A 144,179-nucleotide genomic window follows, 5' to 3' on the forward strand; every position below is an offset into this window, starting at 1 on the left:
CCCTATGTTCATAGCAGCGTTATTTACAATAGCTAAGATCTGGAAACAGCCCAAGTGCCCTTTGGTAGATAAGTGGATAAAAAAGCTGTAGTACATTTACATAATGGAATAATATGTGGCTGTAAAAAAAAGAAACACCTCATACCTTTTGCAACAGCATGGATGGAACTAGAGATTATTATACTAAACAAAATAAGCCAGTCAGAGAAAGACAAATATCACATGATTTTAATTATATGTGGAATCTACAAAATAAACTGATGAACAAAATAGGTCCGGAGACATGGATGCATGGAACAGACTGACAGATCTCAGAGGGAAGAAGGGTGGGTGGGTGGGTGGGAAGAGATTAACCGAAGAACATACAGTATATGCATACTAAAGGCCCAGTGCACAAAAATTTGTGCACTGCGGGGGGGGGGGGGCGGGTCCCTCAGCCTGGCCTGTGCCCATTTGCAGCCCAGGACCCCTTGGGGCATGTCCACCTGTTCACTTAGGCCCACTCCCCAGGGGTCAGGCCTAAGCTTGCAGTCAGACATCCTTTTGGCAGCCAGGGAGCCCTCCGGGGATGTCTAACTAAAGGCTTAGGCCCCCAAGGGATCGGACCTAAACCATTAGTTGGACATTCTTAGTGCTGCCACAGAGGTGGGAGAGGCTCCTGCCACCACCTCTGCACTGGCCAGCCATGAGCCAGCTTCTAGCTGAGTGGCACTCCCCATATGGAAGTGCACTGACCACCAGGGGGCAGCTCCTGCATTGAGCATCTGCCCCCTGGTGGCCAGTGCACATCATACCAACCAGCCATTCTGCCATTCAGTCAATTTGCATATTAGCCTTTTATTATTATTATATAGAATGTCCCTATTTCCCCCCTTTTGTCCCCTCTACACAACTCTTGCCCCCCACTTCTCTCTGGCCATCACCATACTGTTGTCTGTGTCCATGGGTTGTGCATATATTTTCTTTGGCTAATCCATTCTTTAAATTCACTTCTTTAAATTTTTATTTTCAGATAAGTGCTTATAACTGCACTATTATATATTTTCTATTATATGATTTAGAATTAAGATATTTTTAAATTGAACCCTTGTAAATTTTAGCACAATTTAATAAATTATGCTAGAAGCAATTAGGAGATTTTTCATGTAATGCAGATACATTTCAATTAATATTTTATTAATTTTTAATTTTTTAATATTTTAATTTGAAATAATCTCATACATGTAAAAAAAACATAAAATACTACAGCATATTATATGTACTCTTCACCCAATTTCTTAAGTGTTAATAATTTAAACATAACCATTATACAACTAGCAAAATTTGGAATATATTTTTCTTATAATCTCTTTAATGTTACTTAATCCATTTACTTTGTTTTTGTTAATCTTCACCCAAGGAAATTTTTCCATTGAATTTTAGAGAGAGTGAAGGGAAAGGGAGAGACACATTGATTGGTTGCCTCCTGTACATGCTCTGATAGGGACTGGGATCAAGCCAGCAACTGAGGTACATGCCCTTGACTGGAATCGAACCTGAGACCCTTCAGTCCACGTGCTAATGCTCTATCCACTGAGCAAAACAGGCTGCAGCTTAATTCATTTACTTTTAATCTATATGTGTCTTTATATTTAAAGTGGGTTTTGTTTTTTGTTTTGTTTGTTTTTTAAATTAAATCTTTATTGTTCAGATAATTACAATTGTTCCTCTTTTTTTCCCCCCGTAGCTCCCCTCCACCCGGTTCCCACCCCACCCTCTGCCCTTACCACCCCCCCCCATGTCCTCATCCATAGGTGTATGATTTTTGTCCAGTCTCTTCCCGCACCCCCACACCCCTTCCCCCCCGAGAATAGTCAGTCCACTCCCTTTCTATGCCCCTGGTTCTATTATATTCACCAGTTTATTCTGTTCATCAGATTATTTATTCACTTTTTAGATTCACTTGTTGATAGATGTGTATTTGTTGTTCATAATTTGTATCTTTACCTTTTTCTTCTTCTTCCTCTTCTTAAAGGACACCTTTCAGCATTTCATATAATACTGGTTTGGTGGTGATGAACTCCTTTAGCTTTTTCTTATCTGTGAAGCTCTTTATCTGACCTTCAATTCTGAATAATAGCTTTGCTGGGTAAAGTAATCTTGGTTGTAGGTTCTTGCTATTCATCACTTTGAATATTTCTTGCCATTCCCTTCTGGCCTGAATAGTTTCTGTTGAGAAATCAGCTGACAGTCGTATGGGTACTCCCTTGTAGGTAACTGACTTTTTTTCTCTTGCTGCTTTTAAGATTCTCTCTTTGTCTTTTGCTCTTGGCATTTTAATTATGATGTGTCTTGGTGTGGTCCTCTTTGGATTCCTTTTGTTTGGGGTTCTCTGAGCTTCTGGACTTGTAAGTCTATTTCTTTCACCAGGTAGGGGAAGTTTTCTGTCATTATTTCTTCAAATAGGTTTTCAATATCTTGCTCTCTCTCTTCTTCTGGCACCCCCATAATTCGGATATTGGTATGCTTGAAGTTGTCCCAGAGGCTCCTTACACTATCTTCATATTTTTGGATTCTTTTTTCTTTTTGTTTTTCCAGTTGGTTGTGTTTGCTTCTTCATATTTCAAATCTTTGACTTGATTCTGGCGATCCTCTAGTCTCTTGTTGGAACTCTGTATAATATTCTTTATTTCAGTCAGTGTACACTTATTTTCTAGTTGGTCCTTTTTCATAACCTCGAGGGTCTCACTAGACTTATTGAGGGTCTTACTAAATTTATTGGTGGTTTCTAGAAAATTCTTGAAAAACCTTATAAGTGTGGTTTTGAACTCTATATCCAGTAGTTTGCTTTCCTCCATTTCTGTCCTTTGTGACCTGTTTGTCTCCGCATTTTTTATGCTTCCCTGTGTTGATAGAGTGGCTTTGTGTGCTAGGTGTCCTATAGGGCCCAGTGGCTCAGCCTCCCCAATTACCTGAGGTGGACACTATTGGTGCTCCCCTTCATGGGCTTTGTGCACAGTCTTGTTGTAGTTAAGCCTTGACTGTTGTAGTTATCACTGGGAGGAACTGACCTCCAGGCCAATTGGCTGTGAGAATCAGTTGTGTCTACAGTGGGAGAACTTCTGTGCTGGAGACACCCTTCTGGGGCAAGACTTGCATCAGTGGGGCTTTGGTGCTCACTGAGTCTGCCCCCTGAGTGTGTCCCTTATGGATCTGAGGAGTTGTAATCTGGATGGTCCCACTCTGACCACTGGGCACACTGGCTCTTGGATCTCTAAGGAGGTGCTAATTTAGCCTCTTCCTGAGGCTACCTAGCAGGAGCTATGGAGAGATCTGCAGATTCCTCTTCTTTGTCTGGGGTTTGGAGGTGCCCAGATGAGGCCCAGCTGTGAAGCAATGCAAGCTTCTGTGGGGCCTTGGGCCTTCTTTTGGAAGTTCTGCGTTTCTCTGACCCAGCTGCAGTTTGTTAGGCAATTTTCAGATTGCAAAGGGCCAGGCCTTTCATATGCAAAAGCCTCTGTGCACAGCTTGGATGTGGCGGGGTCTCAGGGAATCAACAGGGCGGAGCAAACAGCTATGGCTGATCCTCAGTCCAGCCCTAAGAGGCCCTGGGTCTCAGTGTCCTGGTAATCACCGCAAGCACCTCTGAGAGAAAGCTGCCCTCGAGTTCCGACCGATGCCAGACAGTCCAGTTTCTCCCCGTATGAGTCTGGGTCCCCAGAGACTCACCCAGATCTGGCGTTCAGATGAGTTGGGAGCTTGAGACTCCCTCCTGATTGAAAAAGAGAACCGTGTCCTCAGTTGCCAGCCCTTGCCGTGTGCGCCTCTGTACCTCTGCACTTTACTTCCACACCGCACCTCCTCTGAGTCTCAGTGTGCTTTTCTCTTTCCTTCTAGTTGTAGAAATTCCACTCAGCCAGCCTTCCTGTGGTTCTGGATGATGTCCGTTTTGTCTTTTAGTTGTATTTTTTAAGTAGCTGTGCGAGGCAGCAATTTCTGGTGTTTACCTATGCCGCCATCTTGGTTTCTCACGGGTTTTGTTTTTGATTTACCCTCATAATCTGTCTTTTAATTGGTGCATTTATGCCACTGACTTTCAGAGTGCTTACTGATAGAGTTACTGCCATATCAGGCAGCTTCTGGGGCTTCTGGGGCCGGCCAGAGGCCCGGGATCGGATCTGGTCACAGGTGGCAGGCAGGTGGCTTCTGGGGCTTTCGGGGCTTCTGGGGTTGCACACAGGTGCTGGCCTGCGGCCTGCGGCCTGGGACCAGATCCAGTCACGGGTGGCAGGCAGGCAGCTTCTGGGGTCGCACACGGGGGCCTGGATGGTGGCTCCTGCTGGCGGCTCATGCTGTCCCACCCTGCCTGCAGTATGCAAATTAGCCACCATCTTTGTTGGCAGTTAATTTGCATATTGCGCTGATTAGCCAATGGGAGGTGTAGGGAAGATATGGTCAATTACCATGTTTGTCTATTATTAGATAGGATATGCATAGCCCATGGATACAGACAATAGTGTGGTGAAGGCCTGTGGAGGGGGAAGGGGCTGGGTGGAGAGGGGAAAATGGGAGGGAAATGGGGGGCATTTGTAACACTATCAGCATTTTTTTAATCATTTCAATAACAATGAGAAGAAAAAAAGAAATTCGCGCCCCCCAAAAAAAGAACCTTTGACATAGAGTATAAACACAATATTAATGGCATCTCCAAAAGGTGTAGCTGCCTTACTTAAAATAGTTTTTATTTGTAAACACAACATTCTGCTCCTTGATATACTAACATGTTAATGGGAAAATGTCTTGCTTTGGGCAAAATCATCAGCCTTTTCCCCCCATTAATAATTATTGTGCATTTATTTTAAAATTGTTTAACTGTGCAAGGACAAGCGATTAAGAGATTTGCAGAAATATACAGGAAAATATTCTTACTATTTTAAAATATAAAACAAAGAGGATTATTTCAAGAAATAATAAGCTACTGTTTATCTATAATAATAAAAGCATAATATGCTAATTAGACTGGACAGCTGAATGAACTTCCTGACATCATTCTGGCCGTCTTTCTGGACTAAGCCACCGTGGCAGGGGCCGAGGCAGAAGTGGTTAGAGGCAATCAGGCAGCAGGCAAGTGGTTAGAGGTGATTAGGCAGGCAGGCAGAGGCATTTAGGGGCAATGAGGCAGGCAGGTGAGTGGTTAGGGGAGATGAGGCAGGCAGGCAAGTAGTTAGGGGGGATCAGGCAGGCAGGCAGAGGCAGTTAGGGGTGATCAGGCAGGCAGGCAAGCGGTTAGGGGGCCATCAGGCCGGCAGGCAGGTGAGCGGTTAGGAGACAGCAGTCCCGGATTTTGAGAGGGATATCCCCTGAGGGGTCTCGGATTGTGAGAGGGTGCAGGCTGGGCTGAGGGACCCCTCACCCCCCGCATGAATTTCGTGCACTGGGCCTCTAGTCTTTTAATAAAGGGCAAGTTCTCGAAAGATGGCAGAATAGGAAGCAGTAGGAATCTATCTCCCTGACTGGGCAGCAATTGCACTGGCAAAATCTGTCTGATATAACAATTTTGTAACTAGAGTCAATTGAAGGCTACCAACTCCCAGGGGAAGGCTTGGGTGGTAAATTGCACATAATTTTCATCAATTTCATGGTAACAACTATCCATGTCCCAACCCCGGCCCCACAACAGGCATCTGTGCACACGTTTCAGGAGCAGCTTGCACACAGCTGAGTGATCCAGGGTGATAATAAGGACCCTGCCTCCAAATATCAGGGATCTGTGCTCTGATCTCTGCTACTTCTGATCATAGAGGTGCAAACACAGAGTGTGACACAGAATCATCGCTGTTCTCCTTCCACTGTCATAAGCCTCTCCTGTTCAGGCTGAAATGTCATTTAGAGGGTTTAAAGGGCCAGTGTCTTTTTACAATTTCTTTTGTTTTTCTTCCCCTGCTCAGTTTCCTCCCCCCCCCCCCCCACCGCCTTTAAAAGCCAGGCAGTTAAGGTCTAGGACATTCAAAATCAAACACATACAGGAATTTAGAAAATCATCGTGCATGCCCAGGGAAAGGCGCAGGTTCAAAAGAAGACCTGAGAAGACCTTAAGTTTACACCTCTGGTTGATCCCCAGCGCAGAGACGGTCTACAACAATCAAAAATAAAAAACAGTAACAAACACAAAATTCAACAAGTAGAGGAAGAGGAAGAATCTGCTTTCCAAAGTTATCATTATTAGCTTCAAATGTCCAGTTTTCAACAACAACAAAAAATTTGTAACGCATACAATGAAAGAGAAAAGTCTGGCCATAAATAAAAAATAAACCAAAAAAAAAGCTGTCCCTGAGAAAGACCATTTGGAGAAATACCTAAATAAATACTTTAAAAATGCCTGTTTTAAAGATGTTCAAAGAGCCCAGCCAGTGTTTCTCAGTGGTTGAGTGTCAACCTATGAACCAGGAGGTCACGGTTTGATTCCCAGTCAGGGCACATGCCTGAGTCGTGTGCTTGATCCCCAGTTTGGGGTGTGTGGGAGGCAGTCTATCAATGATTCTCTCTCATCATTGATGTTTTTTATCTCTCTCTCCCTCTCCCTTCCTCTCTGAAATCAATAAAAATCTATTTTTTTAAAAAAAAATATTCAAAGAATTGAAGGAAGATGTAGAAAGAAAGAAGAAAATAATGTATAGCCCAACTGGCATGGCTCAGTGGTTGAGCATCAACCTATAAACCAGAAGGTCACAGTTCAATTCCCAGTCAGGGTACATGCCCAGATTTTAGGCTCGATCCCCAGTGTGGGGTGTGCAGGAGGCAGCCAATCAATGATTCTCTCTCATCATTGATGTTTCTCTCTCTCTCTCTCTCTCTCTCTCTCTCTCTCTCTCTCTCTCTCGCTCTCTCATCTATCTATCTATCTATCTATCTTATTTCCTCTCTCTGAAATCAATAAAACATATTTTAAAAAAGAAAATTATGTATAAGCAAAATGAAAATTACAAAGAGATAGAAAACCAAAAGAAAAAGGAAAAAATTTCTGGAACTGAAAAGTACAATAACTAAAATAAAAATGTCAGTAGCAGGATTTTAAGGCAGGGTTGAGCAGGCAGAAGAAAGAATCAAAGAATCAGTAAACTTAAGATAGGGCAATTGAAAATATTGAGTCTGAGGGAAAAAAATATATATATATAAGAAGTGAACAGTCTAAGGAACCAGAGGGACACCATAAATAGCTCAACATATGCATATGGGAGTCCTGGGAGGAGAAGGGAGGAGAGACAGAGAGATAATTTGAGGAAATAATGCCAGAACTTCACAAATATGATAAAAGACATGATTATAAATATCCAAAAAGTTCAATGAACTCCAAGCAGAATAAACTCAAAGAAATTCAAACCAAGACACAGAGATAATCTTGAAAGCAGCAAGAGAAAAATGACTCTTCACAATGATCCTCAGCAGATTTCTCATCAGAAACTTTGAAGACAGAAGACAGTGGGCTGACATATTCAAAATACTTAGTGAAAAAATCATCCATCAAGAATCCTATGTTCGACCTGGCTGGTGTTGCTCAGTGGTTGAGTGTTGACCTTTGAACCAGGAGGTACAGTTCAATTCCTGGTCAGGGCACATGCCTGGGTTTTGGCCTCGATTCCCAGAGTGGGGCATGCAGAAGGCAGCCAATTCTCTCTCATCATTGATATTTCTCTCTCTCTCTCCCTCTCCCTTCGTCTCTGAAATCAATAAAATATATATTCTTTTAAAGAATCTGGAGAACCAAGATGGCCATGTAGGTAAATGTCTATACTAGCCGTGGGCAAACTACGGTCCGTGGGCCGGATCCAGCCCGTTTGAAATGAATAAAACTAAAAAGAAAAAAGACCGTACCCTTTTATGTAATGATGTTTACTTTGAATTTATATTAGTTCACACAAACACTCCATCCATGCTTTTGTTCCGGCCCTCCGATCCAGTTTAAGAACCCATTGTGGCCCTCGAGTCAAAAAGTTTGCCCACCCCTGGTCTATACTCACCACCTCCCACAACCACATCAAAATTACAACTAAAATACAGAACAATCATCATCCAGAACTGCCTGAAAGTCCTACAACTTCCATTCAGAGAAGAAAAGAAGAAAGCACATTGAGACTGGTAGGAGGGGCAGGTGTGCAGAACAGGCTGGACTGGCACCCACCTGTATTGCTTTTATAATCAGGAGGGAGGTCATCTCTGCGAAGGCCATCCCTGAAGAGCAAGGGGTCCCAGCCCCCACACCAGACCCCCAGCTCTTTTCCCCAGAGCTAGGAAAAGAAGTCCCCATACTGCGGGCTGTGAAAAACAGTGGGGATGGGGGCTGAGTGATACAGATGCCCCTGGAGAGCCAGCTGTTTCTCTTAAAGGACCAGCACAGGAACTGAACTTACAAGGTACTGCTTCCTCTGAACTCCAGTGCCAGGGCGAGGCTCTTGGGGGACACAGACATATACAAGGAGACACTGGATTGTCTGGCATTGGGGAAGGAATTAGGGGGCAGCTTTCTCCCAAAGGGAGGCACTCACAGGAGTCATTGTTCCTGTGCTGGGACCTTCCTGGTTGCAGGCTGACTGGCAGCCTTTTCTGTTTGCTCCACCCTGGTGATTCCCTGAGACCCTGCCCCATCCAATTTGTAACCCCACTCAACCTGTGTGCAACGGCTTTTGCATATGAATGGCCTGTCCTTGCTCAGGCTTCAGACTGATAAAATCTCTCAAACAAGCTGCAGCTGGGTCAGAAAGCCCCAAACCTATCAATAAAAGCCCCAAAACCCAGCACTAGCACCAGCCTACCTTGCTTCACAGCTGGGCCTTGCCTGGGCACTTCCAAACCCAATACAAATAGGAGGAATTTGCAGATCTCTCTGTAGCTCTTGCTGGGTGGCCTCAGGCAGTGGTGACTTTGCACCTCCCTGGAGACCCAAGAGCCAGTGCACCCAGTGGTCAGCATCAGACCATACCAGATTGCAACTCTATATATCTATCTATCAGCAACACACTCCAGTGCACACCAAACCCCCACTGAAGCAAGTCCTACTCCATAGGGCTATCTCCTGCACAGCAGCTCTCTCACTGTAGTGCAGTTGGCTCTCACAGCAAATTAGTCTTGAGATCAATTACTCCCAGTGACACCAACAGTAATCAATTCTCAACTACAACAAGACTTTGCACACAGCCCACAAAGGGTGCACCTAGAGTGGCCAGCTCAGGTGATTGGGGAGGCTGAGGACTCCTACTACACAAGGCGACTCTACCAACTCCAGAAGACATAGCAGCACTACCCAATACTTAGAAACAAACACAGGGAAGTATCCAAAATGCAGAGACAAAGAAACATGTCACAAATGAAACAAATGGAAGAAAGCAAACTACTGGATATAGAGTTCAAAACTACAGTTATAAGATTACTCAAGAATCTCCATGAGACCTTTAAGGGACTTAGCAAAACTTTCAAGGAACTTAATGAGAATGCCAAGAAAATGGAAAAAAGACCAGTCAGAAATTAAGCATACACTGACTGAAATAAAGAATACACAGGGATTCAACAATAGAATAGAGGATTCTGAGAATCAAATCAAGGATTTGAAATATGACAAAGCAAAAAACACCCAATCGGAAGAGCAAAAAGAAAAAAGAATCCAAAAATATGAAGATAGTGTAAGGAGCCTCTGGAACAACTTCAAGCATACCAACATTCACATTTTAGGGATGCCAGAAGGAGAAAAGAGAGAGAGCAAGATATTGAAACCCTATTTGAAGAAATAATGGCAGAAAACTTCTGTTACCTGGTGAAAGAAATGGACTTACAAGTTCAAGAAGCACAAAGAGTCCCAAACAAGATGAACCCAAAGAGGCCCACACAAAGACACATTAAAATTAATGCCAAGGGCTAAAGACCAAGAGAATCTTAAAAGCAGCAAGAGAAAAACAGTTAGTTACCTTCACGGGAGAACCCATACTGATTTCTCAACAGAAACTATGCAGGCCAGAAGGGAGTGGCAAGAAATATTCAAAGTGATGAATAGCAATGACCTATAACCAAGATTACTCTACCAGCAAAGCTATCATTTAGAATTGAAGGTCAGAGAAAGAGCTTTCTGGACAAGAAGAAGACTAAAGGAGCTTATCACCTCCAAACCAGTATTACATCAAATGTGGAATTCTTTAAGGAGAGGAAGAAGAAGAAAAAGATAAAAAATATGAACAACAAAAAAGCAATAAATACATTATCAACAATTGAATCTAAAAATCAAAATAGATGAATAATAAATCTAATGAACAGAATAAACTGGTGAATAAAATAGAATCAGAGGCATGGAAGTGGAACGGACTAAAGGTTCTTGGAGGGAAGGGGGTAGAGGGATGGGAAGAGATTAAATAAAGATCTTATATGTATATATGCATTACCTATGGATATGGATAGTGGGGTGGCAAAGGCCTGGGGCAGGGCGGGAGCCAGGTGGAGGTGGGCAATGGGGAGAAATAAGAGGGACTCTCAACAATAAAGATTTTTTTAAAAAGCTCTAGCCAGTTTGGCTTAGTGGATAGAGCTTAGGCCTGCGGACTGAAGGGTCCCCGGTTCTATTCCGGTCAAGGGCACATATCCAGGTTGTGGGCTCAATCCCCAGTAGGGGGCATGCAGAAGGCAGCCAATCAATGATTCTCTCTCATCATTGATGTTTTTATCTCTCTCTCCCTCTCCTTTCCTCTTTGAAATCAATAAAAAAATATATATTTTAAAAATATTTTTTAAAAAGGAATCCTATGTTCGGCAAGATCTTCAAAACTGAGAGAGAAATTAAGACATTCCTAGATAAACAAAAGCTGAGGGAATTTGTCATGTCTTTTTAAACCTGTCCTGCAAGAAACGCTAAATGGAGTCCTACAGGTTGAAATGAAGGACACTAGACAGTAACTCAACATTATAGGAAGAAATAAAGAGCTCAGTGAAGTTAAATACAGGGGCAATTATAAAAGCTAGTACTAATATAACTTCAGTTTGTAACAATGCTTTCTGTTTTCTACATGATTTAAGAGACTATACCTTAAAAATTATTAGTCTAAAAGCCAGTATCACCTTAACTTTGGTTCGTAACTCCACATTTTGTTTTCTGCATAATTTAAGAATCTAATGCAAAAATGATTAGTCTTTGTTTTTGGGACACAATGTATAAAAATTCACAATGTAATTTTGTGACATCAGTAACTAACAGTCAGTGGGGATGGAGCTGTACAAGGGCAGAGTTTTAACTGATCGTGAATTTAAGCCAGTTTGATTTCAAATTAGAGTGTTATAATTTTAGGATGTTAAATGTAATCCCCACAGTAACCACAAAGGAAATACCTATAGAATATATACCATAGGAAATGTAAAGGGAATTAAAACATTTTACTGCAGCCTGGTCAGTGTGGCTCAGTGGTTATGCATCAACCTATGAACTGGAAGTCACGGTTCGAAACCCAGTGAGGGCATAGGCCCAGATTGTAGGTTTGATCCCCAGTGTGGGGCACGCGGGAGACAGCCAATCAATGATTCTCACTCATCATTGATGTTTCTCTCTCTACCTCTCTCTTCCTCTCTGAAATCAATAAAAATATATTTTAAAAAAACACTTTACTGCAACAAAAAATCAACAAAACTCAAGAAAGATAGTAATATGGGAAATGAGGGACAAAAAGCTATAAGCCATATAGAAAACAAATAGCAAAATGACAAAAGTAAGAACAACTTACCAGTAGTTAAGTATAAATGGATTAAACTCTCCACTCAAAAGACAGAGATTGGCAGAATAGATTCAAAAACATGATCCACCCTGGCCGGTGTGACTCCGCTGATTGGGCATGTACCAAGAGTTTGCCGGTTCAATTCCCTGTCAGGGCACATGCCCAGGTTGTGGGCTCAGGGTTGTGCAGGAGGCAGCCAATCAATGTTTCTTTCTCTCCCTCTCCCTCTCTCTAAAATCAATTAAAAAAACATATTTTTTAAAAAATGATCCAATTATAAGCTATCTACAAGAAACTCACTTTACATCAAAGACACAAATATCTTGAAGGTGAAAAGATGGTAAAAAATATCTCGTGCAAATAGTAACTACGTACCAGTATTGTTCACAATCATTAAAATGTGGAAGCAACCCACGGTCCACTGACAGATGAATGGTTATGCAAAATGTGGTATATTTACAAATTGGAATATTATTTGGCCTTAAAAAGCAAGGGAATTCTGACATATGCTATAAGATGAGTGGACCTTGAGGATATTATGCCTAGTGAAATAAGCCAGCCACAAAAAGACACAGTATATAATTCTCCTTACCAGGTATATGACATTCCCTAAGTAGTCAAATTCATAAAGAAAGTGGTGGGTGTCAGGGGTGGGGGAGAGAGGAATGGAGAGCTATTATTTTGTGAGTTCAGAGATTCAGTTTCACAAGCTGAGAAGAGTTCTGGATACAAATGGTGTCATGGCTGCACAACAATATGAATGGACTTAATGCCACTGCGCTGTAGATTTAACATACTTAAGATGACAAGCATCATATAATGTGTATTTTACTACAATAGGGAAAAAAAAGGACATCCCTACCAAGCCAGGCGAGAGAAGGCTGATGTGGAGAGTATGAAATCAATGAAGGGAAATGGCAAGACTGTGATAGAAGGAATATCTTAGCCAGTTGTTTTTCTAAATCTTTATTTTTTGTCACTCCTACTCTGAATTTGGAGAATAAGCTTGAGGCCCTGGCCAAAGGAGAATTTCATGAAACCTGTATATAAACATGTAGGGCAAATCAGTGTTTGTGGTGATAAGATTATTTCAAAAATCACTAAAGGACTTTAAAAAATATTATTCAGGGTAATTTTATTTATGGTGTGTGTGTGTGTGTGTGTGTGTGTGTGTGTGTGTGTGTGTCCGTCCAAAGGTATTAAGAACATTTAAGAAAATTTAAGAGTTTATTCTGTTTTCCAAAACCAAACTACCTAGATACTTCATTTTTCCTTTGAAGTATTTTACTTTCATGGTATTAACAGGTTTTTTCTTTCTTAAGATAAAATAACACTGTTCCACTGTTAATATGTGATTTTAGCATTTAAAATATGCAAGCCAGGCCCTAACTGGTTTGGCTCAGTGGATAGAGCATCGGCCTTTGGACTAAAAGGTCCCAGGTTCGATTCCAGTCAAGGGCATGTACCTTGGTTGCGGGCACAACCCCAGTGGGAGGTGTGCAGGAGGCAGCTGATCGATGTTTCTCTCTCATCGATGTTTCTAACTCTCTATTCCTCTCCTTTCCTCTCTGTAAAAAATCAATAACATATGAAAAAAAAATATGCAAGCCAGTGTATCCAAACTCGACATAGTTTCTAGGATGCTTAAAATGTAATTAGGCTGTTATGAGAATCAAATAAGGCAAAAGCATTTAAAACACTTAGGAAAACATAAATTACTGAATAAATTCAAGGTATACATTTTGTTCTAGATATGGTTATAAATCTAATTTTGGAAGAAACAAGTCTTACAAAATGCAAATTTGTAAAATAAAGTATGGAGTTGAGTATAATGCACAATAAATTAATTTTCACTTTACTTCAATTAAGTAATTATAATAATTCATTTATATAAATATGCAGGTGCTGGGAGGAACCAAGATGGCAGCATAGGTTAATGCCGGAGATTGCTGCCTCGAACAACCAATTCAAGGGTACACCTAAAAGACGGAACGGACATCATCGAGAACCACAGGAAGGCTGGCTGAGTGGAAATTCTACAACTAGGAGGAAAGAGAATATCATACCCAGACTCAGAGGAGGCGCAGTGCTGAAGTGAAATACTCAGGTGCGGAGTGCGCGCGGAGCGGGCTGGCGGAGGAGGGTGCGGTTGTTGTTTTCAATCGGGAGGGAGTTTCAGACTCTGAGCTCCAGATCCGGGCAAGTCTCTAGGGTCCCAGACTCAAACAGGAGAAGCGGGATTGTCTGGCTTCGGTCGGAACTCAAAGGCAGCTTTCTCTCTGAGGTTTGCAGCGGTTGCTGGGACTCTGTGAGGCAGAGCCCCTAGGGGCAGAACTGAGAGCAGCCATAACTGCTCGCTCAGCCCGCCCTGTTTGATCCCGTGTGACCAGCCCCGCCCAAGCCCTGCGCAGAGCCATTTGCCAGATAGCCTCAGGCAAAGGCTAGATTAGCACCTCCCCAGAGGACAGAAGTTTTCCCTCTGCAGACACAGCTGACTCTCACAGCCAGTTCGCCTGGAGGTCAAATCCCTCCAGTATTAACTACAACAATCAAGGCTTAACTACAACAAGACAGCGCACAAAGACCACTAGGGGGTGCACTAAGAAAGCATAAAAAAAAAATGTGGAGACAAAGAAACGGGACAAAACTGTCAATGGAAGATATAGAGTTCAGAACCACACTTTTAAGGTCTCTCAAGAACTGTCTAGAAGCTGCCAATAAACTTAATGAGATCTACAAAAAATCTAATGAGACCCTCGATGTTATGATAAAGAACCAACTACAAATTAAGCATATACTGACTGAAATAAAGAATACTATACAGACTCCCAACAGCAGACCAGAGGAGCACAAGAATCAAGTCAAAGATTTGAAATATGAAGAAGCAAAAAACACCCAACTGGAAAAGCAAAATGAAAAAAGAATCCGAAAATACGAAGAGAGTGTAAGGAGCCTCTGGGACAGCTTCAAGCGTACCAACATCAGAATTATAGGGGTGCCAGAAGAAGAGAGAGAGCAAGACATTGAAAACCTATTTGAAGAAATAATGACAGAAAACTTCCCCTACCTGGTGAAAGAAATAGACTTACAGGTCCAGGAAGCGCAGAGAACCCCAAACAAAAGGAATCCAAAGAGGACCACACCAAGACACATCATAATTAAAATGCCAAGAGCAAAAGACAAAGAGAAAATCCTAAAAGCAGCAAGAGAAAGAAACTCAGTTACCTACAAGGGAGTGCCCATACAACTGTCAGCTGATTTCTCAACAGAAACTTTGCAGGCCAGAAGGGAATGGCAAGAAATATTCAAAGTGATGAATACCAAGAACCTACAACCAAGATTACTTTATCCAGCAAAGCTATCATTCAGAATTGAAGGTCCGGTAAAGAGCTTCACAGATAAGGAAAAGCTAAAGGAGTTCATCACCACCAAACCAGTATTATATGAAATGCTGAAAGGTATCCTTTAAGAAGAGGAAGAAGAAGAAAAAGGTAAAGATACAAATTATGAACAACAAACATGCATCTATCAACAAGTGAATCTAAGAATCAAGTGAACAAATAATCTGGTGATCATAATAGAATCAGGGACATAGAAAGGGAATGGACTGACTATTCTTGGGGGGGAGGGGGGGAAAGGGGTGTGGGAGATGCGGGAAGAGACTGGACAAAAATCGTGCACCTATGGATGAGGACAGTGGGTGGGGAGTGAGGGAGGAGGGTGGGGCGGGAACTGGGAGGAGGGGAGTTATGGGGGGAAAAAAGAGGAACAAATGTAATAATCTGAACAACAAAGATTTAATTAAAAAAAAAGACATCTACCCAAGAAAAATAAATAAATAAATAAATAAATAAATAAATAAATATGCAGGTGCTGGGTCTACACATAAAATTGAGGTTTCTACAAATTCTGAACAGAAAATGAAACAGCAATGATTTTTTTCAGGAAAAGAAAAATTAGAGTTTTTAAAATAATGAATACAAAAATAAGTGAAAAAACCCTATTATTAATATGGAAACAAGAGGAGGCATTTGCTAAACAACTATTGGTTCTTCTTATTTTCCTTCACCCCAAACCACAGAAATAAAGCTGCATCAAGAACGTGATATTTGGAAAACTGATATGACTGTTGTTTTCTGATTAGTCATGTTGCATTCGCCTTGCTTTAAAAGCTAACATGTTATTTTCTGTGATTAGAAGGAAGGCATCTTCTGCAGGGATAACTTTTCAATGATACTTTCTGGCAACAAAAATCAAAATGGACCCTTAGACAACTATACTCTTCTTGTGAATACCAGCTTTCCACTGAGTTAACAGAGCATGAAAATAAATTGAGCTTAGTGTTTGTGGTGATGAGATTGTGCACACAACATACTCACAAATCCTCATTTGTATACATTCTAAATTTAGGAAAAGGAAATCAAATGACAAAATTACCACATATAATAGCTGTGTGATATCAACAAAATTGGAGAATAATCTGTATATGAATTTTGGCCACTGAAGAAACGTGGAGATAGGAGGAAAAGACAACTTACATCTTATATAATCATTCATTCAACCAACAAGCATTTATTGATTGCCTAGTATTGTGCCAGGCACAGTCCAGCTGGGGATACAATATGAACAATAAAGACAAGGACCCTGCTCTCACGGGATTTGAAAAGGACTTTAAATTTATCTCATTTAAGCTTTTACCAGACACTTAAACCCCCTTTAAAGCAATATCCTCATTAAGTTGTTGCAAAAATCATGGATTAGCTTGCTCAGCATTCCTTCTATTTCTTTCCTTCAATAAACACGTGTGGTCCAGCTTCTAGATCAGCCGTGGGCAAACTACGGCCCACGGGCCGGATCTGGCCCGTTTGAAATGAATAAAACTAAAAAAAAAAAAAAAAGACCGTACCCTTTTATGTAATGATGTTTACTTGGAATTTATATTAGTTCACACAAACACTCCATCCATGCTTTTGTTCCGGCCCTCCGGTCCAGTTTAAGAACCCATTGTGGCCCTCGAGTCAAAAAGTTTGCCCACCCCTGTTCTAGATACTGGGTACTGTTTAGAAAACTGTTAGGAATAGAACAGGAAGCAAAAACAGTTAAAAAATTACTTCCCTCCTGACTGCTAAAGCTAGAATGTTAGACTCCTTTGCAGCTAGAGCTCCATGTGGGACTTAGTTTCTGCCAATCAGAGGTATCCACGTGAGACATAAATTTGTAACTGGGTTAAGTGGGGACAGATGGGCAGAGCATCCACTTGTTCCTCCAGGTTCAGCTATAGCTTGACCCATCTACTCTTTCAATCATTTTATAAATTAGTTAATGCCTGGTTTTAAAAAATCTCTGTGCAATTGAGCACAGATGAATACAGTATTCCTAACCCAGTATTTGTGCCCACTGTTTAGCAGAAATTCCTCCCTGCTGATAGGAAGGTATGAACCTACAATTCTGATTGCTCACATAACAAAAGACATAAGATGAAAACTAAATTCCCATTTTTTCCCTTGTGTTTTCTCTTTCCAACATGGGCCAAATGTATTTTTTAAAATCTGAAACTTATACTAACTCATACTATTAATTTTATCTTCCCTGTTATAAATTGCATGAATTGTTGAATTCTTAAACTGAACTCTTGATTCTGACATAAAGAAATCCTACATAATAAAGAGCTAATATGCAAATGGTCATCACACACTCACGCTCTTGCACCCTTGGGGCCTCACGCCCTCACACTGGGGCCATGGGACCTGAGGCCAGGCAGGGGAACCTGAGGCTGCGCCCCCCACCCCAGTGCCAGGCCAGGGAACCTGAGGCCACGCCCCCCACCCAGCACTGGGCCAAGGGACCTGAGGCTGCACCCCCCTCCTGGTGGGGCTTGACTGGTGACCTGAGACTGCACCCCCTGCCCTGCGGGACTTGACGGGGTTGGGGCGAGCTGGGTCTGGGTCTTGTGCAATTTTGAGGTGCGCGCAGATGGGCGGGGATTTGACTCTGGGTCCCATGGCACAGCCCAGACTCTGACAAGAGAGAGATTTTCATATACATTTTACTAATTTTCTTTCATCTCTGACACTTCTATTATAGCAAAAGGGCAAATAGCAATGTTAAAATATTTCCTCTAATTAATTCCCTTTCAATGTGCACGAATTTTGTGCACCAGGCCACTAGTAAGTTATAAAGACTATGATTATTTGACAATTGTATGCCTGAGGTCAGAAATCTGTATCTAAAGACAGCTGGCTATATAAATGAAATGATAAGAAATCATGGATATACCATTTAGCCATAAATATTTCTAAGCTTTAAAAGTCATTAAAAATGTAACTCTTATAGCTTCATTTGAAAACTGATGTTTTTATTTTAGGAATCTGTTTTTGCAGGATAAAATGTTCCTTTAAGTCTAAAGTTAAAATAACACCATGCAGGTGTTTACAATTTAATCATAGCAAGCTTTATTCATAAAGAGATAAGATACTTTAATCACACACGAGGCTGTGACATGCTTGTTGAAATTGGACAAATTTCAGATTTCAAATATGATACTTTATTTTGTAGAACACTTGGAAAATGGGCCAAGAACGTTTCTTCAGTGAAAGTAGTAAAGGTGGAATGCAAATCCTTAAGAGTCATCCTATATAATAAAAGCATAATATGCTAAGTGTCCAATCATCCATTCAATCAATCAAAGAGTAATATGCTAATGATATGCTAAGGCCTCTCAACCGCTTGCTATGATGTGCACTGACCACTATGGGGCAGACATTTGACCGGTTGACCAGTCGCTATGACATGCACTGACCACTAGGGGGCAGACACTCCAACTGGTAGCTTAGTTTGCTGCTGGGGTCTGGCTGATCGGCACTGAGCAAGATGGGCCAGACATGCTCTGGAGCTCTCCCATAGACCCTCCCCAGCTGGCCAACCTCCCATGTCCCTCCCTGGTCCTGATCATGCACTGGTGGGGTCCCTCGCCTGGCCTGTACCCCCTTGCAATCTGGGACCCCTTGAGAGATGTCAGAGAGCCTGTTTCGGCCCGATCCCACAGGCCATGCCAAGGGACCCCATTGGAGCATGAATTCATGCACTGGGCCTGTAGTTTAAGAATTTTAAGAACTAGAGGCCCACTGCATGAAATTCATCCACTGGTGGGGGCATGCCTCAGCCCGGCCTGCGCCCTCCTGCAGTCTGGGAGCCCTCGGGGGATGTCCGACTGCCACAGAGGCGGGAGAGGCTCCCACTGTGCTTGCCAGTCGTGAGCCCGGCTCAGGGCTTCTAGATGAGAGGCACTCCCCCTGTGGGAGCGCACTGACCATCAGGGGGCAGCTCCTATATTGAGTGTCTGCCCCCAGTGGTCAGTGTGTGTCATAGTGACCAGTTGTTCTGCCATTCGGTTGATTTGCATATTAGCCTTTTATTATGTAGGATAATTTTAAATCACCTGATTCATTAAATTGAGATAGAAAATTCAACTTTGTAGGTATTATAAGATGGGGTAGGTTAATTGCTTTCAGAACAAGGTTGGAAGTGGTTCTGCAAGATGGTAAATAAATGAGTTAGATGGTTTCCTTATTTTGATTTTCAGTTCTATAAAACTTGTAGGAACTCTTGACCCAGTTGGCAAGCAGTAATGTTTTCCTTTTCAAACTCCCACATTACTTTACAATGCTTTCATGACTATATCACAGTCTTTCTAAAATAATCATATTTGTGTATTCCCTCCCCCCCATATCTATCTAATCTATCTAATAATAGGATAATGTGCAAATTGGTCGGGGTGCCGTCACATAATGACCGATCAGCAGGCTGCGTCCCTGCCCCCTGCCCCCTGCACTGGCCCGGAGACATGAGGTTTGCATCCCTGACCCCAGTAACGGGCCTCAGGATGTGAGACTCGCATCCCCGTCCCCTGCACCAGCCCAGAGACAGGAGGCTCGCATCCCCAACCCCAGCAATGGGCCCTGGGATGTGAGGCTCGCATCCCCAACCCCAGCAATGGGCCCTGGGATGTGAGGCTCGCATCCTCGACCCCAGCAATGGGCCCTGGGATGTGAGGCTCGCATCCTCGACCCCAGCAATGGGTCCTGGGACGTGAGGCTCGTGTCCTCGACCCCAGCAATGGGTCCTGGGATGTGAGACTCGCGTCCCTGTCCCCTGCACCAGCTCGGAGACATGAGGCTCACATCCCCGACACTGGCAATGGGCCCCAGGACGTGAAGCTTGCGTCCCCGCCCCCCCCCCCCCGCGCCGGCCCAGGGGTCTGCACACCTCCACCACAGGCCCGGGGGAGGGGGGGTCCACAGGCCAGGGGAGGGCAGTTGGGGTGATCAGGCCAGCAGGGGAGAAGTTAGGCATCATCAGGCCAACAGGGGAGCGGGTAGGAGGCAATCAGGCTGGCAGGCAGGTGGGCAGTTAGGAGCCAGGGGTCCCAGATTGTGAGAGGGATGTCGGAGTGGTCCCAGATTGGAGAGGGTGCAGGCCAGGCTGAGGGACAACCCCTCCCCCCATGCACAAATTTTGTGCACTGGGCCTGTATTAAGTTTATAAGCTGCTGAAAGAGTTACCCTCTGAATACCCATTTCAGGGCCTTGCAAAGCATGTATCAATAAATACTGGATGATAAAGATGAAACAGTCTTTATGTAAATTAAACTCTTAAGTACCAAAATTCAAGTCCCAGCTGGGCAACAAATTCAGCAGCAATGCTGGGCAGGTTGAACCATGTCTCTGAGTCATGAAATACCCAAGTCCCTGGTTAGCCTTTCCGGAAGAATCTTTTGGGTCCTAGAGCCCCAGCATTCCTAACCATCTTTGAGTAGGCGAAGGTGGGATGGTTTGGGGCTCATGCTTGTATCAGGAAGTATTTGTCATGTGCACAGTGTAGCACTCAGAGTGGGCACCATGAGAGCTGGGATATAACAGGAAGGTGGAAGTAGGGCACCAAGAGTGATGGGGACATAATAAATGGGGGTGCGGCCAACCTAAAGCACTCTTAAACTTCACACACACATACCACACACACACACACACACACACACACACACACACACACACACTGTGCCGGCCAAAGAAAACTTTCCTGAAGGACAGTTTGGGACCTCTGCAAAGCTACGTAGACAGCTGTGACCTCCTGTGCTACCCAGGAGATGGGAGAGGTGAGGACAGTGAGAGCAGCAGACACAGGGAAGTGGGGTTGGGTGCTGAGGCAAGAGCACAAGTGCACCGGGTCCTGAAGTGAGTGGGAATAGTGAGCAGAGGCCATGGGTACAGGCGAGCGGGAGGGCTCTTAAGACACCCTTGCCTAACTCACAATTCTGTGGTCTTGGGCATGGTAGAGAGCAGTGGTGCTAAGTGTGTGGACTCCCGAGTCTCGCTGCCTGGCTCCGTCTCTCCCTGGCTGTGGGGCCTTATGCACGTCATTTAACATCTCCATGCCTCCTAATAAGAGGATAATAGTAGTGTCTTCCTCATAGGGCTCTTGCTATGATTAAATTAGATGAAACTTCGAACAGCGCTCAATTACTGCCATTAATGTTATATAGTGCTTTGACTTTTTAAATATTTTATATGTGTTCGTGTATATATGCATGCAGAATTTTATTCTCATTTCTATTTCTTACACTTGTATCTCATGATGCATCTAAATCCAGACTCTTTCTAATAGGGACATTAGAGATAGGCTGCTCTTACCATTACTTCCTTCCATAAAAGAGTAAGAATGAAAATTACACCTCTCATTTTTCAGGTCAGATCACAACCTTCTTCTCCTTATTTACATTTTTCAGGCTGTGTCATTCTTTGGAGTCTCCCTAATGTGTAAAGTTATATTTCCTCTGTCCTAAAATAGTCTCTTTTATGCCTCCAGAAGTTCACTTTGGGTCTAGGGTTATGGAATTGAATTATTAAGTCTGTTTATTTTAGCCAGGCTCTTAGTGATTATATTGATTTCAATTATATATTTTTTTTCATTCTGAAGACTAGTGCACTGACTATATTCAGTTTATACTTTGACTATTCAGTTCTGTTTCTAGATCTTCTTTACCTCCATGCAGCATCCATCACAGGGGCTCCTGTTTTGAACTCAAATCTATGCTTAGGGCATGGGTAAAAGAAATAGCCATAATGTCACAGAATATTTCCTATACACTATTATTTCAAATAGGGGAACCACTCATACTCCAACCACCCTAAGAAAATAATTACTTTCATTGTCTACATGTAACTTTTAAAAAATGAATCTACACAAAGTAAGTATAAGTGTGGTGAGAAACAAACCAGCCCTAAGCACACTGCCCTGAACTTGTGCATGTTGGAAGTCATTTTCAATGCACAGTGAATGGTGTGATCAACCCATCTTTATGTTCCATGTAAATTTGTTTTATTTTTGATAATGAAGCTTGGAGAAATGATTCTTGAAGCATTATAACAGCTTTGACTGACAGCTCCCTTGGTGCTGTCTCTTTCACAGCAAGCATAACTGACAGCTTGTAGGTGGAGAGCACATGTAGATAGATTGAGTCCGTAATGGGGGAAAAACAAAGAAGATATTTGTTCTATTTGTTATTTATTAAAATTCAACTAATACGGTAAAATATATGCATCTTGGCAGAATAGATTTAATTTGTAGGCTGAGAGGGTTTTCTGTTATGGAAGCTTGATATATAGCAATTATGTACTAAAATTACTTCGCATAAATATTTTCAAACTCCAGTGAAATTTACATTACTCTTTTTCATACCCATGAATACCGTTTATTTAGCTGGGTATGGTCTAGATAATTAAAGACTTTTCAAGTTGCATATTTAAATTCCATTCAAGTTATCTTTTGTGGGCACCTGCCTGTGTAGATTAAGTTAGAAACCTTGTCACATTAAAAACAAGAATTCTGCAATGCCACTTGTAGGTATAGACCCGAAATAATTGAATGCAGGGACTTGGACAGATACTTATGCACCCACATCCATAGCAGCATTGTTCACAATAGCCCAAAGGTGGAAACAAACTCATGTGTCTGTGGACAGATGGATGGATAAGCAAAATGTGATATATACAAAGAAATATTTATTTAGCTTTAAAAAGAAATGAAGTTCTGATACATGCTGCATTGTGGAAGAACCTTGAAGACACCATGCTAAGTGAAATAAGCCAGGCACAAAAAGAACAGTCATCTAACGATGAGGAGCACTGGCGGAGCAGTGATGCCACCCTGTGTGCCTTGCTCATGGCTTCATTCCCCTCCTCCCCGGATATTCACTGTCCTGAAGTTTGGGTGTATCATTCTCTTGCTTTTCTTTATTGTTTTACTACATATAAATAAATCCTTAAACAATATATTGCTTGGTTTTTGAACGTTATATAAATGGAATCATACTATGTAAGTATATGTGTCTGTTTTTCCTTCCTGGTGAAACTCATACATATTCATATGTGTAGTTCTGGTCCATTTATTGTCATTTCTCTATGGTGCTCTTATCCACCCATCCTCTTATCCATAGACAGATATGTTTGTTGTTGCAAAATTTCTGTGCAAGAATTTCTACATTGTATACACCTAGGAATGTAATTGATGGATTGTAGGGTTTGCTCATCTTAACTTTAGGTCATTGATTCATTGATTGATTTCAGGAGAGCTGTACCAATTTATTCCCCCACAAGCAGCATCTAACAGTTCCTGCTATCACACATATTAGCAACACTTGCTGTTAGCCCAACATTTTGACTCTCCTATGTTTATATTACCAGGTGACTTTAGAACCAAATCCTCACATTGGACGTGACTCCACCATATCGGACTTTAGGGACCTGATGCTTGATGCCTATGCCATGCTCAGTAAATGACAGAAAAATTAAATGAATCTAGCCTGGCCAGTGTGGCTCAGTGACTGAGTGCAGACCTATGAATGGTTCGCAGGCTCAATCCCCAGTAGGGTATGTGCAGCCATTCAATGATTCTCTCTCATCATTGATGCTTCCCTCTTTTTCTCCCTCTCCCTTCCTCTCTGAAATCAATAAAAATATATTTTAAAAATGAAATGAATCTAAGCTTTAGGTGTTTGGTAAAATTATGGATTTTTCATATTTTAAATGTTTATCAAATTATTATTCTAATCATTCCTTCTTCTCCTAATTATGTACCCAATATCAACCTATTAATGGTGTATCTGTCCCCAAACTCAAAGGCTACACAGGAAATGTAATGCAACAGTCCACGTGTTGCTCATAGAAGTGGGAAATGTATTATATTTGCTTTACTGCAATCTAGTAAAAAACTGTAACATGAATTTTAGAGAAAAAAAATTAAGAATAAAACCTGCAAAATTTTTAACCTAATTTCAATACTTAACATAGTTCTTATATGTTCCAACATACTTATTTAAAAAATGGTATAACCTTCCCCCAGTGGCTGTCAACCCCGCTTCTATGTCATGGTGGGCACAGCACTCCTTGAACCTCCATGCCCGTGGCCACTAGACTCAAGAGGCCCACTTTCAACTCCTGCTCTTCCTCCTTCACAGAACAGATGAGGGGATGCGTGGCATCAGTGAAAACATGTCTACATGCAAGAGGTCTGCAGTAAGCATTAGCTTCTGGGATGACCTTTTCATCCAGCATTTTGTGAGACTGTTTAAAGAAAGGAAGGGCCCTGAAATTAACAGTTATTTTGTTGAGTCCAGGGCACTGGTCAGCTTGCAAAGGCATTTATACAGGCATGAAATATTTTCAAGGTGACTTTCCAATGACAGTCACAAGAAAACTACACAGAATCAAATTCAAACCTTTCCTATCAAAACCCATTTCAGAATTACATTCAAAGGACACATTTCAAATCGATGGACTCATGTTGGATTCAAAGAGATGTGCCATAATTGGAGCAAATCTTCAAGATTGACCTTACAGCAGCGGTTCTCAACCTGTGGGTAGCGACCCCTTTGGGGGTCGAATGACCCTTTCACAGGGGTCGCCTAAGACCATCGGAAAACACATGTATAATTACATATTGTTTTTGTGACTAATCACTATGTGTTAATTATGTTCAATTTGTAACAATGAAAATACACCCTGCATATTAGATATTTACATTACGATTCATAACAGTAGCAAAATTACAGTTGTGAAGTAACAAGGAAAATAATTTTATGGTTGGGGGTCACCACAATGTGAGGAGCTGTATGAAAGGGTCGCGGCATTGGGAAGGTTGAGAACCACTGCCTTAACTGAAGAGAAAGAAAAGTAATATGAATACACAATTGTGGCTGCCATCATAACTGTACATGTGCTGGCTGACGAGACTCCGGGGCGGTCTGCAAACCTCATCAAGCAGGAAGCCAACAGTCTGGGACTGCCACAGTCATAAACTATGAACGGGTGAGCATGGATGACCAGCTGGGACACCTGCGGAGACGGTAGTGCGACCTGGCAGGGGTGGAAACCTGCAAGTCCTTAAAGCAGGGGTCCTCAAACTTTTTAAACAGGGGGCCAGTTCACTGTCCCTCAGACCGTTGGAGGGCCGGACTATAGTTTAAAAAAAAAACTATGAACAAATTCCTATGCACACTGCACATATCTTATCTTGAAGTAAAAAAACAAAACGGGAACACATACAATATTTGTATTTGCATGTGGCCCGCGGGCCGTAGTTTGAGGACCCCTGCCTTAAAGTCTCAAAAAGAATGGCTCCTGTTGAATGGGTGGGAAACAGCATCAACCATGAATATTCTGGAATTGTGCAGCAGATTACTACAGACCAAAGTCAGCAGAATAGAGCCCCTTGAATCCTGGAAAAAAATGGAGCTTCGAAGCAGTTCATGCAGCATTACTGCCCGTGCTGGGCAACCAGAGGAGGAAGTGTGCTAGGTTTGAAGATCAGGGACTAATCCGTTTCGGGCTCATGCTGAGCCAGAAGCTATAGCCACTGGCCTCCCCCGAGTTGGTACACTGAGCTTCCTGAGTGATGGCCAGGCCCCGTCTATCAGCCCATCGCACACTCGAGAAACCCGTCACTAGGGCTGCTGAACCATTTCCTGTTTCTGTTGACTTGCTTAAATAAATCTCATTTGCCAATTGAAAAAAATATGGTATAAATTCTGCTTCTACAAACTTATTTGCTTGTTTCTACTTAAACTTCCACAATTAGGTTAAAATTTTTTTACAATGCATAGAAACTGTTATTTAGAGATATATATTGGGTGTGGGGGGTGGGGAGAGGCTGAATGAAAAAAGGTAAAGGGATTAAGCAAATATATATATATATATAACACAGACATAATAGTATGGTGGTAGTCAGTGGATAGAGTGTGGGCCTGCAGACCTAAGGGTCTTGGGTTCGATTCCAGTCAAGAGTACGTACCTTGGTTGCAGGCTCCTCCCAGGCTAGGGCCCTGGTCGGGGCCGGTGCAGGAGGCAACCAATCCATGTATTTCTCTCACATCAATGTTTCTCTCTGTCTTTCCCTCCCTCTTCCGTTCTCCCTAAAAAAATCAATGGAAAAATGTCCTCAGGAGAGAATTAACAAAAATAAATAAATAAATAAATAAATAAATAAATAAATAATACTAAACAAATAAAATAAATCAGAAAAAGAGAGGAATCATTAGCTCAAAATTCAGACCACAAAGTCTGATGTTTGAATTGAAAAAAAAAAAAAGGCCTCTATTTTTGTTATTGTTAATCCTCACCTGAGGATATTTTTCCAGTGATTTTTTAGAAAGAGTGAAAGGGGGAAGGAGGGACAGAGAGAGAAACATTGATGTGATAGAGACACATGGACTGGTCCCCCCCCCCTCGCCCCTGTCCAGATGAGGTTGGGGATCAAGCCTGCAACTAAGGTATGCATGTGCCCTTGACCAGTAGCGAACCCAGGACTCTTCAGGCTGATGGTCTATCAACTGAGCCAAACTGACTAGGGCAAGACACCTACTTCAATAACCTATAACCTTTGGTTCCTGGACCTCTGCCAATTGGATGTAAGTTTCACTATCCTAAAAGGTAACAAAAGCTCTGACCAGTCTGGCTCAGTGGATGGAGCATCGGCCTGTGACGGGCTTTGATTCCGGTCAAGGGCATGTACCTTGGTTGCGGGCACATCCCCAGTAGGAGTGTGCAGGAGGCAGCTGATCGATGTTTCTCTCTCATCGATGTTTCTAGCTCTCTATCCCTCTCCCTTCCTCTCTGTAAAAAATCAATAAAATATATTTTTTTAAAAAGGTAACAAAAGAAAGAACAGAGTGCGCTTTTTGTACAACTAAATGCATTCCATGTAAAGGACTGCTCTTTATTCTGAGATTGTCATTTCTACCTTTTTAATGTTGAAATGTTCTGCGTTTTAAGAAATGATAATAGGTGGTATTTATTTACTTGATAACTTTGTATGACTTCGGATTTTCTGTATGTCTGTGTTTTAATTTTACTGGTCCTTCAAATCTAAATGTTTAAGAATCCTTTCAGAGCCCTTGACTACATCATTTAGTATGTATTCCGTGTAAAGCAACCTGGAGCTACTGCCAGGAGGACCGGAGTCCCAGAAGGAAAAGCATCCTCATCTCTAGTTAACACCTACTTACTTAATTCTGATTGGGTTTCAGGTGAGGCTCAGTACCCACACTATGGGGAGTGGCGTGCAAAGATGAGTAAGGCAGCATTTCGTCCTCACCCGTGTCCGGCTGGGCTGGTAGCGTGATTACAGTCAAAAAACAACGGAAGAGCGAATGCCTTGGACCTAGCGGTCTGGTGGTTGCTGGAGGAGGTGGAGACCCTGGACCCTGGGAAATGGGAAAGGCAGAGAGCAGGGAAAACCCATGCGAGGGAGCAAAACCTGGAGCCCACTCCTGCGTGAGGAAGGCGGGATGGAGGGCGGTGCGGGCGGCTGCGCTGGGAAGAAGGTGCAGCGATGCGCCGGGAAGTCAGTCGGTACCGAGGAGACTCGGCCAGCGACCTAACCCGAGGGCCGCAGCAGAAGCAACAGCAGGCGCCACCCACGGCCTGCCCGCCAGGCTCCACGTGGGCCAGGGGTGGGGCCGGACACGCCCCGCGGGCTCACGCGCCCTATCAGCCGCCTCGGGCCGCAGGACACGCCCCCTGTCTCTTCTGGCTGGAGCTTCCCGACCAGCCCTGAACCGCCCCCGGCGCCTGCGCAGTCCCCGGGCCCCGCCCCCGCTCGCCGGCGGGCCCGCCTCAGCCAAGATGGCGGCCTCCTGTGTGTCCTGCGGTGCCGTGGTTTCCCAGCGGCTCCTTCTCCGGCCAAGGGTTAGCCTGGCCCCGAGGCAGGTCCTCTGGAGAGCCGCGGAGTTGCAGTCGGTTCCCGGGCCCCAGGTAAGGCTGGGCGGAGGGAGTGCCGGGCCTGTAGCGCGAGGATAGGGAGCGGGCCCTGCTGTCGCGCGCGCGGGCCTCCCCGCGACCTCGGGTCCCCGGTGCTTGGCCGCAGAGTTGTGAGGTTAGGGACATGGGCACTGGTCCCGCGGCCTCTCGAGGTGGTTTCTGGTTTCGCGGGGTGTGAGGGGAGTTACCTGGAGCGCCCCCGCCCGCCCGCTGGGTCCCTGCGTGGGTGGGGGCGGTCCCGGCCTCCGCGCGCCCTGCCCCGAGGGAGGAGGCCGGCCCGGGCGGTGAGCGGACCTGGGCTCTCGCCGTGACCGGAGGGCCAGGTTGGGAAGTCTATTCAAGAGGGAACTGGCCCACGGGCCCTGAGTCGCCCTGTGGGTGGGTGAGGCCGGGGCCACGGTAGGTCGCCGAGCCGGGGTGCTGACGGGGAGCCAGCAGGACAGGGCCCCGAAGGCAGACTGTCAGCGCAGAAGAACCCCAATGGATCAGCGCGGACCGAAGAGAAGGCAGCGAGGCGGCGTGGAAAACGGAAAGTGTTTCCGGAGGAGAGTGCTTAACTTACCAAATGCTGTGAAGTTAAGTACTATGACCTAAAAACTATGTTGAAAAAGAAGACTATCATTTTTCTATCTTTTTAAATTGCTTTAACCTAAATCAACCCATCTATCCATTCATTTATCCACCAACCTTTCTTTATTTTTCTTATTGGAAAATATTCTGGGAGTTATTTTTCCCTGCATCTCTTTTGAGTATGTCTTTCCTGTTATAAACACAAGTATCTAAAAAGGACTAAAGCATACAGAATATTAGAATATTTTTATTGGTTAACACTTCATGTGTGTGCCATGTGGGCGGTTGCTAACTTTCCTCCCCTGGGACTCCTGAACCTAGGTGTCTTCTCTGGCCTTCTCTGTGTCCTTTTAGTCATACACAAACATACATGCATATGTATACTTTCTAAAAAATGGATCTCATTGTATTTTTGCTTCTCTAAACTTATATAGTAGAAATCCCTCCAAGTCATTATGGATCAAACTGCTGTCTAATATTCTTGGTGTGAGTGTGTCAGTGTTAATTTAACAATTGATGGGCATTTGCTTTGTTTCCATTTTCTTCCACTAACAAAGTATTCAGTAAACATCCTGGCACAGTTCTTAGGTACTGACTGATGCTTTTATTTCTGTGGAAGAGAGTTCGAGTTTTGAGGTTATTGCTACAAAGGATGTATACATCTTAAATTTTTTGCAATATATGTTTTTATTGATTTCAAAGAGGAAGAGCGATAAAGATAGAAATATCAGTAATGAGAGGGAATCATTGATTGGCTGCCTCCTGCACACCCCCTCCTGGGTATTGAGCCTGCAGTCAAACCATGACCTCCTGGTTCATAGGTCAATGCTCAACCACTGAATCACACTAGCCGGGCTACATCTTAATTTTAATAGATATTCTTACATAGCTTTTCAAAAAGGCTGTAGCAATTCACATTCCATCATTGAACTATTAGTGTGCCCCTTTTTCTATCGACATTAGGTATTACTATGTTTTCAATAAGATGGGTGACAATTTCTCCTTGTTACTGTAATTCTCATCTCCCTGATTATTCTTGAAATAAAGCCTTCTTAGTCCATATGGAAAATGTTTACTGAGCACTTTACTTGAGCCAGACACTGTGATATAAATAAAAATCAAACAAATACCAGACAGTATGGACCCTTAGCAATCCCCAGATTCCTAAATACCACCCCATTAGGGGGCAGGCTGGCCAGCCAATCTCCTGCAGCCCCTAACCCTGCCCGGCCCCACCCCAGATCAGCCCCCCTACTCCGATCAGGGGCAGGGACAGCCGGCCAACCACCCATGGCCTCTCCCCCAGGCCGTTGGTCCCCATCAGCACCCCCTACCCCATTTGGGGGAGGGGCCCACTGGCCAATTGCCCACTGCCCCTCCCCCCAGCTGGCCCTGCCCTGATCTGGCCCCGATCTGGGTGGGCCAGCCAACCAACTTCCCACCATCTCCTTCTCCCGATAGGCCCAGCCCCGATCTGCCCTGATTAGGACAGAGCTAGCCAGACCCCACCCGTGCCACGAATTCGTGCACTGGGCCTCTAGCATAATAATAGTAAAGTGCTTCTCGTACAGGATAAATATTTTTTACATTTGTTTAATGTGCTAGTGCATACTAGGTGGTGGTATAAACAGTAAATATTGTGGGTCACAGTGAGAAACACTGATACAACAAGGAAAAAGAAACAAGTTTCGTTAAGCAGTGACTTTTGAGTGCTCAATTGGGACCTCACTAGCAGATTTCCTCTTGCATACCAATCTCGTGGCACGCATGTTTCATATTCCGATATATAATTGCAAATATCTCAATGTCCCAAATTTTGGGTGGAGGAGGGAATCTTGTTCGTGAGTGGCTAAACTTTTTGGATTATAAACCCATGATTATCAGGGATCTATATACAGTGTACTGTAAGATTTACAGAGGTAAATACAGGGGAGCACAGGAGTGCAATGCCTAATTCAAAGGAATTGTGATGGATAGAGTGGTGGGCAGCTTCTCAGAGGAGGTGAGAGTAGAGTCTTTAGGAGCAATTAGGAGTTTCATGAAAAAAGAGGTATTCTGTTCTAGGAATGTAATAGGTACACAAGGGACAGAGTTGTACAGAGTCAGTGGATTCTGGTAACAACAAATGATTTGTTATATCAACTATAATTGATATAATGGTGAGAGACAGAATTGGAATGTTTGGCATACTATTTTGCTATACTAAGGAACTTGAAAATTTTTAAAACTCTCTCATATATTAGATTTTTATTTATATAATAAAAGCCTAAGCGACCGTTACGGTGGAATGACCGGTTGCTATGATGCGCACTGACCAACAGGGGGCAGACACTCAGCGCAGGACCTGCCCCCGGTGGTCAGTGCTCTCCCACAGTGGGAGCGCCTCTCAGCCAGATGCCGGGCTCATGGCTGGCAAGAGCAGCAGTGGTGGCGGGAACCTCTCTTGCCTCTGCAGCAGCGCCAAAAAGTGGCGAGCCAAGCAGTAAGGAGCAAGCAGGTGGGCGGTAAGGAGTGAGCAGGTTGGTGGTTAGGAGCAAGTAGGCGAGCGGTTAGGAGCGAGGGGTCCCAGACTGCGAGAGGGATGTCAGCCTGCAGGTGGACATCCCCTGAGGGCTCCCGGACTGCAAGAGGGTGCAGGCTGGGCTGAGGGACTCCTTTCCCCAGTGCACAAGTTTTGTGCACTGGGCCTCTAGTATATTATAAGCAGTTTACAGTCATGGTGTCCTATAAAGGTTACCCATGAGTTCTTAAATCATGTATCAATATAATTTAGGAATGCTAATTTAGCTTTCTATAATATTTATTATTTATAAAAAGGAAAAGCAGTAGACCAATTTCTGGTTTGAAAAATATTACTACAAAATTTTGGTAATATTCCCTCTTATTTTTATTTTCTACTAAGCACTTTCTTAGTGCTTGAACTTTCCATTTTTACTGAGCCAGTATGCTCTTGTTGAATTGAACTGTCTGCCAGAATGATCGATGGCATATGGTTGCTTAGATCTTGTATATTTTGGTTTTATTGTAGAATCATTGCTATCTTTGTCTTTAGTATCTGTTTTTCTCTTCTCTCATCTTATGGCCTCTTGGAGGTTGTAATATCCTATATTTGTACACATTTTCTTTAATCTGTATATGTCTTTACCTTTTCTTTTATTCCTCAAAGTATTTTTTTGCCTTTTCTATTCAAATTAGCAACAGATTCTTTTTGTTCCATTTTTATCCAATTGAATAAATACTTAATACTTCTGTAATACCATTAAGGTAGTGTGGCATTTGGCCAAATTTGGGACATCACTGCTTTGTCAGGATGTGTCTGCTTTTTTGGCAACCTGCTGGATTAGAATTACAGTTGCCTGACATACTGATTATCTTTAAAAAGAAACATATCTGTCAAGTTGTATCAATACAGTTCCATGAAAACAAAGCCTGAGGGAAATTCTCTGTCATAGCTTCTCAGATGGAAATAGAACCTGCAGAAAATTTTGTTGGGAGTTGTACTTAGTGGCAAACCAGAATCTCTCCAGGGATTCTTACTGTCCTCAGCTAAAGGTCTAGTTGGTTTGTTTGAAGCCTCATCTTACTTGATGGCTTGTACTGATGAATAATGGATGCCTTTGAATGTAAGTATTTTTTGTGTGAATTCGTTGCTGAAACAATTCACAACATTTAATAAATATATTTAGTAGTCTGGTGCTGATGCTATGATGGCTTTGTAACTAAGTCATAATCTTCAGCAATATGTACAAATGTTTTTTAAAAGATCCTAAAGAGATTGTTTGAAAAATAGCAAATTAGGAGCATGTTAAAGAAAAAACCCTTTATGAACAACAATAAACACTTTACAGACCTTTTTAAAGTCTCATTTATGTTAAAAGTACATAAACTACTACCGCATGTCACAAACTCCAGAGAATAGAGAAAGACAAAAAGTAATTTTATATTTTTATTGATTCCAGGCAGGAAGGGAGAGGGAGAGGGAGAGGGAGAGGGAGGGGGAGAGGGAGGGAGAGGGAGGGAGGGAGGGAGGGAGAGAGAGAGAGAGAGAGAGAGAGAGAGAGAGAGAGAGAGAGAGAGAGATGTCAATGGTGAGAGAGAATCATTGATCAGCTGCTCCCTGCATGCCCTCTACTGGGGATTGAGCCCAAAACCCAGGAATCAAACCTGGGACCCTGCAATCCACAGACTGATGCTTTATCCACGGAGCCAAACCAGCCAGGGCAAAAAGTAATTTTAAATCAAGTGAAGAATTGAGTTTTCAAGCCAACAATCAACTCTTTTATTTGAGATGATGCTAAAATGTAGGAACAAAAGAGGAGCAATGTGAAAAAGAGATAAAGAAAAGATAAAGGAATATTTACTTAACAAAATGGAAGTTATTTTAATTACTTAACACTACCAAGAACATTTTTTAAAATGTTGGGTGAGGGAGAGTTCTGTGAAACAGATATTCAAATAAACTGTTATGGAAAGAATTTTGAAGATGGACTAATGATGTATAGTAGAAGCTAAAAAACTCAGAATGACTGCAGAATTGGCACTGCAGAGAAAGGGGAAAACACACACACCAAGAAACCAAGGAGTAAATGTTTATAAATCATACAGAATGCAGAAAAAAGGGACAAGAAATAAGACAGAATAATAGATAAAGGATTGTGATTGAAAAAGGAGATTAAGTAGGTGAAGAGTATTGCTGAAGTTGGTAGAAGAAATACGTGTAAACATTTTATCAGACGTGGATGAAAACCAGTAAAATAAAAACAGGTTATGTACTGTCTAAATTGCCAGATCAAAAGATGAATTTTAAAAAGCACAGACCATATAGCAAAAGAATGAAAACAGGAAGGAAGCATAAAAAATGTAAAGATAAAATAAGATAATAAGACAATATTTATTAAAGCCCATTTAAATGGGATAATCTCATATTTTTAAAAAACTCATATTGGGCCAAAAGAACAAAAACTAAGATGACTAAATTTAAATAAAAAATATGGGCAATGGTATTCAAGGGTAGTGCTAATGGGAGTTTAAAATAGAGCTGCAGTACTGTGACCCAGTAGAACTGAGTTCAGGATAGAAGTGTTATGTGGGAATGGCACACTTTATAATGCTGAAGGGTACAGTCTGCCTTCAGATAAAACTCTCCTGAACTAAGTAGTGCGTTGAGTATACCACTGAAACAAAGGAAATATATAGGAAACAAAAATATAACTGGTGAAAAAAATTTGCACATAGTGTAAACCATGTAGATTTCTGTTTCTTTGATATTCCCTTGGCTAATATTCAGTATAAATAGCCATATAAGTTCTGTTGTTTTTTTTTTCCTACTTTTTCCCCCTTTGCTCTGTCTACCCTTTACAGCCACTCTTTGGATATGAAGTGTGCAGTCCATCAAACCTATAACTTCTTACCCTATAGACACCTCATGACCTATCTCACAAAAGAAAATAGTGGCCAGAAGATATAAGTAACCTTACTTCTCCACCTACTCACCCTCACAAACTATTTTGCTTCTTTGCATAGAAGAGATATTTCTCATTGGAACACTAATGCCTGCCATTTCCCCTGCTTCATGTCCTATGTGATTAACAGACCATATCTCTAGCTCAAATCTTTCCTGTGCCACACACACACACACACACACACACACACAGCCATCTGCCTCCTAGACCCCTCTCCTGAGATGCCTGTAGGCATCTGGAACCCATCATGCCCAAATGGAACACATCCCTTTCCTCCCTAATGTTCTTCCTCTAGCATTCATTATGTCAGTGAATGGAGCCATGTTCACTGGAAGACTCCTTTTCTCCTCCTGAGGGTTGTGGCTGGTGATTGGTGGGAGCCATAGTGGATTTGTTTGTATTATGAATGGATTGTTTTAGCTATAGACAAAAGCATTTGTCATATTATTTACAACACCAGCAGTGTAATCATCATTTTGGCAATGAACATTTGGAAGAATTAGCTCTACTCTGTGACTGTTATTTTTATTCCCCAAATTAATACCTTTTACCATGTCTCTTGGGGCAGAAAAGCATTTTCACTTTGAGTATGGGAAGTAACTTTCTCCACTGTTCAGAGAAGACAGTGGGATCTAAAGAAAAGCCTGGGAAAAGATGATAAAACTATTGACATAGGGAATTGGGGCTGGTGGCACTTGGCTGTGGGGAGAGGTAGCAGGGGTGTGAAAACAGGCTCTCTATAAAAGGGCAGTCTAACTATATATATACATAAGCCAGTTTGGGTCATGGTTTTCCTCATTGGTAGTAACATTGTGTCTTCATAGAGCATTGTAAGAAAACAGTTGTCTATTCATAACACCAAGAGAAACTGCTCTGCTTTCCCAAGGAAAAGTGAACTATAAAGTTTCATGGAATTTTAAATTGCTCTTTCTTACTCATCAAAGAGTAATAAGAAACTATTTTATCACTTTAAATTTGTGAGAGTTTGGAACATAATTTTTCTATTAATTGGATATTTTAATAGTTGTCCTGAATATTTTTTCCTTTTCTGTTGTAACTGTGGTGACAAATGACTATAGAGTTATTTGAATCTCTGATTCTCAAAGGGTTAGGGAATGGATGAGGGAGGGATGGTGCTGGTGGTGTCTCACGTCTTTGTCCGTTTCTGTCTCTCTCTCTTTACCTCCCTCCCTCTTTGCCTCCCTTCTTCTCTCTCCCTCCTCCCCCCCTTGCACTCTCTCTGAAAAGCACTGGAAAAAATTATCCTACAGTGAGGATTAAAATGTATACATACATATATCACAAGTAGCTGAAGTTGATATGTCAGTATCAAATATGAATGTGAGTAGTATTTTTGTTTTTAATGTGTTGAAATGCTAGTCACTTAAACTACTTTGTAAGCACAGGCTTTAAAAAGAGATTTTTATGTTTATGAAAAGGGAATGAATGAGTTACTAAGTCTAAATATTGCTTAAGAGTGTTTAAAATTGTTGAGGCAGGAATCAGGTTGAGAACCACAGATTAAAGATTTTGAGAAAAGCCAGGACAAGATCTGTTCTAATTCTCTCCAGCAACTGAATGGCCATTTGAAAACATTTTTCAGGTTCTTTTCCTCTGGCCGGGGGCCGGGGGGGGGGGGGGGGGGAGGGGGGGGTGTGGGATTCCTATTGCCACAGCATAAAGGATTCACAGCAGCAAGTGTGATATCATTACTGATAGTTTAAAATGATGTGAAAGCCCTTATTTCTACAGAGCATATTGAATCAAATTATTACTAAGAAATTGTCTTTATTTTTAGTGAAGCAGTTTCTTCATTGTGTCAATTTAAAATAAGGACCATGGAATAAAGTTTCAAACTAAGCTAAACCTATTACTTTTAAGACATTTAAAGATAGGCTGCATTTGTACCCTAAACAAGGTGAGTGCCTGTAGTCTAAGGCAGTGGTTCTCAACCTTCTGGCCCTTTAAATACAGTTCCTCATGTTGTGACCCAACCATAACATTGTTTTCATTGCTACTTCATAACTGTAATGTTGCTACTGTTATGAATTGTAATGTAAATATCTGATATGCAGGATGGTCTTAGGCGACCCCCGTGAAAGGGTTGTTCGACCGCCAAAGGAGTCGCGACCCACAGGTTGAGAACCGCTGGTCTAAGGGTGCATGTCCCTTTACCCCCACTTCTGCTCGTTAGTTCCTGTCTGCTGGTACCTTTGCCTCTTTTTAAGTAAGTGGCACGGTCACTCTTCATTTCGTGTATGTCAAATATCACAAGTAGCCCTGGCCTTGTTTGCTCAGTGGTTAGTGGCCCACAGACCAAAGGATATTTTTTCCATTGCTTTTTAGAGAAAGTGAGAGTGAGGAAGGAAGGGAGGGAGGGAAGGAGGGAGGGAGGAGAGGGGAGGGGAGGGGAGGGGAGGGGAGGGGAGGGGAGGGGAGGGGAGGGGAGGGGAGGGGAGGGGAGGAGAGACGAGACACATTGACTGGTTGCCTCCCACCCACACCCAGCCAGGACGAACCATAACCAAGGTAACCATAACCGAGGTACCCGCACTGAGGTATGTGCCTTTGACCGGGAATCGAACCCATGAACAAGTAGCTGAAGTTGATGGATCGGTATCAAATATGGATGTGGGTAGTATTTTTGGTTTTATTGTGTTAAAATGCTAATAATTTAAACTACTTTGTAAGCATAGGCTTTAAAAAACAAGCTTTTGAGCAAGGGACAATTCTAACACCTTCCTTCACAGGCCTTTTACCTTGTTTGCAGATTCCTGCCAACTGAGTACTATAATAAAGAAGACAACTATTTGAATATCCCATTTTATTTAGAGACAATGGCCTACAGATCATTGTTTAATATAAATTTTTTTTTCTTTTCTTTCCACATATATTTTCTGCTAGATATTGAGGCTAAAACATGTCACAGTTGTAACAACCAAGAAAAACGTTAAAGCCTTAAGACGTGAAACCTACACAGTGGATTTTATTAAAAAGCAGATTGAGGAGTTCAACATAGGGAAGAGACATTTAGCCAACATGATGGGAGAAGATCCAGAAACTTTTACGCAAGAGGATATTGATGTAAGTACAGTTGCTCTGTGGAAAAGTAATTGCTGTAAACTTTTAGATGCTGGAGGCACTGTTCTTCAGCTGGAGCCCTTTAGGTCTGTGTAAATTTTAATCAAACTGTCAGAATAAGGAAAAGTACTTTGCAAGTGGAAACTATGGTTTCAAAGAGAGATTCTACTCTGTATTTGAAGCATAATAAAGTGAGGTGAGTTTTAGATTTCAACTAGAAATGGATGTTTTCCTTGATTTAAGGTCATAGGAGCCACTATGAATGCTTATACAGAGTTTGGAAACATTTATCCTTTAGGTAGTCTGAAATTTAGCTTTCTTACAAAATGATAAAACAAATGGTAATGGAAATAGAGTCAGGTTTATAGGAAATTCCATAAATAAATCTAAGCCCAATGTTTTTTATCAACTTAACTATATATTTGAATTTTTAAAGTAACAGCATGTCCTAAGTGATTTGAGAATAGGTTAGAATGCTAGTCACATGCCATTCTTGAATTATAATCCTGAGAAAAGTAGTAATAATATTACCTTTTTGCTAGACATGCCAAAATAGCTAGCAAAAGAACTTAACAATTTAACAATTTTAAAGATTGTTCTAATTTTATAAAAAGTAACATATGATATCCAATGGTGATCTGTATTTAACAGAATAACATCTTTGTATAAACTTAACATTTTATTTTATTTCAAATATATAATTATTTTAATCATTTTGTGTTTTTAGGCATTTTAGTTTATTTCCCATCTTTTTGTATGCCTTTCTTAATTATTTGTAAATGGTACTTCAGTATCTTTCTGAGGCACCAGACCAACATGTTTGACTAAGCTAGAGGGATTTCTTATTGCCCTTGTAGGTCCAGGTGACTTAGAGTTATGGACCTCTTAGCTGCTGTCCTGTTTTTTGAATTTTATGGTAATCTGGACAGTATTTAGGGATATTGAGAAACCTGTATTTTTATTTGAGTGATTTTAATCAAAGGGTCGTGCTCCATTTTTAGAAGAGGAAACAGGCACAAAAAATAAGCATCGTATTTAAATATCTAAGTATGGATAAGGGGACACACTTCAAACTTCAAACTGTGAGCCTTCTATTCTTCCTTCATCTCTGCCTCATTTCATAGATAATGGATATCTGACAGTATCCAGATGTTTTACGTAATTTTTAGCTACATACTCAAAATATGATTTTCAAGAAGAAAGGGGCAACTTTCAACAATAAAGATTTATTTTTAAAAAGGGGCAAAAAGTAACTAGTGTTTGTATACTCAAAAATTTTTTAATTTTTAAAGAAGAATTAAAGGACCAAAAACTAAATAAGGTCTTCTTCTGCCTTTAATAACATGTGTCCTTCTAAAAGATAAGGGAATAATGAGCATCTTAGCATGGTAGTAATGCTACAGAATTATGTTTTTCAAAGAGAAATACACTTCCCTATCTCTGCGCCTCTAAATATTCTCTCTTGAGCTAACTTTTGCTGTTTACTTGTTTTGTGTGTGTGTGTGTGTGTTTTTTTTGTTTGGTGGCTGCTTTTTCAAGACATACTTCACATACCATCTCAAGGTGTACTTCACTGGTTTTTAGTCTGTCTACAGAGGTCTACAGCCATTACCACAGTCTAAGTATAGACCGTTTTCATCACCCCATAACAAAACTTTGTAACCTGTAGCAACCACTTTTCAACTTCTTCCATTCCTCTCAGCTCTGGACAACTAATTTCTACTTTATATCTTTATAGATTTGCCTACTCTGGACATTTCATATAAACAAAATCATATAATTCTTGGTCTTTGGTGCTTGGCTTCTTTCGTTTAGCATATTGTTTTCAATATTTATCTATGTTTTATCATGTGTCAGTTATGCATTCCTATTCATTGCCAAATACTTTTCCATTGTATGGATATACTACATTTCTTTTAAATCCAGTCATCAGTTGATGTGCATTTGGATTGTTTCAAATTTTGGCTATTTTAAATTATGCTGCTATAAACATGTGTAAAAGTTTTTGTGGCGGTCACATGTCAATTCTCTTGGGAATGTACCTAGAAACCATTGCTAATTCAAAGTCATGAAGATTTACACGTATGTTTTTTTCTGAGAGGCTTATAGTTTTAGTTTCTTACCTAAGTCTTTGGTTCATTTGGGGTAATTTTTATATGTAGTATGAGATAGGGGTCCAGTGTTACTCTTTTACATGAGGCTATCCAGTTGTCCAGTGGCATTTGTTGAAAAGACTGTTGTTTTGCCATTGAATTGTTTCATCACCCTTAATGAAAATCACTTAGCTGTAAATATAACGGTTTATTTGTGAACTCGCAATTATGTTTTATTGATATGTATGTTTATAGTTACACCAGTATTCACTCTCTTGATTACTGTAGCTTTGTAATAAATTTTGAAGTTGGGAAGTACTCCTACTTTGCTCATCTGTTTCAAGAACATTTTGGCTATTCTGTACCCCTTGAATTTCCTTAAGAATTTTAGGATGAGTTTGTCAGTTTCTGTAAAGAGCCAGCTAGTATTTTTAAAGAGATTGTGTTGAATCTCTAGGTCAGTGATGGCGAACCTTTTGAGCTCGGCGTGTCAGCATTTTGAAAAACCCTAACTTAACTCTGGTGCCATGTCACATATAGAAATTTTTTGATATTTGCAACCATAGTAAAACAAAGACTTATATTTTTGATGTTTATTTTATATATTTAAATGCCATTTAACAAAGAAAAATCAACTAAAAAAATGATTTCTCGTGTCACCTCTTGTGTGATAGGTTCGCCATCACTGCAGGTCAATTTTGGGAGTATTGCCATCCTAATATTATCTTCTGATCTGTAAACATGGATGTCTTTCAGTTTATTTAGATGTTTAATATCTTTCAGTGATATTTTAAGTTTCCAGAGTTTAAGTTTGGCATTGTTTTTTTAATGCTTAAATTAAAATCATTAATTTCTTTTTTAAAATTTTAAGTGGAATTGTTTTCTTTCTTTTCTTTTTTTTAAATTTATTTTATTGATTTTTTACAGAGAGGAAGAGAGAGGGATAGAGAGTTAGAAACATCCATGAGAGAGAAACAGCAATCAGCTGCTTCCTACACCCCCTACTGGGGATGTGCCCGCAACCATGGTACATACCCCTGACCGGAATTGAACCTGGGGCCCTTCAGTCTGCAGGCCAACACAATATCCACTGAGCCAAACCAGTTAGGGCTCTTTTTGGATTCTTTATTGCAAGTGATTGAAATACAATTAATTTTTGAATATCAGTCTTAAATCTTTCAACGTTGCTGAATTCATTTACTAATTCTTATAGTTTTTTAGTGGATTCCTTAGGATTTTATGTGTTCAAAATGTCACCTGCAAATAGAAATAGATATAGTTTTTTTTCTTTTCAGTCTGGATGCCTAATTGCCCTGGCCAGCATCTCCAACAATGTTGAGTAGACATGGTGAGAGTGGACATCCTCATCTTGTTCTGATCTTAGGGGAAAGCTTCCAGTTTTCACCATTAAATATTATGTGCCAGGGGTTTTTTTGTAGATGCTCTTTATCAGATACAGGAAATTCCTTCCATATCTAGTTTGTTGAACATATTTATCATAAAAGGATGTGGGATATTGCCAAATGCTTTTTCTGCTTTTATTGAGATGATCATTTCTTTTATTGGTATGGTATATCATGTTAATTGATTTTTTCTTTATCTTTATTAAATTGAAATAGTATCAATTACTTTCATATTGTTAGTATTGAAGAGACAAGCAAGCCCCCCCAAAAGCTTATGACATAACAAATCATAGAGTCAGTCATAAAGCACAGTCTTATGTTGTTACCTATAGATTTGTTCTAGGAATGATAGAAGCAAATCTAGATTTTTGTTTGTTTTTTAACATTGCTCAATGAAACATTACTTATTAATAGTAAAACTTCTAATAGGACCTAACACAAAGTATAGGATGTCAATTAAGGTTCATAAGAATCATATTTTATTCTGAATCAAACTTTTTGCTCATATACATTTATTAGACATTTTATTCATAAACATGTAAGGATTTTTTAACGAGAAGATTTTTAGATTAGATTTTTTAAAATGTATTTGGGGTTATATAAACTTCAGGTGCACAATTTATAATATGACATCTGCATACTCCATTGTGTGCTCACAATATGATGTCTGTCACCATATATTTGACCGCCTTTACCCTCTTTTTTTTTTATTCTGTATCAAGCTTAATTAATACTTTAAAACAGTGATTTTCCACAAGAATTTTTAAAGCCTATGATGTCTGACTATTTAGTCAGGGGCACTGACTTTTTCCTTTAGATTGTTAAAAAAAAATGACAACAGCCAACACAACAATAGCTGTCCGATGTGAAAGAATCAAAATTATACCTTTTTTTTTTTTTGTCATATTGGCAAAAAATATAATATGGTTTTTGGTGTGCCACACAATGTTAGTAATTAGTTTACTAGTATGTGTGCTATGATATAAAAATGGTTGAAAATCGCTGCTTTAAAGAATACAGGTTATTTGGTTTTTTGGTGGTTTTTTTTTTATGTTGATTGATTTGGGTGTTTAACTTTGTGTTCCTGGAATAAACCCCAGTCTGTCAATGTGGATAATAATTTTTTATGTGTTTCTGGATTAGGCTTGCTAGCATTTTGCTAAGTTTTACTTCTAATTGATACTGGTCGGTAGTTTTAATGTCTTTGTCTGATTTTGACATCAGGGTAATATTGGCCTCATAGAATGAGTTGGGAAATGATCTCTTCCATTTTTAGAAGAGTTTGTGAAGAATTGGTAGTAATTCTTTAAATATCTGGTTGAATTAACTAGTGAAGCTATCTGGGCCTGGCAGTTTTGTAGGGAGGATAAAACTGGTTTTAAAGTTACTTTTAAAATTAGTTTGCTTTTTTTTTTTTAAACCCAAGGATATGTTTTTATTAAATTTAGAGAGAGATGAAGAGAGGGGGAGAGAGGGGAAAACATCGATTGGTTGCCTTTCATATATACCCTAACTGGGATCAAACCCGAAACCTGGGTATGTGCTCTGACCGGGAATTGAACCCTCGACCCTTCAGTGCAGGGGGGGACACTCCAACCAGTTGAGCCACACTGGCCAGGGCTTGTTGTTTGCTTTTTAAAATGGCCCTCCCCTCTCTCCTGTGACCTCTGTGATCCTGAGTTCTCTGCAAGATCCTGCTATCTAACTGACTTTACCCGCCTTTACAACCTTTTGGGATGTACGAATGGCATATTTAGCTCACTGAGAGAAGCAGAATCAGTCAACAGGTTTGTAATTCTATCTGAAGGGATAAACATTTTCACAGCCTAAGTATAAAAATGAATTAGGTTGTTTGGAATGGTTAGTTCATTGCTTGGATATTTAATCAGAATATTACTTAGGGGTGTTAAAATTCCTGAGAATTTAACTTCTACAAAGTAGACATGATCTATAATTTAATTCAATTCAGTTAACTCATTAAACGTCTAGGCTCACTGTATAATGTTCATGTAGGTAAATTAGGTGCCATTGTATTTAGATTAAACCATTTATTCTTTTATATATTGGAAAGTTTTTTTATACTGCTTATTAACAATTGCTAAAGTAATGATAGCCAAAACCATCTATGAAATGAATTTAAGTAAATATTTTTAAGATTTAAAATCTCTGCCCTGGCCAGTGGTCAGAGTGTCGGCCCATGCACCAAAGGGTTATGGGTTCAATTCCTGGTCAAGGGCACAAACCTGGGTGTGTATGTCTCTCCCTCCCCTTCCCCTTCCTTCCTCCTCTCCACTGGCTCTTAAAAGCAGTGGGAAAAATATCCTCGGGTGAGGATTAACAACAACAAAAAATGTTTTCTTAAGTATCTATTTTCATATATGAAAATATCTTTAAATTTTTTTTTGTTAAGGTGTTTACAACAGATATACATTGGTACTTCCATCTAGAGTATACTTTTTATATTATTTAGAGAAATCTTAAAGGATTCTATCATTCAGTTAGAGACAATATGTTTAGTTCTGGTTTTTAAAATATAGAATTGTTTTCCAGAGAAGACATGTTAAACATCACTATGTAAATGTAGTAGATGTTAGCTATTCTATACTTTTAAAACTGCATATGTGTGTATGTATATATGGTGAAAGTAAGTTGATGTAATTTTGTGTCATTGTGCTAATAGAATATAATTTTTAAAAATCTTCCTTAGATTTAGCAAAAAAAGTAATGAAATCATGAATTAATATGAAAAAAATTTCTACTTGTTTACAGTATAGAGGATCTTCTTAAATGAAGCTTAATTTCTTGTATTGTGAAGAATATAGATGCAGAACATGTGCAACTTAAGTGGATTTTTAAAAAAATAAGTTCATTGTTGTTGAAGTGATGTAGGAAGATGCAAAACCTGGGATGAGGAGATTTTTTTGTGGTGTCACTAACTAGCACTGTAATATTAGCAAGTCACAGCATTCTGTCACTTGTTTTTCTGGTCTCTAAAGTAATACCAGCTGCTTGCCTAACTAAGAATATAGGAATGTGAGATTAATGCAATGTATTAATAAATAAATAAAATCTACCATAGCCTGAATCACTTCCTAGTTTTCTAATTTCCTTTGCAACACAAATCTTCCATGCCATCTGACACTGAATGTTGGGGAGAATAATCTGAAATACTGTTGAGTACATTGATTTATCGCTGAGTGACATAAACTGGAGGTTGTGTTGTATAATGGGTTGGTATTTTGCCTCACCTCACTAAAAGCCCGTGTGAGGGAGTGTTGCCATTTTCCTGACACCAGTGACCTAATTCTGCTGTGCTAGACCTTCCTCAAGTGATTGATCTGCTTCACTAAGTCTCACGTATTATATCAATTAACTCTTGGCATTTTATTAAATTTAGTGGACCCCGGTTGGCATCTGAGTAGATATGAAAGCAAAGAGGACAGTGACAACCAACTGTTATCAAGGCATTAAAATTATACACCCATTATGGTTCCTATTTTCAAAACTATTTTTGTAAGAGGTTTCGGCTGTGTGTAATAACTTGAAAGACATTATCACTGATGAATCTTACTTAATTTCCATACTGACATAATGTTTAATTATTTCTAAACACAAAAATAAATGGTTTGATATCCAAAATCAGGAAAATACGTTAAGCCTCCAAATAGTTTTTGGAAGAGCATTGCAACTGCTGTTATATTGAATTTACAATGCTTTGTATAATGTGTTTGGCTTTTAACATATAAATTAAAACCAGGTTCAGTAATTTTTCTTTTATTTAATATGATCATGAAATTAGATAGTCCACATAACGGAATTTTTCTGAAAAGGGAATCCTATTTTTAATGATTTGTAATGAAAAATGCCACTTACTAAACATTGCTTATACATGTTCAGTTTGCTGTCTGGGAACCTGATACACATTATCACATTTAATGTTTATAAAATCCATATGGGGTAGTAAGTATTCATTGTTGAAGAAACCAAGGCTATACAAGGTCTTTCTGAACCCAAGGCTATTTTTCTATACTTTCAAAGATTATTGTTTTGGGTAACATTTTCTAAGATAAGTTGTAGTTTCCCCAACCTTATATGTAGAGTTTAGTGAGTATAACTTAATCTTACAGTGCCTTAGGATTTTCCTTTATAGTATGGTTGTTAAACAATGATACCCGACTGTGGCTCATAGTGAATGTTTGTTCCTGTACTGAATGGCCTGGCTGTGCTTTATTCTGGATCCTGCCATCTCCTTTCCTATCAAAATGTCCATGTATATGTGTCTGCCTCTAGCCTCCCTCATGACTTCCAGCCTTCTAGCATAACTAGACTTCTTAGGTATGTGAGTTAAAACTAAGGGCCATTGGCCTTAGCATGAGGACCTATGTGACCTTCCTGCGAAGTAAAATCATGAATTTATGTCAGCTATTTCTGCTCTTCATTGGCTTTTTTGTTGTTGATTTCTAAGTTTACAACTTTGTTCCCGAAGATTGAGCTTGGATAGAATTCTGGCCTCTGGCCTCACTGAGTGTAGCGTATATAACTTACATCTGAAAATTGTATTTAGCTAATCTTACATGCTAGTATAGCCTTAACTTAATAAGGCTTTAAAAAGAGTTGTTACATTATTTAGAAGATTTTAAATTATTAAACCTACAGCTTGTGTATCTGCTACAATTTTTTTGCAGAATTTGCTATATTTAATGCTCAATCTTGATATTAAATTTATATGAAAAAAAATATTTTTAGTTGGTAAAATACCAAATTAGCTAAAAAGAAATTGGTCATGGACAGGTATAGATTTTCTCCATTTCAAAAAGTTTAATTTTTGGCTGATTTTTTGAAGTATATTGAAAAGAAAGAAACCATTTTTATTGCTCTTTCATGGTAAACCACTATGGTGTTACTGATAACCTTCAGAAAATCTAATAAGAGAAAACACAGGTCCCTCTAACAATGAGTAGTGTATATGGTGTTTTGCTGGAAGTGCTTAAAATACAAGCTAAATATTTTGAAAATAGATCGTAATACAGTGGTTCTCAACTCCTGTTCTATAAACCGTTCACTGGTAACTGCCAAAGGCTGATTAGTGTATATAAAAGAAGTATTTTTGGCTGTAACAGTTTATATTACTATGAGGGGGAACCTGTCAACTGAACATTGAGCTGAGTGGGTTTTGTAATTCAATGTAAAGCCGTTACACTTTGGTCAAAACAAGAACCATCCTATATAATAAAGAGCTAATATGCTAATTAGACTGAACAGCAGAACGTCCGGATGGCATTCTGGACAACCATCTAGACCAGCGGTTCTCAACCTGTGGGTCACGACCCCTTGGGAGGTCAAACGACCCTTTCACAGGGGTAGCCTAAGACCGTCCTGCATATCGGATATTTACATGACGGTTCATAACAGTAGCAACATTACAGTTATGAAGTAGCAACGAAAATAATTTTATGGTTGGGTCACAACATGAGGAACTGTATTTAAAGGGCCAGAAGGTTGAGAACCACTGATCTACACAAACTTAGACAAAGCCAGGGCTGCAAGGGTTGAGCCCCTTGCACAAAATTCGGTGCATCAGGCCTCTAGTAAAGAAATAAGCCTCATAGTCTGTCACAGAGGCAGGGCAGAAAACACTTGTCCTTACAGAGTGACCGAGGCTAAAGAGTGACCGAGGCTAAAGACTGGCCAGTGAATAGTCAGTGTCCATAGAATTTTATAGACATTATAACTCACTGTTATACTAGAGTAGGTTCCAGGTTACAGTGATTGCTAACATGTTTAGTATTGTTTAGTCTTTTAATCCTTTCACATGTACCATCAAAAATCATTTTTTTCAAAATCATGCTGTAAACAGAGAAGTTGAGGGCCACTGATATTTGCATTTTCTTTTTTTGAATTAGGCAGTATCAGTTATAAATATTTTGGAGACATTTCAGTTATATTAAATAATATGAATGCAGAATTGCATTCACATATACTAATGTCTTTATTTGGGAATTAAAAGTTAACTTCTACATTACTACAGAATTTCAGGAAAAAAGCCAGCAAATTGATATATAACACTGTTGAAGTCTACCAATTACTTTTTAATTGGTACTGTAGCCCTCATTCTGAAACCAGAATGTTTTATTCTCCTAAGTGTGAATATGCTGTATGAAGTTTCCCTAATTGATTTGCTGTGCCCATTCCATTTGATGTATCATTTTTCACAATATTTCATAATTTGTGCTCACTTCTAATGAACAGAGTCGTTAGGACAGGCATGTCTAAGTACAACTGACAGCTAACATTAGGTGCCAGATGCAGTTTATAAAGTAATGTAGAAATGTAGAGAACAGTTTAAATAAATTAGCACCTGTACATTAGTCTCACTTGCTGGTAATTTATAAGCGCATCAGTAGAGATGACATTTAGGTAAGTCATTGATCAAGTTAACAGCTGCAAACCCACTGCCCAGCTGGGATACCTAATTAATTGAGATTGCATTCCTGACCCAGAGCTTCTCCTGGGTTCAGCCTGCAGTCCTTTTATACTTTGACATAAAACTAAGATATAGTTAAATATTTTGTCTTAATTTCAGGGAACCAATATTCAGTTACCAATATTCTAGTTAAAATCTAAAAAAGTATGAATTATGTTTACAAATGAGAATTACTCCATGACTTATTTGAATTAATTTACACAAATTTTAAAATTCTTTACTTTTGTCAGTACTTTTTGTTTTAGATTCAAGTAAGTCTTACTGTAGTCTAATAAATCTCTAAAGGATTCTATCTATACTTATCATTAAATGTATATAGATGCTTTTCAATGTAAGATAATGTTACATCTTAATAAACCTATTGATAAGCTGAAAATATCATGTCAGAAATAGAATGTTTTAAAAAAAGACATTGACTACACCTAACATACCGAACATCATCGCTTATTAGCCAGCCTACCTTAAAAGTGCTCAGAACACTTACCTTAGCCTATAGTTGGGCAAAATCAGATCACACAGTGAACATACTGTGGAGTGTGTTAGTCTTTACCCTTGTGATGGTCTGGCTGGCTGGGAACTGTGGGCACTGCCACTGTCCAGCCTCAGGGGAGAGTATCATACTCCTGTTGCTAGCCTGGGAAAAGATCAAAATTGGAAGTATAGTTTCTACTGAATGTGTATTGCTTTTGCACCTGTGTAAAGTCAAAAAATTGTAAGTCAAACCATCATCAGTTGGGGACCATCTGAACTTCACCATTTTTTTCCTCAGAAGAAGGAGTTTTTTTGCGTTTTGTTTTGTTTTTGTGCTAACCAGTCATCAACCAAAGCCATGTATTTAACAATTTTTTCAAGTGTGAGAAAAGTTTAAAAGAACTTTGCTAAGTTGAATTCCATAAAAATTGAAGAACTTAATATAGGAATTATTAAGGTTGAGCTTATTATAGGAAAACATCCTTTGTTTTCTATTTCTGTGGCTCAGATTTTTTTCTCTGTGAATTTAAAGCTGAAAGATTAAGGCATCAACAACCTTAAATCAGAGTAAAGTAATAATTTTGTATATATTTCTACCTGTTCGTGGATGTTGATATTTGAATACCAGTGTGTTAACTGCAGGCCACATCTAAAGTCTGGTTCCTAAGCTGAGAAAAGGTCTCTTGACACACAAATGATAACTCTTAAACAAAAATATTAGGCTAGTAATACTGTGTTCAAGCTTCTTGAAAAATCATTGAGTTCCAACTGATAGACATATTTTTTATTTTTGTGGAAGGATTAGGTTTCTTAGTCTAAAGAAAAGATTGGGTAGATTGTTCAGAAGTGAAAAAGTATTTATTTCAGATAATTATGAAATTTCTGTTAATTCTGTCATGGTTGATAAACTTGGTCCAAGTGGGCCAAACCCCAGTGCGGATATGGAATGCCAATTTTCCTGTAATATTAAGGCACCTGACGGCCTACACTGTTTCCTGCTGATCCTTTTCCCCTTGTGCCTGGGAGGTGCCACATATGAACCAGGGCGTGATAACACAGAGCAGTTGACAGATAGGTGAACATTAGCAAAGAGTCAAGTGTTTCCTCCAGTGGCTTTCTGGTTGACTTAATTTTACCTATCATAATATTTCAATTCTGCATTTTTATTGTGCTGAGATAGGTCTTTTTGAATAACATTGCCAGAAAACTGCTAAAAAAGCCCAAATATTTTTACACTTTCTTTACCTTTGTTTCTTATTTTCTTTTCCAGCTGTACTTCTGAACCTTTCCTAACCAAATCTTTACCTTAATTTAAAATTATATATGAAATAGTTCCTTTATTCCCAACCATGTTACTTATTCATTATTATAATTCTTATCTGAAATACTCTCTTTAGCTTTATGTTGAATTGGAAAATTGTAATTTTGAGAAGCCCCAAGGACTCAAGAAATCAGCCTGTGGAAAACTTTATCTTCCATGAAATGTTTTCCAGTGTGGGACAGAGGCTGTCCGGTGTAAGGAGTGAGGGCAAAGTTGTCTACCATCTGCAAGCAGAGCTTGGGAACTCTCTTGAGCTTTTTGAGAGGAACTGCTTGAGGTAGCCAAAGGGGCAAACTACTAGGGGTAAGGGTAGAGGTGGAGAGTTAAAATTATATTTGGAAGGGCTTGAACAAATCCCTTTCTACTAAAATAAATGTCAATGCCCTAATAAACCAACTTAGGGCCATGGAGTATACTTGCCACTGACCTAATTTCTCCTAGGTTGGCCTTGAATTAGGGCCCAGTAATCCTGGTCAAGTAAGGTGAAATCTTAACATTGGGACTTGTGCGGGGGGAAAGGAGAAAAGCTGTTGTACTCCTTTAGTGGGTCTTCCTCCCATTACAAAGCAAATTGGGATCAGTGCCCTTATAGCTCATACAGAGCTTCCAGTAACAAGAGATTGCAGTAACTCCAACAAGATCGTGCTGGTGACATTGGTGCTGAAACAGATGACTGCAGTACACGTATTTTCATGTTGTGTAGACATGTAGACTTTCCAGTAGCTGCATCACCACCAGCAGCAGGCTTTGGAAAGAAAGATGATATGCCCCTTCCTCCTCCTACCATCCCCATCCCTACTTTGAAGATGGTGGTAGGAAAGAGTTACTCTGGACTTAGACTGAAAGTCACAATGGAGAGCGAGGAGGGCACTCCCTTGCGGGCATGTTGCAAACAAAGCCCTGTTCTTGCAGGATCATGTGTCTTCAGGTGAGCCTCCTAGGAAACGAGTAGGTGGACACTTGTCATTTTTGTCGTTGTTGTGTTTGGTTGTGTCTTCCTCAGTGCTTTGTTTCTAGGAGGAAGTAGTTACAAAAACATGCAGAAGCAGTTTTCAGTGTTTGTCAACAGTAACAACAACAAAAAAGCAACACAGCTTTTTCTTTCCAGTAGCAGGTTAAAATTAACTACAGAAAAGAACAGAAGGTTGGGGGGACAACTGGAGCTGTGCCAATAAAGACCCTTGAATTATTAAAACTACAAGAAGGCTCACTGGGGACCTGGAGACTTTGGGGATGTTACCCTCATTTTCAGCCAGATGTATGTTTGTGGGCATGTCCATTTTTTAGCGCTATCAGTTTATAAATGTTTCCCACTCCTGCCCCAGCTTTGAAACTCAGGTTGAAATGGGGTAGTTAATCCAAGCTCTCTTGCCTTAGACATGGTAAATTCAGGCCGTCTGGTCAGTAGCACATGGCCTCAATAGTGCCAAGAGAGGTGTCAGGAAAGTTAGCATTCCAGATGGTTCCTGTGATAGCATTACCCATGCAAGCCCCAAGGAACCACAAGTCATAGGTCAGAAGTATCAAAATGCCACTGTCCAACCCTCTTACCTCACACAGAAGACAAAATTAGGAATGCTCACAACCAGCTTCACTGCAGAAATCTTCTACTCGAAGACTATTTGGTTGTTAATACTCTCTTGTGACAGTATATGCTTATTAATTTAGACCAGTACAATTTAATTACAAACTTTGTAACCATTTAATGACATTTAAAAACCTTGTCAAAATATACAACAGTAACATCAGTACAGTGCTAGCTATACTGCATGAAAGCTCTGGTTAAAGTAGTCGAGCGCTGTATGGTTGCCACTAGCTGTGTGTTTCTAGAGAGCTAGGAGGGGAATATGGCTATAAGAGAGGAGAAGACAATGACCTCAAATGGAAGAGATCTAAAAAGAAGCCTTAGTGATTCCTGACAAAGCAGTTGCAGGATTGGAATTACTGTGAGGCTAGATTGAATTGTGTCAGGAAAGAATGGGTTGTTTCAATAGGTGTGTAATTGTTACCCTAAATGTAAATGGTCTGAATTCACCAATAGTAGCAGAGTGGATTAAAAAAAACAGCTACCGTATACTGCCTACAAGAGGCATATCTAAGCCTTAAACATAAAGGCAGATTCACAATAAAAGGGTGGAAAATGATTCTCCAAGCAAATAACATCCACAGGAAAACAGGTGTAGCCATACTTATATCTTCAAAATAGATTTAAAGATAACAAGAGACAAAGATGGGCCTTAATACTCCATTGACAGCACTAGACAGAACAACCAAACAGAAATTCAATTAAGAAATATCAGCCCTAGAGCCAAATGGTGGTGTAGTAAATGCTGATACTTGCTGCCTCCCACAACTCCATCAAAATTATAACTAAAATACTGATAAACTATCATTCAGAACCACCTGAAAGCTGGTGAAATGGAAGGCCTACAACTAGAGAAGTAAAGAAGAAAGCACATGAAGTCTGGTGGGAGGGGTGGAGTCATGGAACGGGCTGGTCCGACACCCATGTCTTTTTTTTTTTTTTTTCCAAATTGGGAGGGATATATCAGCTGTGGAGGCCTTCCATGAGGAGCAAGGGTTTCCCAGATCCCCAGCCCAGGATTCCAGAGCTGGGAAGAGAAGTCCCTATAACTTTGGGCCATAAAAACTAGCAGGGATTGTGGCTGAGTGACACAGAGGCTGCTGGAGACTCATGCAGTTCCTGGTTCATGAATTTATATGGTCCCACTCCCTCTGACCTCCAAAGCCCACACAGGGGCACACGTAGAGTGCCCAGCTCAGGTGATGGGAAACTAAGCCATTGGGCCCTAAAGGACACCTACTGCACAAGGCCACTCTACCAATTCCAGGAGACATAGCAGCTCTACCCGATACATCAAAACACACAGGGAAGCAGCCAACATGCAGAGACAAAGAAACATGTCACAAAAGAACAGAAGAACTGTACAGAAAAAGAACTAACTGAAATTGAAGCAAGTACACTACTAGATATAGGGTTCAAAACAATAGTTATAAGATTGCTTGAGGATCTTAATGAGAGCTTCAAGGAACATAGTGAGACTTTCAGGGATCTTAGTAAGAATTTCAAAGACATGAAAAAGGATCTGTCAGAAATTAAGCATACACTAACTGAAATAAAGAATAATTTACAGGGATTCAACTATAGAGTAGAGGATTCTGAGAATCAATCATTTGGAATATGAGGAAGCAGAAACCACCCAATCAGAAGAGCAAAGAGAAAAAAGGAGTCCAAAAATATGAAGCTAGTGTATGTAGCCTCTGGGACAACCTCAAGCATACCAACATTCGCATTATAGGGTTGACAGAAGGACAAGAAAGCAGACAAGCAAGCAAGGTATTGAAAACCTATGTGAAAAACTTATAGAAAATTTCCCCTACCTGGTGAAAGAAATAGCCTTACAAGTCCAGGAAGCATAGAGAGTCCCAAACAAAAGGAATTCAAAGAGGCCCACAACAAGATACATCATAATTAAAATGCCAAAGACAAAGAATCTTAAAAACAGCAAGAGAAAAACAGTAAGAAGAAGAAGGAAAAAAATAAAGGTCTAAAATAGGAACAATAAAATGGCAATAATATATGTCTATCAACAATTGAACCTAAAAATCAAAGTAAATGAACAAGGAATCTAATGACAAAATAAACTGATGAATAAAATAGAACCAGAGGCATGGGAACATGGAACTGACTGACAAATTTCAGAGGGAAGGAAGGAAGGAAGGAAGGGATTATCGAAGAACTTATTTGCATATATGCATGACCTGTGGACACAGAGAGTCGGGTGGTGAAGGCTTGGGTGAGGGTGGGAACCAGGTGGAGGGGGCAAAAAGGAGAAAGGGGGAACATCTGTAATACTCTCAACAATAAAGATTTTTTAAAAATAAAATACATGAATAAAAGAAATATCTGCTTTCAATGAAGCACTAGACATAATTGACAATTACAGAACCTTTCATCTGGAACATCAGATTATATATTCATCTCCAGTGCACATGGAACATTCTCAAGGATAGACTATATGTTGGGTCACAGAACGAGCCTCATCAAATCCAGAAGATTGAAATTATACCAAGCGTCTTCCCCGACAATGATGCCTTGATATATTAGAAATCAACTGCAAAAAGGAAGTAAAGAAATGCCTAAGTGTGTGGAGATTAAACAACATATTACTAAAACATGACTGGGTCAAAGAAAAAAGATGAGATCAAAAGACATAGACAAATGAGAATGATAATACAACATATGAAAACTTCTGCCATGCAGTGAAAGCAGTAATAGGGAAGTTTACATCATTACAAGCCTATCTCAAGGAACAAGAGATATCCCAAGTAAACAACCTAACATCAAATCTTAAAGAACCAGAAAAAGAAGAACAAAAGCAACCCAACATGAACAGAAGAAAGAAAATAATAAAAATTAGAGCAGAATTGAGTGAAATAGAGAATAAAAAGACTCTACAAAAATTTAAAACGAAGAGCTGGTTCTTTGAAAAGATTAATAAAATTGACAAACCCCTGGCTATACTCACTAAGGAAAAAAGGGAAAAGACCCATATAAACAAAATCAGAAATGAGAGAGAAGACACCACAGACATCACAGATATACAAAGGATCATACTAGAATATTATAAAAAACTGTATACCACCAAATTAATAACCTAGAAGAAATGGATAAGTTCCTAGAAATATATAACCTTCTTAGACTAAGTCATGAAGAACTGGAAAATCTTAATAGATCAGTCAGCAGTGAGGAAATTGAAACAACCATCAAAAACCTCACCAAAAAAGTAAAAATCCAGGACCAGATGGCATCACCAGTGAATTCTACGAAATGTTCAAAGAAGATTTAAAACCCATTTCTCAAATTCTTCAAAAAAATTGAAGAAGAAGCTTTACTTCCTAACATTCTATGAGGCCAATATAGCCCTGATTTCAAAATCTGGCAATAACAACACACAAAAAAGATAACTACAGAGTAATATCTCTGATTAACACAGATGCAAAAATCCTAAACAAAATGCTTGCAAATCGAATACCACAGTACATTAAAAAATAATAATTCATCACGATAAAGTGGCATTCTTTCCAGGGGCACAAGGATGGTTCAGCGCACACAAATTGATCAATGTAATGCGCCACATTAACAAAAGAAGGCATAGAAATCATATGATCTTATCAATGGATGCAGAAAAAGCATTTGACAAGATACAATAACCATTTATGATTAAAAAACTCAATAAAATAGGAATAGAAAGAAAGTACCACAACATAATAAAGGCCATATATGGTAAACCCTCGGATAATATCATACTGAATGGTGAAAAACTGAAAGCTTTTCTTCTAAGATCAGGAGCAAGACAAATATGACCACTCTCACCACTCTTAATCCACACTAGTGACCTGGTGCGTGGATTCGTGCACACTGAAAGAAAATTAATTAGAAAGTGGCCAATGGGGCGAGACAGGCCAGACATGCCCTGGAGCCAACCTCTGATCCCTCCCTGGCTCGCCACATCTGGGGTGGCACCGTGGCTCGAAGGGCATCTGCAGAGTGAGCGGGTTCTCTCTGGGAGGTGGGGTCCCTCAGCCTGGCCTGCAGGGATCGGACTAAAACAAGCTCTCCGACAAACCCCCAGGGGTCCAGGAGTGCAAGAGGGCACTCTGCAAAGTTGCTGTAGTACTTTGGGTGTGGAACATAGACACAAGTATGCAGTAAACCAGATTCGGGACCAATAGTGCCCGGGCAACAACATAACCCACGGCCGAAATTGGAATAGTGTGGCCCCGTGAGGAATCGGGGTCCCTCCTCTCTGGCTTTAGAGTGCGTCACCCAAGAACTGTCCCTGCCAAGTCTCGGCAGCTCCTGCATTGAGCATCTGCCCCCTGGTGATCAGTGCACATCATAGTTACTGGTTGGATGGGCACTTAGCTTAGTAGCCTTTTATATGTATAGATAGAGGTGGATGTCCTAGCCAGAGCAATAAGGCAAGAGAAAGAAACAGAAGACATCCAAATAGGGAAGAAAGAAGTCAAACTGTCACTTTTTGTAGATGACATATATGTCATCTGTATATAGAAAACCCTAAAGACTCTACCAAAAAACTATTAGAAACAAGAAACAAATACAGTCAAGTTGCAAGATAGAAAATCAGTTTGCAAAAATACATTGCCTTCCTGTATACTAATCACAAAACTTCAGGAAAAGAAATGGAGGGAAAAACAAAAAACAGTTCCTTTTGCAATTGGAACCAAAAGAATAAAATACTTAGGAATAAACTTAACAAAGAACATGAAAGACCTATATACTGAATATTACAATGCGTTATTAAAAGAGATTGAAAAAGACACAACAAAATGGAAAAATATCCTGTGTTCTTGGATTGGAAGAATCAACAATAATTAAAATGGCCATATTGTCCAAAGCAATATACAGATTTAATACAGTCCCCATCGAAATCCCAAGGTCATTTTTTAAGAAAGGAATGAGAAATCCTAAGATTTGTGTGGAACCATAGAAGATCCCAAATAGCCAAAGAAAGAAGAACGAAGCTGGAGGTATCACATTGCTTGGCTTCAAATTATGCTACAGAGCTACAATAATTAATACAGCATGGTATTGGCCAAGAAACAGACACACAGATCAATAGAACAGAATAGAGAGCCGAGTTATAAAACCACATGTATATTGTCTCCCACAATACCACTAGTATATCTATACAGTTACAATGCTGTAATATATTTAGTATCAGAAAATTTTCCCAGTTTTCTGCAAAATGTCTTTATAGCTAGCTAAGGGTTTTGTACAATTGTTCCACATTCTGGCTTTCTAATTGCTTTCTCATGATACATCTTAGGATGTATAACTGAAACTACTTACATGATACCGTAGCCTTCTCATGCCTCACACCAGAAAGTACATAATTTGTCTCACTATTAATTGTATGTCTGATCCTTGGTGAAGGTGATGACCACTAGACCTCTTTACTGTAAAAGTAGTTTTTCCTTTTGAAACTAGTAATTAGTGGGGTATTTTAACTCCATGTGAATTTTCTATTCCCCCATAACCTTTCATCAGATGACTTCAGCATCCATTGATGATCCTTGCCTAAAAGTAATGATTACCTTAGAAGTTGTAAAACAATGATTTTCTACTTCTGTCATTCTTTCTACTTTTAGTTACTGGTATTGCTTTATAGAGAGGCTTTCTCTTTCTCCTTGCCATCTCCCCCACCTCGTACCCCCGCCAGTGTGTCCATGCACACTGTTGAACATATGCAAACTCATATATTGAGTGTTATAAGGCAATGTTGTTTTTTATGTTCACATTGTCCCAAGTTTGGACAGTGGGAGACCTTTGAAGCTGGCTTTTGTGACCTTTTGAACACTTGCCTGTTTTCTGGCCCATGAAGAAGCCTCAGGCTCATTTTGTACTTTTCCTACCTAAGGTCTAGAATCTGCCTTTTCTCTGACACTCTGTCCTTATACCAGGAAACTATTAGAAACCAAGATTTAGATGCTAGGGGTCACCCATTGCTCCTAGAGTCCCATTGCTTCTATGCTTTTTCAGGATACAACTAGGAAATTAATATCTTTTGACCAGCTGAGGTGGATCAGTGGTTGAGCATTGATCTATGAGTGAGGACGTCATGGTTCGCTTCCTAGTCAGGATACTTGCCCGGGTTGTGGGCTTAATCACCCAGTAGGGGTTGTGCAGGAGACAGGCGATCAATAATTTTCCGTCATCATTGATGTTTCAATCTCTCCTTCTCCCTTCCTCTCTGAAATCAATACAAACATTTTTTAATATATTTTAAATACTACAGAAGTAATATAGAAAATAATTTTTTTGAGGATCATCTACACTAATAAAATACAAACATGCAAATTGACCATACCTTTGCTATGCCTTAACCACACCCACCAGCCAATCAGAGCAACTATATGCACATTAACCCAACCAAGGTGGCGGCTGCCAGCCCGGAGCTGGAGCAAGCAGGAGGCTTGGTTGCCCCAATGATGGAGGAAGCCAAGCTTCCCACTTGCTGTGGCCTGCCTCTGAGCTCCACTCAAAGCAGCAAAGTTTCAATTATAGAAGGTAAACCCCAGATACCTGCTTTAAGCTGGCCGTGGCTATGGAGTTGGAGCGAGCAGGAGGCTTCCCTCCCTCCCACCCACCCTGGCCTGCTCTGAGCTCCTCTCAAGGCTACAAAGTTTCAATTATAGAGGTAAATAAATCCCAGAATAAAGGAAAGAAAAAAAAAAAAAAAAGGAGAGGCTGAGAGCTTCTGTGGCCGGGGGGCTTGGCCAGCCTGAAAATGGCCCTCAGCCCCTCACCCAGACTGGCCAGGCACCCCAGTGGGGACCCCCACCCTGAAGAAGGTGTGACCAGCCTGCAAACAGCCATCAGCCCCTCACCCAGGCTGGCCAGGCACCCCAGTGGGGACCCCCACCCTGAAGAAGGTGTGACCAGCTTGAAAACAGCCATCAGCCCCTCACCCAGGCTGGCCAGACACCCCAGTGAGGACCCCCACCCTGAAGGGGGTGTGACCAGCCTGCAAACACCCATCAGCCCCTCACCCAGGCTGGCCAGGCCCCAGCGGGACCCCCACCCTGATCCGGGACACCCTTCAGGGCAAACCAGCCGGCCCCCTCCCATGCACCAGGCCTCTATCCTATATAATGAAAAGATAATATGCAAACTGACCCTAACAGCAGAACGATTGGGAATGACTGGTCACTATGACACACACTGACCACCGGGGGCAAATGCTCAATGCAGGAGCTTCCCCCTGGTGGTCAGTGTGCTCCCACAGGGGGAGCTCTGCTCAGCCACTAGCCAGGCTGCCGGCTGCCGTGGTGGTGGGAGCCTCTCCTCCCTCCTCAGCAACACTAAGGATGTCTGACTGCAGCTTACGCCTGCTCCCCACTGGCAAGTGGACATCTTCGAAGGCTGCCAGAGAGATGTCTGACTGCCAGCTTGGGCCCAATCTCCCAGGAGCGGGCCTAAGCCAGCAGGTGGACATCCTCCGAGGGATCCAAGACTGCAAGAGGGCATAGGCCGGGCTGAGGGACCCCCTCCCTGAGTGCACAAATTTTTGTGCACCGGGCCTCTAGTGATTTTATATTGATTTGCCTAATTCAAACATAACATTACTTAACATATTTCTTTTATACTTGTATCTCTTCTGCAATAAAATTTTGGTAGTTATAAAATTAATATGTTTACTTCCTTTATGCTATAATATATACAAAATATTTTAGAGTCATAATATTAATATTACTACTAACAATAAGCCCACCAAGTTGAAGATTTATTTGCAGTTATTTTTGTTGTTAGAAGTTAGGTTTATTTGTTTCTGTTTATATTAAGCTTTACTTTCTTTTGAAAATTTTAGTCTTGAATATTTAAAACATTTACATGTTACAAAGTTTAGTGTAATGAAAGGTATACTTAGAGAAATGTTAATCTCATCCTTGAGTCTGTCACTGTGCTCCCACCTATCCTATCTAATAAAAGCGAAACATGGTAATTAGCCGTACCTCCGCTACCCTTCCCATTGGCTAATCAGGGCAATCTGCAAATTAACTTCCAGCCAAGATGGCGGCCACCAGCCAGGCCGCTTGCAGCAAACATGAGGCTTGCTTGCTTCAGTGACAGAGGACTCCAACGTTCCCCGACTGCCGCTGCCGGCCTCTGAGCTTGCAGTTTAAAACATTGTTACAAATATAGAAGCTAAACAAAACCCCAGAAACCTGCTTTCAGCCAGCTGGGATCTCAGAGCTGGAATTAAAACAGTGTTTCGATTATAGAACCCAAACAAACCAGATACCTGCTTTCAGCAGCCAAGGCATAAGAGCTGGAGCCAAACCTCAGAGCTAAAGCTGGCCCAGAATAAAAAAAAGAAAAAAGAAAAATGGAGCGGTACCTAGGGATTGCACCTGCCCTCTCCCACCCGGGAGCAGGCCTAAGCCAGCAGGTCGTTATCTCCCGAGGGGTCCCAGACTGCGAGAGGGCACAGGCCGGGCTGAGGAAACCCCCCCCTCCCCCTGGAGTGCACAAATTTTTGTGCACCTGGCCTGTAGTCTATACTAATAAAAGGGTAATATTCTAATTAGACTGGAATTTTTCCGGACGACCTTCCGGACAAAAGCCATGGTGGCATTGCCGAGGCAGAGGCTGTTAGGGACGATCAGGCTGGCAGGGGAGAGCAGTTAAGGCGATCCGGCTGCCAGGCAGGTGAGTGCTTAGGAGCCAGCGGTCCTGGATTGTGAGATGGATGTCCAACTCCCCACAGGGATGAGGCCTAAACTGGCAGTCAGACATTCCCCGAGGGTGCCGGCCAGGCTGAGGGACCCCTTTGCCCCCATGCATGAATTTCGTGCACCTGGCACCTGGGAGCTTCAGTCACCTGCCAGCCTGAAAACACCCCTCAGCCCCTCACCCAGACTGGCCAGGCACCCCAGTGGGGACCCCCACCCTGAAGGGTGTGTGACCAGCCAGCTGCAAACAGCCATCATTCCCTCATCTAGGCTGGCCAGGCACCCAGTGGGTCCCCCACCCTGATCCAGGACACCCTTCAGGGCAAACCAGCTGGCCCCCACCCGTGCACCAGGCCTCTATCCTATATAGTAAAATGCTAATATGCCTCCCAGCACCGGGATCAGCGTGACAGGGGGCAGCGCCCAAACCCCCTGATCGCCCTGCGGCTCTGTGTGTGACAGGGGGCGGGGCCACAACCTCCCTATCCGCCCTCCTCTGTTCCTGACAGGGGAAGGCACCCCAACCCCTTGATCAGCCCTGCTCTGTGCCTGATAGGGGGGAGCTCCCCAACCCCCTGATCGCCCTGCGGCTGTGTGTGTGACAGGGTGCGGCGCCCCAACCCCCTGATCGACCCTGCTCTGTGCATGACAGGGTACGGAGCTCCAACCCCCCTGATGGGCCCTGCTCTGTGAGTGACAGGGGGTGGCGCCGCAACCTCCCCATCAACCCTGCCTTGAGTGCGACGGCGGGCGGTGCCCCAACCCCCCAATCGGCCCTACCCTGAGCGTGACTAAGGGTGGCATTGCAACCTCCCAATCCGCCCTGCTCTGTGCATGACAGGGGGCGGCGCCCCAACTCCCCAATCGGCCCTGCTCTGAGCCCGACCAGGGGCTGCACCTAGGGATTGGGCCTGCCCTCTGCCACCTGGGAGCAGGCCTAAGCCAGCAGGTCGTTATCTCCTGAGGGGTCCCAGACTGCGAGAGGGCACAGGCCGGGCTGAGGGACGCCCCCTCCCCCCCGAGTGCACAAATTTTTGTGCATCAGGCCTCTAGTCTATACTGATAAAAGGGTAATATGCTAATTAGACTGGAATTTTTCCGGACGACCTTCCGGACAAAAGCCATGGTGGCATTGCCGAGGCAGAGGCTGTTAGGGACGATCAGGCTGGCAGGGGAGAGCAGTTAAGGCGATCCAGCTGGCAGGCAGGTGAGTGCTTAGGAGCCAGCGGTCCTGGATTGCGAGATGGATGTCCAACTCCCCACAGGGATGAGGCCTAAACTGGCAGTCAGACATTCCCCGAGGGTGCCGGCCAGGCTGAGGGACCCCTTTGCCCCCATGCATGAATTTCGTGCACCTGGCATCTAGTCCTATATAATAAAAGCCTTTTATGGTAAGTGTCCAATCGTCCTGTCAGCTGTTCAACCAATCAAAGCATGATATGCTAATGATATGCTAAGGCTTCTCAACCGTTTTTGCTATGACATGCACTGACCAGTGGGCAGATGCTCTGACTGGTAGGTTAGCCTGCTTCTGGGGTCTGGCTGATCAGGACTGAGCAAGAAAGGCTGGACACACACTGGATCCCTCCCATGGTCCCTCCCTGGCTGGCCAACCTCCCATTTCCCTCCCCAGCCCCGATCATGCACCAGTGGGGTCCTGGATTGCGAGACATTGGCCTGGCTAGTTCTGTTGGATGAAAAGCATTAACTCAGTGGTTTTAATTGTACTTCTCTTATTATGAATACATTAGAGCCATATTTTTTCATTTTTCAATATAGCTTAATTTGGTCAGTCTTTTTTGCTTCTGAATTTTGAGTCATAGTTAAGGAAGACTTGGATATCTAAATGTCTCGCAATCCATTGGCCTGGCCTGCGCCCCCTCGCAGTCCGGGCTTAGGGACCCTCTCCCTGTGTGCGTGAATTTTTTGCACCGGGCCTCTAGTCCTTTAATAGGTAATGATTTTTATTATTTTCCGCTTAATTCTTTCTGTGTTTATGTTTGCCAAAAAGAAACATGTGTATGTTATTCTTCTATTCCAGTATGTATTTTCTTATTTCTGTTTCTCTTTCTCACACTAGTGGTCTCATTCTAAGTACATTTCTTTTGCATCTTGTTTTTCTCAATCTTTTTTGTTTTATGGCTCTAAAGTACTTTGTCACATAGATGTACCATCATTTATTCAACCAAATTCATTTCTGGGGATTTGGTTGTTTCTAATTTTTGCTTTTATAAATCATTGAATAACCTGTGCTTATGTTGTTTTGTATTTGTGAGGGGGTGTATCTTTAAGAGCAATTCATAGAAATGGGATTGCTGGGAGAAATATGTAGTTTTGTTATATAGTGTCAAACTTTCCATGTTTGTGGCACCATTTAACACTTCACCAGCAAGGCACTGCCAGAGCTTTCTAACCTTCAGCAATGTGCTGTCAGGCTTTTGAATTTTTGCTAGTTCTGTTGGATGAAAAGCATTAACTCAGTGGTTTTAATTGTACTTCTCTTATTATGAATACATTAGAGCCATATTTTTTCTTTTTTTAATATAGCTTAATTTGGTCAGTCTTTTTTGCTTCTGAATTTTGAGTCATAGTTAAGGAAGACTTGGATATCTACATTATAAAGAATTCACTGATGTTTAGTACTAGTTTTGTTGCCATTTTCTATGTTTAGCTCTCTGACTCATGTAGAGTTTCCTTTAGTGTATGGTTTGAGGTTTGGATCTAGTTTATCTTTTGCCTATTGCAGTTATTCACATTGCTTATTAAAAATTCCACCTTTTCTGCATCAGAAGAAAAGGACAGGTGTACCTGGTTTTAAAAAGGAAAAGTTCACAAAATTAACATTCTGGTATTTCACTTTTTTTAGTGTCAGTTTTATTGGCAAAAGCTTTAATGAGAATAATCTTGACTCAGAGACACAGCTGGGCTCCTACTATAATTGAATTTGTACCCCCAAATTATAGGCCCCTACTTTCAGGAGAGAACTGGGACCAGCACACGTCCTTGGTGATGGAGGTGCAGGCCCATCCTGATAACAGGCTCTCCAGGCGAGTAGCACAGTGCTCACACGGGCCACCAGTTCATTTAGAGTTCAGAGGGCACACGCCCCAGGGCCTCACTTCATCTGACATCACTCAACAAAATGAGTGCTTTTTGTGGGGTGTTTTTGCTTTTAATTGTGACAGGGCTTTTGGAGAAGACACAAATGGCTAAAGCCGTTCTCAAGTTTCCCGCAGTGCTGCTCCTTCAGAGGTAAAGGACATTTTAAATGTGTGTGCGTGAGATTTGTCACCAGCACTGGGGATGACATGGCACAGATTTTTAATAAAGAGCCAGGATGTTAAGTGATCTGCAGTGTAGAAGAAAGTTGCCTACAATGGAGCTATCACACTCAAAGTGCCAGTAGCACCCTCATCTGGGAATATGTAGTTTAAAATCACTTACAACTTCTAGGAAAAGTTCAAAGAGCAGCCAGAAAATCAGTGGGTGTCACTGAACAGCCTACTCTGTTCAGTGTTCTGCCTGATATTTGCACTTCCAGCTGGGCGTTAGGGTTGCGTTGGAGCACATTAGCTCAGCAGTTGTGTAGCAGCCAGTCTAGGGTTCCTTTAAAAGGAAGAGATGATCTGTATGTGTACTATTACTTTCATGTTTGAGGACACACTTGAAAATTGTTCATAACTAGTTTAAAACGGTAATGCCCCCTTATCCACAGTTTCACTTTTCTCAGTTACAGCTACCTGTGGAGTTTCTCACCCTGAAAATATTAAATGAAAAATTCCAGAAATCGCTGTCCCTTCCATCTCACCCGGGATGTGAATCAGCCTTCGTCCTCTGTCTCCAAGCTGTATTCACTCCCCAACCCTTAGTCACTTAGTATCAAATTCACTGTTGAGGTATCACAGTGCTTATGTTCAAGTAACCCTTATTTTACTTAACAATGGCCCCAAATCCCAAGAGTAATGGTGCTGGCAATTCAGTTATGCCAAAGAGAAGCTGTAAACTTCACCATAGGTGTGTGTGTGTGTGTGTATATATATATATGTATAGGAAAAAGCATGGCATACATAGGGTTGGGGATTATCAGCAGTTTCAGGCATCTACTGGGGGTTGTAGAACTATGGACTACTTTCCTTACAATTTTTCTTTTGGGGGATGTGTATGTGGTAACATTCTTTCATTTTGATTATGTTGAAATGAGATAATATATATGAAACTGTTAATGTGATATCTGGCACATTTGCACTCAATAACTGTTAATCATGACATTAACTGGTTTTTATAACAATTGTTAATTAACCTTTATGTGTATTTTCAGAGAGCTATTGCTTATCTTTTTCCCAGTGGTTTGTTTGAGAAGCGAGCCAGACCAATAATGAAGGTAGTTATCTTAATTAATATTTTTAAAAATTTCACTTAGTTTTATATGTTACAATAATTCTCTAATGCATTTTTAAATTTATTTTACAGCATCCTGAACAGATTTTTCCAAAACAGAAAGGTAAGTTTGTTAAGAATGAAATAAGCAGTTATTGTTGCTATATTGTTATGTTATACTGGTGGCCCAGTGAACGAAATTCGTGCACATTAAAAGGGAATTAATTAGAGGAAATATTTTTTTTATTTATTTTTTTTTCTGTTCATCAGATTATTTATTCACTTGATTCTTAGATTCACTTGTTGATAGATGCATATTTGTTGTTCATAATTTGTATCTTTACCTTTTTCTTCCTCTTCCTCTTCTTAAAGGATACCTTTCAGCATTTCATATAATCCTGGTTTGGTGGTGATGAACTCCTTTAGCTTTTCCTTATCTGTGAAGCACTTTATCTGACCTTCAATTCTGAATGATAGCTTTGCTGGATAAAGTAATCTTGGTTGTAGGTTCTTGGTATTCATCACTTTGAATATTTCTTGCCACTCCCTTCTGGCCTGCAAAGTTTCTGTTGAGAAATCAGTTGACTGTCGTATGGGTATTCCCTTGTAGGTAACTGAGTTTCTTTCTCTTGCTGTTTTTAAGATTCTCTCTTTATCTTTTGCTCTTGGCATTTTAATTATGATGTGTCTTGGTGTGGTCCTCTTTGGATTCCTTTTGTTTGGGGTTCTCCGCGCTTCTTGGACCTGTAAGTCCATTTCTTTCACCAGGTGGGGGAAGTTTTCTGTCATTATTTCTTCAAATAGGTTTTCAATGTCTTGCTCTCTCTCATCTTCTGGCACCCCTATAATTCTGATGTTGGTACGCTTGAAGCTGTCCCAGAGGCTCCTTACACTATCCTCGCATTTTTGGATTCTTTTTTCATTCCGCCCCTCCGGTTGGGTGTTTTTTGCTTCCTCGCATTTCAAATCATTGACTTGATTCTTGTGCTCCTCTGGTCTGCTGTCAGGAGTCTGTATAATATTCGTTATTTCAGTCCGTGTATGCTTAATTTCTAGGTGGTTCCCCAATATAAGATCGAGGGTCTCATTAGTTTTCTTGTAGATCTCATTAAGTTTATCGGCGGCTTCTAAACAGTTCTTGAGAGACCTTAAAAGTGTGGTTCTGAACTCTATATCTTCCATTGACAATTTTGTCCTGTTTCTTTGTCTCCGCATTTTGTTATGCTGCCTTGGTACACCCCCTAGTGGTCTTTGTTCGTGGTCTTATAGTTAAATCTTGATTGTTGTAGCTAATACCAGGGAGGGTTTGACCTCCAGGCCAAGTGGCTATGAGAATCAGCTGTGTCTGCAGTGAGAGAACTTCTGTCCTCTAGGGAGGTGCTAATCTAGCCTTTGCCTGAGGCTATCCGGCAAATGCCTCTGTGCAGGGCATGGGTGGGGCGGGTCGCACAGGATCAACAGGGTGGGCCAGAGAGAGCAGTTATGGCCGCTCTCCTTCCTGTCCCCAGGGGCTCTGCCTCTCTGAGTCCCAGCAACGGCTGCAAACCTCGGAGAGAAAGCTGCACTCGCTCTGACCGAAGCCAGACAGTCCCGCTTCTCCCGTTTGAGTCTGGGTCCCTAAAGACTCGCCTGTATCTGGAGCTCAGAATCTGCGACTCCCTCCCGATTGAAAACGCCTACCGTGCCCTCCGCCGCCAGCCTGCTCTGCGCGCGCACTCCGCACCTCAGAATTTGACTTCAGCACTGCACCTCCTCTGAGTGTCCGTATGCGTTTCTCTTTCCTCCTAGTTGTAGGACCTCCACTCAGCCAGCATTCCTGTGGTTCTGGGTGATGTCCCTTCCGTTTTCTGGTTTCACTTTTGAAGTAGTTGTTCAAAGCAGCAAACTCCGGAGTTAACCTATGCCGCCATCTTGGTTCTCCTCTAGAGGAAATATTTTAATATTGCTATTTGCCCTTTCTCTATAATAGAAGTGTCAGAGATGAAAGAAAAATTAGTAAAATGTATATGAAAATAATATATAAATTTATTAATAATCACAACATGATATAACAACAACAAAGACATGATATAAAAACAACAAAACATGATGTAAAAACAACACTGATACAAACAATGACTGATAAATTGATTAAACTTATTCTAATATCTCCCTGCATACCACATTAAGAGTGAAAACACTTTCAGAGTGCTTCACTAATTTCCCTTGTGATGAAGTATTTACAACTTTAACATCACAAGCTCTTCGAACTCAAGAGAAAGCAACGTATAACTGACCATGTGCAAAAACGGGTTCAGGTAGGAATATTCCTACTCTCTAGAGCAGTGATGGCGAACCTTTTGAGCTCGGCATGTCAGCATTTTGAAAAACCCTAACTTAACTCTGGTGCTGTGTCACATATAGAAATTTTTTGATATTTGCAACCATAGTAAAACAAAGACATATATTTTTTATGTTTATTTTATATATTTAAATGCAACTTAACAAAGAAAAATAAATTAAAAAAAATGAGTTCTCGTGTCACCTCTGACACGTGTGTCATAGGTTCGCCATCACTGCTGTAGAGTTTGTCCTTGTGATTTTTTTAATAGGCATTGCAAATGCTGGCATCACGGGAAACTGTCTTTGAATTAATTTAAATGGGAGGCTAGTGTCAGACGGGGACATATCCATTCTTAGAATCAGAACAACCTCTCCTTCTGCAGATCCTGTTAATACTTCAACTTCAATGATGTTAGGTCGCAATCTTTTGATAATAAATCTAGTACCATTACAAAGATCCCATTTACTATTAAGATTTCTCAGCATGATGATTGCACCCACTTTCAGTTTTAATTTATGAGACGGCATTCCCGAAGGAGTAATACTATTAAGAAATTCAATGGAAAAATTTTCCTTTTCAGCATTATCTTTTGAATCAATGAAAGCATCACTCAAATATGTGTGAAAATCTCCATCAAGTGTATCCAAAATTTCTTAATTTAATTTTTGAACGTGCTCATTTTTTGGACAAAAAATCACACATTTAGATATATTTTTAATATTATCTATAGATAGAGTATTTCCAAAGGTAGCTTTAATAATAGATCCATTACAAATCATTTCACAGGGGATTTCAATAATATCCATTCCTAAATGAAAACTGCTATCAAGTTTGCCATCTCCAAGTTTTACTAACCATTCACTATAAGCAGAATCCTCTGATCTCATATTTGTTTTAAGAGACAACTTTTTGAAACATCCCCAAACACTACAGTACTTTAAACTCATTTATACTATGGCTGATCACATAGCATGCGGCACAATACTGAGACATTGTCGAAAAGCCCCTCCAAGAAGGAGAACTTTCCCACCAAATGCAATATTCAAATTCATAATTTCTCTTAGTAATCTGTCTATGGCATTTATAGCATGACTGGATGCTATGGTGCATTCATCAATAATGAGAAGTTTGACCTTTTTAATGGTTTTAGCAACTTCTTTCTTTATATCAAGTCTAGAAATTGAAGTTTCATGTAATGGAATTGGTAATTTATATTGGGAATGAAAGGTTCTTCCACCGAGAAATAAATTTGCAGCAATTCCTGTAGATGCTGTGGGTAAAACAGTACCACCACGACCTCTAATACAATGTATTCAAGTTTTATAAAGATAACGTTTTTCCACTACCACCTGGACCATCGAAGAAAAAGCATTTGGGGTGTACAGTTGATTGCTGAAGTTACTCTTTCTACAATGCCAAAGTCCTGTGTCATCCCTAAGACTAATCCCTCCTATGGCTGCCTTACCCAGACCACAGGCCTCCTGGCCAGGGCTCTGCCCTCTGAGACTCAGTCTCACCTACCTGCTCATCCAAGTCCCTTAGCCTATGTCATTCTCACTCACCCTCTCACAATCCAGGATTGGAACCAGACCCCGGGTGCAGGCATGCGGAGAGGCGTCCACCACGGCCCTGCCCCCATTGCAGACCCCCTGCTGTTCTGTCGTCCATCCGGTCATTTTGGCTCGATGGCCTCTAGCTTTTTATATATTAGGATGTCAGCAGTCATTCACATAGTATGGAAATGAACTCTTGTATATCATGGTGGTTGTGTGGTAGGTCAAAAATATTTTATAACTAATAATGGAATTTACAACTGATTTCTTTTAAATTAAAAAATACTAAAATTAGACCAGGTTAGAGTTTATGCTTATACTAATGTCACACCAATTTGCTTGCATTCTAATATGACTTTGTGAGGAAGAGTTTGGTACAGATTTCCTGAGTTTATATGAAAATTTTACATTTATCTTTATTTTGAAAGAATATTATCACTGAATATAGATCCCCCGTTTCCGTTTTATTGGTCTTTCGTTACTTTATTGATGTGATTCCATCATCTCTTGTCAGGTATTGTTTCTAATGAGCATTTAACCATCATTTTTATCTGGCCAATGTTTTCTCTGGCTGCTTTATGATTTTACCTTTTAAATCCATAAAATAAAATCTTAAAGAAAACACAGGCTTTATGGTTGCCAGGAAGTAATACATTTACTATTTTTTCCTTTACATTTGAAACCTCTTATTTAGAGTGGACTGGGGTGGTAGTTGTCAGTTAATTTAAAAAGTATTATTAAAGCAAGAAATCATTTTTTTAGCCTGGCCTGTGAGGCTCAGTGTTGAGCATCAACCTATGAACTTCTGTTCGTCCCTGACAAGTGCCCATGTGTTATTTTAGAAATATGTCAGTGTTGGTAGGATTTTCTTACATAGGAATTAAGCAAAAATAAACAAAAATATAGTCACAGAAAACAGTGTGGTGATTACCAGAGGGAAAGGAGGGTAACTGGAAGTAACAGAAGGTAAAAAGTGTACCCAGCTAGTGTTGCTCAGTGGTTGAGCATCAACCCATGAATAGTTTGATTCCTAGTTAGGGCACATGCCCGAATTGCAGGCTCTTTCCCCAGTAGAGGGTGTGCAGGGATCGGGCCAAAACTGGCAGTCTGACATTCCCCAAGGGATCCCGGGCTGCAAGAGGGCGCAGGCCAGGACAATGACCCCACCAGTGCATGAATCCATGCACCAGGCCTCTAGTGTGCATATAAGATTTTTGGTTAATCTCCTCTCACCCTCCTTTCTCTTCCCTCCCCCCTTCCCTCTGAGATTTATCAGTCTGTTCCATGGTTCCATGCCTGTGCATTGAGCATCTGCTCCCTGATGATCAGTGCATGTCATAGCAAACAGGTGGACACTTAGCATATTAGCCTTTTATATATATAGACTAGAGGCTCAGTGCACGAAATTCGTGAACGGGGCGGGGCTTGTCCCTCAGCCCAGCCTGCACCATCTCCAATCTGGAACCCCTTGAGGGATGTCCGACTGCCCGTTTAGGCCTGATCCCACTGCCCATTTAGGCCCGATCCCTGTGGGCAGTCGGACTTCCCTCTCACAATCCAGGACTGCTGGCTCCCAACTGCTCACCTGCCTGCCTGCCTGATTGCCCCTAAGCCAGCCGTGGGCAAACTACTGCCCGCTGGCCAGATCCGGACCGTTTGGCTGTTCTCTCCAGCCTGCAGAGCCGAAAGAGCGGAGGGTTCTCTTGCTCTCCCCTCCGCTCCTTCACCAGCAGCCTTGTTAACATGTATTAGTTCACACAAACACTCCATCCATGCTTTTGTTCCGGCTCTCTGGTCCAGTTTAAGAACCCATTGTGGCACTCGAGTCGAAAAGTTTGCCCACCCCTACCCTAAGCGCTTCTGCCTGCCAGCCTGATCACCCCCTAACCACTCCCCTCCTAGCCTGATCGACGCCTAACTGCTCTCCTGCCGACCCGATTGCCCCTAACTGCCCTCCCCTGCTGGCCCGGTCACCCCTAACTGCCCTCCCCTGCTGGCCCCATTGCCCCTAACTGCCCTCCCCTGCAGGCTTGGTTGCCCCAACTCCCCTACCCTGCAGGCCTGGTTGCCCCTAACTGCCCTCCCCTGCCAGCCCAATTGCCCCTAACTGCCCTCCCCTGCTGGCCTGGTCTCCCCCAATTGCCCTCTCTTGTAGCCCTGGGTCCCCCCCAACTGCCCTCCTCTGCCAGCCCGGTCACCCCTAACTGCCCTCCCTGCAGGCCTGCTTGCCCCCAACTTCCCTCCTTTGCAGGCCTGGTCCCTCTCAACTGCCCTCCCCTGCTGATCATCTTGTGGTGGCCATCTTGTGTGTCAATTTGCATATTGTGTCTTTATTATATAGGATGTCACCCCAATAAATTAAACAAAAAAGAAAAATAAAACAATAAACAGTACTCCCATAGAATCAGCAAAATATTTTTGCCACCTACCTACGTACCAATTTTGCTTTATTTTGTGAATAATAGGACAAAATGATTTTTTCTGTTAAAAAATGTGAGTGAATTTTAGAGTTGAATAGATTATTACACTTATAATACACTATTGCTTCCCTGGTTAAAAGACGAAAGCTTATAGATTGAGTTAACATAAAAATCCTGCTTTACTATTTAAAGCAAATGACAAAAGTATTAGGATAAGCAAAGATATATATGAATTGATGACAGAAGCAAGGAGTGGTACCTAATACTAGACAAAATGGAATTCAGGGATACTGGGGAATGGTTCAGTGAGACAAGAACATTAGTTTATGTTGATAAAACCTAATATCTATTAAGTGGATTTGATGACCATGAACCTTTTTCCACCAGGCATTTAGCATTGAAATGTTTAAAGCAAAAGCTGTTAACTAAATCTCTAAAGAATTTGAATAACACAGCATGATTTTATAGCTACAGATACAAGTGCAAAGAATACATTTGCTATGCAGATGCCAATGGAATATTAATAGAAATACCAGGTAATAGGTGATAGAAAAAACCTAACAAATTCTCAAAAGTAGGTGTTATATAGATTAGATTTTTCCAACTTAAAACTTAACAGAACCATAAAAATATTGGGTTAAAGAGTAAACCAAAATTGAGATTTCAGACTATTTAGAAATACAGAGCGGGCAAAAGTAGATTTATACTGTTCATATGGAAAATAATATAATTATTAATAAATAAAGAATACAAAAATAAATTCTGTTTTGCATACTCAGAACTGTATTGTTGATTTTTCCCGTTCACTTTCTTCACCCATCCCTCTACCCTTCTCCCCTCTGACAACCATCAGTTTGTTCTTTGTTTTTCTGTGAGTCTGTTTTTGTTTTGTTTTATTTGTTTGTTTGTTTGTTTTTTAATCCACATGTAAGTGAAATAATGTGGTATTTGTTTTTCTCTGTCTGACTTATTTCACTTAATATGTTGCATATGGGTCCAACCATGGTGTTGCAAATGGCAGGTTTGGGGTGTTTTTTTTTATTGCTGAGTAATATTGCATTGTATATATGTGCCACTTCTTTATCTGTTCATCTGTCGATGGACACCTATGTTGCTTGCACATCTTGGCTATTGTAAATAATGCTGCAATGAACATAGGGGTGCCTATGTCTTTTTGAATTAGTGGTTTCACTTTCATACACAGAAGCATTGCTGAGTCTTATGGTAGATTTAGTTTTTCAAAGGATATATATTTTGAGTATCAACATCCCTTATTGGACATGTCATTTGAAAATGTATTCTCTCATTTTATAGGTTGTCCTTTTGTTTTGTTGATCATTTTCTTCGCTACGTAGAAGCTTTTAGTTTAATGAAGTCCCATATGTTTATTTTTGTTTTTATTTCCCTTACCTGAGGAGATATATCAAAAAAGATATTACTAAGACTGATGTCAAATAGTTTACTGCCTATGTTTTCTTCTAGGACTTTTATGGTTTCAGGTCTTACATTTAAGTCTTTAATTCATGTTGAGTTTATTTTTCTATGTGGTATAAGATAATGGTTCCGTTTCGTTTTTTCTACATGATCTGTTCAGTTTTCCCAACACCATTAAGAAACTGTCATTTTTCTGTTGCATATTCTTCCCTCCTTGTCTTAGATTAATTGACCATATAAACAAGGGTTTATTTTAGGGCTGTGTCTGTTTTTGTGTCACAACATTACTGTTATGATTATTACTAGAGGCCCGGTCCACAAAAATTTGTGCACTCGGTGGGGTCCCTCAACCCTGCCTATGCCCTCTTGCAGTCTGGGACCCCTCAGAGGATGTCCACCTGCTGGCTTAGGCCTGCTCCCTGGGGGATTGGGCCCAAGTTGGCAGTCAGACATCCCTCTGGCAGTCCGGCAGCCCTCGGGGGATGTCCACTTGCCAACGGGCAGAAGGCCTAAGCTGCATCGGATATCCTTAGCGCTGCCGAGGAGGGAGGAGAGGCTCCCACCACCACCGCTGTACTGGTAGCCGTCAGCCTGGCTTGTGACTGAGCAGAGCTCCCCCTGTGGGAGCACACTGACCACCACGGGGCAGCTCCTGCATTGAGCATCTGCCCCCTGGTGGTCAGTGTGTGTCATAGTGACCAGTCATTCCCAGTCGTTCTGCTGTTAGGGTCAGTTTGCATATCACCCTTTTATTATATAGGATAGAGGCCTGGTGCATGGGTGGGGGCCGGCTGGATTGCCCTGAAGGGTGTCCCGGATCAGAGTGGGGGTCCCGCTAGGGTTCCTGGCCAGCCTGGGTGAGGGGCTGATGGGTGTTTGCAGGCTGGTCACACCCCCTCAGGGTAGGGGTCCCCACTAGGGTGCCTGGCCAGCCTGGGTGAGGGGCTGATGGCTGTTTGCAGGCTGGTCAGGGGCCCCCCTCCCCAGTGGGGACCCTCACCCCATGGGGATTTTGCCAGCCTGGGTGAGGGGCTGATGGCTGTTTGCAGGCTGGTCACACCCCCTTTAGGGTGGGGGCTCCCCACTGGGGTGCCTGGCCAGTCTGGGTGAGGGGCTGAGAGCCATTTCAGGCTGGCCAAGCCCCCCAGCAATGGAAGCTCCCAGCCTCTCCTTTTTCTCTTTTCTTTTTTTTTTTTAATGCTGGGATTTATTTACCTTCTATAATTGAAACTTTGTAGCCTTGAGAGCTCAGAGCCAGCCAGGGTCGGCAGGAGGGAAGCCTCCTGCTCGCTCCAGCTCCATGGCCACGGCTGGCTGAAAGCAGGTATCTGGGGTTTACCTTCTATAATTGAAACTTTGTTGCTCTGAGTGGAGCTCAGAGGCAGGCCGCGGCAAGCGGGAAGCTTGGCTTCCTCCATCATTGGGGCAACCAAGCCTCCTGCTTCCTCCAGCTCTGTGGCTGGCAGCCGCCATCTTGGTTGGGTTAATTTGCATATAGTTGTTCTGATTGGCTAGTGGGTGTGGCTTAAGGCATAGCGAAGGTACGGTCAGTTTGCATGTTTGTCTTTTATTAGTGTAGATAGTTTTGTAGAATAGCTTGAAATCAAGACATGTGATACTTTCCACCTTGTTCTTCTCAAGACTGCTTGGGCAACTGTTGTCCTTTGTGATTTCATATAAATTTTAGAATTATTCTTGTTTTGAGAAGAACGCCATTGGTATTTTGCTAGGGATTGCTTTGAATCTGTAGATTACTTTGTGTAGTATGGTCACTGTAATGAAAATAATCCTTCCAATCTAAGCGTGGTATATGCTTCCATTTATTTTTGTCCTCTTCAGTTTCTTTATTCAATGTCTTACAGTTTTCAGAGTACAGGTCTTTCATTTCCTTGGTTAAATTTATTCCTAGATATTTTTTTTATTATTATTTTATTCTTTTTGATCCATTAAAAATGGGGTTAATTTCTCTTATGATCATTCATTATTAGTGCATAGAAATGACAGATTTCTGTAGATTTCTATATCTTTCAGCTTTACTAAGCTCATTTATTCTAATCACATTTTTGTATGGAATTTTTAGGGTTTTCTCTATATCGTATCATGTCATCTGCAAATAGGGATACTTTTACTTCTTTCTTTCCAGTTTGGATGACTTTTACTTCTTTTTCCTGTCTGGTTGCTGTGGCTAGTACTTCCAGTACTATATTGAATAATAGTGGTGAGAATGAGCATCCTTGTCTTGTTCCTGATCTTAGAGGAAAAGCATTGAGTATGATGTTTGCTGTGGGATGGTCATATATAACCTTTATCATCATGAATAAGTTCCTTCTGTACCCACTTTGTTGAGAGATTTTACCATAAATGAATATTGTATTTTGTCAAATTCTTTTCTGCATCTATTGAGATGATCATAGATTTTTATTGTTGGCTTTGTTGATTTTATGTGCCACAGTAATAGTTCTGTGGATAACAAACCATTCTTGTATCCATGATATAAATCCCACTTGATCATGGAGTATGATCTTTTTAATATTGTTGAATTTGGTTTACTAGTATTTTGTTGACAATTTTTACATCTATGTTTATCAGGGAAATTGGCTTGTAATTCTTTTTGTAGTGTTTTTGTCGGGTTTTGGTATCAGGGTAACATCAGTCTCATAGAATGAGTGTGGAAGAGTTCCTTTCTCTTTTATTTTTGGGAACAGTTTGAGAAGGATAAGTATTTATTCTTCTTTGAATGGTAGAATTCACCTGTGAAGGAGTCTGGTCCTGGACTTTTATTTGTTGGGATTTTTTTTTTAATTGATTTCAGAGAAGAAGGGAGATGGAGAGAGAGAAACATCAATGATGAGAGAGAATCATTGACTGGCTGCCTCCTGCGTGCCCCCCACTGGGGATTGAGTCCGAACCTGGGTATGTGCCCTGATAGGGAATCGAACTGTGCACTCCTGGTTCATAGATCAACCAGTCAACCACTGAGCCACAACAGCCAGGCAGGAGTTTTATGTGTTTTTTAATTACTGCTTCAGTTTCATTGCTAGTAATAGGTCTGTTCAGATTATTGTTTTCTTCTTGGCTTAGTCTTGAACGATTGCAGGTCTCTAAAAATTTATCCATTTCTTCTATATTGTCCAATTTGTTGGCATATAATTGTTCCTGATATATGTTAATCATCTTTTGTATTTCTGTGGAGTCAACTGTAATCTCTTTCATTTTTGATTTTATTTATTTGGGCTCTCTTTTTCTTGATGAGTATTGCTAGAGATTTGTCAATTGTGTTTATTGTTGCAGAAAATCAGCTTTTAGTTTCATTGATCTTTTTAATTGTTCCTTTTGTCTTTATTTATTTCCCCTCTGACCTTTATATTTCCTTCCTTCTACATAGTGGGGGATTCAGTGCCTTCTGAATGCCCACTTCCTGGTTCATAGACATCTGTCTTCCCCTGTGTCCTCACATGGTGGAAGGGACTAGGGGTCTCTTGGGGATTCCTTTTATGAGAACACTAATCCTATTTATGAGAGCAGAACCCCAATTACCTCTCAAAGACCCCACATCCAAATACCAGCACATTGGGGATTAGGCCCCAATATATGAATTTTGGGGAGGATACAAACATTCAGTCTATAGCAGTGGTTCTCAACCTTCTGGCCCTTTAAATACAGTTCCTCATGTTGTGACCCAACCATAAAATTATTTTCGTTGCTACTTCATAACTGTAATGTTGCTACTGTTATGAATCGTCATGTAAATATCTGATATGCAGGATGGTCTTAGGCGACCCCTGTGAAAGGGTTGTTTGACCGCCAAAGGGGTCGTGACCCACAGGTTGAGAACCGCTGGTCTATAGCAAGTACATAGTTTAAACACAAGTTAAAACCTGTTTTTTAAAAACATGTAAAAAATCTATATTTCAATAGGTATACATATATAAGTTCAGCAAAGGAGTTTAGAACAATAAACTCTAACCTTGCCTCTGGCCAGGGAATTCTAATATCTGACCACAAATTTGATAACCTGGATGAAATGGGCCAGTTCCTTGAAAACCACAGTACACATCTGCCAAAACTTACACAAGAAGAAGTAGATGATTTGAATAGGCCTGTATCTAATAAAGAAAGTCAATCTGCCCTGGCTGGTTTGCCTCAGTGGGTAGAGCGTCAGCCTGCAGGGCTGAAGGGTCCTGGGTTTGATTCCAGTCAAGGGCACATGCCCAGTAGGGGGTTTGTAGGAGGCAGCCTATCAAGGATTCTCATCATTCATGTTTCTGTCTTTCCTCTCTCCCTTCCTCTCTGAAATCAATAAAAACATATTTTTTAAAAATTCAGTCAGTAATTAGTAATCTAGAAGACCTTGAGTTTGGCCATGACTTTTTAGATATAACACCAAAGGCATGATTCATAAAAGATAGAATTGATAAGCTGATTTCATTAAAATTAAAATTTTCTGTTCTGCAAAAGATACTGTTAAGAAAATGAAAAAAGAAGCACAGAATGGTAGAAAATATTTGAAAAAGAACTATCTGATAAAGGACTATATTATCCAAAGCATACAAGGAAAGGACTCTTAAAACTCAACAATAGAAAAACAACCTGATTTTAAAATGGGCCAAAGACCTTAACAAACCCCTCGCTACAGAGGCTATAAACATATGATGCTCCATATCAGGAAAATCCAAATTTTCCTGCACACCTATTAGAATGGCCAAACTCCAGGACACTGACAACACAAGTTCTGACAAGTCTGGGAGAAACTTGTAAAGTTTATTTTAAAGAGTAAATGTGCAAGAAGCAGCAAGAGATTTTTAAAAAGAAATAACAGGTTGCTGTTGGGAATGCTAAGTGGCACAGCCACTTTGGAAGGTAGTTTGGCAGTTTTACAAAAGTAAACATACTCTTACCATACAATCCAGCAGTGGTGCTCCTTGGTATTTACCCAGAGGAGGTGAAAACTTGTCTGCCCAGAAGCCTGCACATGGAGGTTTATAGCAGCTTTATTCATAATTGTCAAAACTTGGAAGATGTCCTGTAGTTGAATGGATAGTTAAACTCGTATAGCTGGATAATGAAATATTTTCGGCGCTAATGAGCTATCAAGTCACAAAAATACATATTACTAAGTGAAAAGGTTACATGTATAATTCCAACTATATGACTTTCTGGAAAGGATAAAACTATGCAAGCAGTAAAAAAGTCACTGTCACCAGGAGTTCAGTGGGAAGGGAAGGAAGAAGAGGTGGAGCACAGAGGGTTTTTAGGGCAGTGAAACTACTCTATGATACTATAATGTTGGAGACACGTCATTATATATTACAACATTAAGAGTGAACCCTAATGTAAACTGTGGACTTTGGGTGATTGTGATGTGTTGATGTGGGCTCATCAGTTGTAATAAATGTACCACTCTGGTGAAGGGTGTTGATAATGGAAGAGCCTGTGCATGTGTGGTGGGAGGTGGTATGTGGGAAATCTGTGTATCTTCCTCACAGTTTTGTTGTAAACTTAAAACTGCTTTGAGAAATAAGTCTATTTAAATAATAATAAAAGAGTGTATTACTTATATAATTAAAGTTAATGCTTTAGAAAATGTAGATAACCGAGAAAGCTGTATCAAGAGCAACAAAAACTAAAATACAAGTAAAATTTATAAAAATATGTAAGAGCTTTATAGAAAACTAGAGGCCTGGTGGGGGTCCCTTGGCCTGGCCTGTGGGGATTGGGCCAAAACCTGAGGGGTCCCGGATTGCGAGAGGGTGGTTCTGGGGTGACGCACCCCGGAATCGGGCTCTTTCCTTTCTAGTTCCAGGTGCATCACCCGAGAACTGCAGTTGCTAAGTCACTGCAGCTTGTCGTCTCATGTTTGAGCGTCCGCCCCCTGGTGGTCAGTGCGCATCATAGCTACCAGTCAGACGGACGCTTAGGCTTTTATATATATAGATTATAAAACTTAAAAGGTCAGTCATAAGTGAAAATCTAAATAGATGGAAAATAATTTCATGCTTGTGTAAAGAAAGATTGCAAGCTACTTTAGTATAATTTTCATGATCAAAGTCCTGATAGGACTTTTGGGAGAAACTTGATAAGTTTATTTTAAAGAGTAAATGTGCAAGAAGCAGCAAGATGTTTTTAAAAAGAAATGAGAATAATGATAGAAGCTTAGCCTACCAGGTATCAAAATGCAGCAAAAAGCTAATTTTAATTAAATGGCGGTAGTGGTGTAGAGAAGACCAAATTAGAGTATTCGGTGTCAACAGTTGTTTATGCCTTATTTTGTGAGTTCTAAGACATGGTTTTTCAAATTTTAACATATATATATGTTATATGTATATATATATAACAACTGTAACGACTTGTCACTATGACGTCTGCTGTGGCCAGCAAACGGGCCTGATCAGGGGGTGGGGCTGGTGGGTAACCTCCCACAGCCCCTCCCCCTGACCTCCCCACCTCTGATTGGACTCTCCCACCCCATCAAGGGCGGGGCCAGCAGCCAAACGCCACCCCTGCCTTTCTCCCCACCAGCCCTGCCCACGATAGGCCCACCCCACCATGATAGGCCCGCAGCCCCTACCCCCACCTGGCCCCACCTCTGATTGCACCCCCAACCCCAATAGGGGGCAGGGTCGGCCGGCCAACCTTCCGCAGCCCCTCCCCCCAATTGGCCCCGCTCCTGATGGGCCCCCACCACCCTGATAGGCCTGCAGCACCTCCCCCTGGCTGGCCCTGCCCCTGATCGTCCCCCTACCCTGATCAGGGCCAATAGGGGCTGGGGACAGCCGGCCAACCTCCCGCAGGCCCTCCCCCCAGATCGGCCCCCTACCCTGATCAGGGCCAGTCAGCCAACCTCCCGCCATCTCCTCCTCCCGGCAGGCTCAACCCCAATCCTCCCAATTGGGGCAGGCTGGCCAGACCCCATCTGTGCATGAATTCGTGCACTGGGCCTCTAATCTTTGATAACAGGATTCATTATACAGTTAATGTAAACTATGAAGCATGCCATCAGGTTTTCTTCTCTCTTTGTAAAAGATGCATGATGAGACATCTTAATATCTGTGACTTAGATTGAATGAAATCAAGTCTTAGATTGAATGAAATCAAGTCTATATATATACACTAGAGGCCCAGTGCATAAAAATTTGTGCACTGGGGGGGGGGGGGGCGTCCCTCAGCCCGGCCTGTGCCCTCGTGCAGTCTGGGACCCCTCGGGGAATGTCCACCTGCTGGCTTAGGCCCACTTCCTGGGGGATCGAGCCTAAGCTGGCAGACATCCCTTTGGCAGCCTGGGAGCCCTTGGGGGATGTCCACTTGCCAGCGGGGAGCAGGCCTAAGCTGCAGTCGGACATCCTTAGAACTGCTGAGGAGGCGGGAAAGGCTCCCATCACCACCGCTGTACTGGAGGCCGTCAGCCTGGCTTGTGACTGAGCAGAGCTCCCACTGTGGGAGCACACTGACCACCACGGGGCAGCTCCTGCATTGAGCATCTGCCCCCTGGTGGTCAGTGTGTGTCATAGTGACCAGTCATTCCCAGTCGTTCTGCTGTTTGGGTCAGTTTGCATATTACTGTTTTATTATATAGGATAGAGGCCTGGTGCACGGGTGGGGGCCAGCTGGTTTGCCCTGAAGGGTGTCCCAGATCAGGGTGGGGGTCCCGCTGGGGTTCCTGGCCAGCCTGGGTGAGGGGCTGAGGGCCGTTTTCAGGCTGGCCACACCCCCTTCAGGGTGGAGGTTACCGCTGGGGTGCCTGGCCAGCCTGGGTGAGGGGCTGAGGGCTGTTTTCAGGCTGCCCACAGCCCCTTCATGGTGGGGGAGTCCTGCTGGGTTTCCTGGCCAGCCTGGGTGATGGGCTGATGGCTGTTTTCCGGTTGGCCACGCCCCCCGGCGACCCAAGCTCCCAGCCTCTCCTTTTTTTTTTTTTTTTTCTTTTTTCTTTTTTTATGATCTGGGATTTATTTATCTTCTATAATTGAAACTTTGTAGCCTTGAGTGGAATCCATGTCTGGCTGGAAGCCTGGGTTGCCCCTAGCAATCCAGGTTCCCAGCCCCTCTTTGAGTGGAGGCCAGAGCGGGCTGGAAGCAGGTATCTGGGATTTATTTATCTTCTATAATTGAAACTTTGTAGCCTTGAGCGGAGCCCAGGGCCGGCCAGGGCAGGCGGGATGCTTGGCTTCCTCCATTGCCGGGGGCAACCCAAACCTCCTGCTCACTCCAGCTCCGTGGCCTCCGCCATCTTAGTTGTGTTAATTTTCATACTTGCTCCTGATTGGCTGGTGGGCATGGCTTGGGTGTAGCAGAGGGATGGTCAATTTGCATGTTTCTCTTTTATTATATAGGATACATACATATATATGTATATACATATGTGCATATACATGCATACTTTATGAAATCAAATATACACATACACACTCAAACACTCACATGAAATGAGACCCAACTCAAAATTCCTCCAAGCTTTACAGTAAAGTCTCATATGTAGCCATGATGTTTGTCTTTCTTGGTCATTTTTTTTTAACTGATTGCTTTAACAGTATAGTGAAAATGTATTGCATAGTAAAGTTATAAATATTGAAAAATTTGCAATCTGTGATAGAGATGTTGGAGAACTATTTAATTCATCCTCAAGACATTGACAAATGAGAATCTTATTTTATTTTTTCAAGCTGAACTCTATCAGGATTTCTTTTTCACCAGTTACTGTGAAAGTTTGGTCTTCTTTTCAGGTGTATTCACTTAAAGTGGCCCATGTGTAATACCAGTTACCCTCAGAAGGGAAAGATTACTTATATGCTGTGCAGGTGGCATTTCAACAGAAAGTATAGTATTTATAAACTAATGAGTAATGACTCACCTTGGTGGGCAAAATAGTTACATTTCTGTCTCACAAATGTAAATTCCAGGTAGATTAAATTTCTAAACATGAAAAAAATTTCAGAGTATAGGAAAATAATTTTTAGTAAGCACACAGTCTTAAAGGCATGCTTTCTCAATGGGAGTGATGTTGAGCCTAAAGGGGAATAAATTGGTTCAGAGGAAGTGAAAAAAATCTCAGCTATTACAAGGTTTCGGCTCTCTGAAGGGCCACCACAATACACATCAACCGATATGCAGTATGTTTGGTATTAAAATTTCATAGAGAAGGAGGCAATTAGGAAAAAAAGTCTAAAAAGGCTCCTTAATAGGGTTGATAATGAAAAAACATTTGAGAAACACTGCAATAGAGAAAAAGTGACAGATTCTACAAAAACATATATGTTAAACTTTTCAATTATGAAAGACACCACAAACACAATGAAAAGGCAAGTGACAGATTGGGAGAAGAGAGTTTACAACTTATGTAATGGACAGAGGAGTATAATTTTTAACGTATTAGAGTTCCTACAACTTGTTAACAGAAACAAGAGGAACATGGGCAAAGGGCATGGAGTTGGTGTTTATTTACTACAGGGACTCCACTCGCAGTTTGTTTAGTGTTTGTTAGAGGTGAATGGCCATCTGTATTTTAAAGGGAATTATACATAGCACCTTTTTGGGGCCGCTTCAGTTTTAGACATTTTAAACGTTTGGAGGTATGTCGTCACAGTTGAAATAAATCATGTGGCATGGAAAAATCCACTTAGTTTTTTTTTTATTATGCCTGTTTCTAATTTTCTGAATGAAGTACATTATTGACTAACAGTTTTTGTTTTTAAGAATATGGGAGTGCATTGTATTTGCAGTCACACCAAAATATTTTTGTCCTAACAGGATGATTTTGGCTATTTTATGTGTGTTTATTTCAAAGAAGTTATAGAAATTCTTATGGTGAGATATTTAGAATAGTTACTCAAATACATTGTTTTATGTCAATGGGTATTAAATAAGTAGCCTAAATATTTACATGTTAAACATGCTAAACTAAATATTAAAAATTTAAATATTAATGTTTTTGTTACTTTGAAAGTTAATCAGAATTACTAATGTGTCTCATAACTGCAATTAAATACATCTGTTTGGTCCCTTTCCGTGAATTTTATTTTATTCATTTATTTGTTTTCCTCTGGCTTTTTATCAGCAACCCAGTGGGGAGAAGATGGCCGTCCATTTCATTATCTCTTTTATACTGGCAAGCAGGCATACTACTCATTAATGCATGTAAGTATATTACATTTACGATAAATAATAGGAACTGTAAGCTAAGTAACTGATGATACCAGAGATTTTGCTAAGCTTCACGGTGTACCTAGAATGGTTCATAATGGACAAAAATAAGACTTTTAGAGGTAAGACAGTATGTTAAAAGCTTTATATTTTATTCATTTTTCTAAAGGTAAACATTATAGAATTTATAACAGAGTGGTTTGTCTTTCAAATGCTTTTACTGATAGGAGATAGATGCTCCCTTAGCCATAGTGCGGGTATGTGCAGTGCAGTCCAGGTAAAACATGAGGCTGGGCAAGGCCGAGTCTGTGTGAATGTCTATGGAGTGTGGTGGGAGCTGCAAGGCACCTTGGGAGAGAGCCAGACGGTTAACTGTACTTGTTACTTAGGTACAGTTGTTGCTCCTTATAGACTTATGCAGTGTATGAGTCTAGCAAGACTAGAAAATAGACCCAAGAAATTATTTTATTACGTTGACTTCCACCTGCATTGGAGTATCCTGGAAGTTTCCTTTTCAGAGTCAAAGTGTGTGATAGTGCATAAACTCAGGAATTCCCCAGAATAACTACTGGGGAGACCCGGATGCCAATATCCAGGTTTGAGCAACAGAACCCATTTCATTCTTAGAACATGTCAAGTTTTACTTTATTCACTGTATGACTTTTTAGAGTATTTATTGGGTCCCGTCCCCTCCTCCCCTACCTCCCCCATTGATTTCAGGTTGCTTGAATCCCATGCACACATTTCCTCTGCTCTTTAGGACTGAAACCCAAAGGACAAAATCCTCACTTGTCAGGTACATTTATTTCTTGGGGGAGAAAAAAAGAAAACCTTATTTTCATTTTTGTTGACCTTGGGCAAATGAGCTTCTTGCCCTGGCAGAAATGAAATGAATGATAAATGTAGAGTGTATCTTTGCTGAGTAATGGAGCTGAGGCGCAGGCGTTCCGCTGAGGTTGTCTCTGCACAGCCCGAGGCTGCCCGAGGACCCCTGCTGTTCATTTAAATAGGTATGTCAAATCTGCCTGCAGACGCCGCTGGTTTGATCTGTGGTAATATTTGTGAAGGTTCCATATGGACTTAAGCCCCCTGCAGTGCTAAGAAATAATGTACAACGCTTCATGGTGCAGACGCAAATTTCCTCTGAAAAGGGATGCAGTGCTGCGTTTTAGCTGTCGGAGGGGATGATGGAGCTGACGCGCTAGGCCTGTCAACTTGTTACACGGATGGGTTGCACGCAGCGAAGCTGTGGAAAATCTGTGCCTTTTAACTTTTCTACTTAATCACGGCTGTAGCATTGCCTTTAGACTGTATGCTACATTAATTCCCTTCCTGCCTCCTGCCTTTCATCCCAAGTTTCACGGGAGAAAGTAAAGCATGCAGGTCTTGTGCAGGCGCCTTATCAAACAGCTGTCAGCCCACAAGCCATTTGCATTTGTTTTGGCTGAAACTGAGCAACCCAAGGGCAAGATGTTTTGCTGCATTCCATCATAATGAAGAAATTACACATTGTAAGAGAGGCCTAACTTTATTTTTGTTTATGTCTTTTAAAAAGGTATTGCTCAAGAAACTGGTTAGTTTCTCAGTGGATAAAATAGCATACTCTGACTGAAAAGTCAAATTATATCTGATTACTAAACTTTCTTTTTGAGTAATGTGGTTCCTGTTACATATAGGAGAGTTCTTTGGCTTTTATATTTCAGTTAAATTCTGTAATTTAATTTAGGTCAGTTTGTTTTTTTGGGTGTTTTGAACTTCCCAAACTGTATGGGGTTTAGGTTTGGTTTAATGCTGATCAGAACAGTTTACAGATAGGAATTACAGATATTTGGGGTTAACTTGAGCATTTTAATTTTAATTCAAATTATCATAAAACCTTGTATTTTCAACAATGTGTTTTATGGAATTTTAAAGTAATTATATGTATGGGGAAAAGGATAAATGTTTTCCTAAATGTATGCCCATCACTTTAGCATCATCTGTGGCACTTGTTATTAATTACAGTTCTAGTCACACCAGTCTCGTTTCCAAGATCATGCAGACCAACATCATCTCAGATTCGGTTTGCTGCTTTAAATAGCATGTGACTCAGTGCTTGCTGGTGGGCTTACAGGACTGGTGGGCTTACTGCACATAGAGTAAAACAATGAAAATGGAAATTGCTTCACGTGTTTGCTCTCGCCTTTGTTCTGCCCTCTCTTGGTGGTGGGGCTGCTGTTCCATTCTCTGCTATGTGAGTCCACTCCTGCCCTCTGCTGCAGCAAGGGGGTAGGCCCCAGAGCCTATGGGCATTAAGCACTTGGAAATGAATGATTGTTGGTTGTTTCCATTTCTTTTTGTTGATGCAGTTGCTTTTCATGTGACGATGTAAAAGATACTGAGCCATATCAGTTTTCCCAACTGAAGCATGGCAGTCATCGGCCAAGCTTTCTGACACAAAGACACAGGCCTAGAGCATGTGTGCAGTTCTAATAGGAGACCTTTCTGGTGCCATTTAACCATCCTGTCCTCTGTGCCAGTCTTCCTTTTAGTAGTTAGTCCCTGCTTGCATGTTAAGCCTATATATTACATTATAGCAACTAATAGAAGGGAGTCCTGATACAGCTTACAGTTAAGGATATATAATGCTTTGGTGAACACTGTCCAGTTGGCCTATAATTGGACCATCTAATTTTTGTGGAGAAGCAGGGAGATTTTTGAGGGAGGATGAAGATGAAAAGCAAGAAGCAATTTATTGTTCCATTGAAATGAAGTATAGGAAAGAATAAAGTGAGGGAATGTTTGCTGATCCATCGGGTCTCTGACTTGTGTGTTACATTCTGAAGGTTCGTTAGCAGGTGAGTTAGAACTGCATTTTCCTATGGACAGTGACATACTGCTTCACATTCCTGGGAAAGTTGGTAACATGCCACTTGTAATATAGCGAATATGATGTCCATGTGCAGTGAAAAGAAGTATAGAACAGTGCTAGCAGCTGATTCCTTAAGCAGTAAACCGTCCTTTAGGTAAGAAGAAGCAGGAGACTTCAAGAGTCTCTCGAAGGGTGGTGAGAACTGAAGAGGGCGCTCCAGCCCTGGCGGCACTGCTCATGTCTTTTTCACCCAAATGGACGGCTTTCTGTTTCTTTCACAGCCACTGACCAGTAGAACTTGTATGCTTTTTAGACAGGACTCAAGAGTTTCAGTTTAGGGTTTCAGGAGCAGAGTGAAGAACTAGGGGAAGAAGAGAAGAAGTTTCCTAGAACAGCTGGCAGACGCGTAGGGGAAAGGGAAGACTCGTTGAAGAGGGACGTCTGTGCAATGTTACTAGGCCATTGAGCAACTGCGTTGTGAGTGGCTGGGGTCCAGGTGAGGGACCAGTAAGGGATAGGCCAGAAGGATGTGCTCTTTGGGTGCACCAGCCTGCCAGGGTACCCCTTGTCCGCAGCAGTTGCAGCCTGTCCGGGCCAGCCGAGCCAGTGGTGAAGGGGAGAGTGGGCTGCAATCCTGAGCAAGGCCACCTGGGTAGTCATGGTTGAGTTTGACCTCAGGTCCTTAGATTTTGAGAAAAATGTTAATTCAGATGGACTCATTTTATTAATACATACATTTCTGAAATTTTTAAAATTCACTCACAAAAAAAAAATGAGTTGGAAATTATCTAAAACTCATTATAGGGGGTGATTATTTCACTCTGAAGTGGGAACCCGTTTGTAAAATATGACTCATTATGTCCCCATGTTTATATGCAGCTTTCCCAACGTGTTTTCTGAGGCACACAGTTTATAAAATAATCTCCAAGAAAGGGTCTCTGAAGTTAAGGTAGTGTGGGAAGGCAGCAGACTGAGAAACTAATAAGAAGATACTTATTAGTGTGAGCAGCTCTGTGAAGTCCTTCAGTGAAGAAACGTGTGCATTAACACACTGCTGCTGAAACATGCTGGGTCCGGAGCCCGTTCTGCCCAGAACACCTTTTAAAAATTCAGGGAAACTAGTGCTTGGGGAAGGCTGGAAAGCGTATTAAAACGCTAAGCTGTCAAGTACAGTAAGAGTTCATTGACATTTTACATGCGCTCCTCTCCCCAGTCTTAAGGTAAGATTAGTCAGCTCTAAAAACTGCAGTGGGAATAATCATCTTATAGAAATCTCATTGATAGTTTAGGGCAAGTTTTACAGTAAACAATGGAGTATTTTCAAAGTATTTTTATAAATTGAAGGAATCACATGGTCACAGATGAAATTTTTACTCCAATAAAAGTATAAAATTAGGGAATATGTAGATCATTATATACTTAAACTACTCTGCTGAATTAAAAAAAAAATCTGGAACAAAACCAAGTAATTCTAATTCCGATAACTTACGCATATTCAAGATTTGCTGCCTTTTGAAAGAAGGCTTTTTAAAAAATCCTCCAGTTTGTTTTAAGTGACTGGCGTGGCCTTCTGTGGTCGTGTGCAGGCGTGTGGAGAGCATCCAGGAGCGGCGTGGGGCTCCTCGGGCGAAGACTCCAGACTCTGAAAGCCCTCTCTTGGGACCTGCAGTCACAGGCCTCACTTCCTTCACATCTTTGTAACCTTGCGATGAATATTGAAAGCTCTTGATGTTCTGCTTGTATCTGTAAAAATGGAATTAAAACAGTGAGCCTTCTCACCGTGAGGTGTTACGGAATACCCACACTATGTAAAGGGCTTGGTTTTAGAAAGCTACAGACGGATGCTGGCATTTCGTGGGCTCTTTTAAGACTTCTTGACAGCAGGCGTCAATTCAGGAATTAACTCAGCAATAGAAACTGCTGTTCCTGAAGTATCTTTAATATGCATTAGAATAATTACCATTTTATATCTTGCATGTACTAAATGTAACGATTAAAAATTAAATTTTAAAAGCTGATTCAACTTATTGCCTCTGTGGTTTTAATCAGATTACTCTTATAATGGTATAATTGTTATTATAATATGTGGTGAAGCCTTACTTTGAATAATAAAAGTATATGGTATGAGAGTTACAAGTTTTTTTATGTAATTACTCCCGTGTGTGCTTTCCCAAAGTACTTTTCTGTATGCCATGTATAAGAGTCTATTTCCCTTTTTATGTTGACTAGCACTGTGTGATGTGTAAACTACATAGCATATTGTTTTCACAGAGTGATAGCAAGAGCATACAAAAGAACTGTGTTGCTTGGAACTTTAGATAAATAGCAGAAACTATGATAAATGAATTATATTTATATTTATCTCATTTGATTTTGTATATGCCAGTAGCCATAAAATCTAGAAAAATGTTATTTAGGAAATTGATTTTCTGTGATAAAAAACACAAATATATAATTTTAACTGTGTTGCTTTTTTGTTTGTGTCTAGTATCTAAGATGGTAATTATCAGTAGTATGTTAACTGTAAATAAGTACATCAAAATTCAGTTGACTTTTCCTATACCATTCTCCCAAGAAACGTTATTTGTTTACCCTTCCTAAATTTGGAATTTCTACATGATTAATACAACCAAATCAGGTTTTAGAAGACTGAAATCAGCTTTTTTTAGACCAAAAATCATACTGCTCAGGAGGGTTTAGTTTAAGCACTTCTTTCCTGAACCTGAGCATCTGGTATGTTCAAATTAGGCACCTTCTAAATTTGACTCATGCATTATGGAAATCTGATGGCACAAGGGTAGATAGGCTCACTTTGATTTTATGAAATATTAATCATAACTGTGATTAATGATTCAGCATTTCACATCTGGGTTATTCCTGTCATATTTTAAAAAGATACTATTAAATACAGTATACAAACTTAGTGTCATACTAATTCTCTAGTGTCCCTTAAAAATTAAGTGGAAATTTAACAGTATACCCAAAGCTACCAGTGATAATCTGTGATATTGACAGTTCCTGGCATATTTTATACCCTCAAGAATTTTTTTTATGTAAATTAGTACACATATCTTCAGGGAGTTGAGGCTATAGAGTCTACTTTCCAGAGAACTGTTGTTTCTAACCAAGATAGAATTTCAGGAATGGTTGTATTATGTAGAAAAAAAAGAAAAATAGAAATGGTGCACCAGGAAGATCATTTCTCCATTATTAGGCTCCCAGATGTCAAACGTCACCACTGCTGCCATTTCTTGCCCATTAGCATAGGCCAGGCACTGTGCTAACTAGTTTACATATATTTCCCTATTTGAAGAAGTACACGTAATGAGTATTATGTAATTTGACAGATTGCAGCCATCAAAGTGTTAACATTTGTCATAAATGAACAAAATTTACCGTGCTTGAAATTTGACATGAACTTTGTTATTTTTTCATATTTTTCTAATTATTTTACTTGCACTATTTATAAATTATTATGGAGCCAAGTGGAACACTGGATGGTAATGGCATAGTGAAAGAAACAGTAAGAAAAATATGGACTTAAAGTAAAAATTGTTCAAAAGCCACCTGAAAATGATGATGAATTTAGCAGCCCAAACTTTGACTTGAAACTTTACTGTGAAGCAGGTCAGTTATTTTTATTTTAGTTGGCGTGGTTATTCCAGAAAATTAAATAGACCCTCACAAAAAGGAGAGAGTATCTTATTACTGTTGGTGGTGTTCTCTTGGATTTATGTTTCCTTAGCTAGATCTGAAAGACACATCTGTGACTTACCCACTCAGAATCTTTTTTTTTCTTTTTTTGTTAATCCTCACCCGAAGATATTTTTCCATTGATTTTTAGAGAGAGTGGAAGGGAGTGGGAGAGAGACATCGATTGGTTGTCCTCCATACGTGTCCTGACCAGGGCCGGGGATTGAGCTTGCAACCAAAGTACATGCCCTTGACTGGAATCGAACCCAAGACCCTTCGGTTCACTGGCTGACTACGCTCCATCCACTGAGCCAAACCGGTTAGGGCTGCACTCAGAATCTTAACTAGCACCATCCTTTTACCAGTGTCCCCAAACATGGCAGTCTGGCTGGGGTCCGGCGCCCGGTGTGATGCTGTTTGTACTGTGTCTGTCCACTTCAGACACTTTTCCTTTTATTTTACCCGTTCAGGGCACTTGAGAATTGCTTTCTCAAAACAAGTGCATAGAAGTTTTTCTGATATACTGTTCAGTTAGGGTCACAACCCACTATTGATCCTTTAGAAATGAGTCAAAGGTTCCCTAACCACAGTCAAATGAGGTTTACCAGTTCATGGGAGGCAGTTGTAAAATTTTAAGTTGAATAGCAGGAACATGTTTATCTGTGAGGGTTCACGTTAGGTTTTGCTTTCTTTAGTTGGACAGGTGGTTCACATACGTTCTGCTGCTGCTACAGCTGATGGATTTGTACCTTGGCTGTGGTTGTAGAGATAGTTATCCTTAATAGGACACTAGAAGCAGATTAATTTACTTTGTCCTCTTGCTGTCGCATTGAACCCTGCTCTCGACAGGTCTAGTGTACAGATCCAAGCGTGACCACACATCTCTTGGGGGCATCATTAACATCGCTGGCCTTACCAGGTTCCTTTTCAGAAAGTCTGGTGAGGGGCCTGTGAAGTGACATTTCTTTTTTTTAATTATTTTGGTTAATCCTCACCTGAGGATATTTTTCCATTGATTTTTAGGGAGAGTGGAATAGAGGGAAAGACAGAGAGAAACACATCAATTGGTTGCCTCCTGTATGAGCCCCCACCAGGGCCCAGGACCCTTTGGTCTGCAGGCCAACGCTCTAACCATTAAGCAAACCAGCGAGGGCGAGAAGTTTCATTTCTAACCAGTCTTAGGCTTGGATGCTACTGCTGTCCTGACCTTTACAATTCCTGAACTAGTAGGTGTTTCACTCTGGAATACTCGTGTCCACTGTTAGAATCTGTAGCTCAGCCCGTGTCATAGCTTCAAACTGCTGCTGCTCTTCCTTCTGCTGCTTTTCTTGTCTCTCATGAGCTGTCAGTTCTGCTAGTCCTGCTGAAAACAGAACAAAAGCGCTCTGCTGAGTCTCCCCGGCCACAAGAAATGAACTTTTACATCCTTATCATGGGAAGTCTCAGCCCACAGAGTTAGCCTCGGCTTTTCTCACCTGTATTTGTGAAACTCAAAGGCTCTGTGTTTACATTCCTCTCTTTTTTTAATTCTTTATTATTGAAAATGTTACATATGTCCCCTGTCCCCACTACATTCTTTTTTCTTTTTTTTAACATTTTTGTCCCCCATGAGAGAAATGGATTCCTGAAAATAGGTTCCTGAATTAATAATAAAATGAAAGCAGTGGTAAATACAAAGACAGTGGCAAAGGGATACTTCCTTTCAGAACAAACTAGCAGCATTGTGATATAACATGGCAGTATAATCAAAGCCCATAAGCAATTGCCCCTCAAATCTGAAATGATTAGTTAAGACTGTGATCTGGGTGAGCATCTCTATCAGCAACAAGCTGTCTTCCGACATTCGCTAATGACATTGGAAGATGTCGTGAGTAGCGAGGGGAAAAACGTCACTCATGTCTAACTCACTCTTTGAAAATGCCTCTTTGTTTGTTAGGTATTAGTAAAGTAGGTTATGTGTAATTATAGATGAATACTCACATATTGGATGTGAATCCAAATAAGTTTGCTCAAACAAAAAATTGGGAAACAATTGCATTACTTTGTTTGTGTAAACTCATTTCCTGGAAAATGTATTTTGTTGGTAAACCTGTATTGCCAAGTTCTAACAAAATGGAAAATTTTCCCCTATTTGTATTACAGTTTAACAAGTGCCATACATTTCGCAGACTTTATTAGAAAGTAAATTAATAAAAGAAAACAGATAATGAAAAGTAAATATAATAGAACGCTATTTTTAAGATACAAAGTATATAGTGAGGACTTAAATATTATATAAATATACATGAGATAAGCACTTCAGCTGTAAATGCCATAACTTTTACTGGTTAATTCTCTTAAGTTTAAAGTGCATACTGCTATATAAATGAAGATTTTTTTCTAAGGAAAATTTTTGTTCCTGTTTGTGGGACTCTAAGGAAAATAGTTTTTACCAACTTCACTGAAGTTGTGTCTGACAGTTACTTAAAAATTAGTTATTTAAAAATTAGTTAATGTATGCATTATACTAAATTCTCATTGAAATTACTCTTCCATTCTTGAGTTTGAATGAGAAATAGTATTCTTACAAAGCATTTTCAGTATTACTTGCTATGCAGCTAGATTATTTGAAGAGGTCACTTTTGAAGTAAGGGGTGCTCAGGGAAAATGTAAAGTAAAAGTAATAATGTACCATCTCCCTTATTTTAGCATGTGTGTTTTATTTGCCACAGGACACATATGGAAAGATACTCGATATAGAAAAACATAAAAATCAGTTGCAAGCCAAAGGTCTGGTTTCAGAAAAAGATAAAACCACGTAAGTTCTTTTCTTCTATTAAAATATATGAAAAATTTGAACTAACATGCCACTTATCATTGGTGTTGTTAAAGCATACCTTAAGCCTAAAAATTGGTTCAGTATTTCAGCATTAATCATTAAAGTTAGAGGTCAAAATAGTAGGTGATTGTTTTGTTTGTTTGTTTGAGAGAAAGTAAATATTAAGATTATATTCTTATGGTACTTCTTTCCATATTTATATACTAAATGGTATTTAATAACTATAGTTGAGTATGGCAGCCTCAGAATTTTTGTGTATATAGCTACACACTTAAATGTTACATGCTTTAAATTTTTTTTAGTATTTTAAGGTTTGAGCTTTCATTTAGCAAACAGTGATAGATTAGATCCATCATCCTGAGCAACCAGTTTTACATTTCGGCCTGGTTATTGACATACTTATCCTTATGCACAAGACACAAATCTTTGAGCATATCTTGTTGAGGTTGTAAATACCACGCCTGGCCCTTCTTTTGGATGTGTTACTACTTCAGCCCATTGGCAGATTCACAGTGCACTCAAAGCATCTTCTGTGAAGTAAATTATGAAAAACAAGTGAACTTTTAATTTTTAAGAAATATGATGGCTTTAATTATCAAATTAATTTCACAGTGGCATGTTAACTCTTCAAACAAAACATTTGCTAGCTTGAGTATCTTTCCTAGAGTAGATTGAGGAAGTGAAAAATTATATCTGAAAATTAGTTTACTTGGATGAAATTTTACAGCTATATAGTACAAAAATTTGTTTCCCAATCAAGAATTGCTACTACATGTGGGATCCTTTGTGATATAACTCTAATTGCATGGTTAATTTAAAAGAGAATCTATGTGATATTTTAACAGAGACCTGATTGGCAGCAGATGGCTGATTAAGGAAGAACTAGAAGAAATGTTGGTGGAAAAACTGTCAGATCAAGATGTGAGTAATTACTCTGTAAAAAATCAATAAAAAAATATCCTCAATGAGGATTAACAACAAAAAAAGTGAGTAATTAATCATTTTACTTTAAGGGCACCTGTGCCCTAACAATGCAGACAGTATTGTATTTAGAACCCTAATAGTGATGTTCCTCAGAGGTAGTTGTTCCTAAGACCGTTTTCCTTTGATAAACATATTTATAGTTGATTTCTGCCATGGGTCAGGACCTTGCCTGTGGTCAGGAAGGTGACATGCTTGGTCTCCAGACCCTCCTTGTGTACGTGCCCTCATGTCCTCTGCTTGTCATTCTAGGGAAGCCTGGTCTGTTGATGCCAGTTTTGTCTCAGTAAAGCAGATAGCTCATTTTATAAGCTTATGATAAGTGTAAGGTGCTGTTACAGGGAAAGTAGGAAAGGAGTGAAGCCCGTGGTGACCTTCATACAATTTCCTGCTTTTTGGCTGACCTACGTGCAGTATCTCGAGGCCACTACTTTTCATCCTGGATCTGGAGAACCCCTGTCACAGAATCACTTGGAATGCTGCTTACAAAATGCAGTCCTCATATTCAGACGTAGCTCGGAATTTCTAGGGGAGTCACCCGGAATCAATACTTTTAGCAAGCTTCCAGGTGAATGCTATCCTATTGCTTTTGACTCCTGCTTTAGGTCTCAGTCAGATTGTTTACAAAATGTCCTAATATATGCCAGTATCATCAGAGGAAATTTGATGTTTTACATATTTTTATATTCTAAATTTAGATTGTTTTTGGAAGATTTCAGTGTAGATTAATTTCAAAATTGTTCCAAGAGTGTGTTTTTTTACCTGGCAGTGGCTAACAGTGGTGTGCCTTACCACCAAGTAGATTTTAAGTCATGGACTGACATTGCCCTTCTTCTCATTGAACATATTGGATAAATTAACGAATTAGAACATTGCTTAACCAAGGTGTCGGGCATTCGGTGAGTGAGTGGTAGGTCTGGAGTTAATTTCCAACTGACTGCCAAGTCGGTGTTGTTGAACTCGGATCTCAATAGGAAATCTCCCTTTGCTTCTCCATGGAACACGGCACTTCATGGTTTCCTGTTTCTGGTTGCTTTGATTTTCATACTGCAGGGTTGTGTTTTTTATTTTGAAAACATCTCAAAGACTTTATACAGGTGTGCATAGATGTGTATGTCTTCTATCCTTTTGGGGAGTGGCTATCGGCTGAAGTCTGGTATCAAGAAGAAGGAGGCAGGAACAGTCAGTGACTTCCCAAACTTCTTAGTTCATGAGCATGACTATGTCATCCCTGCAGTTACCCCCTTGGTAGGTTCACCAGTAGTCACACTGTGTGCAGTGGAATTGAGAGAATCGCTGAGGACCAAAGATATAGGCCTGTAGTTGGAGGGAAGAATGGAGCTTTATCAGGCCAGCATCACTGGTGGCTGAGTGCTTCACCCTCACTCGGAAAATGGCCTTCTCTTATTGTAACATCACAGGGAGCAGGAATGGAAGCAGTGCTTTTGATCTTACCAGTGAGATGCTTCTATAATTCAAGTTACCAATAGCAGATTTTCACACTAAAGGCAATGGGAACAAAGACGAGTGTGACTTTTAGGGTTGGCAAAAACATAAATAAGATGATCAGAATTGGTTTCATACTGCACATACCTGAGGATCTCAAGTATTAGTTGTTTCCTTCTGCAAAAACACTTTAGAATGATTATTCTGACTTCTAATTTTAAGGGGTTAATACCAAGTTGTTTACTTTCTAATCACATGTTCAAGAACTATTAAAAAAAATGCACAGAGTAGCAAGGATAATTTATTTCAAGAGGTTGCCCTTTAAGTCAAGTATCTCTTGAATTTTTAAATAGCTTGATTGTTCGGTTTTAAAGGAAATCATAAACATTAAAGTAACACAGCTTGAACAGCTAAAGATATATTTGCCAAGTGTATTATGAAATATAATTTAAGAGTACATTTTCTCAAAATCAAACTCTTCCCATTTTACTACACATAACTTACTGGAAATTATTTATGAAGCTCCTCTAAATACGGTTCTAATAAGAACTAGAAATTACTCTTGAAGATCATCTAAATATTTTTTTGAAAATGAATTTAAATCTCAATTTCACGTCTTCAAAATATGGAGACGTTGACTTCTTTGAATGACATATTCTTTGTTTCTCAAAGAAGTGAGTGAGCCCTGAAGATCCACGGGTAAGTGCGGCGTCTCTGCACGCTGCGTTAAAAGCAGCATGAAGGTGCCCACGTGTCATCCTGTCAAAACCATCATGAAAGCAACATTGGAAAGATCAAGTCGATCAAAATAGAAAAAATTTAGCAAATGCAATTACACTTGCATCTTCTAATGAGGTTGTATTGTGTGCAGTACGCGCAGTTCGTGCGGCTGATGGAGAGGCTGCTGCAGGGCGGCGCTGCCGGAGAGTTTGTGCAGAGCTTCCGCAGGAGTGTCACTGTGCAGTCAGAGAAGCAGCCGATTGAGCCCGTGCAGCATGACGCTCAGGGAATGGCCTTCAGCACCAGCGAAGGTAATGGCGCTCCACGGAGAGAAGGGAGCTCCGTGACGGCTGTGAATCTACAGGCATTTTTATTTGCTGTTGCTCTCTGGGACTCATTCGATTGGTTTCTTTGTTTATTTTTGCTATTGCTACCTTGGAATTCCTCATTTTTAAGATTCTATTGAAATTTTAAAAAGCAAGACCTTATAATGTCCTAAGAAAAAATGTGGACACATTCCTACACAATCATATTAACCCTTTTTTATTTTCACATATTTTTGTTAAATCTTTTTATTTTTACACTTTCAACTGGTAGAAACACTAAAACATTTATAATAAAGGTTTCTTATTAAAAAATGAAAGTGCCCATCAGTCTGCATAGCAGAAGCTAAAACTATGAGACTTGAGAACTTTAGGCCCTCACTCACCTTCTCCTTGTAGGTGTGCAGACATTTGACATGGTGTGACTTTTAAAAATTAACGTACTAGCCTGGCTGGCATGGCTCAGTGGTTGAGCATCAACCTATGAACCAGGAGGTCACAGTTCGATTCCCGGTCATGGCACAAGCCCAGGTCGCCAGCTCAATTCCTAGTGGGGTGTGCAGGAGGCAGCCAATCAGTGATTCTCTCTCATCCTTGATGTTTCTTTCTCCCTCTCCCTTCCTCTCTGAAATCAATAAAAATATATTTTTTTAAAATTAAAGTATTAAATGATATACCTGCAACTCTTACAAATTTAACATCTTGCCTCGTCATTACTTTCATTTCTATCAATTATATCTTATAATTTTCCAAATATTTAAAAATTATATGATTAAATATATTCTTATTGAATATAAAAGAACACTGTAAATTGGTTGATTTTTTAAAGTAATATAAATAAATATGAATTACTTCATATTTAACTAACTTAAAGTCATTGTAGTGTTCAAAATTACCACATAATAAGCTCTATTACATTGATTATGGCATAGTTTACCTGTTTATTTTTGGTTGACTTGTATAGTAGTTGTAGAGTTTCCTGTGTAGTGCTATATATTGTTATTTGGAAGAAAAAATTTTAATGTGACTTTATTGTCTCAAAGCTCTGCTCTTTCAGATTTTTACTATTAGAAATTTTATCTTTTTAAAGGCAGAAGAAAGAGTGCCAAAGCAGAGGCAGTTGTTTATGAACAAGGAAATGGAAGAATAAAAATTAATGGCATCGATTACCTGCTTTACTTCCCTGTGCTACAGGACAGGTTAGTGTCTGCTTTTGCTTTTGCTTTTTGTTTTTAAAGAAAATATATTTCATCATGATTAATTCATTAAGGCTTGTGATTTTTCTGATTGCATTTGTCTTTGCTAATGATTTTCTTTTTTTACTAATATAATTTATCAGATTAGCTAGAGGGAAGCTATCACTCTTTTGTAATATTTTCCACAGATATCTCTTACGTTCTGAAATGCAGACTGTGCCAAAATGTAAGAAAAGTAGATTTCCACTTTCTGTTTCCCTTGTTTAGGGGTGGGCATAAACAACAGCAAAAAGCAGCCATGGCCATCATGCATATTAGAAAAAGTCTGCTCTGTCACTTCAGATTTTTTCCTATTCAGAGGAAATAAATTATATGTATACTAGAGGCCCAGTGTACAAAATTCATGCACGGGTAGGGTCCCTAGGCCTGGCCGGCAATCAGGGCTGATCGGGGCCTTCTGGCTGCCAGCTGGGGCCTCCCTTCCCCAGCTGCCGGGGTCTTCCTTCATTCTGGGCCGCCCCCTGGTGGTCAGTGCACGTCATAGCGAGCAATTGGTCTCCCAGTTGAAATCCCATGGGGACAATTTGCATATTTGTGCACTGGGCCTCTAGTGTATATAGATTGAGCAACCACTTCCACCTTAAATAAGAGCCCACGAGGCTTGGTTGCACCCCAGTGCTAAGTATGGCAGTTTTCTTTTCGAGCTTTGTATCCCATGGGAAACAGACACGAATCACATGAATCATTAGTGGGTGTTACAGTTCAGAGCCTCCACATGTGCTCCTCTCAGGTCTCTGAACCCCTGCAAAGGCCTGTTCTTGAGACTGTTACTGTCTTTCCAGTATTTACTGTCATCCACAAGGAACAGAGCTCTGCATGATTGCTCCTCCTTTCCTAACCCTCCTCCTGCTTCTTGAATGGGGAGAGGTTTTGAGGTCAGTGCAGTAAGGAAAGGGGACCTGCTGATGCAGTGTAAGCTCCTGGGCAGAGTAATTTCTTCAGGAAATGTATGTTAAATCATCATAAATGAACAGGCAAATATCGGTCAAATGTTATTCCTCCTAGCAGCCCCCAGTGCCAAAGTGATGGGTCTCTCTGGCTTTTCATGAGGGAAAAAAGACCTTCCTCATCTGTTCCCCTGCGAGGATGATGGCAGAATTAGTGTAATTCACATTAAATGGAGTCAGAGCAGACACAAACACACCACAATTAAAATACATTCTTAGAACTTATTCATTTAGAATTCAACAGACTTTTAATAAGGATTGTCTGAGTCGAGGCTTGTTCTGGATAGTGTGAAGATATTACAGCTATCTAAGATCTTATTTCTGTCATTAGGAAACTCTGTTGGGAAACCTATGGCTAAGCTAGTCATGGTGGGAATGGGTGGCTAAACCACCTCATCTGTAAGTAGCTGGAGGGCTCCCAGCGGCCACACTGGCATGGACTGCCTCTCCTCCTGACGGAGCAGCCCAGGAGCTTGCAGGTCAGCAGTGAGGGTGCTGGCCAGGGCAGGACCACTGAACTGGAGGAGGGTGAGCTTGATGCTTCCCAGCTGCAGGACCTTAGCCAAGGTGCTGATCATAAGATAATGCTGAAGTTGGTTGTACCGCTTGCTTTCCAGGGCCTTTCTTTAGGCTGCCTTTATACAAACAGCTGCAGATCACTGGGAAGGTTGATCCTGCTGCCTTCCCAGCAGCCTCAGGAATTTTTTATTCATTCATCCACTCACACAACCACCGTTTATTACAATATGTGTGGCACTGTGGAATGCAAAGATCAATAACCTTTCCGATTTGGAAAGGCCTTTGCTTTGTCATTCAACCAATAAAGCAGCTCTAAGTGATCATCACTCTGTACTGAGGAGTGCATTCCTCACAGGACATGAGCCATGTAGACGAGGAGATACGCTTAGCTGCTCAGGCAATTATCCTCCTATATAACAAAAGCCTAATATGCAAATTGTCCCCTCGACCAGGAGTTCAACTAGGGGGTGGGGCCAGTTAGCCAACCACCCATAGCTCCTCCCCCCAACCTGCCCGGCCCAATCAGCCCTGATCAGGGCAGGCCAGCCGGATCACACCTGTGCACGAATTCATGCACCTGGCCTTTAGGTGAGAAATAAGGGACTATGCAATTATATGTATTTTAAGTTACATGCTAATAGAATTGATGCCCTAGAAGTAATGTTCAGAGAAGATAGAAATGAGAAAGTTGTGGGGTTTGTTTTTTTTTTTTTCAGAATAACTTTTATTATATAACAAGGAACAAGGTAAATTTGATTCTTTTAACTCAGGATTTTATCTGGGATTCCTGAGTAGAGAGATGAATTGCGAAATATTTTCAAGCCATGTACCAGTTTTTAATCAGATTAATATAAATCAATAGCTATATAATTACTTTTTATTATTACCCTTTGGGTATTTTTTCATCTACTTATAAATTTAGGATTGTGCCTCAGTATATACCAATTTCTCAACTATCTAGATTCTTCTTAATGGTTCTTTCTTACCTGGACTACTCTAGTGATATATCTTGAGTAAATTGTAGTATTTTTTCCAAGAAAAAGAGAAATAAACCTTCCTCTCAGCAAAACATTCTAAATATCAGAAATACCAGTGGCCCTGGCCTATGTGGCTCAGGTATTTGGAGTGTTGTCCTGTACCCCGAAAGGTTGCAGGTTCAACTCCCAGTCAGGGCATGTACACGAGGTAACCAATTGATGTTTCTCACATCAGTGTTTTTCTCTCTCACCCCCTCTACCTTCCTCTCTAAACATCTCCTCTGGTGAGGATTTTTAAAAGAGAAAAGAAAAAGAAAATCCCTAATGGGTGTGGCTCAGTTGGCTCAATTGGTTGGGTATTGTCCCATGTACCAAAAGGTTGCTGGTGAAGTTCCTGCTCAGGGCATGTGCCTGGGTTGCAGGCTTAATCCCCAGGAGGGAGTATGCCCGAGGCAGCTGATCAATGTTCCTCTCTCATCGATGTTTCTCTTTCTCCCCTCCCCCTTCCTCTCTCTCCAAAAATCAATAAAAATATATTTTAAAAAGAAATATTAGTGTTTCTTCACAATGGATTGATTAAAAAGGATGAAAATACAGCAATGGCTTCATCCAGAAGTATGAACACTTAGTGCACAATACGGCTTTTGTAAATGGTCAGAATGTGAACCGTTTATAAAGGCATGTGCTGTAGTGAACTTAACCGCATTTCTGGTGCTGTGCTTTAGAGAACAGCTGATGTTCCCTTTTCACTTCCTGGACCGACTGGGAAAGCACGATGTGACCTGCACCGTCTCCGGGGGCGGGAGGTCGGCGCAGGCTGGAGCCATACGCTTGGCAATGGCCAGAGCTTTGTGCAGTTTTGTCACCGAGGAAGAGGTCGAGTGGATGAGACAAGGTATGCATTGCTGGGGGAGGGAAGTGTTTCTTTTATTCTTGTGCTACTTACCTGAACTCAGTGAGAAAACAGTTCACTGTGCAGTATTGCAATTCGTTGCCTTCTCTTTTCCTGCCCCAGAACTATAGCATTGTTCCTCAGTTTTGATTTCTACAAAATGAACTTGAGTTGGGAAAAGAAAAGGGAGGCATCGCCAGCATCAGAGGAAATTTATTTGGATCTCAAGGCATAACCAGTTTATCCAGTGCTGCTCAGTTGTATTTAGCAGATGGATTGGTTGCTTTTGTTTTATCATGGAAAGTTATAATAATTATTTCATTTAATGGTGAAGCCCTTAAGGTTATGTATTTCTTTCCAAAATTATTGGAGATTTCCATTTTTCCATGGTGATGTTAAGTTCGAATTTCATCTTTCTCGCTTCCTGTAACCCATGACATAGTCGTGGATACAAGTGTGAGAATGAATATGCACTAGACTTGTTCGTTAGGGCCCTGCTTTGACATTTACAGTCAATCAGGTGGCTCTGGCGGAAGATTTTCCTTACGCTGTTCGTGACAGTGCTGCGGGTGCTGCGGATCCTCACTCACCACCTCCCCCAGCCCCTGGCTCCCGGAGCAGTGCTGCGGACAAGCGCCACCCTACGGCTGAGCCTCATTAAATGTGTCAGCCTCTTCACAGTCCCTTTGTTCATCAACAGTTCACCATTTTGTGAAGTTCATATCTGGTCATTAAAATCATTTTATAGGATCTTAACAGTTCTGCTAGTTTGAGTTACTGTGCATATTGAAAAGTAATAAAGCATTATCACTTATAATTGTCTGCATTTTGTTCAAAATATTTTTAATTCCCTGCCATTTAAATACAAGTAAATTGCAAAAGCTGTGGGTACATGATAAGCACTTGAAGTTTTTCTTTGCTGGACGGTCATTACAAGACCCCTCATGAAATACTTAAGCACGTACTAGTGTTAGAAGAGTTTAAAAAAAGACAAACAGTGAAACACTGTGGTCTGTTTATATATTTATAAACGCTTTCTTATTGCCGTAAGTTTTGAAATCTGTGGTCTTTGCTGGTATACTGACTGCGTCCACATCAGGTCCTCATTGGCCGCGCACTAGGAGCAGCTCCTTAATTGGGGGGGAAGCATATTGCTCCTGGAGACTGACTAGGAGCGTGGAAGCCTTTAATTCACACAGACTGTTCTTCTGGGATAAACTACTTATCGTGAGAATGCAACCCTAAAACTCACTCTGTAGATTCTGAAGCAAAATACCAGGGATATTATGATGACATAGAATAAGATTTTTTTCCCTCAAATATGTTCAGTAAATCATATTTTAAGTATGTGTATATTCTTGTATACTAGTAATATCTGGTGTCCACATACTTCCTACTTCCCTGTGTAAGTGTTTCTTCTCTGCCTCTTGTGTTCAGTAAACTCGTTCGCTCACATCTGGAATGATGTGAGCAGGAGTTCCACTGCCATGCAGAGCAACCTCCCACACAAGAGCAGCTTTCGCATAAGTTAAACAGTTTTGAAAACCTGAAAGTGCCGAAACCGGTTTGGATCAGTGGATAGAGCGTCGGCCTGTGGACTGAAAGGTCCCAGGTTCGATTCCGGTCAAGGGCATGTACCTAGGTTGCGGGCACATCCCCAGTGGGAGATGTGCAGGAGGCAGCTGATCGATGTTTCTCTCTCATCGATGTTTCTAACTCTCTCTCTCCCTTCCTCTCTGTAAAAAATCAATAAAATATATTTAAAAAAAAAAAAAGAAAGAAAACCTGAAAGGAATCAGTCCTCACTCAATAAGGAAAGCAGACCAAATAATGTAGCTGGTGTTTGGGAAAATATCCTGAAAGAGTGCGTTTCCCATGGTTTATCTCAGCTTCTCTCTCTGTGCTGCAGCTGGACTGCTCACGTCTGATCCGCGCGTCCGAGAACGGAAGAAGCCGGGCCAGGAGGGAGCCCGCAGGAAGTTTACCTGGAAGAAGCGCTGAGTATTGCCGGGAAAGGAGGGGGCGCGTGCACCTGCATGTGGCGAACACACATCAATAAGTGCTGGCCAGGGGGAAGGCCACAGTCAGACACTGGGTTGTGAGAGCTTATTTTCAAATGCTACTTTTTTGCAAAGGTTACCTGCCCTAACTGGTTTGGCTCAGTGGATAGAGCGTCGGCCTGCGGACTGAAAGGTCCCAGGTTCGATTCCGGTCAAGGGCATGTACCTTGGTTGTGGGTATATTCCCCAGTAGCAGGTGTGCAGAAGGCGGCTGATCGATGTTTCTCTCTCATCGATGTTTCTAACTCTCTATCCCTCTCCCTTCCTCTCCGTAAAAAATCAATAAAACATATTTTGAAAAATAAAAATGTTAGCTTCAGTCTGCTGCTTTTTTTTTGTAAACTTTTCCAGAGGTAGTTTTAGAAGAAGTATAAATTCATAGAATCTTGGCATATCGACCTGAGGGAACATTGAGCAAATCCCCATCGAGTAACCTCGTTTTGTGGACAAGAAAGCCCAGGCCCACTGAAGGTGAAGCGCATTGCAGTTCCTGGTGGGACTGGGCTTGAGCTCGCCTCTCCTGACTTGTTTGCCCGCAGGGCAGTGGCCCACCGTTTTCACACTGAGGGGCGAGCTTGTTCAGGAGCAGAGGGAAGCTAGGAGCTCAGGAGCGGAGACGCGAGCTGCCCGGAAGCTGTTGAAGGCAACACGCCAGTTTCCCCACCCCTCACCCCTGGCAGGACCATCCTCCTCTGCGTCTGACTTGTTTTTTTAATACGGTCTACATATAATTGATACCATGCAGGTTTTGTCTTTGTCTGTCTGGCTTATTTCACTTTGCACAATGCCCTCCAGGTTGGGTACAAACTTTCAGTCATAAGGCGAGTTAATGCTGAGGCTCTCATACAGAATGGTCACTGTAGTTAATACTACGTGGTATTGCAATTTGTTCCGAGGGTAGATCTTTAAGCCTCTCACACACAAAGAAAGGATAACTATGAAACGATGGGCGTGTGGATTAACTCGAGGGCCGGGGCTCCTTTCACAATTTATACCCATGTCAAACTGTCACACTGCACTTCAGATATGTTCCCATTTTATTGGTTAACTGTCCTTCCGTAAGGCTGGGAAACAGACAGTGAGCCCGCGCCCGAGGCGGGAGCACTGGGGACAGCCAGAGGGCCGCGGGACTGCAGGAGCAGGCACTGAGGTAGGAGCTGCCGTGAGCAGCGTGAGGAGACGACAGCAGTGCCCGCTGGCCGCAGCCGGCACCTGCCCCTCAGTGTGGCTACTCCCCACAGTGTCCTGGTGTGGATGTCAGGCACACGGTCACTTGTAGCTTTAGGAGATGTGTGAAACATTGAACTACTTTCCAGAGTGTTCTGTATGTGCGGTTTTTTGCTGGCCTCTGTCGATTCATTGCTTTTACATATGCCCAGAACCACTGGCTTAAGGAGGGGTTTTTTTTTGTTGTGTGTGTGTGTGTGTTTTGTTTTGTTTTTTAAGGAAAATAAGCCTGGTTTTGGGGTGCAACAGTGACTCCAGCAGGGAAAGCAGAGCAGGTGTGGGTAGGACGCTGTGATGAGAGGGCCTGCACCCGGCAGGAGTGGCGAGCAAGGGCCTTGGTAATGGCCTTTATCTTAAGCTGGCATGTGGGCGTCCACTCGTTATACCCTCCCCGTGGGGTATATACGGCCTTTATTATGTGCTGTTGTAGGATACACAAAAATAAAAGGCCTTCCTGCGGACCACACGGAGGTTCAGAGCAGTCTCTGGAGGCCATGGGCAGGCTGACCCCCCTGCACCTTGACTGCTCACAGGAAGTGGGGAGAATGGCAGCGCCTCTCCAAGGCTGACAAGCGTCCTGTAAATCCAGGTGAGCAGCACAGCCCGCAGGAAGTGCTCTGTAAAGGTTGGTGTGGGTTCTCATAAAAATTTCCCTCCTTGTCCCTGTCATTTGGTTAAACAGAAGTGGACAGCAGTCAAGAGTTTGGCGAGGGAAGGAATATGATGGTGAACAGTCGGTTCCTGTGTTCTCTTCAGGTAGCACTGACTTCATTGACTGGACAGCAGGGAAACAAAGCATGATGGGAATGTGGTCATACTGTGATGTCATGGACCCAGTGTCTCCACATCTATTAGAATCTGTAGGTGGGCTTGATGCAGGGAGCCTCCCAGACCTGTGCCCAGCCTCTCACAGCCAGCAGACCAGAGGCAGCGGCCAGCGGGGACTTACAGACACGACAAGGAGGGGTCAGTGCGCTGTCCCTCACAGATACTGGAGTCAGGTGCCGCCAGCAGAAAGGCCGTGGCACGTTCCACAGAATTTCTGCAGGCCAGAGACCAGAAGTAAGTCATCAGTAAATGGTCTTTCAGCATTGCCGCCACCTTTGGTGAATGACTGTGGGCTACAGAACTTTCTCTTATTCTGAGCCTTTGGTCAAAACACAATAAACTCATGGCTAAAAATTGAAAGTAGTATTTGAACACCATGCTATAGAAACTACTTCAACACTGAGCAAAATCTTATCAAAGAATTTTCAGAACCGACAGCCCTTGGCACACAGCTGTTCCCAGTGTTGACCCAAAAAGTCGAAACTGCTTCAAGGAGACAGTGAGCGCCAACCACAGGCAGTGTTTGGAGAGGCACGTGACGTGGATTCGCAGCCAGTTCATTCTTTTCAACAGCCCCTCCGGCTTATCAGGCCCTTTTCCTCCTGAGAAGGCCATGCCCATTGACTCCCCTGGGTCTGCGCGCGAGCGGGATTTTCTCCCTGCAGCGTGGTTGCCTGATCGGAGTTCGTTCTCTCTCCTAGGGCTGCTCCTTGATTTGCTTCCCTTCACCTTGACTTGCCTGCCAGACTGACGAAGGTTAGGTAGCTGTAGCTGTAGCCTGACAGCCTGGGAGGCTTTCTCTGTCGACACCTTTGCAAAAAAATGCCCACGCTAGAGGCCATATGCAGTCATCAGCACTAGCCTCCTTTCAAAATGTTTTCAAAAATTGGAAATACAGGAAAATTCTAATCCACGGTGGAGTAACAGAATTGGCCAAAAGCAAAGGGCTCTTGCCCGGGGGGACATTACAGAGGGAGAATCCAAAGACAACAGCAGTGCCGAGGGCTCCACAGCCCCGGCGTCCACCCAGGGCCTGGTGCAGTGCACCACCAGGAAGAATTCCCGTGCAGTTTGTCACAATAGGACAGTTTCAAAATGTTATGGTCAAGTTACTTAATTTCTGTGTTCTTGCTCCTACTCTAAAAATGCTTATTTGAAAAGCATAGGGGATTAATCTTGTTCTTTATACTTTATACCTATATACAGTAGGCCCTCACCTAATGTCCTCAACAGGCTCCACAACTTCCAGCAAAATGGCATAGCAAACCCCTTGTTACACAGGCTAATTGCTATCAACCGGAGCTAAGTTCCTAGGGCACCTCATCACCATTATAATGAAATGACTGAACTTAACCTTATTTGAGGGCCTTGGTAGAAGCCTAACTGCCTGGGAGGCATCACTTCCCCTGTCTCAAGCACCAGAACTCTCTCCCTCCTCTCTCCTCCCCACCAGCCCACTCCCGGCACTTGGGATCCAAGTGGAAGAATGGGTGGTCCCCTGGGCCCAGGGCAGCGCACCACCACGGTCCTCCCTCGTCTCCACACGCTGCTTCTCCCAGACCCGTGGCTGGCAAACCCAGCTTGTGAGCCACATGCGGCTCTTTGGCCCCTTGAGTGTGGCTCTTCCACAAAATACCACGTGCGGGCGCGCATGTACAGTGCGACTGAAACTTCGTGGCCCATGCACAGAAGTCGGTATTTTGTGGAAGAGCCGGTACTTTACTGAGCCACAAGCAAGGTACTGTTACTCTGCTCACAGAGCTCGGGACCCAGCAGACTGTTTAGGCACAGCCTAAGGCTTCAGTGCTACAATGAGACGAGCAGTAACCGCCACGTACAGGGTGTAATAAGTAAATCTCCTTATTTTCCTGAAGTTAGAAAAAGTATATTTAAAACTTTAAAGCACTGGACAGTTACATCACCTTCTATACTTTTAATCTAACCAGCAGAGCGACTCCTGGCCTTGCTATGAAGGTGGAGAGAACTCCCGAAGGAGTGCAGGGCCCACCGACGTTTGTCCCTTCCGGGTGGACTTCTAACCCACAAAACTAGGGCTGTTGTCAGCCACTAAGCTCGTGGCACAGCAGCCACAGGTGACTGACAGTGTGTGGAGCCTCGGTTATTGTCACTCCACCAGTCAGAAAGAGTGAGGCCGGGCTGGTGGAGGACAGCCTGCCAGCAGGGTCCCAGGCTGCTGTTCAGATGCATCAGGAAGGACGTCTGGAAAAGGTCTGTGTGCACTGACCTGCCCAAAGAAGCAGGGAGACAGCCTTCTCTGGGGGCTTTTCTGCGGCTAGTGGCCCGTGGAAGAGCTTGTGGGTAACCTTACACCCCCCAATGGCTCCGTTCACATAAAGACTTTTCTTTACATATATATTTTTTTCTTTGTAGACTACATGAATTTAATACAGGATGACATTTGAAATATAACATGTTTTCACAAAAACAAAAAAGTTGCAAATTTATATGTATCAAAACATGAAACACTATTGGCAATGGCGACAGTAGATAGTGCAGTATTTGTGACATGGAGTATCAGAGAAAGCGTTTCCTGGCATCCTCCTGCAGCTGTCCCATCACACCTTAGCCTGCTGACTTTAACTACAGTGGTCCTACTGTACTTCCCTGAGAGAATGCCCTTGCTTGTTGCCCCGAAATATGGGATGCTGGGGCATTATGTCAACAACTTCCTCTCAAGTGATTTGGGGGAAAGTCCTTGTACTGTTAATGCAGGTGGTGGGAACAGAGGCACCAGGTGCTACACCAGTGGGGCAGACCGACCTGGGTTCCACAACCTCGGTGCTGGGCTCTGGCTGGGAAGGAATTCAGAGCCAAGACCCAACTCTAAGAGAACAGTTATTTGGTAAATCACAGAGGCAGAAAAGGTAATTCCTAGAAGCAATGGGCTGAGGAAACAAGTTACAGCAGCAAAGGAAGGGCCCTTGGAGTTCTGGAGTGAGGGAGGCCAAGGTGACCCGCCTCCGGGAGCGGGAGGAGGAGGAGGGAGAAGGGAAAGGTGCAGGCGTGCTCCTGGGAAGGAGAGGCACTGGGTCCTCGGTCCCAAGGGCTTTAGGGTGGAGACGCTGGCGGAGGTCCCAGGGAGATCGCAATAGAACTGTCAGCAGCTTTCCAGGTGTCCTTTCTGGGCTGGGGTCTCCGCTGACTGATTGGCCAGCGCCAGGGCAGGGGGTCACTTCCCAGAGCAGCTGGGCCTGAGGCCGCTGTGGCTGGTTTTGTTGCTTTTCTGGGCCTGGCGCTGAAATACAACTGAGGCCTGGATTTATCTCCAGGGAGGAAAGGTCAGGGGGTTAGACCACAGGACCAGTGATGTGCTAGGGGAGGAAGGTCACCCAGGGGCGAGACCCACCCTACAGTTGTCCATCAACTCCACATCTTCTCAGTATTGTCACTTTCAAAGAATGGGTAAACTCTGTTTTATAGGGTTGCATACTGTTTGCCCAGATGTAAATATAACCATATATTCTTTATGAATAGATTTATCCCGTAAGACATTTTCAGAAAGAGATTCTGTGATGTGTGAATTTGAAGTTAAAAACAAAAATACAAAAGAGTTTTCCTCAACACGTATTACTCCGTTAGCCCTCGTCAGTGAAGTCTCAGGCCTGGCCCCGCAGGAGCGGACTGGGTGCAGCCGCCTGGCACTGCCCTGGGAGGCGCGACTCCCAGCAGCGCTGGGCAGAGGCGGGCTGGGCTAGAGGGGTCCGCGGGGCCCGGCGGCACTTCTCCTTCCCGTCGAAGGCAGCCCTAGTGTTCATGGGCTGCTGCCGCCTGAGTGAGCCCCGGCTCGCTCGGCCAGAGCTTCCCCTGCGCTCTGCGCTTTCTGCCATCCAGCAAGTCCTGGGTCAGGGCTGGAGGTGTCCCCAGAGCACACTCACACTCACACTCACACACTCAGGGCTGGAGGTGTCCCCAGAGCACACTCACACACTCACACACTCAGGGCTGGATGTGTCCCCAGAGCACACTCACACTCACACTCACACACTCAGGGCTGGAGGTGTCCCCAGAGCACACTCACACACTCACACTCACACACTCAGGGCTGGAAGTGTCCCGGGAGCACACTCACACTCACACTCAGGGCTGGAGGTGTCTTAGGAGCACATTCACACTCACACTCAGGGCTGGAGGTGTCCTGGGAGCACACTCACACTCACACTCACACACTCAGGGCTGGAGGTGTCCCCGGAGCACACTCACACTCACACTCACACACACTCAGGGCTGGAGGTGTCCTGGGAGCACACTCACACTCACACACACACTCAGGGCTGGAGGTGTCCTGGGAGCACACTCACACTCACACTCACACACACTCAGGGCTGGAGGTGTCCTGGGAGCACACTCACACTCGCACTCACACTCAGGGCTGGAGGTGTCCCAGGAGCACATTCACACTCACACTCACAGAGGTGGAGGTGTCCCGGGAGCACACTCACACTCACTCAGGGCTGGAGGTGTCTTGGAAGCACATTCACACTCACACTCACACTCAGGGCTGGAGGTGTCCCAAGAGCACACTCACACACACTCACACACTCAGGGCTGGAGGTGTCTTGGAAGCACATTCACACTCACACACTCAGGGCTGGAGGTGTCCCAGGAGCACACTCATATTCACACACTCAGAGCTGGAGGTGTCTTGGAAGCACATTCACACTCACACTCACACTCACACTCAGGGCTGGAGGTGTCCCGGGAGCACACTCACACTCACACTCACTCAGGGCTGGAGGTGTCCTGGGAGCACACTCACACTCACACTCACACACTCAGGGCTGGAGGTGTCCTGGGAGCACACTCACACTCACACTCACACACACTCAGGGCTGGAGGTGTCCCAGGAGCACATTCACACTCACACTCACAGAGGTGGAGGTGTCCCGGGAGCACACTCACACTCAGGGCTGGAGGTGTCTTGGAAGCACATTCACACTCACACTCACACTCAGGGCTGGAGGTGTCCCAGGAGCACACTCATATTCACACACTCAGAGCTGGAGATGTCTTGGAAGCACATTCACACTCACACTCACACTCACACTCAGGGCTGGAGGTGTCCCGGGAGCACACTCACACTCACACACTCAGGGCTGGAGGTGTCCCCGGAGCACACTCACACTCACACTCACACACACTCAGGGCTGGAGGTGTCCTGGGAGCACACTCACACTCACACTCACACACACTCAGGGCTGGAGGTGTCCCAGGAGCACATTCACACTCACACTCACAGAGGTGGAGGTGTCCCGGGAGCACACTCACACTCACTCAGGGCTGGAGGTGTCTTGGAAGCACATTCACACTCACACTCACACTCAGGGCTGGAGGTGTCCCAGGAGCACACTCATATTCACACACTCAGAGCTGGAGATGTCTTGGAAGCACATTCACACTCACACTCACACTCACACTCAGGGCTGGAGGTGTCCCGGGAGCACACTCACACTCACACTCACTCAGGGCTGGAGGTGTCTTGGGAGCACATTCACACTCACACTCACACTCAGGGCTGGAGGTGTCCTGGGAGCACACTCTCATTCACACTTAGAGCTGGAAGTGTCTGGGAAGCAGACTCACACTCACACTCGGGGCTGGAGGTATCCTGGGAGCAGACTCACATTCAGGGCTGGAAGTGGCCCGGAGCACACTCACACACTCACACTCACACTCACACTCAGAGTTGGCAGTGTCTGGGGAAAGGGCTCAGAATTCCTGCTCCGCCAGGTCCACATTCCAGCAGGAAACCAGTCCAGTACTGGCGTTGTACCTGGGGAGTGTCATGAACTAGGGAAGGGAGAGTGAGGAAGGGAGAGCGGGTGAGAGGTTGCAACTTAAACAGGCAGGTCAGGGAGGGCCATCTCGGCAGAGACGCAGAGGCAGGGAGGGAGCAGGCAGCGGGCACTGTGGACCAGAAGCCCTGAGAAAGGGCTGAGCTAAGGCAAAGGCCGGGAGGTGGGGCCAGGAGGGGGGGAAGGGGAGGTCAGAGCAGTGGTGGGAGGGACCTATTAAAGTTATTACGGCACTGGGCTTTGGGAGAGGGGTGCTGAGCATTTGGAGCAGTTTGGTGCACCTGTGTCAGGAGCGACTGCAGAAGTCGGGGGGCAGTGGGGAGTGCGGGGGGCAGATGCAAGGCTTCCACACGCCAGGTGACGGGACGGTGGCCTGGCCTGCAGTGCTGGCAGTGGAGGTAGAGAAGGGGGTCTGACCCTGGGTTTTTAAAGCCAAGTCCAAGATCAACCAAAGGACTTGTATGCATGCATGTGAGCCCAACCAATGGACACAGGCAGGCACCAGGGGGCGAGGGCATGAGTGGGGGGGACGGGGGGATTAGAGCACATATGTAATACCTTAATCAATAAAGAAAAAAATTAAAATTAAATTTAAAAAATATTAATTTAAAAAAATAGAAAGAAAGAAAGCCAAGTCCAAAATCAAGCCAACCTTGATTTACCTACAGTTCATGTCACTCTGTCCTGTGACTGTCAGGATTGCCTGTAACTTCCAGGCCAATTAATATTAAATCCCATAGTTGTGATCAGTTGAACTGGACTTGTCTAATGCTGGATGGAGGGAGTTTCAGAAGTGAATAATGTGAAGGTGAAAAATGAGTGACTAAGAAAGACTGGAGTTCTCATTGATGTTCTAGATCAGCGGTTCTCAAGTTAATTGCCTGGAAGTCTCTGGCCGGGTAGCTCAGTTGGTTAGAGCCGTGGTCGGCAAACCGTGGCTCGCGAGCCACATGCGGCTCTTTGGCCCCTTGAGTGTGGCTCTTCCACAAAATACCACGTGTGAGCGCACACGTACAGTGCGATTGAAACTTTGTGGCCCATGTGCAGAAGTCAGTATTTTGTGGAAGAGCCGGTATTTTGTGGAAGAGCCACACTCAAGGGGCCAAAGAGCCGCATGTGGCTCGCGAGCCGCGGGTTGCCAAGCCGCAGTTTGCCGACCACTGGGTTAGAGCATCGTCCCAATATGCCACGGTTTTGGGTTCGATCCCCGATCAGGGCACACACAGTACTCAACCAATGGGTGCATAAGTGGGGGAATCAGCAGGTTGTCTCTCTCACCCTCTCTCCTTCTCTCTCTCACCACCCCCTCTCTCAAAATCAATACATTTTAAAAAAGACAGTCGGGCCTGCCCCAGCGTTGCTGCGGGAGTCTGTCTGGGAGAAGGCCTGGGAATCTGCATTGCCAGTGGCGGCTCGGGGCCATGCTTGGGAAGCGCGGCTCAGGTTTAGGCACAGAGCATTGGACGCCCCAAGTGGAGGGGACGTGGGCACGTTTAGTTTGACTCTGCAAACCAAGTGCCTCCCAGGGAGACCACAGGGAGGTGTGGGACAGGGAGGCCACAGGGAGGCGTGGGACAGGGAGGCCACAGGGAGGTGTGGGACAGGAGGCCACAGGGAGGCGTGAGACAGGAGGCCACAGGGAGGTGTGGGACAGGAGGCCACAGGGAGGTGTGGGACAGGAGGCCACAGGGAGGTGTGGGACAGGGAGGCCACAGGGAGGCGTGGGACAGGGAGGCCACAGGGAGGTGTGGGACGGGAGGCCACATGGAGGCCACAGGGAGGCCACAGGGAGGTGTGGGACAGGGAGGCCACAGGGAGGTGTGGGACAGGGAGGCCACAGGGAGGCGTGGGACAGGGAGGCCACAGGGAGGTGTGGGACGGGAGGCCACAGGGAGGCGTGGGACAGGGAGGCCACAGGGAGGTGTGGGGCAGGGAGGCCACAGGGAGGCGTGGGACAGGAGGCCACAGGGAGGTGTGGGACAGGGAGGCCACAGGGAGGTGTGGGACAGGAGGCCACAGGGAGGCATGGGACAGGAGGCCACAGGGAGGCGTGGGACAGGGAGGCCACAGGGAGGTGTGGGACGGAAGGCCACAGGGAGGTGTGGGACAGGGAGGCCACATGGAGGCCACAGGGAGGCCACAGGGAGGTGTGGGACAGGGAGGCCACAGGGAGGTGTGGGACAGGGAGGCCACAGGGAGGCGTGGGACAGGGAGGCCACAGGGAGGTGTGGGACGGGAGGCCACAGGGAGGTGTGGGGCAGGGAGGCCACAGGGAGGCGTGGGACAGGGAGGCCACAGGGAGGCGTGGGACAGGGAGGCCACAGGGAGGTGTGGGACAGGAGGCCACAGGGAGGCGTGGGACAGGAGGCCACAGGGAGGCGTGGGACAGGGAGGCCACAGGGAGGTGTGGGACAGGAGGCCACAGGGAGGTGTGGGACAGGGAGGCCACAGGGAGGCGTGGGACAGGGAGGCCACAGGGAGGCGTGGGACAGGGAGGCCACAGGGAGGTGTGGGACAGGGAGGCCACAGGGAGGTGTGGGACGGGAGGCCACAGGGAGGTGTGGGGCAGGGAGGCCACAGGGAGGCGTGGGACAGGGAGGCCACAGGGAGGCGTGGGACAGGGAGGCCACAGGGAGGTGTGGGACAGGAGGCCACAGGGAGGCGTGGGACAGGAGGCCACAGGGAGGCGTGGGACAGGGAGGCCACAGGGAGGTGTGGGACAGGAGGCCACAGGGAGGTGTGGGACAGGGAGGCCACAGGGAGGCGTGGGACAGGGAGGCCACAGGGAGGCGTGGGACAGGGAGGCCACAGGGAGGTGTGGGACAGGGAGGCCACAGGGAGGTGTGGGACAGGAGGCCACAGGGAGGTGTGGGACAGGAGGCCCGACACCAGGCCTGGACCGGTTCGGTCCCGCAGGTGCAGCCTGACTGCACCCCCAGCCCCGGAACAGGTCAGGACGCCGAGGCCCGAGGAGGCTACCGCCCTAACTTCCATTGAACTATTTGGGGTTTATTTCAACCTGCCGGCACAATGCAGACCTGAGCGGCTCTCCTTCCTGAGTTGTGCTGAGACAGGGACTCATTTCAAGTGGAAAAGGGCAAATAACAGCAATTTCTTTCATATAAAAGGATACGCACATACAGTGTGTCTATATTTGACTTTTAAAGTTTGTGTACATAGTTTATTTCTCTAGATAGTGAAATCATTGATCATTTTTTACTTTCTTCTTTTATGTAAGGCTTGGGTTGTTTAAAGCCATTCATAACTTTTATGACAGAGAGAGAACATGGTGATTTTTGCTGTGAGGAAGTGTCCATCTTCCTAGTTACCAGTGTTCTTGCTTAACCACAAGATGGAGCAGTTTACAACCGAATAAGCACTAAACGCAGAGAAAGGTGGAGAGGGGGTTCCTGCCCCTCCCCAAACTTAATCCGGCTGATTCGTGTACATTGTAATGCGTCTTAAAAACATCGGGTGTGTTGATTACATCTTTAATTATTTTTTGTTTTGTTAATTCTCACCCGAGCGTATTTTTTCCATTAATTTTTTAGAGGGAGTGGAAGGGAAGGAGGGAGGGGATGAGAGAGAAACATCGCTGGGAGAGAGAGAGGCATCTGTTGGTTGCCTCTGACTGGACCAGGATGGAGCCTCTGACCCAGGGGTCCTCAAACTTTTTAAACAGGGGGCCAGTTCACTGTCCCTCAGACCGTTGGAGGGCCGGACTAGAGTTTAAAAAAAAACTATGAACAAATTCCTATGCACACTGCACATATCTTATTTTGAAGTAAAAAAACAAAACGGAACAAATACAATATTTGTATTTGCATGTGGCCCGCGGGCCGTAGTCTGACCTTTCAGTGTGCGGGCTTACGCTCTAACCACTGAGACACTGGCCAGGGCTTGGTTACATAGTTAAATCCATCTACTGCAGACACATCTCTGAATTCCAATTTATCTTTATGTGTATGCTTCCCCTTCATGTGTTGGATCGATTACTTTTCTCCTTCTTGGCCTTTGGCTAAGATCAAGTGCATTCATTCCTTCCCTTTAATGAAGGGAATTGCTAGGGAGACCAGAAGCAAGTGCAGGGCGCACCTGTTTAGCAGCAGCTTCTTCCGACGAGGGAAGGTTCTTGCAAACAAGCGTCCAGCACCCACTGCTGCCCCACAAGCTGCCGCCCCGTAGAGAGTAGCTACACTCGACTTCTAGTTGCTGCTTCAAAACGTCCATTTACGTCAGTGTCCTGAAGCCTAACGAGGAAAAGTCTGAGCTGTCCTTAGTGAAATGACAGCAACCAGGGGTTAGGAGGCCAGGGGGGTAGTCAGTGAGTAGGGGCAGGGCAAAACCAACGAAAGGCTGCGCACACTCCTGCATGTGTGCTGGAACCTTGAATCAACTTTTTTAAAAGTAAAGTTTCATTATTTACATAAGGTGTGTGGGTTTTTTTCCTTTTTTTAAATCCTCACCCAAGAATATGCTTAAAGAGAAGGAGGGAGGGAGGGAAAGGGGTTGGGGGCATAGGAGAGAGAAAGAGAGAGAGAGAGAGAGAGAGAAAGAGAGAGAGAGAGAGAGAGAGAGAGAGAGAGAGAGAGAGAGGAGAGAGAGAGGTGAGAGGTGAGAGAAATATCTGTCGTGCTCAGGGATCAAACCTGCAACCCAGGTATGTGCCCTGAAGGGGAACTGAACTAGCAACCTTTTGGCACCCAGGATGATGCTCAACCAACTGAGCCCCTGGGGCCGGGCTGGGTCAGCTTTAAGGGGCTATTTTTCCAATTAAGTAAAGAGAATAGCCAGGTGCCACCAACCACCAGGCGCCGCCCCTTCTTGGCTACACAGAGACTTTCTGGCTTTGCCCACACCGATCGGAAGGAGCACAGCTTCCCCCTCCAGGCCCCGCGCCTGCCCCGGAGTTAGCCCTGCGTCGCCTCCCACCCCTGCGTCTGGCCATGTAAATTCTTTCACGACAGCTGGCCGTTTCTCTCCTCCCCAGGCCGTTTCCACAGAGGCGCCCGCAGCCCTGCTGCTGCTGGTGTGGCTGCACACCTGAGTCTGGTCCTTTCTGATCAGCCTCGGGCTCAATAGAACCTTCTTTTCCGAAAAGCTTTTAGCCATGAACGCTTCCTGTTGAACAGCCATTGGTAAACTATAAATGTTAGTGTAAAAAATAAAAAAGTAGAGAGACTTTGATTCAAAATAGAGGAAGACAAATATTTTAAAAAAGACTCACAAGCCACACGTTTCGGACCCAATTCCACCCTGACGCTTGGAGAAGGGCATGCGGATCTGCTGAGGGCGTGCTGGGCTCTTCGGGACGTGCCCAGGAGAAGGCGAGCTAACTGGCCGCGTGCTGCGCACAGATGGGCAGAATGGCCCGCTCCCCCCTTCCCTGCCCCCCACCCGCACCGTCCTGCTTGGCGTGGGGCCGAGAATGGTGTGGGCCCCCCACACTCCACCTCAACATCGCACCAGCGGGGCTCCTCGTGGAACCACGACATCACATAAAGCCACCCACTGGGCCTGGGTGCCACCAGAGCGCAGGGAGTGCGTGCGGTCTGCCCGCTCCTGCGCGGCAGTAACGGTGAGATGCAATAACGGTGAGATGCCCGCAGCAGAAGGGCAGCATTAGGACTCCACATGCGTTTGACAAATGGAAAAAAAAACAAATCACTCACAGTCTTACCACCTCCCATCCAGTACCTCGTCTCCTTCTTAGGAATTTTGTTGTGGTGCATTTTCACGGGAAACCACGTCTCACATCATTGTAATTAGAGTGTACACATCATTTAACAATTGGTTTTCCATTTACTACCATAACCATTTTCTGTGTAGCTATAAGCTTCGTAATTATAATTTTAATGACCTCATAATATTCCATCCATGGAGCATATGTTCCATGATTTACTTAACTAGTTTTCATACCATTAGCCACATGTGCCTTTAAAAATAATATTGTAAATAACATGCTGCAAGCCCATTGTGCGTGTGCGTGCGTTCTCGCTCATTTGTCCTGAGGGTAAGTCCCTGGAACTGACTTCAGGGAGTCCATGGGCGGAACTGAGACTTTACACCTGACGCCAAATGACCTCCCACAGGCCACCGGCCACAGCAGGCTGAGCGCCCAGCGCTGAGCCTTTTCACTTCAGAAGGCTCCAGCTTCCCACGCCCCCCCCCCAGGGGCCGTGCTTCTCCACCCTGGCCCTGCGTCTCAGGCTGTCCCTGCACGAGGCTCAGTACTCCTGCTTGAGCCCTTATCTCATCGTTTCCCTGACAGCTGGGCTGTGTCCCCCCCCCCTACCCGCTGACCTGGTTGTCCTCCGTCATGAGTGTGCTCAGCGCTCCGTCCCCAGGCGCCGTCAGAGGCCCTGGGCCCCACTGGCTGCTGCCCATCCCCTCTCCTCCCCAGGTGCCTCTCCACACTTCCTGCCCCAGGTACACTCCGTGCCTCTGTCATGCTCAGTCCAGGGCAGCCGGCTCCTGCTTCTGCCTCTATAACATGCAAAGGTCCATGCACATCTTTCAGGCCCTTTTGAAATGTTTGGGCTCTGAGGCATTTGATACCATCCTTCTGGAAACTTCCTCCTGCCCAGCATCCATGTCCTCCTACCCTTCCGACACTCATCTGCAAATGTCTGCATCTTCTCTGTTCACGCAGCCCCCAACCATTGGTGTTGCCCCACACAGGAGCACAGTGAGGCGAGTGCCCGTGGGGCAATGCTGTCACAGCGGTTCTAACATTTGCAAACCATAAGGTCCCCTCGCCCTGGCTTTGGGACTGTCAGTCCTTGGCTGCAGTCTCCACTTTCTTTTCATTCCACACACGATACATGGACAAGCGCGTCTGCTTCCAAGATTCTCACCTTTCCCTGTGCAATGACTTCCCAATCCACCTCTACAAGATCTTTCACTGGGTCTGACTCTTATCTGCCTATTGAACACCTCTATAGGGATGCCCTCCAGGTGGCTCACATGCAGCAGGCACCCCCTGGGAGCATGATTTCCCATTGAGCCTGCTGTCCACCCGTATTCTCCTCCACTCTTTACTGTCAAGTTCAAAAGCTGTCCATCACTTCACACCCATCCAGGGTTCCTCACTCCCTGGGAGCTTGTCCGGCCCCATCTCTCCAGTCTCTCTCCTCATGTTCATCCGTCACTGAGTTCACTTCACAGCTCTTGTCAGCTCCTGGGTTATTCCAACTGCCTGGCAAATGGCCTCCATTACGTAGCTCATCCCTCCTCCTTCATCATCGGCGGTGAGCTGCTGCAGGGAGTGGGTAGGCACTGCAGGCCGACTTTCTGGGCTCGGCTACATTCTGTCTTCAGCTCTCTGTGCACTTTGGGAGGTTCTTTAGCTTCTCTCCGTGTGTCCACATGGAAGATGGAGACAGTAATAGCCTCTACCTCAGAGAGGTAGGTGCGAGGGTGGGATGAGGGTTACAAGCGTCAATCCAGGTCAGATACTTGGGACATTACCTGGCATATATTAAGCGCCCATTGAATGTTAATTGCTGTCATCATCATCATCATCACCACCACCACCATTATTAACTTCTTCTGCACCACTTTCTAAAGGAAAAGCCTGGTCCAAACAAGATTCCACTCAAAACCCACGATGATAGCCGCAGCCATCTCAACAGCCAAAGTTTAAAAACTACCCAAGTGCCCATTGGCAGATGATGGATAAACAGAATGTGTACCCTTAACAAGGAAGGAAACTGACACATGCCACAGCGTGGGCGGGCCTGGCGAACACGATGGCAAGCGCTGTAAGCCCGTCTCAGAAGGTGAACACTGTCTGACTCCACTTATGTGAGGTGCATAGAGCAGCCAATTCACAGAGTCAGAAAGCAGAGTGGCCGCTGCCAGGCCTGAGGGCAGGAGAAGGAGGGGATAGCGTTTAACGGGGATGGAGCTCAGACTGGGAAGATGAGCATGTTCCGGAGGTGGATGTGGTGATGGTTGCACAACAGTGTGAACGCACTCAGTGCCATTAAATGGTACACGTAAAAATGGTCAAAAGAGTAAAAATTATATAATTTTTACCCAGTCTCTCCTCTTTGCCTACAAAATTGCAACACCGAAGAATGCACCCAAACCCTGAGGCTCCGTCTCAGTTCACTGTTCTGGCCTCCTCTCCTGCCGCCCCCTGAGCACAGCCACTCGACACGATGTGTTCTCTTACGCTGGGAACTTGGACAGCACTTGCCTCTGCCAGGCTCTCCATGCCTTGCCCTCCATGTCTGAGACTTGCTCCTTGCCCACTTCCCATGCTCTGGGCTTCTGATGGGCTTCCACTAGGACAAAATCAAAGCATAGAGCCGTGGAACATTATAAATGGTTCTAGCTGACCTCCCATTTACAGATGGGGAACTACGTCACCAATTTACCTGAGAACATGCAGCAAGTTGGGGTGCAGCCAAGAACCCAGGTTTCCTGCTTCCCAACGTTGAACTCCTGGTATTACACTCTGACAACCAGGGCTGAGTCTGGGCCAGGAATGAGGCCAGACACTGACATGTGAGGCCAGACAGGCCCTGGGAACCATACCTCCCAGGTTATGGCCACATTAGACAACTTGTTCATTTAATCACCTGTATGTCCATCCATCCATCCACCCACCCATTCTTCATTCAAGTGGGAGGCCTGATCTGAATCCTGACCTCTTCAGGTGACCATGAACAGGTTATTTGCCACCCTGTGCCTCACCTTCCTCATCTGTAAAATGAGATAACAATATTATTTAATTCATAAGGTGACTATAAGATAAATTAACATGTAAAATGCTTAGCACAGTGCCTGGCACATAGTAGGTTGTACAACGGTTCAACAATAAATTGAGAGAGAAATACCTCCAAGTTATGCACATGCTGGAGTGTGCCTGCCTCTGCCAGGCTGGCCGGTGATGGTGGTGATAACGAGTCTGACTGTCAGGCAGGGCTGCCCAGGTTCCCGAGGGGCGGGCTCTGCAGTCACAGAGGCTTTCAGTTCAACTTGGGACCCAGTGTCTCTGAGATTGAAATTAGCTAAGATAAATGCATGTAAGATTTCAAACACTTTTTATGTTATGCAAATATGATCGTAAAGTTTGACAACATGAGCACAAATAAAATTTAAAGTTTATGGGTTTTTCTGATGAGAAAGAAGAGAAATGCAGCCTTTACGTACGTGGATTTTCCTGGTGATGTAGCTAACTGACAGGCGGGGCCGCGGTGCGCTCCTCTTGGCTGAGGTCGGCAGGGCTCTGCATTTAAACCAGAGAAATGTCTCTCTGCTTCTGTCTCAGAACTCATCACAGGTGTCAGAAAATCTTCTCTGAATACTAATAAATTAAATAGAAAACTTCCCTTCTTACCATTCAAGAGCTTTTCCTGACCATCCACTAATTTGCATCATCTACAAAGCAGGACTTTCATAAAAGGCATGTTTAGCTACTGATCTTAATTTGTTAAGTGTGGAGGGTGTTATTTTTGCAAGCACTGGTGAATATGGCTAATTAAAAACACTTTTCGCCACCTTAAATCATCTTTTCCTGAAATTCAAGGTCAAGGGAAACCGCTGTGAAAGCCGTGCCCAAAACAGAGGCAGCACCAAGTGCTGGTGAGCGTGTGGAGAAACTGGGTCACTCACACTTGCCGGAAGGAATGGAAATTTGTCCAGCCTTTCTGCACCCACTTTGGCAGTTTCTTATAAAACCAAACACAACTACTGCACGACCCAGCCATTGGAGCTGCCTCTGTTGTCTAGTTTAGCCACGCTGACAGGCGTGTGGCGATAGCTTCTTGTGGCTTTGGCTTGTGCTTCCCTAATGGCAAAGGACATTGCAGTCTTTTCATGGGCTGATCTGCCGCCTGCGTGCCCTCTTCTGTGGAGAATGTCATGACTCCGTTCATGTCTTCTGCCCGTTTTTAAATTGGGTTGTTTGATTTTTACTGCTGAGTGTTGAAAGCTCTTTTTATATTGAAGTCCTTTATCAGTCACATGGTTTGCTAATATTTCCCCCCACTCTGCAGCCTGTCTTTTTACCCTCCTAACAGCTCTTCTCAGAAAAAGGAAAAACCTGGTCCAAACAAGATTCCACTCAAAACCCACGATCATAGCCGCAGCCATCTCAACAGCCAAAGTTTAAAAACTACCCAAGTGCCCATTGGCAGATGATGGATAAACAGAATGTGTACCCTTAACAAGGAAGGAAACTGACACATGCCACAGCGCGGGCGGGCCGGGCGAACACGATGGCAAGCGCTGTAAGCCCGTCACTCAATTAGGTCAAGTTTTCCTTTCACGGATCCTGCTTTTGGTGACAAGTCTAAGAACTCTAGTCCGAGCCCTAGCTCACGAAGATATTCTCCTTTTTTGGTAAAAGTTTTATAATTATACATTTTTAAGGTCTGTGACCCATTTTGGATTAACTTTCAAGGAGTGACATTAAGTCAAGGTTCATTTTTTGGGCTGTGGGTGTCCAATGGCTCCAGCACCACTTGTTGCCCAAACACTCTTCCTCCCTTGAATCGCTTTGTACCTTCGTGAAAAGTGGCTTCATCTTTTGACCATCGATGCCCACAGCAGGGCTTGTTCCCGAGGAGGAATGCAAGGTTGGCTGGTCAAACAGTGCGTTTTCCTCCTCTTCACCAGCACGGAAGTCTCACAAGGTGCTGAGACACCGGGGCGTGGTTTACGTAGAGGAGAGCCTGTGGTGGGAGTAGCCTTAACCAACCGGACGCTAACATTGCCAATCACGCCGAGCCCTTCCGGGCAGCCGCCAGGGCCATTCTCAAACCTGAACCCCCGCGGCCTTGCTTTCAGAGCAGACAACTGAAGAGAATCCGTCTCACTACTCAGAGTGTGGGCCAGCCTGTTTTTAATCACGGGTGGTCCTTCCTGTCCTGAGTACCCCCACCTTTCCCCTATTCACAAGTGGCTTTTGCATGTCACTAGGGCCACATCAGCAGTTAGTATGGGGTTTCACAGCAAATGACTAGCTGTGAAATGATGAACTACTTACCTTGCTCAGTCTCATTGGCTTAGCTGTACCATGGACTCAGAAAGTGAGGACTAAGAAAGCTATAAAAGCAGGGGGCATAGTACAGTGCCTGACATAACTATTTAATATGTGATAACCAGTATTGTTAGCACTTTAGGCTGCTTTGAAAAATTTAATCTTTGTGAGGACATTCAAAGAATATGGTAATCCTAAGGTAATTCCATAAAAGACCACCAAAATCTTTTGAGCAGTGTGAGATGATTACTTTGAAAGGGTGACACTCATTGGTTATGTAATGTCTGGCATGTTTGTTGACAAAGAATTTCAATGGTAAATACAAAACTCAGGACAGTGATCAGCTCTGGAGGCGGGCAGGGGGTGGGGCAGGCCAAGGAGCAGACAAGAAGTTGGAAAGTGTGGGAATGTGCTGGTGAAGTTGGATGGTGTGTTTTTGTTGTGCTTAGTACATATTACATAAGTTCTTTTCAATAAATCAAATGCTACACAATAAATTCTCCTTAAAAATTAGTCTCATTGACTCATAATCCTACCTGATGCATATATGCATAATATTCACATGGATATGTAAAACATAAGTCAATTTAGGTCAACAAATTTCTATTGAACTGCTACTAGTGCATAAGAATAAATATGTAGGTGCTATCCAAACATGCTGAGGAGGTTTAATGGAGGACAAGGTAAGTTTCAAATGTAGTGAATATTAACCAAAGAAGGTGTCTTAGAAGAGGTAAATTTCAGGGTTAAATGAAACACCAATCAGAAAGAATGCATGCACCTCCATGCTCATTGCAGCACAATTTCCAATAGCCAGGATCTGGGAGCAGCCCTAGTGCCCTTCAGTAGATGAGTGACTAGAAAGCTGTGGTGCATTTACACCATGGAATACTACTCAGCAGTGAAATAGAAGGGTCTCTTACCCTTTGAGACGGCATGGAGGGACCTGGAGAGTATTGTGCTAAGTGAAGTGAGCCAGTCAGAGAAAGACAAGTATCACATGATCTCACTCATATGTGGAATCTAATCAACAAAATAAACTGACTAGCAAAATGGAACCAGAAGCATGGATACAAGGAGCAGACTGGTGGGAGCCAGAGGGGAGGGGTGGGGGACTAGATAAAGAAGTGAAGGGTTAGCTAGAGAACCTTATGCACGCCCCATGGACGTGGACAATAGTGTAGTGAAGGCCCAGGGAGGGGCAGCAGGGGTGGGTGTAGGTGAGCAAAGCGGGGAGGGAGGGAGACATCTGCAATAGTGTCAACATTAAAAAAAGTTTATGAAAATATTTATATGTGTAATTTAATGACAGAAGGGTCCAAGTGGAGAGTGGGCATTTCTGGATTCTTGTCATTTCCCTCTGTCCTCAGAGCGCTGGGTTCCCAGTGAGGATGCACACAGGCGGTGGCTGGAAACCCTGCAGGCACCTCCCTGGAGGTGAGGCAATGACACTGTACATTGAAGGCAAGATTGGAATCTGACCTCCAATTCTTCCGCTGCGCCACAGCACCCCTTGCCGTCAGCAAAGGGCAAGGCCCGCCTCAGGGATGCCGCGGCAAGTGATGTGCTGCAGGTCCTCCCACCCCCTGGTCTGGGGGTAAAAGCTTTGAGCCAGGAGGCTCGGCCCTTGCCAACATTTAGGTGTGCTGACTGCGAATAGGATGGGTTGTGAGAGGTTGTCAGGAGTGTAGACTGGGTCATGCCGCAGTAACAGCTCAACCTTGGAGGTCCACAGCAGCTCGCTCAGCAGGTCGCCCTGGGTCAGCCGGCTCTGCCGGGAGGGCTTCACCGCTGGGCGGGGGCAGGGAGAGAAGCTGCCAGAAGTGCCACTCTACTCGGGTTTAGGGGCCAAAGCAAGTCCCGTGGCCAAGTCTGGCCTCAGTGGGGTGAGACAGTATAATTCTCTCACAGGAAGGGGGGGTGGTGAACATTTTGGGGGAAAAAATGCAACCTGACATAAAGAGTTAAGCAACAAAGCCAGAAACATCTCGGAGAAAGCTGGGTAACAGCTTCAGCTTTGCCTTGCTACCTCACATCTTAAAGCAAGTATGAGAAAGGGTAAGGGAATCTACACTAATAAAAGAGAAACATGGTAATTGGTGTACGACCGCTACCCTTCCCATTGGCTAATCACGGCGATATGCAAATTAACTGCCAACTAAGATGGCAGTTAACCGCCAACAAAGATGGCGGCTAATTTGCATACTGCAGGCAGGATGTCACAGCACCATCAGAGAGCGGGTTGGGGGTGTGAGTGCTGGCGGTCACCCAGGACCCGATCCCGCCGGCAGACCCGGACGTGGGCCGGCGGGGCGACTCGCCCCCAACCCGCTCTCCCGCCCAATAGGCTCTCCCGCCCGGGAATCAGGGCTGGTGCAGCAACCACAGTGGTGGCCAGAAGTCACGCCCCCAACTGGCCCTCTTGGGGGAGATCCAGGCTGGTTGCAATTCACCACCAGTCACGACCCCAACCGGCCCTCCAGTGTTTGACCCAGGCTTCCGGGGACAGTGTGACCTGTCACCCCAGCTTCCTCATCACCCGTGAGCAGGCCTAAGCCAGCAGGTCGTTATCTCCCGAGGGGTCCCAGACTGCAAGAGGGCACAGGCCGGTCTGAGGGACCCCCCCTTCCCCCGAGTGGTCAAATTTTTGTGCACCGGGCCTCTAGTCCTATATAATAAAAGGCTAATATGCAAATCGACCGAATGGTAGTACAACTGGTCGCTATGATGCGTACTGACCACCAGGGGGCAGATGCTCAACGCAGGAGCTGCCCCCTGGTGGTCAGTGCTCTCCCACAGGGGGAGCGCTGCTCAGCCAGAAGCGGGCTCACTGCTGGCAAGCACAGCAGCAGTGATGGGAGCCTCTCCCACATCCACTGCCAGCAGGCGGTAAGGAGCAGGGAGTTCTGGACTGCAAGAGGGCACAGGCTGGGCTGAGGGAACCCACCCCCAGTGCACAAATTTTGTGCACTGGGCTTCTAGTTCCAAATAATGTAAAGTCTGATTTCCTGGTACCTTTTATTCATAAGGCAGGACTAAAACCAGGCGCAGAACGAGTCCACTGGAGGGAGGCCTGGTGGAAATGTGCAAGGGCAGATATTTAAAAGTCAGTGCACAGAGGAAAGAGTGCAGTTTTTTTTTTTTGTGTTTTTTTTTTTAAATATATTTTATTGATTTTTTACAGGGAGGAAGGGAGAGAGATAGAGAGTTAGAAACATCGATGGGAGAGAAACATCGATCAGCCGCCTCCTGCACATCTCCCACTGGGGATGTGCCCGCAACCCAGGTACATGCCCTTGACCGGAATCGAACCTGGGACCTCTCAGTCCGCAGGCCGACGCTCTATCCACTGAGCCAAACCGGTTTCGGCAAGAGTGCAGTTTTTAAAATAAAAGTTCACATCCCTGCAGCCACTATGACTTGGATGAGCACTTTAACCTGGACCTCCAGTTTCTCCAACTTTATGAGCACCTACTCTGTGCCAGGCTCAGGAACAGATGGTGCGCGAGCAAAGGAGGTGGGACTGTTTGCAGAGCGCCTACAGGCTGGCGGCATGCGGGCAACTTTGATGAGAGTGTCCAGTGCTCTAATCGTAACTGGGTGGAAGATATCCCCGGGAGAAATGGAAAAGTTAACCCAGAGGGTGGCAGAGCTGTCTAGCAAAGCTCCCTACTCCGTCCCTCAAAGATTTAGGTAAATGTGGCCTAAATCTAGTGCCCAAGGCCTGGCTCAAAGCCCTTCGTGCAATTTCCACACCTACTCCCCGATTCTCGTCTAGATTCTTCTGGGTCACATCAGGAGGGAACTTTGGGTTTTCTTCTTTTTCCTAAGAAACTCGATCACATGTCACTTTGTGCTCCTCCCGTCTTCGCCCCCCCTTCCTCCTCGCCAGGCAGTGTGCTTGGTGCTGAGACTATGTCACTAAACCAGCACGGTCTCGCCCCATGGAGCTTATGTCTTATGTGGAGATAAATAGTCAACACTTATTAGAAGACCTCGTGAGTAAATACAGTAATTGCTGGTAATGATAAGCACGGTAATTAGCACTTTCCTGAAGGTTAGTGTATTCCAAAGTGTTGTCCAACACTACCAAACAGTTCTCCTGTCCTCAGGGACAGAGCAGGTGTCCACAAATTTAACTCAGTCCTGAGAGTGTCTGCCTGGGGAGAGCATCAGACCCCAAGGTATCACACACCACCTCACACACCAATCACAAGTCCAGGTTGTCGCCTGTCCTTCCAAATGACTGGTCCTCACCTCCTTGGGTCCCATGATTTGCTAGGATGGCTAACAGCACAGGAAGCCTTCACTTCCAGCTGCCAGTTTATTATAAAGGGCACGGATGAAGCCCGAGGGAGAGGCGCACAGCGTGACGTCTGGAAGGGTCCCAAACACAGAAGTGTCTGTCCCCCGGGAAGTGGGTACACCACCCTCCAGATGTGTCAATACAGTCACAGCCCAGAGGCTCCCCAAGTCACACTGCTCAAGAGTCTTTACACAGCTTCCCCGCAGCCCCTCCACCTCCTGCCTCCCCAGGGTCTGGGGGGTGAGGCTGGAAGGTCCCTCCTCAAATGTCCAGCTGATGACCAGCTCCACCCCATTACCCCATTAGCATCACTCAGGTGAGCTCCAAAAGGGGGATCCTTATGAATAACAAAAGTCACCTTCAGGCTTCTCATCACATAGAAAAGCCCAAGGGTTTAAGGTTTCTGTGCCCGAAACAGGAATGAAGACCAAATATTTATTTCTTATTATAAATCATGGTATCACCCGTATCGTGGAGGAAATGGCAGAGACTAGAGTGGCAATCAAGGAGAGGAGTGGGTGGCTGGAGAGGCAGTTGAGAAGACAGAAGCCCCAGATTTGTGGCAATTTGATTGGAGGTGGAGCGGGAGATGAAGAGCGTGCTGGTGTTTCTGTGCAGGCCACTCGCTGCACTGCTCGCATGCAGGAGTCTGACAGGCGGCGGTGGAGGGGGTGTCTGGAGTGCAGGAGGGAGGTTACAGCAGAGGCGGGGGGTGGGGGCATGCAGGTGGTCTTTGAAGCCATGAGAGTGAATGACATCAATCAGGAGAGGAGGGTATGTTGAGTGAAAGAAAAGGTGTGAACAGATGTGAGCTCCACTTATAGTTAGAGGATAAGGAGAGAGAGAATGAGAAATGGGGAGGGGGGTGTCTTTGTTCAGGAATCCATTGGCAGGAGGTAAACACAAAGGAAAGCGAAGGTGGGAGGAGGAAGCGACACGCCCAGCTCTCTGGGCTGGTGGGATAATTAAAGCTTCACGGGGCAGATCAGCAAGAGGAAATGACCGTGTGAGAACATGCCTGTGCATGGAACCCATATGCAGGGGAGGTTCAGAGACGGGAAGGGAAGGTGAGGCAGGCACGTCATTCTGAGCTAAGGATGCGCAAGGCACCTGCGGCTTCAGAGGGGCAGAAGGTCATTCACAGGATGATGAGAGCAGATGCTCAGTAACTGGACATTTGCCAGGCCCTGTAGACCGGTCAGAAAACGTTATCTCTGAGCAGCCCCTAATGTTAGTTATCTAAGAGAGGTAGGAGTTTCCTGAGCCTGCAGGGTCTCCATGGCCTGCAGCTCAGAGTACCCACAGGCCCAAGGGCCCATCTTGGGGAGGCTGTTCTGACCCGGCCCAGGGAGACTGGGAGGGCAGGGTGGTGGAGGGAGCAAGCCCTGGAGGGCTTCCAAGGGGCCGATAGGTTCTATTTCTTGATCTGGGCAGTGATCTGTCTCCTGTTCACTCTCATGTTATCTGTGAAATGGCATGTGTCTGTATGGATGTTATATTTCACTATGAAAAGTATACCTTCTGTGTTCAGAGAAGCAGCAAAAACCCAGAAGCCTATTTAAAAACACGATTTCATCCACCGATTCCATTTCTCTAATTAAAGTGCCTATTAAATTTGACAAGAAGAGACTTATATGTAATTTAAAATAGAACTGATCCTATATAATAAAGAGGTAATATGCAAACTAACCCTCACACCCTCACAAGATGGCTGCCTACAACCAGGATGGCAGGGGGGTTAGTGAGGGATGACCAAACAGCTGAACAGCAGGCTGCGTGGGGTGACCAGGCAGGAGGGGGGGCCATGAGGGGTGACCAGGCCAGCAAGGGGGCAGTTGGGGCTACCAGGCAGGCAGGCAGGTGAGCGATGAGGATTGTGAGAGGATTGTGAGAGGGATTGTGAGAGGGATGTCCGACTGCCGGTTTAGGCCCGATCCCAGGGAAGTAGACATCCCCCAAGGGGTCCTGGATTGGAGAGGGTGCAGGCTGGGCTGAGGGGACCCTCCCTGCCCTGCATGAATTTTGTGCACCGGGCCTCTAGTTCTTACATAAATATTACCGAGCAAACCATTTTTTGAAACATCAGATATGGCTTCTCAGATCATCTAAGATGAGAAATACCAAGTTGTCAGGAGAGAAATGGCTTTAGAGTCTCTTTCCTCTTTAGAAGGCAGCAGGCTCCCCCGCTGCACAAGGCTCCCTCCCCAAAACAGAGAGCAGAGAGCAGCACCCATGGGCAACCTCCTTCCCTGATTGAATATCAGCTCCCTTAGGGTGGAAGGGGCTTGCTTCCTCAAGTGCCCTTTTAAAAAAGTAAGTTATCAAATAAATTTGATTTTCACACCAAAGGGATGTGATCAGGCCCGTGGGCTGATAGGAGTGGAAGGTCCCCGCTCCTGCTCACCCCAGGGCTCCTCGCTGGCTTTTCCCTACGTGCTTTCTCCACCCATCATTGCCTGGACAACAAAGGCTGGCTGACAGCATGGGCAATAGCAGGCAGACCCCAGCTCTCCCCGCGCAATCTTGGGGGAAAGGAGAGACATAATGAGAAATCTTGGGGGAAATCTTGTCTTCAGAGAATTTTTTTCTTTCATTTTCACATTTATTCCACTTTGCCCAGAATATTATTTTGGTCTCAGACCATATTATTTATCCATTCTGCTGGATATTGCAAATGATTTAAATCTAGAAACCTTTACTATGTGACTTTCAAATGCGGGCTTGTACGTACCTTTGATTATGCTTATGCTTACTAGTCTGGGGATTCTATTCAGACAAAACAAAACAAGGACTCACAGGCCTTCACCCACCTCTTCCTCCCCCCCACCCCCACCACCGAGGCCCCTCCTCAGCCCACATCTAACCCCAGGGGACAGGGAGTGTGACTCCAGACAGCAGGACAGAGCAAGGACAGCTAGTGCTGCCCAGGGTCTCCCGGGGGCACAAGCATCCCAAATACTGCTCACCGTCTAAGTAAGCATAATACTTGCTGATCGTGTCCTGGAAGGGGCTTTGCCTAAGAAGATTGCTTTTCCCTGATACAAATAATCGATTCCTTTTCTAGTCTTTCCTTTCTGGCCAACCCCGAGCTTCAGTTGTTAGCATGGGTCCCACCCACACTCAAGGGGAACAGATTATACACCAGAAGGTAGAGGTCATGGGAGAACACCCCAGAGTCTGTTCAACACAGTTATTAAAATCTGTCCCCATAGCAGGCCAATCGGGCGACACAAACATAGGAGCAAACAGTCAAAACTGCTGGCAGCAGCCCTAGCTGGTTATGCTCAGTGGAGATAGAGCATCAGCCTGTGGACTGAAGGGTCCCGGGTTCGATTCCAGTCAAGGGCTCATGCCCAGGTTCTGGGCTCGATCCCCAGTAGGGGCTGTGTAGGAGGCAGCCAATCAATGATCTCTCCATCACTGATGTTTCCATCTCTCTCTCTCCCTGGCCTTTCCTCTCTGAAATCAATAATATCTATACTAATAAAAGGATGATATGCTAATTAGACTGTCCAGACATCCTTCTGGACAAAGCCATGGTGGTGGGGCCAAGGCAGAGGCGGTTACGGGTGATCAGGCCATGAGGAGAGGGCAGTTGAGGGTGATCAGGCTGGCGGGGGGGGGGGCAGTTGGGGGAGAGCAGGCTGGCAAAGGAGGGTAGTTGGGGGCGAGCAGGCCAGCAGGCAGAGTGGTTAGGGGCGATCAGGCAGGCAGGCAGGTGAGCAGTTAGGAGCCAGCAGTACAGATTGCAAGAGGAGTGTCCAACTGCTGGTTTAGGCCCGATCACACAGGGATTTGGCCTAAACTGGCAGTGGGACATCCCCTGAGGGGTCTCAGATTGGAGAGGTATAGGCCGGGCTGAGGGACACCCCCTCCACTGCACAAATTTCATGCACCAGGCCACTAGTGTGTATATATATATATATATATATATATATATATATATTATATAAAATATATATAATATATATTATATAAAATATATAAAATATATAAAAATATATATAAAATATATATATTTTATTTATTTATTTATTTATTTATTTATTTATTTAAACAGAAACAAAAAACTGCTGGCAGCAGCCTGCTGGGCTCTTCCTTCTTGGAGTCTGCCCATGCGATGCCCCTGCTCCACTGTCTCTGTGACGACACTCACCACCACCACAGTCCTTCCCAGCATCATTCTCACAGCGCCAGCACGCACTGCCCCAGCTCTCTGTTAGCAAAAGTGTGTTCTGACAAAGGTTACCACGCGGAGCACCAGAGGGTTTGGGCAGGAAAGGGACATCACCAGTCGGGTATCAGAGAGGGGTCACACAGTGTGAAAGGCAAAAAGGAAAGAAAGGAAGGACAAGGAAGCATGAGAATGGGGCAGGAGAAAGAGGGAGAGAGGTAGGGGAAGAGTGGAGGGGCGATCGGAGAGAAGGAGGGCGGGAAGGAAGAGGGCCTTAGAGATCTGACCTCTCCTTGTCTTCTGGCTTCCGGCTGAGGGACCGAGGGGGCGGGCAGGAGGCTGGAAACATTTGCCCAACTTGCCCACGTTGAAAGTGCCCTTCCAGCAGCTTCTCCACTTAGGGCATCTCCCTTACCCTCATCCCCACAGGGGGTGTGGGTGCAGGGAGAAGCACAACTCTTCTCCCCACGGCTTGGGAGAGTCCTTGGGTTCTGAGTCCTGCCTGTCGCTCACTCTGTTGGGGCCAGAACGGCACCAGGTGTTAGACCAGGGGGGTCTGGTGGGGTCCGCACAGTGGGGTCAGCCGGGACCTGGGTCAGTTCTGGCTGGGAGAGAATGCAGAGCCCAGACACAAACTACAAGAGCAAGTTTATTTAGAAAGTCACAGAGGTAGAGCGAGTGGTTGGGGAAATGGGCACAGGAAACCAGGAGAGAGGAAGGCGAGGGGAACAGGGAAGGCCAAGGGCAGGGAAAGGCTCGGCACCCTGGGTCCTTCCTCCCCAGGGGAAGATCTCAGTGGAAGACTCAGCAGCCTTCCAGGTGTGTCTTCCCAGTGTCGTGGTCCCCATGGATTGGTTGGCACCAGGGAGAGGGCTAACTGTGAACACAGGCGGCAGGGCAGGGGTCCCGTGGAAAACAAAAGCAGCTGGAACACAGGCAGGGCAGACGCGGCAGTTTAGCAGCCTAATCACAGGGCCAAGCAAGCAGAAATAAGTAAGTGTTTCTGGACTCAAAGCGGGAGGCATGGGAAAACAAGGGAGGGCCCGCAGCAACAAGGTGTACGAACTCATAGAACCGGGGGAGTTCAGCACAGGAGCAGAGAAAGGGCACACGGAAACAGGGAAAGTTCAGGCCGCCGCCGGGCAAGAACAACAGAGGGAATCAAGCAGGTGGCGACCTGGATAGGTAAAGAAGCAGGCTTGTAGCAAGTGTGCACCCCTGGGCGACAGGGCTTCCCGGGCACCCCATTACTCCCCCCTCCTCGTGAGGGGAGGCTGAAGCTGCTTGCAGTACATTTTGCACACTTTTGCCTAACTCTTCTGGTCCTCAGAGGTCATTCTTCCGAATCTCACCACAGGACCCTGAGGGGGCAGGGGCGGGGCGCAGACCTCGGCTCACCGTCCTGGTTATGACCAGGGCCGGGGTCAGCAGGCACTGCAGCTGGTCCTGAGGCAGCCATGGGGTTGCTTGTCTGGTGTTGCTGCTTTCCTGGGCCCGGGGCTGAAACACATGGAGGCCTGGATGGGTTTGATGCGGGTCAGAGCCTCGCTGTCCTGAGCTTCATGCTGAAGGGCTGTTCTCCGCCCCCGGTGTGTCCCCTAGGGAGGTCTAACCGCAGGACCAGCATCAAGCCAGGGAGGAAAGGTCAGGGGAGGGTCCGAACCGCATGACCAGCGATATGGGGGCGAGGTCCTTGTTTTCCCAGCTTTGCCCCTTGCTAAGGCACCCAGGGAGTGACCTCCTGTACCTGGCCCATCGTCCTTGCTCTGCTCACGCCTAACTGCCCACCACAACTCCAGGGGCCAGGCTGCCGGTCATTGGCGCAGGCCTCTCTGATCCGCACTCTGGGTCTCCAGCCGCCCAGGTGTGAGCGGGCTCAGCCTCCTCCAGGTCTTCACCTTATGGACCTTCTCACCTTGACCTTGGGGCTTTTCCAGTCCTCCCCTCACCTCTTCTCCCCTCCACCTGCCACGGGTGCAACCAGGGCCAGTCCTTTCCAGGAAGAGTTCTGCTGCTCACAAAACTATGGGAAGGACCCCCCACCCCCCATCCTGTAGTTTCCTCCAGAGCAGTCTAGACATTTCTGATGGGGGTGGGGCCGAACTCAGGCTTAACGAGAATCCGCACTCTGAGCTCCGGCTGGGCGCTCTCCCCGCGGTCCATGACTGGGCCATCTCCCTTGTTGGCACCGGCACTGCTGCGACCCTGTGTCCTCAGCAAACTGCGCTCTGGGCTTGCGGCTGGGCTGCCGCTGTGCAGTGGGATGATTCTGAAACAGAGAAGGAAGTAAAAACCCTGGACGGGCTTATAGGAACACATCCCTGCCGTGGGTGTAAGGCATCCCTCCCTTTTGCCTCATTGGCGACCTTAGCAGACATCCCTTTTCTAGATATTTTTCAGCTCCCCCATAAATTCAATGGAAGGAAAACACATCAGTTTAACATCCCATAAATATTATGCCTGCAGAATTCTTCCGAAAGATCCCTCAGGCTGCAGTGCAGGAGATGAATTAAACATGGGCAAGACTGGCGACAGGGAGGCCACTTAGGACGCTGAGGCCAAACACCAGCCAGAGGGTGACCCTGCGTGTGGCAAAGGCGGCGGCGATGTGGCCGAAAAGGGATGAGTTAAACGTGCGTTAGAAGATGAATATTGAAATCAAGCCAGGGAGGTTTCACCGTGGTTGTTTGTTTCAGGAGGAGGCAGCTTTCGTACTGAGGATGGAAGGGCAGGAACAGAGAAGCGTCATCACCTATCCACTGGGCCTTCGGGCCCAGCACAAGCCCCATTCAGCACCCCATTGCCCTGGAGCTTTTCACCCTTTCTCCACTGTTCCCACAGCAAAAGTCTGGCTTTTGAGTTAACTCACTGTGGACCACAGCTTTGGCCATATTTCTCGAGCCATCCGAGTAGCAAGTTCACCCTGTCTCCTGGGGTCCTTGCTAGGGTGTGAACATTTGTATTTTTCAAGTTAATAAACTCTTCCCTATTTCATTTTATTTCCTGGCCCTTGAGATGAGATACGGTCTCAATATCCTCTCCCAGCTTCTACCAGGACCTGTTGGCCAGGTCTTGAAGCACATTTGGGATCACATATGACCACCCTTGATCAGGGAGCCCAGGCTGGTCAGGATAGATGTACCTAAGAATTTGAAGTTAAGGTTTGCTCTGCTCCATCTGGCAACGCAGCTTTCCTCTCCAAGACTGTGCCTGGCCGGGGTGGGGGTGGGGGGTGGGGTGGGGGGTGCTGAGCAAAGGCAAGCAAAATCACCACAAGCATTTCCAGCTGCTTTAAACGGCCCTGTCTTCAGTGTTCACTTCGTTGCTACAGACCTTCAACTGTTTTCCAGAGTCCTGACGATGTTGGTCCTGACAGATGCGATTTGTTCTGTGGTCTTTCTGTTGGGGAATGAGAGAGGAAGCTGCCAGTCCCACCATTTTGCGGACGTCACCCCTGTTTCCTCCTGCTGCACAAGGAGCTGTTACATACAGCACAGCAGCGGGAAGGCTCAGAAAGCTGAGGAACCACGCCCAGGAAGCAACAGTCTGAGAGAATGAGCTTAAATGATGGTTAAATGCTCACCCAGGCAGCTCTGCTGTTCCAAGGCCAGGCCCTAGTTAGGCCCTAACACAGTGACGGCGAACCTTTTGAGCTCGGCTTGTCAGCATTTTGAAAAACTAACTTAACTCTGGTGCCGTGTCACATATGTAAATTTTTTGATATTTGCAACCATAGTAAAACAAAGACTTATATTTTTGGTATTTATTTTATATATTTAAATGCCATTTAACAAAGAAAAATCAACAACAAAAAATGAGTTCGTGTGTCACCTCTGACACACGTGTCATAGGTTCGCCATCACTGCCCTAAGACATGGGGAGGGACATTGAGGAGACGCCCATCCATGACTCATCAGACACATTTCAACCGTCTGCGCCTACAGATCCGCCACTCCCTCTGCCAACCATGAGGTGGAAGAAAACACGGAGGCTTTCTTCAACAAAATAACACATGGGCCCCTGAGGACCCACACCTTCCTCTTAGCCCGCGATCATCACTAGGGCTGGGCTGAGTTTTGCCGATCATCACTCAGAGCCTGGCCCAGAAAGGTGACAGGCATTTTGCAGAGCACTGCCAGCCGAATAAGTAACTCGCAGCTGCCTGGGGTTAGGCATTTTACTGTTATGGTCAAAGCATGCAAGGATGACATAAGGCCTGGGTGCAAACGCTGGGAGTTTCTTTGGGAAACTTGAGTATTTAAAAGTGAGACAGGAGAGTAAGCCAGGACAAGCGGAACAGGGAAACGGAGACATTGTTAAACAGCCAAGCAGTTCACAGCCATCTAGTAAATCACAAAATCATCTTCCTGGGCCTCACACACTCAGAGTAAATGGTTTACACTTCTCCTCCCCAACCAGAGGGTCAATAGCTTAAATCACTCTACACAGGGAGAGAGATGACAGAAATCCAATTAGTGCCCTATGTGCCAGCCACACCCAAGGACAACCGAAGTTAGGGGAATAAATCTCATTTTGGCGCCTCAGCAAAATGCTGATGAATAGCCTATTGAGATCCTCTCCTAAGACCTCCCCTAAGATCCCCGCCTTTAGAAAACAGATAAGAACCCTCAAAACAAAGACCCAGCATGGCTTCTTTCTGGAACGCGCCTGCGCCTTTCTTCCCTCTCAGTAGTACATCTTCACTTTCTCTCCTAAGCTCTAAGGGTCCCCATGAGACTTGCAACCAAAGAAGCAGCAGGCAGCAGCTCCTCCTGGGCTCATCCCGAAGCTGTCGCCAAGGCCCCTTTCCTCTGACTTCAGTGAGCTGCCAGAAGCCCTACTGTAACTCACTGGTTTCCTACAGTGTTTCCAGAGGGCCAAGCAGAGTGCTGCGTAGGCTCTCTCCTGTTGCTTCTTTTCTCTAAGACTTTTAAATACATATATTTTTTTCTTGATTTCAGGGAGGAAGGAAGAGGGAGAGATAGAAACATCAATGATGAGAGAGAATCAATGATCGGCTGCCTCCTGCATGCCCCCCACCGGGATTGAGCCTGCAACCTGGGCATGTGCCCTGACTGGGAATCAAACCATGACCTCCTGGTTCATAGGTCGATGCTCAACCACGAGCCACACCGGCCAGGCTCTCCTAGACTTTTCAGTGAGCTAAAAGCAGCCCTGCCTTGGCTCACTTATTTCACTGTAGCTTTTACTTTTCCGTGAGTGCATGAAGCCCAGCGTGGCCCACTTCTTTCCTATAACGTTTCTAGAGACCCAAAGCAGAGCTGCGCCAAGACTCTCTCCTGTTGCTTCTTCCACCCTAAGCCCTCCCTTTGTTTCACTGTCCCAGCTTTAATAAACATACTCTCAAACCCATCTGGACTTGTGTTGTGAAATCTTTCCTGCACAAAGTCAAGAACCCACACACTACAGGTTGGCCTGAGACACACCTGCTCTGGGACCAGTCCCTTTCCAGTGCCAAAAGCACCAAGTATATAGAGAAATTCAGGAATCCATAAATATCCCCAGGGCAAGGTCAACGCTCAGAAAATACCCCAGAAGACCCTAAACCAGCCGTGGGCAAACGACGGCCCCCAGGCCCAATCCGGCCCGTTTGAAATGAATAAAACTAAAAAAAAAAAAAAAAGACCGTACCCTTTTATGTAATGATGTTTACTTTGAATTTATATTAGTTCACACAAACACTCCATCCATGCTTTTGTTCCGGCCCTCCGGTCCAGTTTAAGAACCCACTGTGGCCCTCGAGTCAAAAAGTCTGCCCACCCCTGCCCTAAACTGTAATCTTTGTCTGACTCGTAGTCTTAGTGCAAGTATAACTAACAATTAAAGGAGTACCCCAGAACAAAACAAATCTACAAAGACTGGGAGAGATATTGCAGATTTGGTTTATTCTGTGTTTTGTTCTTTTCTTGCTCCTGGCATTCAAGAAAATTTCTGTCAAACATAGCTGAACACAAGCTAAGGTATAGATACTTCAATGAACACACACAACAAGAAATATACCCTTTGAAAACTAGTTGAGGAAAGACACACCAATTGGGCTATTACAGCTTTTAATGAAAATTAAAAAAAAAAAACACTGAGGAATGAGAAGAATCTGGTTTGCAGAGTTACCACAGTACAATATTTAAATGTCTAATTTTCAAATCAAAGTCACAAGACATACTGAGAAACGAAAAAGCATTGTCCACTCAATGTAAAAAATAAATTGACAAAAACCATCCCTAGAAAAATCTAGACTTTGAACTTACTAGAGAAAGGTTTTAAAACAACTGTTTTAAATATGTTTAAAGGCTAAAGGAAAACATAGAACAATAACTAAAGAAAATCAGGAAAATAATGTATGAACAAATGAGACTATTAATAAAGATATCTTATATAAAGAAACCAAATGAATTCTGGAGCTGAAAGTACAATAACTAAAATGAATATTTCACTGGAGGGATTCAATATCAGAGTTGAACAGATAGAAGAAAAAAAGTCACTAAACTTTAAAATAGAACAATTGAAATTACCAAATATGAAGGACAGAAAAGAAAAAGAATTTTAAAAAGTGAATAGAATCCAAGGAATTTGTGCAACACCATCAAGCAGACAAACATACACATTATGGGTCCCAAAAGGAGAAAAGGGAGAGAAGTAGGTATAAAAAAATATTTGAAGAAAGAATGCCTGAAAACTTCCAAAATTTGATGAAAGACATGAATCTACAAATGCCAGAACCTTAACAAATTTCAAGTAGGAAAAATTCAAAAGAAACATCAAACTGTTGAAAGCCAAAGACAGAGAGAATCTTGAAAGCATCAAGATGGCAGCTATTCATTATGGACAGATAAAAGTTTCTTAGTGAAAATTAATAATGAATTTTCATCAGACACCATTAAAGCCAGAAAACAGTGGATGACATATTTAAAGTGCTAAAAGAAAAACATCTGTCAACCAGGAATTCCATATCTAACAAAACTTGCCTCCAAAATAATGACAGAAAAATTAGTATTCTCTGTGCCGGGCGCTGATGCCCCGCTATTTCCCTCTCCCTGCAGGCCTGCTAGTGCTGCTCCGGTCCCCAGGCTGGCCCCCACATCACCTGCCTGCCCGCCTGCTGTTCAGCACCCGTGGCCTGGTTTCCGTGGCCTCCTCCAGACCACTTGGTCTCAACCCAGGTTTCCACTACTAGAAGCAACACCCAATGAACTGAGGATTCTCAGAGAATCTTTCATTCAGTATATTATGAGAAAGTGTGTTTTTGTGGAGTTGAAGAAAATAAATCATTAGAAATTCTCCTAAAAGATGACTGTATGGATATTGAGAAACTTTGTACTTTTAGTCAAAGGTTTCCTCTCCCCTCCATGTACCGTGCACTTGCATGGAAGGTGCTTCTAGGGATCCTGCCTCCACACCATGAGTCCCATGCCCAGGGGATGATGCATCATAAGGAGCAGTACTCGGATGTCCTTCATGCCCTGAAAGTCGTTCACTTTGTCAGCGATGCCACACCTCAGGTTGAAGTCTATCTCCGCATGTATCAGCTGGAGTCTGGAAAGTTGCCTCGAAGTCCCTCCTTCCCACTGAAGCCAGAAAATGAAGTGTTTCTTGCCATTGCTAAGGCCATGGGAGAGATGGTGGAAGATACTGTGGACTGTTCCTGGATCACCCAATGCTTGGTGAACCAGTTAAACAACAAGACTCCTTACTCCAGCTGCCAAAGGCTTTTGAACAGTACTTGAATCTGGAGGATAGCAGGCTGTGAGTCACCTGAAGATGAGTTCTGCAGTGTCCAGACTGCCTTATGATCTCTGGTTCAAGAGGTGCTTCGCAGGGTGCTTGCCCGAATCCAGTTTACAGAGGGTTTGGGATAAAGTTGTAAGTGGATCCTGTAAGATCTTAGTTTTTGTAGCAGTGGAAATTTTATTAACCATTAAACTAAAAGTAATGACACTGAACAATTCAGAGAAAATAACAACGTTTCTGGAAAAAATTCCCCAGGACAGCTCAGATGCAATTGTGAGCAAGGCCGTCGACTTGTGGCACAAACACTGTGGGACCCAGTACATTCAGCCTGAACACCGTGGACAGTCTGCCGGGCCCGGACTGATCTAAGCCGATTGAAACAGGATTCTTGCTTTGGTGCTCAGAGTAATTGCTTTTCCTAAATTATATAATTAAGATGCCTGGGGTTGCTGTGCTGTGGAGCAGCATCTTTTGCTTACAGAGATGTACAAAGTTCACTTTGAATACAATTTAGAGGGTTGTTGGAGTTTCTAAAGCAGTTCAGTGGAGGGGATGGCGTGGGGCGGGGCGGGGAAGGGGTAGGTGCTTTCACAAGCAGTGCATGACCACACCCTGCCCTGCTTCTCTCTAATTAACACCAAGCCAGTGACTTGCTAAGGCAGGGGTGGGCAACCCCTGGCACGCATGCCAAACATGGCACGCCAGTAACTTTTGCTGGCACGTGACCTTCTCTTATAATCTTCCATTTACAATTTTTTTCTTAATATCGACATTTTTATTTTTCAGATAAATTCAGTGTAGGTGCATCTTAGATAAATAAATAATTTTACATAAGTTACCTTAAAGACCATAGTCATGGATTGACGAGAGAGGGGAAGAGCAATTTCTATGCCTCTGCCTTAACTCTTCCTGCCTTCCTAGATCCAACCAGTGTTCTGGTTTTAGCCTCAGATTCAATGGGTTTTCATTGACAAGACAACAAAACAACCGGCTCACCCACTTATTCAAAATTTCACTCTATAAAAATAAAACCTTCTCTCTCGTTTTGCCCACCTGTACTAACAAAAAGGGAATAAATTTCTATGTTTCTCTCAGCAGCAAAAGTCCCACTGATAATATCAAACGGCGTCATAAAGTTTTCTGTTGGACTATCAGTGTACATGTATACATTAAAAATAAAAGTATTTTTCATCATCATATACTGTGTTTTTGTCGCACGAATGAACTTTATAATTTCTTCAAGGTTCTTCACATACGTACACCTTAAGAGATATCAAGTAGGCATAACATGTTCTCAAAAAACTAGGGTTGGCACGCAGAAGAATTTTGAGTCAGGGATTTTGCTGGTTTTGGCACACACTCACAAAAAGGTTGCCCACCCCTGTGCTAAGGTCTATTTCTGGAATAAAGAATAACTTCCCTTTTTTCACACACACACAAAAAGTATTCTCTGATAAACAGAAGCTGAAGGAGTTTGTTACCACTAGATTTTCCTATAATAAATGCTAAAAGAAATCATTCACATTGAAATAAAAGGATACTAGACAGTAACTCAAAGCTATATGAAGAAATAAAAATCTCTGGTAAAGGTATGTACGCAAATATAAAAGTCAGTATTATTGTATTTTTGTTTGTAACTCTACTTGTCATTCCAATAGGATTTGAAAAACAAATGCATACAAATAATTATGTCTCCGTTATTGGGCACACACTGTAGAAGATGTAATGTGTGTCAATTATATAAAGAGGACAAAGACAAATAACATAGGAGCAAATTTTATATGCCATTAAAGTTAGAATTAAGTGAAACTAGGTTATTATAAACTTAGGATTTTAAATGTAATCCTTATGGTAACCAGAAAGAAAATACCTCTTAAAATATGCACAAAAGCCCTAGCTGGTTTGGCTCAGTGGATGGAGCGTTGGCCTGCAGACTGAAAGGTCCCAGGTTCGATTCCGGTCAAGGGCATGTACCTTGGTTGCAGGCACAGCCCCAATGGGAAGTGTGCAAGAGGCAGCTGATCAGTGTTTCTCTTTCATTGATGTTTCTAACTCTCTATCCCTCTCCCTTCATCTCTGTAAAAAATGAATAAAATATATATTTAAAATATGCACAAAAGAAAATGAGAACAGAGTCAAAATTATTTATTACAAAAAAAATCAACTGAACATAAAAGTAAGCAATAATAAAGGTGAAGTAGAAAAGTGGTATAAGACATATAGAAAACAAATAGCAAAATGGCAGAAGAAAGTCCTTCAATATCAGTATGTACTTTAAATATAAACAGATTAAACTCTACAATCAAATGGCAGAAATTGACAATCAATAAAAGCATAATCCAACTACATGCTCTTTATAGGATACAAAGGCACAAATAGATTAAAAGTAAAAGAGTGGGAAATGATAGTCCATGCAAAGAGTAGCAAGAAGACACAGAGAACTAAGAGGGCAGCATAGGCAAACACTGGCACACCACCTCTCCAAAACACATCAAAATTACAACTAAAATACAGAAAAACCATCGTTCGGAACTGCCTGAAATCTGACTTAATGGAAGTCCTACAACTAGAGAAGTAAAGAAGAAAGCACATTGAAAATGGTAGGAGGAGCAGAGGCACAGAATGAGCTGGTGTGACACCCACGTGTGGTTTTTGTTTTTGTTTTTATCAGGAGGGATATCTCCATTGTGGAGGCTTCCTATGAGAAGGAAGTGGTCCCAGACCACATCATACCCCCTGCCCAGGGTTCCAGAGCTGTAAAAACCAATGGAAATTGTGCTGAGTGACACAGAGGCTGCTGGAGATCCAAGCAGTTCCTCTTAAAGTGCTGGCACACAAACTTATTTGAACTAACTCCCACTGGGATCCAGTGCTGGGTGGCGGCTTTGGGGGATCCAGGGACATATGGGGGAATACTTGATCATCTGACATTGGGGCAGGAACTTGTGGGAAGCTTTCTTCCAGATGAGGGTGCTCAAAGGGGTCATTGTTCCTGTGCTGGGACCTCCTCCATGGCAGAGCTGATTAGCAGCCATATCTGAGTTTTCATCAGAGTGCCTCACACTGTTCTCACTGCCCCAGTGATTTTCTGAGACCCTGCCCCATCCAATTTGCAGCCTCACCCAAGTTGTTTTCGGCAGCTTATCCATATAAATAGCCTGTACTGGCTCAGGCTTCAGACTTTCCTAAAATTTCTCAGACAAGCAGCAGTTGGCATCAGCATGCCCCATACCTATCAATAAGAGGCCCAAGCACCAGCCTGACTTGCTTCACAGCTGAACCTCACCTGTGCACTTCTAAGCCCAGTATAAGTAGCAGCCATCTGCAGATCCCTCTGTAGTTGCTGCCAGGTGGCCCCAGGCAGTGGCTGACTTTGCACCCCCCAGGAGGCCCCAGAGCCAGTGCACCTGGTGGACAGTTTCAGACCCCACCAGATTACAACTCTCCTCATCCCCAAGCAGCACACTCAAGGGACAGACTCAGTGAGCACCAAAGCCCCACTGAAACAAGTCCTGCTCCATAAGGTCATCTCCTGAACCACAGCTCTTCCACTATAGTCCTCCCAGCCAATTGGCCTGGAGGTCAATTCCTCCCAATGATGCCATCAGCAACCAAGTCTCAACTACTGCAAGACTGTGCACACAGCCCACACAGGAGCACACCGAGAGTGCCCAGCTCAGGTGACTGGGGAGGCTGCGCCACTGGGCCCTAAAGGACACCTACTGTACAAGGCCACTCTACCAATTCCAGGAGACATAGCAGCCCTACCTGATACATAGAAACACACACAGGGAAGCAGCCAACATGCAGAGACAAAGAAACATGTCACAAATGAAAGGACAGAGGAAATCTCTAGAAAAAGAACTAAATGAAAGAAAAGCAAGCAAACTACTAGATACAGAGTTCAAAACAATAGTTATAACGTTGCTCAAGTATCTTTTTTAAAATATATTTTTATTGATTTCAGAGAGGAAGGGAGAGGGAGATAGAAATATCAATGGTGAGAGAGAATCAATGGTTGGCTGCCTCCTGCACACCCCTACTGGGGATTGAGCCCACAACCTGGGCATGTGCCCTGACTTGGAATTGAACCGTGACCTCCTCATTCATAGGTCAATGTTCAACCACTGGGCCACACTGGCTGGGCATGACTGGGCCTTTGCATCCTCACCTAGCTTAGTCACAGGATGGGGGCTACTTGAAAAAGTTGTGATTCAGGAGAGGTAGTTCTTTAATAGAATGGTTAAAAGGCTGTCTACTGACTGCCTTTCCCAGAGTTGGACAGCAAGTTCTTCACTGAAGTGGGAGATAAGCAGCTCATTTTTGTGCCTACCACACACTCAAGCACCTGTTAAGAGTATGTGTCAATAGTATTCCAGTTAGCCACTCAATGTCTAGACTCAGTGATGGCAATTAATAAGATCAAAACCTCAGAATTTGATCGGTTTTGCTCAGTGGTTAAGCATCAGCTCTCTGACTGAAGGGCCGCAGGTTCAATTCTGGTCAAGGGCATGTAATTCAGTTGCAGGCTCAATCCTGGCCCCAGTCAGGTGCATGAAGGAGGCAACCAACCAATGTATCTCTCTCACATCGATGTTTCTCTCTGTATGACTTTCCCCCTCCATTCTAAAAATCAATGGAAAAAATATTTTTGGGTGAGGATTAACAAGAATAAAAAAAAATCTCAGAATGCTCCATGTTTTCCATAAAGAAGAAAGATTGTAGAGTTAAGAAAATGGGTATGTCAAGATGGATAGATTACGTGTGATCTGCACACCTTCCTTTTCAGCACACTCCCTGGGAGGGTCTAAAGGACAGTCCCCTCACCAAGGCATTAGGGCAGTAATGGTGAACCTATGACATGCATGTCAGAGGTGACACGCGAACTCATTTTTTGGTTGATTTTTCCTTGTTAAATGGCATCCTAGCTAATAAAAGAGAAACATGGTAATTAGCCGTACCTCCGCTACCCTTCCCATTGGCTAATCAGGGCAATATGCAAATTAACTGCCAGCCAAGATGGCGGCCGGCAGCCAGGCAGCTTGAAACTAACATGCGGCTTGCTTGCTTCAGTGACGGAAGAAACCAACATTCCCTGCCTGCCTTGCCGGCCTCTGAGCCTGCAGTTTGAAACATTGTAACAAATATAGAAGCTAAACAAGACCCCAGAAACCTGCTTTCAGCGAGCCGGGATCTCAGAGCTGGAGTTATACATTGTTTCGATTATAGAACCCAAACAAACCAGATACCTGCTTTCAACAGCAGAGGCCTCAGAGCTAGAGCCAGAGCTAAAGCTGGCCCAGAATTAAAAAAAAAAAGAGAAAAAGGATCAGTTGGGAGCTTCAGTCACCCTCCAGTCTGAAAACAGCCCTCAGCCCCTCACCCAGGCTGGCCAGGCACCCCAGTGGGGACCCCCACCCTGAAGGGTGTGTGACCAGCTGCAAACAGCCATCATCCCCTCACCCAGGCTGGCCAGGCACCCCAGTGGGGATCCCCACCCTGATCCAGGACACCCTTCAGGGCAAACCAGCCAGCCCCACCCATGCACCAGGCCTCTATCCTATATTGTAAAAGGGTAATATGCCTCCCAGGACTAGGATCAAGGGAGCCGCGAGGCCTCCCAGCACCGGGATCAGCATGACAGGGGGCAGTGCCCAAACCCCCTGATCGCCCTGCAGCTCTGTGTGTGACAGGGGGCAGGGCTACAACCTCCCTGTCCCCCCTGCTCTGTTCATGACAGGGGAAGGCGCCCCAACCTCCTGATCAGCCCTGCTCTGTGCCAGATACGGGGGAGCTCCCCAAACCCCTGATTGCCCTGCGGCTCTGTATGTGACAGAGTGCAGCGCCCCAACCCCCTGATTGGCCCTGCTCTGTGTGTGACAGGGTGCAGCGCCCCAACCACCCGCCGCCCCCCCCCCCCCCACGGGCCCTTCTCTGTGTGTGACAGGGTAGAGCCATAACCTCCCCATCGGCCCTGCCCTGAGAGTGACAGTGGCGGTGCCCCAACCCCCTGATTCGCCCTGCTCTGTGTGTGACAGGGGCCGGTGCCCCAACTCCCCTATTGGTCCTACTCTGTGAGTGACAGGGGGGAGCTCTTCAACCCCCTGATGGGCCCTGCTCTGTGCGTGACAGGGGTGAGCTCCCCAACCCGCTGATCGACCGTACTCTGTGCGTGACAGGGAGGAGCTCCCCAACCCCCCTGATGGGCCCTGCTCTGTGCATGACAGGGGGCAGCGCCCCAACCCCCTGATTGGCCCTGCTCTGTGTGTAACAGGGGTTGGCGCCGCAACCTCCTCATCAACCCTGCCTTGAGTGTGACAGGGGGCGGTGCCCCAACCCCCCAATCTACCCTACCCTGAGCGTGACTGAGGGTGGCATCACAACCTCCCGATCCGCCCTGCTCTGTGCATGACAGGGGGCTGCTCCCCAACTCCCCAATCGGCCCTGCTCTGAGCCCAACCAGGGGCTGCACCTAGGGATTGGGCCTGCCCTCTGTCACCCGGGAGCAGGCCTAAGCCAGCAGGGCGTTATCTCCCGAGGGGTCCCAGACTGCGAGAGGGCACAGGCCAGGCTGAGGAACCCCCCCTTCCCCCCCCGAGTGCACAAATTTTTGTGCACCAGGCCTCTACTATATATATATATATATATTTTAAAAAAGAAAGAAATTGAGGAAGATACAAATAAGTGTAAGTATAAACCATATTCCTGGAAGGAAATAATTAACATAATTAAAATGTCCATAATACCCAAAACAATCTACAGAGTCAACATAATTCCTATCAAGATACCAATGATGTATTTCACAGAACTAGAACAAATATTTTAAGAATTTAGAGGGAACCACAAGAGATCCCGAATAGCAACAATGATCATGAGAAAGACTAACAAAGTTGGAGGAATCATACTACCTGATATCAGACTATACTACAAGGTCATAGTAATCAAAACAGCATGGTACTGGCATAAAAACAGACATAGATCAATGGAACAGAATGGAGAGCTGAGAAATAAACCCAGGCCTTTATAGTCAATTAATATTTGACAAAGGAGACAAAAACATACAATGGGAAAAGAGAGTCTAGTCAATAAATGTTGTTGAGAAAAATGGACAGATACATGCAAAAAAAAAAAAAAGAAAGAAAGATCACCTTCTCACACCTCACACAAGAATAAACTCAAATGGGTTAAAGATTTAAATGTTAGACTTAAAACCATAAAAATCCTAGAAGAAAACATAGGCAATAAAATCTCAGGCATTTCTCATAGCAATATTTTTTTTCTGATATATCTCATCAGGCAAGGGAAACAAAAGAAAAAATAAACAAATGGGACTACATCAAACTAAAAAGGGTTTGCTAAGCAAAGGACACCATCAACAAAATGAAAAGACAATCCAGTGAATGGGAGAACACATTCGCTTATACATCTTATAAAGGGTTAATATAAAAAAATGTATAAAGAACTTATAAAACTCAACACCAAAAAAAAATCCAATAAAATTATGGTCAAAGACCTGCATAGACACTTTCCAAAGAGGACATACAGTAGGCCAATAGACATATGAAAGGATTCTCAACATCACTGATCATCAGAGAAATGAAATTAAAACCACAATGAGATATCATCTCACACCTGCCAGAATGGCTATCATCAATAAATCAACAAACAACAAGTGTTGACAAAGATGTGGAGAAAGGGAAACCCTAGTTCACTGCTGGTAGGAATGCAGATTGGTGCAGCTATTATAGAAAACAGTATAGAGGTTCCTCAAAAATTAAAAATGGAACTGCTTAATGACCCAGCAAATCCACTTCTGAAAATTTATCCAAAGGTACTTACAACACTAATTTGAAAGAATATATGCACCCCTATGTTCATTGCAGCATTATTTACAATAGCCGAACTGTCCATCAGTAGATGAGTGGATGAAACAGCTTTGGCCCATTTACATAATGGAATACTATTCAGCCATAAAAAGGAAGAAAATGTTGCCCTTTGCTACAGCATGGAGAATATTATGCTAAGTGAAATAAGCCAGTCAGAAAAAGACAAGCACCCTGTGATTTCACTCATGTGGACTTTAACGAACAAACCGAACTAACGCGGACAACAGAGACAGACTCAGAGCGAGCAGGCGGACAGCTCTGTTGGGGTGGTGATGGGGAGGGG

At 43.7% G+C, this 144,179-nt stretch overlaps 1 protein-coding gene and 1 pseudogene across 2 annotated transcripts; both read left to right on the top strand.

The window, feature by feature from the left end:
* The first annotated feature begins 27,877 nt into the window (after positions 1-27,877).
* MRPS9 (mitochondrial ribosomal protein S9) lies at positions 27,878-101,228 on the top strand. The gene is made up of 11 exons (XM_081101408.1): positions 27,878-28,024; positions 36,967-37,146; positions 63,515-63,577; positions 63,667-63,697; positions 81,352-81,431; positions 90,693-90,778; positions 91,645-91,720; positions 94,098-94,257; positions 95,360-95,468; positions 98,694-98,863; positions 100,770-101,228. Exons 1-11 carry the CDS (start codon positions 27,896-27,898, stop codon positions 100,859-100,861), a joined length of 1,176 nt encoding a protein of 391 aa, XP_080957534.1. The 5' UTR covers positions 27,878-27,895; the 3' UTR covers positions 100,862-101,228.
* A 23,579-nt stretch (positions 101,229-124,807) lies between these two features.
* LOC308526375 (TBC1 domain family member 7-like) lies at positions 124,808-136,342 on the top strand (annotated as a pseudogene). Its single transcript has 2 exons — positions 124,808-124,861; positions 135,479-136,342. The product of its transcript is annotated as a TBC1 domain family member 7-like (transcript).
* The last annotated feature ends 7,837 nt before the right edge of the window (positions 136,343-144,179 follow it).

The sequence above is a fragment of the Myotis nattereri genome, assembly GCF_964212035.1.
Source record: "Myotis nattereri genome assembly, chromosome: 10".
In the NCBI taxonomy this organism is placed as follows: domain Eukaryota; kingdom Metazoa; phylum Chordata; class Mammalia; order Chiroptera; family Vespertilionidae; genus Myotis; species Myotis nattereri.

Excerpts from the sequence above, each read along its gene's own strand:
- MRPS9 (XM_081101408.1), top strand. The coding sequence starts at position 27,896 with ATGGCGGCCTCCTGTGTGTCCTGCGGTGCCGTGGTTTCCCAGCGGCTC. Across the intron at positions 28,025-36,966 it reads AGTCGGTTCCCGGGCCCCAG|ATATTGAGGCTAAAACATGT; the intron begins GTAAGGCTGGGC and ends ATTTTCTGCTAG. Across the intron at positions 95,469-98,693 it reads TTCCCTGTGCTACAGGACAG|AGAACAGCTGATGTTCCCTT; the intron begins GTTAGTGTCTGC and ends GCTGTGCTTTAG.